We start from the raw sequence: 120,481 nt of genomic DNA on the forward strand, positions 1-120,481 counted from the left end.
TAAATGGAAAAATTTTGATATACAGAATACAAATATGGTACTCACTTTTTCAATTTAATGTAACTGATAAAGGGACATATTATGTATGTGTCTTCTCTTTTCAAACGCTCATCATAAAGACACGAAACTTGGTATGTGGATTCACTTTCACGTACAGAACCGAATTTCAATAAATTTGTAACTCAGTATACACACGACGTCGAGGACAGCGTGCCAAATACTGCTAGCGTTACTAGTAATTTACTAGAAGTACAACTAGTAATTTACTAATAATATCTTACTTACAGGCCAATGAAAGAACTGAAAAGTACATATATAATTCTGAACCTCTGAATTATAATACCTCTTTGTTCTTTGTAAATTTGGTACACATAGAATATCGTATTTTATGACAATCTTCATCAAAGTTTTTGTATAGGCAATCGCCAATTTCAGAATCTCATTACATTACGTAATAAAAAGTATTCGGACAAAACGTCGCGAATTGTTTCTCAATGTTGTACTGTGACGTTACCTACCGTATTAAAACATGAGTAGCGCTTCCAACCGTAACGAGGTAGTACAAGGCAGCAGAATAGACTATTCTCTGGAGTATATGGACTTCCAATTTATTTAGATAATTCGGTACTGTAAGATGCCTGTGTGTAGTGGTGCTATTCAGCCAGTTCGCACCGGTTCGCTAGAACCGGTTGTTAAAATATTTCGAGTTCGCAGAACCGTTTGTTATACCCAAACATAAGTACACACACGCATAACATGACCAAGAGTGAAAGAAAGAAGTCAAACAAAATAGTGAAAACACCTCTGTACTTTCTCTGCTTGTTTGTATTGTTGTGAGCACAACTAACTTTCAATTGTTTCAATTCAATGGGCAGACAGAAATTTGAATGGGGAGATAGAAATCTGGTTTCGGGGATTTTCTCCGAAATACTGTGATCTGTGAGTGTAACAAATATGATATTTATTTAAGGGGTTGCCCACATACTACGTAACGTGGCAAAGGGGGAGAGGGGATTCGGCCTTGCGTTACGAAGTACACGAGGGAGGAGGTGGTTATTTAACTTCTTCGTTACGTAACGTGTTTTTTTTTTTTTGTAATTTTTATTTTTATTCTCAGGTTTATAGGTATGCAATCTTTTAAACAATTTTATTCAGTTCTTTTCAGTTTTATAAATAAATATTTACATTCTTTTGGAAAATTGAGAACATACAGCTTGTATACATTGAACCATGCAGAAGGGATTTGAAGACGCTACTAGACACCAGCATGACTGGTGAGGAACCCTGAGTGTATTACAATAAAGATCTGTTTTGTGACTATCGCCGCAATGCATTTACGGTACACGCTTTTTTGGAGTTAGTTGTTAGCGATCGTAATTACAGCTTGGAAATACCCTTTCGGTCCAACTCGTGTCGCTTTTCCTGAGAATAGATTTAAAACTTTTGATTTGTATCATTACCCACTCTATTCTTCCAAGAGATGTCGCATGTGAAACAGAAGAAACTCTTTTTGGTGAAATAATATTTTCCGCGACAGAACGATCCAAGCAAAATAAAATATTAAAAACCGAATTCGTCAAATATTCATCTCATATTGAATTCTTTAGATTTAAATTTTCTAAGAGAAATCGAGTTTATTCGCATTCTGTCACTGGTTTAGGACAAGAAGAACTTGAAAACGGGTAAACTGAAATCTAAAGAAGATGGCCGAAATATTGTTTACAAACGAGATGTCCCTGCTCCTTCACGTGTGCAGCCACGTCAAATCTGTGATCTACGAGGAAGAGAACTTCTTTGTACCGTCGACACTGAGAAACTTCAAATACATGAAGCATCCTGGATTCCAGAAAAATAGAGGTCAATATCTATTTTCTAGATCCTGTTTCACCTGCATCTTTCTGCAGCATTTCCTACTTACCAATCATCGGTGATCTAAGAGGTTGGGTGCGATCTCCTTGGGAAAACAACAGCATGGGATTTCGAACAATTAAGACTGGTTAATTAAACAATCTTATGGGGTTAAAATATTATTACGGTACTACCATTTTCCAATACTTTGATCGTTCTTGAAAAACTTGCAAATATATTCAAAATACAAGCATTTTGTAACGAAAAGTTCTGCCACTAATAATACTTTTTATTGTGATAACCCCTAAAATAAGCAAAATTAGTGAAAAAAATTAAAAAGCGTTACGTAACAAAGGGGAGGGATTCAGCCTTGCATTCTAAGTTCGACAAAGGAGAGGGAGGGAGTAAAATTGATCAAAATCCTCCTCCTTCTCCAATAAAAAGTTTCGACATCTGATCTGAAAGAAACTTGTGAGAGTGGAAGCTGTTATATAGACAAAGGGTGGGCCAACTCTGTATTAAATGTCACTATAAGATGAGCAAATTTTGATGATAATTTCAGGTTGGTGTCCACTGTATATTCTTTAACACATAGGATATGATCCTAAATTATTTACAGTTATACGCCGCGTTAGGCGGACTTCGGTTACGACTTTTTGGTTGTAATATGGTTTGGTTATAGATCGCCCAAATGTTAGGTAGGACAGTTTAAACTACAAGTTTGATCAACCTTCGTCCCATGTTAAATGTTTTTTAATTTCTTTAAAGAATATATATTTCATTTACCTCTCAAAGCAAAACATAATCATATAATGTTTTCACATACAATATTGTTTATATTTTATAGTCTTAGTAACAGTAGCTTTTTGATATTAGTGATATCAAGTGTTGTTATTATGCTATTAATGTTAACGCTTAAATTTAAATATTGTTGTGGCTCATGTTCTGCTAATAAAGACAGAAGTACATTTTTGTTCAATATCAGCACTATCCAGTCTTGAATAATTAAATTACAAGAATACACTTGAAGTTACATTTAACACGTTGACCGCAATTATATATTTTGACCTTTCTCATCTGTGCGCCACGGGCAACAATCCGCCACTAATATTTTGTTTTCGCCTTTGTTTTAACCTCATAAATGTATAATTTTCTTTGTGTATTGTTTTGCATACACGCGGCGTGGATATTAAATTTTGACTTCTACGCCATATGTATATAATAGCACACACACCTATAGAGCGAACGTGAAAAAGTGCAATATATATTTGTGTGTATGGAAAACCATACACGAGGCGCTGCATGAAGGAGCCGTGTGTATGGAAATCCATTCACATGGCAGCCAACGTTTTAAATCGTTCCAATATTTGTTACTGTAGAAACACATAAATGTTAACGCTCACATTCAAAAATGGATACTGCCTTGGTCTTGTTTTGAAATAATATATTAAAAAAAAAATAAAATGCTAGGTTTATATGTCTCCAAAGAAAAAACAAAGCATCATATTCTATGCGTTATACATTCCAACACAACATTAATACAAGGGTTGTATATCTCTCGGACGTTTGTTTCAAGGCCAAATGATAAAGAAAACAAAGGATAACCTTTTCTCCATGCTAAGATGAATCTTTATCGTTTGGAGTATTTTGCCCAATGAATACCATATATCACTGACATTATAATTAATTGTGTATGCAATGTATTTGCTTATTACATACTGAATGCAAGAAGAAAGAAAACACTTATTATGCATGAATTAGAAACTCCAACCGGAAGTAGGCTTAATCTTGCAAACGGTAAGAGATATTGAAAAAATAATCGAAAAAATTTCCCCGTTTATGGTACCGCTTGGCGATTTTTATTAAGACGTGTTTCACTCCGGTTGTGTCTGTAAAGGAACATGTACAAATGTTGTGAGGAATAACAAGGAGATTCATGCTTATATGTGAATAATGCGCTATGTAGAGAGCGCAGGTTCAACTAGTTGAGTTGAACCAATTCAGTTTTTAAATTGCAAATCGCAAATGTTAAATAAAACTGTCACAGTAGTCTTAAATTGGCAAAAATTTCTCCACTCTAGCGATTATCTATTAGCGTGACTATTCTCTGGAATTAGTGCGACGCATTTAGGTGTTTAAATTTCTTAAATAGGATATCAAGAATTCGACAATAATAATTATCAAACCTATAAACTTTACAACCGGTCGTAGATGTTGGTAATCATAAATCGATTACGATGTATTTGTTAATGGGAGTTTTTTTTATAGTAGTACTAGCTGAAGTGCTCGTTCTTCGTATGGGGAGAATGCGTTTATGAGAAATATTTGAATCCTGCTTCCTCCTTGGAATGTTTATTTCAATGCAAGTGTAATGACAAAAATATAGAATATACTCTACTTTTGGCATAAATATTAAAACAATCCAGCCCCACAGAGTACACCTTCAATCAAATTTATATAATTTAAAAGCCCAGCTTGAAGTGGGCATTAACTATCCTCCGAAAGACATTTCAAACGAATCAGACCTTTCCCCGACAATTGAAACTATTAATTCTACACAAATCTGTCATTTTTGACATATTATTTTTTTAATATCCCCTACCCCATCCTCTCCAGATGAGGATGAACATGGACTTAAACGCAATCGGGTAGTCACTATTCATTTCAGCGACCCCAAAAACTATGGATTTGACACTAATATTGATTATTTTTAATTATTTTTTCATGTCAGGATTTCACCCCCTATCTTAGGGTACTAATAGAGTTGAAGTTGAAATTAAACTTCTTATGGAGTATCACTCTTTATCTAATTGACCTCGAAAACTATAGATTCGGCTCACGTTTTCAATATTTTATATATCATTTCCTCACACACACACCCTCGGTAATGAGAGCTTAAGTCGGACTTAAATGGCATCTGGAGTGTCACCATGTATGTAAGCGACCCCGAAAACTATGGATTCGACATTAATATTGGTTCCTTCCCCGTAGAACTGCTAGAGAGTCTTATCCAAGTGGGAGCTGACCTTGGATTTAAAGTACAAGAAAACTATCACCAATCAACTTAGAGAATTCAGAAACTATGGATTTGACACTAATATTAGCTATTTTCAATTATTTTTACATGTCTCCTTTCGCCAGTCAGGAGTACTAATAGAAGCTTAATTTGGATTTAAACGGTATCGGAAGTGTCACTGTTCATCTCAATGACTCCGAAAACTATAGATTCGACACTAATATCGGATATTTTCGAACATTTTTATATGTCTCTTCCTCCCTCTCCCCCTAGATGTACTAGGCGGATCTTACCCCAACAGTACGAATTTACTGATGAATCAGAAAAACAAACACTTCGTTTCTAAGAATGACAGTTGTTGCGGTTCTCCTGTTCTTCTCCATTGCCTAACATGCATTGCGTATAAACAGGCCCAACATAATTAAATATAATGCTTCTCTCATAAAGCATTGCTCTTATCTTACCTTTAATAAAGAAAATAATTGTCTTTCTCCTCTTCTTCTTCTACGACCGAAGGTTTAAGCTGAAATCTAATCTTAATCTATCAAACTAAAGTTGTACGATTTACTCTGAGATTTTTTTAAATTAAATATATATAACTGGTAGGATTAATATTATTTTATTCACAGAAAAAGGGATATATATAATATCAAAATTCTATAATCGAGGTTCTTTCAGCCTCAACTAAATAACATTAGTATCGTTTCATTAAAGTATCTTCATTTCGGTGCTTAAACATTTCAAAGTCTGGGTGCATAACTCAGCACTACAGATTCCTAATTTTCTTTAATCGGAAACCCGCTGCCCGTCACTTCGAGACCAGCTTCGACCGATGACCTACTTCTATCAGGAAAGCCTGACTCCAACTTTCCATCAGTATATATATATATATATATATATATATATATATATATATATATATATATATATATATATATATATATATATATATATATATATATATATATATATTAACCTTTTCTCTATGACACCTACTTGTGAACATAGAGGGTTAACTTCCCTATAGAGAATACCATCATTCACGTCTTCTCTGGCCTAATAAACAAAATTTTAGTAATTCTGTATATTGAAAAAAATAATAATAAAATTCAAAACTGAGTCAAATCAGCGCTCTGCGACACACCATCACTCAGGCCTTCCCTACAACTAAATTCGTTGTCTTTACTAAATAAATTCTACGGCCATCACTCAGGCCCAGAGAAAATTCCTTCTCTCTGCAATTATCATCATTTAGATAGTTCCTTATCAGAAGACAGAAAAAATCAAAAGGACATCACTTAGCCCTCCTGACCATCTTCTAAAAAATTGCGACTGAGGGTCGCCTTTTATATGGTCGGTAACGCTTTTATTTCCCTTTTTTACAAGGTTTTAAAAGAAAAAGTACGTTAGAGAAAAAAAGTTAGCATACAGAACTATGAACAAAATTCTACACACGTTATCCTCGAAATATATATATATATATATATATGTGTGTGTGTGTGTGTGTGTGTGTGTGTGTGTGTCTGGCCAGACGTTATAGATTATATTATATACAACCTTATTAATTAAATTATGAAAATAAATGTATAGTATATATTTATGTATAAACTATATTTAATCGTTTTATCTTATTATTTACATAAACCAGTTAGGGCGAAGATACGTCCTTACACAGTAAAGATGATGATCATCTGTCCTACTCTAATTTATTGTTACATTTTTGTTTCAAAATAATACAGAACACGTATTTAAAAAAAAAAAAATCTCTCATTACTGTTCGGTGCTTAGAAAATACTATTTAGTGAGTAATATACTGTATGTTGTCGATTGTTCCCAGTTGACAGACATAAATGATGATGAAATGAAAAATGCAAATAAAAAGCAATATCAAAAACATTGATTATAGTCCTGATCATCCCTAGTGCTTAGTAAAAAATTGCACAGAGAAATTACAAAATTATTCTTTGATACTGCGAAATATCTTGCAAGTAGTATAAAAGTAGGGGCAAATCTGATGGGAGCCTTCTAATCTGAAATCCAAGTATTGTGTTGTATAGCATCGATTGTATCCGTAAAAAATTTCATTGTTTTAAGTGAATTGCGTGACATAACAGTTGGATTTTCATGGGAAGTTGATATTATTAATGATAAAATCTAATATATTATTCTTACGAGTTAATATGTAAATTACTTTCTGATCATGTGTTTATTTCTGAGTTGTGTTTAATGCTTGACTCGTTTTGTGTTTCAGGAAATAAAAATTCCTACCAAGCTTGGGTGATCTACTATAAACTATGGCATAATTCTTAAATAGTATTAGAACAATTGTAAAAAAAAAAAAAAAACTTTAGTTACTTCAGAGTTAATTCCTGCACATTTTTTAAAAACAAATATGAACTGGAAATATATTTTTGATAAGAATTAAATAAATGGCATTTATGCAAAGTATTACCATAGAGAAATATACAAATCCGTATTTACGCATAGGTCATGGCCTGATCAAGCTTTACGAGGGCGGGTAATTCCTTCGACCAGTTGTTTCTCCATGTTTCAGTTCTGAAAATTTCAGAAAGTTTCTATGAAAATGAAAGTTTTCACTTTTCCGTCCTATGATTACTTCCTTTAGGTTAAAGGAGACGGATAATTAATGGCAGTTAATGGCCATTAAAGAATTGTGGAATGAGAATGTAGAGTAAATGAATGAGGATGTGAAATGAGTTACAACACAACAACAATTATATCATATTATGTTTTTAGAAATCATTGCAGAATTTTACCCTATCCTAGCAGAACATACCGGTATATCTACTCAAGAAAATCCAGGAAGAGGTCGAACTTCATGATAAACTTATAACTAGTAAGGTCTCAGAATGAACACTCTTGAAAAGTCCTATTGTGAGATCTACTTTTATAGCTATGATACTCTCAAAACAAACCACTGATACGAGATTGTAACAGGTACTTTTCTTTTTATTCATAGTTTCCTAGTACACATACTTAACGACAATTCTCCACTTTCATTTTATAATTCTAAAAGACTGCAGACAATCGGTTCTTCAACAAACTAACCTAAATTGTTTCATAATTGTCCTGCATCGGCGTCCATAACAAACATTTAATCCACTAAACATTTCAATTGTCTATTTAAAACAATAACTTCAATTGCTCCCTAACTTTAGCTCTTTTTCCACTAAACTGTGGCACCAATTTATATTCCATTTTAGTCATCAACAGCACTTTCCGCTTGTTTTTCTTACTTCTTTCTCTTCGTACTCTTCTTACTTTTCTTTTTGACCATTTATCCGCTTCGACTTTATCAGCTGCTTTCTGCTTACTGACTGCTAACTTAATTCCTTCAATTGCCCTATCTTCTCCGACTATCTCTACTTGCTCTTCATCAGCTTTCCCCTTCCTGTTTAAATACTTCTATTTACTCCATCTACACAACTTCCACCACTATATTGTTTCTAACTTATCCTTTCTAAACCCATTTTCTTTCATTGTTTCCCCTTTGTACATTTTTGTTTATCATCTTATCCTCGGTGTAGTGTAGTTTCGACATCCATTCATTTTCTAGTTTATCTATTCATCAACTCCTCGTGGTATTCTGTTTGCTCCTTACTAGCGTGTTTCCCTTTTCTCTTGCCCCGTATTTTTTCCTCTGCCAGAAACTTATTTTCAGACGTTTTCATTGTCATTGTCGTCTTTTATCTCGGAAATCCCTGTTACTAATAGAAACTATCTACCTTGCAGAGGCTAAATTTTCTTTCCGATTTGACTTCTTGATAACTATTAATCCAAACGTCCTTATCTTTTTTTAAATAGAGGTTTTGGTTTCACTCGTCATTAGGATTGTGTCTGTCAATTCATCGAAAGGTTGTTTGAACTCTTGTACTTCAAAAGTATCTTTAAAATCATTCCTTTGGATATCTTTACTCAGCATTTCATTCGCTCTTCTCTTTCGTCATCAAAGCTTCTCTTTTTGAACAATACTTAAAAACATTATGGTAGTCCAAACAATTTCTGAACTAAGCACAGTTGGCCGGACATTCATTTATATTTACCTGAACGCTGAACACCTGAACACCTGAACGCTAGTTTACATCGAAATGTCTAACAAATCTAAGAGATAATAATAATAATAATAATAATAATAATAATAATAATAATAATAATAATAATAATAATAACGTCTAAGAAATAACAAGAAAGATTGCCAACAACTGACTCCATTAAAATGACCTCGTAGTGCAGTTATATGCAACTTCAGAATTAAATAAATCTATGGGTGTATGTGACATTTCATTGTATAACTTAAGAAGCCTGTGGAACAGAGAGTGTTGAACTATTGACAGTCTAGGTTGTACCATAAAATAAAGATATATGTTACCTGTTTATCTGAATGCAATTCACAAAATCCAATTCTGAGAGTACCGTTTTAGACCTGAGTTGGTCAAATATGAGTTTGTACAGATATTTGAGATCATTGATTTTATAACGAGTGTCAGGAACTTGAATATTTAGTATTCGTAACAGTTCGGGTTTTGTCATCGCACATGTGCGAGGTACTTTGAACAATGTTGCCAATTTAGCGACTTTGTCGCTAGAACTAACGACTTTTGGAAGAGTCTAACGACATTTTTTTTATTTAGCGCCTAGCGACAAATCTAGCGACATTTAGGAATTCAAAGATTTTGTTCTATATTTATATTAAAGGTTCCAAAATTTTGCAGTTTTACTAATAATTAAATTACACACTCTGTTGCATTACTACTATGAGCGAATTACTTCGTTGGATTCATCGCTGCTATAAGGATTATGCCCTTCTCTGCGGGCGGCTTCGAAACCCGGGAATTTCCCGTATTGAACTAGTCGCGCAATAGCTGGTAACCTCTTGCATTGCACAGTGCGTGAAGTGACAGTGGCTCTGCAGAACATTGTGTTTTTCAGTGTAGTGCGTGTGATTTGTATATTAATATAACTGCGATTTATATAAATTATACAGAAATTTTCGTGGTGTAAGTCGGGTAAAGTGTTCCAATACGAGAGCAATATGAATTTCCCCCTCCAAAAAAAATCGTATAGTCAACATTATAGGAAGGAATGGGAATGTGATCCAAAATTTAAAGGCTGGCTAAAGCCAGTTGAGGGAGATTTAACCAAAGCATTATGCGCTTATTGCAAAACTACATTTTACGCAAAGGTAAGTGACATTGGTAAACACCTTAAAAGTAAAAAACATGAAAAAAACTCAAAATTGCACACTTCGAAGACGCAACCCCGAATATCGTTTACTCCTTCTAGTTATTTGAGTCCATCTAAAATTGCAGAGGGCTCTTTTGCCATGTTTATTGCCGAACATTGCTCGATGAATACAACAAAACATTTAACTGCGCTTTGTAAGAAGGTGTTTTCGGATTCCGCAGCAGGTCCAAAAATTAGGTTAGGTCGAACGAAATGCAGTGAGATTATTCGTGAGGAGTTAGCTCCACATTTCCAGCAAAAAATCGTGACTGATATTGGAGATAATAAATATAGTATTATTTTGGATGAATCAACGGATATTAGTGTAACCAAACAATTAGGTGTTGTAGTGCGGTATTTTAGTGTATCTCAGTGTCGGGTTATTTCGACGTTCCTGGAACTTGTTTCTCTCCCTTCAGCTAGTGCGCGAGACATCGCTTTGACGCTCGTAAACACACTGAAAAATTTGGGACTGAATGTAAAAAATCTTGTAGGTATTGGCACGGACAATGCTTCGGTAATGACAGGAGTGAACAACGGAGTATACAGAATTTTGAAAGAAGAATTCGGTTTGTCTCATTTAGTTCTTGTGCGATGTGTTTGCCATTCTCTACAGCTGGCAGTGTCTCACGCTTCTGAATCTACTCTTCCAAGGAATATTGAATTCCTTTTAAGGGAAACATATAACTGGTTTTCTTTATCACCCAACCGTCAAGAAGAATACAAACAAATATATGAAACCATAAATTGTGGAGAAAAGCCTTTGAAATTGTTGAAGATTTGTGCAACTAGATGGCTGTCAATTGAACCGGTGGTGGACAGAATTCTAAAGCAATGGACTGAATTAAAATTATTTTTCGAAATTGCGAAAAATAAGAATAACTGTTACACAGCGGAAATGCTATATTCTATGTACTCTGATACTAGAAATTTTTTGTATTTGACATACCTAAGGACAGTTTTAAATGAAGTTCAAAGTGCTGTTAAGGTTTTTGAAGGAGAAAACACGGACCCCACAAAGTTACTCGACAAACTCATTCAATTTTGCAATGCAGTTTCTTCGAAAGTAGTTGCACCTTCTGCAAAGATTAATGTTTTTACCAGCAACATTGAAAGCCACCTAGATCCATCGCCTTATCTTGGTTATGCTTTCGAAAAAGCTGTCCACGATGCCAAATTGGGAAATGATGATGAGAAGGTACTTCGGAAAAGATGCATTGATTTCACAATTAAGTTGTTTAAAGAATTACAACAACGTCTTCCAGAAAATGTGAACATATTAGAGAAAATGTCATTACTTTGTGTGGAGGAAGCAGTAAAGCCACAAAGATATAACGATATAGTGAAATTGGCTGAGTGTTTTGGGTTTGATGAGAAAAACATCGACAAAATCATTGTTCAGTGGCGTACGCTGAACTCTGTAAAATGGGAAAACACAAGCAATACTATTGCATTTTGGGCTGAAGTGCGTAATTACAGAGACGCAGCGGGACTAGTAGTATTTGAACAATTAACCAATTTAGCAATGACAGTATTGTCCTTGCCACATTCCAACGCTGAAGTCGAACGTGTATCTAGTGTCGTGAATACAGTGAAAAACAAACTTAGAAACCGTCTGAGCACGAAGACAGTAAGTGCCATCTTGAGCGTGCGAACATTTCTTAGACATTTTAATGCAGCGTGCTACTCATATAATCTTCCTTCTGAAGTTATTAAATTGATTGGCACAAAAGTGGCGTACTCTTTCGGAGCTTCGCAGCCATCAACATCTGGAGTTCAACCATCAACCTCAGGAACACCATCAACATCTGTAGATGAATCTTCTGAAGAAATTGAGGAAGAGGATTTGGATTCATTTTCCGATGACTCTGATGACGAGTAAATGGGTGAGTATTTGCAAACTTTTAATGCTATATTTATTAATTTTGTATGCTTCAAAGTGCGTAGTGCAGTGTTTTTTTTTTTCAAGATGATATTTTTTTCAAAGAAAAAATACTCGAGTCTTTAATTGTACGTGGAAAACATTTAAATTATTTTAATTGCTTTGTAAAATTATATGGCGACTTTTTTAGCGACTTGGCAGGAAGCGTTTAGCGACTTCTAGCGACTTTAGAGTACTAAACTAGCGACATTTCAAACTCGCGAGTTGGCAACAGTGACTTTGAAATGTAGTATTGAGTTTAGCCGGGATGTAGGAGTTAACATTGTCCAGATAGGTGAATAATATTCCATATCAGGAGAAATTATTGCCTTGTAGAATGTTACTGAGAAAAAGAGCTTACGTATTTCTGTTAATCTTCACGGAAGTCCTATAGAAGACGCAACGATTGCTTAGTGATAGTTTTATATACTCTGTAAAAGTCAGTTTTGTGTCAAAAATAACTCCGAAATCTTTATGACTATTGACTCTCATGATGGGCGAATCATTTATGCTGTATGAGGTGTGTACAACACTTTTCTTTAGGGAAACTGTTACGGGTGTACACTTATCGTTATTCACATTTAAGAGCCATGTTTTACAACAAGAGGAAAAATTATCTATGTCGTTTTGAAATAGGCCGGGGTCTTCCGTACTGTTCACTTCCCTGAAGATTTTACAATCATCTGCAAATAACAAGATTCTGCTAGAGGTTGAGTTGAAGCGACTAGCCAGATCATCCATGTACATTATGAATAAGAGTGATCCAAGTACATTTCCCTGTGCTACTCCGGATGTAACAGGCAGAGGGTTAGAAATTCGTCCCGTCAAGATGATTCTCTGGGTGAGACCTTATAGATAGCTAGTCCATAAGGATACGAGTGGCCCATAAATACCAAATCTATTGGAGATTTTATAAATTAGATAAGGATGGTTAATGGAATCAAAGACTTTAGATAAATCGAAATAGATGGTGTGAAGTTGTGCATTGTTGCAAACACTATTTTAAATATGTTGTTTCCCACATAACATGTTCTTGTTCTACTGTCCTTCTTTTGAAATTATTCATATTGTGGAAATTGATTTGGTGTAGCCTGCCGTTGTTTAAATCTCTTATTCATATGTGGGTTGGTTGCTGTTTTTGATTGTTCTACCTTAGCTTCCACTTTCTAATATACGATCACTTCTTTTACTTGTGGAAACATTATTAAATTAATATATTATATATTATTAAGAATAATAATATATGCAGCCAAACACTGAAAATATTTTTAATAGTTGTCAATTCTATGCTAGACATTTTTCACACAAATTAAGTTATATATATATATATATATATATATATATATATATATATATATATATATATATATATATATATATATGTGTGTGTGTGTGTGTGTGTGTGTGTGTCTGTGTGTGTGTGTGTGTGTGTGTGAAATGAAAGGAAATGAAATCTGAATTTTACGTCCCACGGTTATCCGGTTAGGCTAAAGGAGACGGTGATGATGAGTGATGAATGAAATGGTGGAATGAAGAAAGTGGGAGGAAACGGGAGAACCCCGAGAAAACCCACGCACACGGTGTTTGTATATATATATATATATATATATATATATATATATATATATATATATATATATATATATATATATATATATATATATATATATATATATTGGTCTAGGAATTAATTCGTGCGGTTGGTACGCACACATTGAAGCTGTAGTACAAACACGAAATACATAAATACCTTAAGAAAAATATTGTCCATCGCTAGCCACCACTTTCGCCCATCTGTCAGGCAATGTACGGATTCCGTGGCGAAAGAAGTCCTCATCCTTGGAAGCGATCCAGTCAGAGACCCATGTTTCGATATCTTCTGAAGAAGTAAACCGCTGTCCAATCAAATCGTTGTTCATGCAATCGAACAAGTAGTAGTCCGAGGGAGCAACGTCTGGTGAATACGGCGGGTGGGGTAAAACTTCCCATCCGACATTTTCTAAATAGGTTTTGACCGGTTTTGCGACATGTGGGCGAGCGTTATCATGTTGAACAATAAGTTTATCATGTCTGTTCTCCCATTCTGGTCGTGTTCTGGCCAGAGCTTGCTTCAAACGCATTAATTGTCGTCGATAACGTTCTCCATTCATAGTTTCACCCGGTTGCAGCAGCTCATAGTGCACCACACCTTTCATATCCCACCATATGCACAGCATAACCTTTGCACAGTGAATATCTCGTTTTGGTTGTGATGGACCTGGTTCACCTGGTTTCACCCAGGCCTTTTTTCGTTTAGGGTTCTCGTAATGGATCCACTTCTCATCACCCGTAATAATTCGATGCAGAAACCCCTTTCTGCTCTGTCGTTGAAGCAGCAATTCGCAAATGGTTTTTCGTCTTTCAACGTCTCTGTCTTTCAATTCATGTGGAACCCAATGTGACATCTTTTGAATCATTCCCATGGCTTTCAAGCGTTTGGAGACTGTTGTTTGATCAACGCCTAATGCTGCTGCAAGTTGTTCCTGCGTTTGACACGAATCCTGCTCGAGCAATGCTGTCAATTTTTCGTCTTGAATTTTTTTTGGCTGTCCAGCTCGCTCTTGGTCTGCCAAGCCGAAATCACCACTTCTAAACCATGCAAACCACTTCTGACACGTTCGCTCAGCTAGAGCATAGTCACCATACACTTCCACCAAAATACGATGACTTTCAGTCGCACTTTTCTGCATGTTAAAGTAATGCAGCAGGACACCCCGCAAAAACACTTTATCAGGCACAAATTGCGCCATGTTCACTTAACTACAAACTGGTGTTGTTGACGCTTTAATCCACTGCCCTATACTACGAACGATACGCGATGACAGGGGTTTGCAACACATGTGTGGATACACGGAACTGTGGGACGCTCCGTTCGTTGCGCCATCTCTTGTCCACCCGCACGAATTAATTCCTAGACCAAATATATATATATATATATATATATATATATATATATATATATATATATATATATATATATATATAAGTAACTATGTCTTGGAAAATAGCAAGTCTGTGGAACATTTTGTAGGATTTATTCTAAATTAAAGATATAACTCCGACGTTTATCAGATTCTCCTCAAAGGAATGTTCAAGAAATTAGTTATATGATTTAACAAATGGGTTTGTCTGTGCATCCCTGTACCCAACAGTTCAGTAGAGCGTTCATTTCCGACATTACGGCGAATCAAGACATGTCTTCGTTTTCCTTTATCTTAGGAAAGTATCGATCAACTTTCGACACAAAGAAAAACTTTAATCTTCTTTGTACCGAAAGAATATAAGTTATAATTATGTGATCCATATCTTTGCCCAAGAGAAAACAAAAAAGAAATCTCTTCGTAATGACCTCATATTATTTAGTAATCAAATTAGTCATAATTTTATAACTGAAACTTAAAGTAATATACTGTCTTATTTATTTTGTAACGGTAGACTATATTTTTCTTCTATTTCCACATAATATTGATTATTTACTTCACCATCGTAAATTTCTACTCGAATATTTATTGATATTGAGGTGGAAGCATTTTTAATCGGCGGTAGCAACAAGAATGTTAAATAAGGCCCTGAATATACATAATCGACATATTTCTGTTGAAGTTTTAATTTTATGTCTTTGTATTTTATTTTTTTTAATTTTACAGAGAGTTACACTTACGAAACAATGGACACTAGACTATACATATTTTCAAGAATTTGCTTTTCATGCTACTTTAATTAACAAAGCAGGGCTCTCTTTCCTTACACAATTAAAAGAATACAAAGAACAGTAACTTTACTAAAACAGGTTACACAATTAGTGGTTTAGGCAAAATTTTAATTAACACATCGATAACACATTTTCTTCGATAACTTTCCCATGAACAAAAAATATATATAAATATCAGCGGTGGCGGGTACTATATGTTGCATAGTTGTGCAACCGGATATTTTTTTAATACTAAAAATATTTTTAAGTATTAAAGTAGTGTATCGGTAAAAAATAAACCTTTGCTCTTGAGCGCAAAACAGTATTGATGCATTTCTGAAAAAAGAATTGAATTTAAAATGGAAAGAAAGAGAGGGATTTACATTTTCAGTTACAGAGAGCTTTGCCACTGGAAGCAGTAACATTCAGCATAAGGCAGCGAGCTCCTATCTCTTAACATGGGGAAATGAATTTATTCTTGCATCACTCCTATCTTCCGTATTGCCCGCTTCCAGTTGCACCTTCTCCCGCAATTGGTCAGCTTCTGTAATAGTTACGAATTCCTCCGTTTGGCAGCGCTTGACTCAATTGATAGGGTGAAAGAGATACATACGCTCGGAAGAAAGAAGTTTTCACAAAACACGAACTCGCAAAGAACAAATACAGGTCTGGTAGTAGCAGGAAGAGATCTAGGCTGAAAGTTTGGGGGGCGGTTGTTCGAAGTCAATAGATTTTATTTAACATTTATAATACAAAGGTGAAAATTCTTGGCATAAGTTTTATTTTTAAAATAAAAAAATCCTATTCTGGTAGGGAGAAGATCGAGTCTCGAAGATGAAAATGTCTTATCACTGGTCTAATTTCTAGCTCTGTGTCTTTCGTGCACATGATCCCGTGTTTGATTTCCGGCGAAGAGCATATAACATTAATCTCAAATCATAAACTTTCAATAATCATCTGTCTTCTTGAGCCCAATTTGCTTTAATGTTAAACTATTTTTTTTTTATTTTCCAAGGAAAACATCTTACAAGTAAACCTTACGTTTGAGTGAATCGAGTTGCTGACTGAGACACATATGAGAAAGTAGTACTAAATGTGGTCAGTATTTCAGTGAAGTTGTAGGTGCGAAGCTCCAGGGGTTTAGGAGATACAACTGCCAGAACATCACATGGAAGTACAGAATAGTCTTCATACAGTTGGAGGTAAAAGCTCTGTAAGACATCTTGTAACGACAAAAGGTGAATAACAAATATATGGGTACATATTAGGACTAGGGGGAAGTTATATAGTAAGGGTATACCTGACGGCGGCCATCTTGAAATCCGCCATTTTTAATTAAGGTTAAGTTTTTAAAATAGGAATAGGGTCATGTGATACATGATTTAAGGCGCAAATTTAATCAGAAGAACAATGGTGACGTTAATTTTGATTTACGCGCAATTGGTAAAAAGTTACAGGGAAATTACATATTGTTGCAGCATATGTATTAGTCCTTTATCCCACCTTGTAAATTTTGTGTTAATGATAATAATTAAGTAAAAAGCAGGTGGATAAATATTAGGTCTATGGTAAGAGTTGCCTTGATGGCGGCCATGTTCAAATCCGAAGTCATCTATTGCATTACTCTATTCCCATTTAATTTTGTGCTGGTTAATGATAAAGCAAAAATGGTTATACCGTTTGATTTATGGTAAAATTTGCTATTAATAAGGTGTCACTGTTATGCGTTTTGTTTAAAACTTTTGTGTGATTCAAAATGGCGGATTTGAACATGGCCGCCATCAAGGCAACTCCTATCATAGACCTAATATTTATCCACCTGATTTTTATTTAATTATTATCATTAACACAAAATTTACAAGTCGGGGTAAAGGACTAATACATATGCTGCAACAATATTTAATTTCCCTGTAACTTTTTACCAATTGCACGTAAATCAAAATTAACGTCAGCACTGTTCTTCTGATTAAATTTGCGCCTTAAATCATGTATCACATTACCCTATTTCTATTTTAAAAACTTAACCTTAATTCAAAATGGCGGATTTCAAGATGGCCGCCGTCAGGTATACCCTTACTATATGACTTCCCCCTAGTCCTAATATGTACCCATATATTTGTTATTCACCTTTTGTCGTTACAAGAGGTTTTACCTCCAACTGTATGAAGACTATTCTGTACTTCCATGTGATGTTCTGGTAGCTGTATCTCCTAAACCCCTGGAGCTTCGCACCTACAACTTCACTGAAATACTGACCACATTTAGTACTACTTTCTCATATGTGTCTCAGTCAGCAACTCGATTCACCCAAACGTAAGGTTTACTTGTTAGATTTCATGCTTCTTTAGACCAGAACAGCAGACAAAGATACGTGGTTTCTGAAAATGGACTTTTTGTTCCATATATGAATACAAAGAAATGAACAAAATGCTTATTGTCGGAGGAGAAAGGTGTTTCTGTACCCTAAAGAAAAAAGATAAAAATATTTGCAGTAGCGATGCTTTCTATTCAGAAAAACTTGGCGAACAGCATTTCAGATTTTAATGAAGTCATAGAAAAATTTGAAGGTCGAAAAGAACGAAGTAAGACCTTTTGTTTTAAAATAATGCACAGTTTACAAAATTAAATAATTTTGTTTAACTGCGTGCATGAATATATGCAATTTTATTGCTTTTTTTCTTCTTTTTGGGTTAACGTCATCATTCATGGCTTACAGCACATGCTACAATATTCGATTTGTCTCTTGTTCAATAACATGAGTGTAGAAGTTTTGTATATAAATAGTGCACAGACATACATTGATAGTGGTTGTTTGAAAAAAGGAAATAGCTTATATATTAAATCAATATTAGAGAAATACTTTAATCAATAATATACAAATATAGCTTAAAAGACTTTCCTCTTCATATTCCCTGAATATTTTTTGGATAAGATTTAAGAATGCTGGAGGAGGGGAACGCTTGCGCGCAGTGTTGAATTCAGACATTTTCACATGGGTGGAATGTGAACTCTTCAGGGGGAAGGGGAGTTTGAGTGAAGTAATTTCTACATTTTGTGATTGAAATTTTTAGTTTCTCCGGGGGGAATAAATTTTCTTTAGGGGACATTCAACCCGGGCTACCCCTGCTTGTGCGTACCTACATACTTTTGATATTGCAACATTGCAACCGATGCTTGTACAGACCACGAACGGATACTGATAAATATGCGTTCTTCTTCGATGAAACTCATGATTCTGAGTCAGTCTCACAGCTGCAGAGTTATCAACCTGATGAACATGCATATGCTTTAGTTTCATAATACCTTTAAACAACTTAGTTAGCAAGATTACTTCTTTTGCTGCCTTAGTTGGAACGATAGCCTCTGCTTCTGTGATCGAAGTAGCAACAATTGATTGCCCCTGGATAAGCTCGAAATTGCATCTCCTGCATAGATTACTACTACGCTGCCCAATGTTGAGAATTCAGTTTTACGGCATCCTACAAAGTCCACTTCTCTGTAGCATCCTAGAACATCTTTTATCCTATTTTGCTGGTAAATGATACCTTCATCAATAGTACATGCTAACTATCGAAATACTCATTTCACTTTGGCAATATCTTCTGTAGTTCAATTTTCCCTTTTTCAATGACTTTGAGAGAAAATCAACACTATATGCTATAATAGACCCTGTTCCTACCATAAACTACATCAGCGCACTTACTTTCTAGCGACTTCCAACATTTGTAACTACCTTTGTTACTTCTTACATATTAGGCATCGGTGTTGAAACTTGTTTACAATCTTCGAAGTTAACTCGTTCTAGTATGTTTCTCATTCTTCTTGACTTCCTTTGATGGGACCATAATTCTCTAGTCTCAGAAAGTACAATGCTGTTTCGACGCTAATATTGAACTTAGACTTAGTATTTATATTTTTTTCGGACTTCAACATGTATAGTGCCTCCACAAACCATCATCGACATATAGACCAATCATTTGTGTTTTCATCCTTATCTCTGACATACAAACATGGATCAGCTTCACTTGTCTTAAAGCCCAACTTCGTTCAGAAGTAACCAAAGTGTATATTCCAGTTACTTGACGACTATTTCAGTAAGTACACTTCTCCAAAATATAATTGCATGCCCGATTTTTTCTAGGTCCCTTAAAATTGTAGGTATAGCAACAGTGTAGTCGACGTAATGGTAGGGGAAATCAAAGGAAAAAATAACGAGATTTCCGAACACAGCTCACACTTTCCTGTTTGAAATACTCAGTTCTCTTTTTATAACTTAATGTAATGATTAGTGTTGTGAAGGTCTGGAAAACAACCGGAAATTTTGAGTAAAAAAACAGTTTTCTACCGTTTTCCCAAGCTTGGATAAAAACGGAAAATTTGGGAAAAATTGAAATTTTCGAATGTTTTACTACATTATGCTTTTAAAATAAAAAATACTTTATATTTACTAGTTTACAATTAAGCTCATTGAGTGCTTACGTTTCTTGTATTAGAATAGGGAAAATTTGTGTCAATGAATATATGTAGACCACTCCTTTAATGTTAGCACCGTGATAGAATAGAGTTATGGCTACAAAAGATGCTAAAATAAAATTAATTAAGATAGATGCATTTAAATTATCTTAAGAAATCTTATGAAGTTCCCGCTTTATGGCAGGGAAGTGTTAAAATAACGAGTCCAGAATCATTTTAGTTAATACCGTTATGTTAAAATCAAAGACTCAAATTTTATGGAGATACATATCTTACTTGTGCTGTGTAAAATTTCCGGAGATTTTCAACCCATTAAAAAATATTTCAGAAATATCGGCAAAAACTGGAAATTATAATTTAAAAACTATTTCTTCGCCAGATGTTAATCTGATTTGCTGTAACATGTCTGCAGCGTATATACAATATATTTCGCTAGCAGGAAAAGTACTTAAAGCAACAGGTTTTAATTTTAGTTTTTAGTTTTCTGACTTCTGGTAAAAATCCCCCTTTATCATTTGTATATTTTTCGAACTACTCAGATAGATGATCTTATTTATATATACTGTACATATAAGACGCAACTGTAAATTTGAGCAGCGAGAAATATATTAAAGATTTTAACATGTAAAACTTCCATTCGTTATTATTAAATACTAGCAAAATACCAGTTCTTTGCATGGGGAGAATGCGTTTCATTTTGGACATAAAGGGCACCAAGACTGTCATCAATGAACTGGAACTCCAAAAACTATGACTTCGACACTAGTATTAGTCATTTTTAATTACTTTTACATGTCACTCTTCCCCTATAGGAGTACTGATGGGGACTGAGTTTGGATTTAAACGGCATCAGAAGTGTAACTGTTCATCTCAGTGACTCCAAAAACTATGGATTCGACACTAATATCGGTCATTTTCAATATATATTTCCCCTTCCTTCCTCCAAGTTGCACCTTCAAAATGAAATGATAAAAACCATGCTGGGCCCGAACCCCATCTTCGCTAAAATTTTATCGAGATCGGTCTGGTGGTTCAAAAATTGTTAAGTTACAAATATAGGCATTTTCATTTTTATATAATTTGTCACACTAGAAAACAGGTACTTGTTTACATACAAAATTTTGTGCATAAACTTTATATAAAAGTTTATATTAGAATATTAAATAATAGTAATAATATATTTTAGTGCATGAGTATTAGTGAAATTTGTCTACGGCTGTCTCTTTTAAGAACTAATTTGGTTAAAATTAACAAAATTTCACCAGACCAAAGAGCACATTAAGAACTCAGTTTTATTCAAGAGGCCTATTTGTTGCAACAGAAACGCTTCATAATGGTGGATGTGTATGCAGCTGTTAAAGTCCTGTAATTAATGCACAGCTACAAATAAACGACTAAAAAGCATATAAAAGAAATGAGTGAAGATTATTAATTTTCAAGAATAGTTACAACAATTTTAGTTTCGATTGCTTCTTTTTTTTTAAATATTCGCAATATTGAAGTTTCTCAACTTACACTTTCACGCATTTGAGAAAAGAAAACGGTTCCATTACTAGTAAAATTAACCTAATTCAAAGATATTTGTTATTTTCCCAATTTTTTTTTAAATTTTTCCGGAAAGAAACCGGAAAAAATGGTTTTTACCAACGGGTTCAAAATTTCCGGAAATTTTACAACACCAGTAATGATACGTTTAGAACATCGTAGTATTTGGTAAAAGCAGAAAACTCGTTTGTAAGTAAAGCACACACGCTTTTTGACTACAATATTCGTTAAAATAGAAGGGGGAGTTGTTAAGAAATTCGTTTTCTATCCATAAAATGTGAATAAAACTTCATATTTACTTAACATAAGGGTAATTTATGTTATTACCCTTAGATACATATCTCCAAAATTTCTCAGGATTACTTTTTAATTGATTTTCCATTTTAATATAGTGAATACGTTTGTCATCTTTTAACTGAGTCTTAAAAGCCTTGCGGTAGTTAGCAAATAATAAATAGTCTTTATGTTTTAGTGTATTTTTATACTTTTTGTGTGCTAAATTCTTTGCTTTTAATAAAGAAAGATATTTTTTGGAGTATCAACAAGGATATTTTGATATTCTTGGCCTAGATTTCGGAATATTTGTTTCCATAGCTAATACAATTGCTTTTTCAAAATCGACAAAAGCTTCATTTCTATCTTGTTTTAACAAGATATTATACTAATCTATATTAGCCAGTTGTTGATATAATGCATAATAATCACCTCTAACAAATTGAAAACGTTCAGAAAACTTATTTATTTTACAACCTTTAGGTAAAAACACAATGATTTCAATCGGATAATGAAAAGTATCAGGATACACCGTGCACTGATTGTTTTTTCTTGACATAGAAGTAACATTTGTGATAACAAGATCAAGAGCAGAAACTGAAGGTTCAACACACAGGTTAGTATTTTCCAAAAAAACAGACAATTGCTGAAAATTCAATTTGGAGTAATAATGTATTCCTGGAAGCTGTTCATTATTTAACCAATCAACTTTGGATATATTGAAATCTCCAAGAATCAGTATATCATTTTCCAAAGGATTTAACCTACTAGAAATATGGTTCAAATAATTTTCAAAATTCACAGGGGAAAAAGTTGGTTGAAAATAAACACACGATATTAAAAGATTCTTTCCAGTATTGCATTTTAGTTCAATCCACACACATTCTCTTATAAGTTCAAGATCAGGCCTGCGATTCACCATAAAGTTTTTCCTTATTGCTATCAAAGATCCACCACCTCTTTGACATGACTCTTCACTGTGTAATCTGTCGGCTCTAAAGCATGTATAGGTATCTGGGAAATAATCGTAGTCTCTATGAATATCGGATAACCATGTTTCTGTTACTGTAATTATATCATATTCACAGTCAGAAATTGAAGAGAAAAAATCACTACTTTTAGTTCTAAGTCCACGAACATATTGATACCAAATTTTAAGGTTTAGGTTCATCATGCTTAGTAGAAGATTTATGATTAGTAACTTCGTCATAATTCCGCAATCTACCATAGAAAGGACCTATGAGAATACCTGTAGGCCACACTTTAGGATCGTTAATTCGGGAAAAATCTGATTCATTCACCTCTATATGAAAGGAAGAGTAAGAATTATGTTTAGTCTTCAATCTGGTACAAATCACTTCTTTCACATTGAGTTCCTTAACAATTCCTTCAACTTCTTCACTAGTGAATAACGGATTAAGTCTTGTTACAAACTGTGCTTTTCTTCTTGATTTGGATACCAGGTTTGAATTACCTGAACCACAGCCAACGGTGAGTTTCCCTGGTTCTCTCCGAGAATCTGAAATCGGCAAATTGTTAGCTCTCAGAGCTTGAAATGGTTTATTATTTTTGGATATTACTTGAGACCAGAGTAAAGGTGTGGATTTAGAGGATATTTGCTCATCCTTTCCAGTTTCACTATTATCCGTTAAATGTGGGAAATTATTTTGATCATTGATGTTAGGAGTCGGTGTAAAGTCTTGTTCAAAGTCCTGGTTAGAAGTTGAGATCTTACGGGTGTACACTTGTTCTCCAATTAACAAACCTCTCAACAAAGAGTTTTCTTTCCTCAAACTTACAATTTCATTTTTAAGTTCAAAAAGTTCATGTAAAAGTTCACTCTTCATCTTGTTTACACTAAATTCAAGTAATTTTGATATCATTTCAAAGTCTGTAGAAGAACCCTTACAACAAGATAACTGGTCATCTTGTCTCTTTGCATTTTCAGAGATACGTAGCTGCCTACCACTAGTTGAATTACCACAAACCAAAAAAAATATCTTTTTAAGCACAAGCACTACATTTAAATTCACTTAATTGGATATGTTGCTTTTTACTAATTTGTTTAAAGCAAGCTGAGTGGCATTTTCTCTGACAAGAATTACATTTAACAGTTTTCTGCTTTCCATATATACATTGATTACATTGTGGACAATCATCTGCTAGAGGTGTCATTTAATATAAACCTAATAACAGTAAAAAAAAAAAAAAAAAAAAAAAAAAAAAAAGGAAAAAAGAAAAAATGAAAACAATGAACGCACACACAGACGTACAAAGACTCCAAACGGCCAAAAAGGAATCTGTTCACAAATTTAAAAAAATGAAATAAGCTTCTCGACCTGCCAGAGGATCTAAAATCACTGAAGACCTCACGACCCAACCTATTATTGTGAAGCTTAGGAACAGAGAAGATGGAAAGGTCCCTGCTTAGCCACCATAGAGCCCTGCTGCGAGATACTAATGCACCTCGACTTACTGCTCACGGTGATTCCAGCCCCACCTCGTGGAGGAAGAGACAGTTGCTCATTGATGATAATTGGCTAGAAAAAAGGAAAAGACCTTAAAAGAAATGAGCAACCACGGGGCCAAAGGACGAGAACCGATAATAATAATAATAATAATAATAATAATAATAATAATAATAATAATAATAATAATAATAATAATAATAATAATAATAATAATAATAGATTTTGAGTTTAGCGCTCTTCTCAGCAGTGAGGCTATATGAGAAGACAAAATACAGCTTAACGTAGGCCCCAAACCAAATGAGCTCCCGCCGGGAATCGAACCCGGGTCTCCCACACCAAAGATGCGTATAATAATAATGATAATATATTTGATTTTGAGTTTAGCACCCCTTTTAGCAGCGATTCTATATCAGAAGTAAACCTACAGCTTTACGTAGGCCCCGAACCACATGATCTCCCGCCAGGAATCAAACCCGGGTTTCCCATGTCAAAGATGCGTATAATAATAATAATAGTATACTTGATTTTGAGTTTTACGCCCCTTTCAGCAGAAAGGCTAGTTAAATGAGAAATTAACCTACAGCTTAACATAGACCCCGAACCACATGAACTCAAGCCGATAATCGAACTTGGGTCTCCCACGCCTAAGACATGTATAATAATAATAATAATAATAATAATAATAATAATAATAATAATAATAATAATAATAATAATAATAATAATATGAATTGCATTCTGGTACGGATGGTAGTGATGAAGGAAGTATTAGATCTGATCCTGATTTCCTGAATACTAGATCTCCGCATTTATTTACAGGTTTACGAAAATTTTATGGATCGGTGCAAGAAGTAATTTGCACTAAGGGTGACTCATATTGGGATATATAGAAAAGATTCTATGCTTATACATCTTATTTTTGGATAAATTAGAAAGTTTTCCATCACCTCCGTGTACTGCATACACTATAAAAATGTACGAGAAGAATGACTGAAAAATTACAAAATTAAAAAAAAAAACTAAATGCATGGAGTGGAATTCGAACCATGTTAAAGTATTGCATAAACACAAAAAATAGATTACTTAACATGCATGGCTATCGCAACAACTAGAGAACTATCCTTCAGTTTCATTGATAAAGAACTTCTTATCTACCCTTGCTTTTATGACGATCTTTGTTTTTCGTCGAGAAGTGTGTGTGTGTGTGTGTTTTCTTTAGAAAAGGAGAAAATAAGTTTTTTGCTGCATTAATGCTAAGGTACTGTTTTGTACTAGAAATTTCGTTATTAGAAGTAACGGAGGAACTGAGAATTTCAAACAGCAAACTGTGAGCTCCCCTCCTCTCACTCAGAGTACGTTGTTGCCAAACTTACAATTTTAAGAGACTTAGAAAATTTTACTTGCGCATTTATAAATTGGAGAAGTGTACAAACTACGCTTAAACTTGCTAGCACAATTCCTTCCAGCACTACATCCTTCTGATTGTTGCATATGATAACGTTAAATACATATTTCCAAACGGTTATAATCTTGTGTAATTATTTCTTTATTACCGAGATAATATATGAACTTCATACGAAACCAGCTTAACAGCTAGTCTAGTAGGCACAAGACAATCTGTACTCTACACATTTAATATCTCACGAGGATATAATTCATTACTTACACAACACAATTTGATTCATGCAAGTCTGTGCGAAACTATATACTTTTAGTACTTCCACAACTAATTTCCACTAAATCAACATTTCGCTTTCCACAGCAGTGTCCATGAACTAACAAAATTATAACTACCAATTCTTCAAATGTTTTTTAAGAAACTAAGCTAAGCGGTGTTAACAACTTGGTTCTGTTTCCGAACACTACAACATGGGACCAACAACTTACGCCAATCTTACAGCATATAACTTGAATCTCTAACTTCACCATATGGAAATGCAAATGACTACCGTCCAAGTTTGTATGGTGAAAGATGCATGTTTTCACTATCAGCAGCACTGAATACAAATTGTTTCCGTTTAGTATAGGACTGAACATTTGCTAATAGTCTTCATGCTGACGTTGGTTTTCTTCCTTGACAACTAACTTTACATTGTATTTCTCAACACTTTTATCTGTTTTGGTCTTTACACTTACACAGCATAGCGTTTTTCTTCTATCTAGTGACATTGCCAACATACATGTTGGATTTTCTTTTAAAACTTTCTCTTCTTCCATGTCCTTTCTCCGCTCAACATTTTTTTCTGTTGATGATTTCTTTGTAAGTTTCATGATTACTTACAAGTTCTTCTGCTAATGTAACGCAATCTTCAAAATGTTGAGGCTTCTTCCATTGTGTACGATCTTTTAAATATCAAACAGATTAGGACTCTGTGTCTTCTTTTGCATCGCTCTCACCTTCTAATTCAGTATTTTGACCTTATTGGATTTCAGTGTTAGCATTTCCTTGTTCTGTTGCAATTTCATATTTCTTTCCCTGATCAAAATGCACATTTTACGTATTTGTCAGATTCAATGCTATAAATAGAAAGTTCAATATTCTTTCCACACACTTCACTTCTTTCTTGAAATGTTACATCTATTGACAAAATGATTTTCTGTTGTTTCTTGACCCATACTCTGTTACGTTCACCACCATCATATCCAACAAGGTAACCATTTGTTGCTTTCTTATCCATTTTTCTTCATTTCTGAGCTGGAAAAGTGTGCATACCACATAGAGTCTACGATTCGTTGATTGTTTCTTTTACCTGGGAGGAGTAGTACATAAGAGCTTACCCCATGTACTGATAATTTTCTGTTACAATTTACTGTGTAAGTGGCATCATGGACTAATTCTGTCAAATTGCTGAAGGAGAATTGGCACCTGGCTTCGATTATTTCAATGCACTGACCATTTTAACTCTGTACACATTTCATGTTTACTGCTTACATTTTGTCCTGGACTATAGAGAACTCTAAATCTCTGCACTCTAGACCAAGATTCTTCATTATCAATATCTCCACCATTATCACGTTAAAACTCATTCACATTGTAGCCTAAAACGTTCGCACGAACTAACATAATTTTAGCTCATTCTTAACTTCTAACTTTTCTCCAATTATATAGCTATTTCTAAAAATGGTATAGCTGTCTTTGAACAACACTAAGTATGGTTTCTTTCGAATCAACTCGACGAATAGACGTAAACATCTACTAACACACACTCATCTGTTCTATAGTTGCCTCTCCAATTTAGAAAAGTAAGTGATATGCCTTTCCATGAACACACGGTTTACACATTTTTTTATCTACTCTGACTTTCACACGAATTTTTGTGTTTGGATAGTTTTAACATCACGTTTGTCTTGATGTTTCATCTTTAACGATAAACGTGTAATACTGAGACGTCAGACGTAACATCATGTGTTTCAACCACATGCTCAAGTGCAATTGGCTTGATATCTGCCTTATACAATGTTGCTTGCACTTCATAAACGCTGCACTAACATGTTGCCGTTTGCTTTAAGCGAGCTTTGTAGTTGACAATTTAAACTCACTATTGGTATTACGATCTTGCGCAGCTATAACTGAAAATACTTTTAAGCAATATCAGGAACATACCACACATAAATCTCTGTTAACTCTTTGCATTTATTGTTAAGTATTGGGAAAACTTGTGTAGACCCTCTTCCAGTGGTCATCAAAGTTCCTTTGCCTGCAGCCTTGATGAAAAAGAAGTCTGGAATCTCTGAAAATCAATAAAGTAGTACGAACAGTTGTAGCTCCTTATCAATACATCAAGTTGAGAAAGCTGTATCAATTTAATTTACGTATTTGTCACAGTCGTGAGGGCCAAAGTTGAAGTTGCTATTTGTCTTTGTATTTTATCGGTACTGTTCTTAGATGATTTCCCGTCAGCAATCCATTGTTTGTATTGTTTCACTTAACGTTTCTTCTCTTAGCAATAATTACACGTATTACCCTAACGTTTTATGCTTAAACTTTGTCTTTTCCTGTTTCTGTGTTTTGCCAATTGTGTTTCTTGAATAACTTTACTGCTGCTTTCATTTTCTGAAACTTCCTCTCCAATATACACAGCTGAGTTGTGCGTTCACGTATCCTCTTGTCTTCCTTCCTCTATGACATCCAGCTAGACTGAAATACTTCAAAACTACTATGCAAGAAATGTAACGTTTAAAACTAAAGAGAGGTTTGGTAGTGGATTCTTTCCTTTCACTCTTACTTCATTATTTAACTCCTACTATAAACTTTCTAACTGATATGGGTAGAAACACTCCCCCTAATATCTGCTTGAATGCACTGCAAGTCGATGCCGCTCCTACTCCCTACAAGCTCTGCCACCCCATTTTGTTAATCAAGAATAAAAAATAATTATTTTTTTGCATTACTGCTTTTAATATTAATGACATGCAGAATCAATTAAATGGTAATTACATACAAAAATTGTAACAAAGCAATATAACAAATTATATAAATTACATTTTAACATTTACCTTGCTTTTCAGAGACCTTCTTATTGGTTTGCAGTAATCAAAGTTTTCTCTCACAGCACTAAATTCCATTTTTTGCATCGTCCTTCCTTCAATGTTGAAAAGTGCCACCGCTGAAATCCGTTTATCACCCATCGATGAACTCAGATAAGTTTTTACACGCCTCTGTAATACTCCATTCCTGTACTACTATACTATATTACTACACTTATTCTGTTATTATAAAATAAAATATTTTACAGTCAGTTCTTCACTTCCTGTGTATACTCAGAAACTTTAAAAATTCTTAGAATTGTTGGAATCTTGAAATTGAAACTGTCGAAAGGAAAGCAAATAGTGTAATCGTCTTGAATAATATTACCAAACTCATTAACAATTTAATTGGTGTTTTGGCCCTGCACAAACGGATCGCCTTCCCTGCGCGTTATGGCGTGGGAAAAATCAATCAAAACGAAAAAGATTCTTCATGAGATATGACGTAACATATGAAGAAGTATATAATTCACAGCGTAAGGTAAGGATCATAATACCTTCACGCAAATTAAGTTTCAATATATGCTTATCTATTATATGCAATAAATGAATTTTGAGAAAATTTTATAATAGCAAATAATATTGTTTTATGATCAACATAGAAAACAATTTAATACAATTGGCATAAACTGTTACAGCCTCAGATACGAATGTAAGATACAGTCAGCTTGACTTTCGTTATTTATCTTTCATATTGTATTGTATTGTATTTATTTTTGCCCTTTTTCATACATTTAGCATTGTATTACAATGCATATGAAAAGAACACGTCATTCATATAGGTCTGTAAACACGAAGGTAAAAGAAACAATAATAATGTAAATAATACACTAGGTTAATAATCGTGCGTTAAGTTTTGCATATTATCATTATTAACAATAAAGTTACAGTAAGTATTACTTGCAGTGCATCTAGAAATCCTTGCAACATTTAGATCATATAAATTTTGATGCAATTAGCAGTTCCTGTAAGCCTCTAACGAGTAAAAGCAGTGTGGCATAAATATTTCTGGAGCTCATCTTTATATTTAGCATCAGAGTCCTGAGTTTTTATATTGTAGGGATCCCCACATTATAACAGAAGCACATGTCAGTACAACACATGTTATTGTTCACAAACAATGAAGCAGACGAGAAGTCAACACGGAAGACCCGGAGGAAGACAAAAGGAGATGCACCTCACACAAGGACTCGAAGAGAACACAAAAAAGCGAAACCACGGAGGGACCTGGTATCAGTCGACCAACTGATCAACTAACCAACACCTGCTCCGAGGTCACATTGGACTAGGGATACACCTTTCCTTAATCCGAGGTCTCATTAGATTAGGGATCCTCACTACAACCAAGCCTCACGAAGCTGCCTTGGGCTAAGGGGGCTTTCCTTCAAGACTCACCAGAACCTTGCAGGTGCCTTGGAGACTGCTTTGAAAGAAGGGGCACCATGCAAAACAATCTTCCTTCATCTGGTCAAATAAGAAGACAGACACCATTTACTATTTGTAATCAAGGACATATGTAATTAAAATTTTGTAATAAAATTGGTGAAGGGAAAAATTCGCCCGGACCGCCATTTAGTCTCTACCTATAAAGTCATTGCGTGATATAGGCACCGGAGTTTTGTACGGGGCGCTCATTTTATTAACTGTTTAGCTGGCACTGATGAGGTAATTACCAAAATCCATCTAAGTTTCATTATCCCTCCCTTCTAATTTTCTTACCTTCCCCGAGTGGGGAACTAGGTCAGGTAAACAAACATATGTCAGAAAGAAGTAATACAAATATGACAGAGGGTGCATCTAATATATCGTTTAACATGCCTCATTTGACGAAATATTCATGACACGCGCATGAGGACCCGGACAGATTTTTCATGCTTTTACCGATATATCTACAGGACACAGCACTAGAACTCGTGTTGCAGTTTAAAAACCAAAATCAATTCGGAACGATGTCCAATGAAACTTTAAAATCTAAATTAGTTGCACTAAGTAGGCCGAAGGTCCCATCGTATAAGGCGGAACAGGAGTTATTGGAAGTCCAACAAGGAATAGATAAGTCCATAGATTCATATTTTTGCCTAAACTTCGAGTAATCAGGCAGTTACTTCCGGAGGCGAAAGAACAAAAGATACATGATTTATCCTTGGAATTACAGAGGGATTTCCTTAACAAGATAGCGTTAGAAAGCTTTGCAACAGTAGACACTAAATTCAATACCTTAGAAGCCGCTAATCAACTTTTAAAAAAAGAGAGCATGCAGAGCTATCACAAAAATTCCTCATGCTAACGGCCAAAATCGTATACCTAACCCGCGGAATATATCATATGCATTACCACCTGAGCCAAAGATGATATATCCTATACAACAGGCATACCACCATACCTACCCTATACAAACGCAACCTGTCACACAACCAACGTACAGTTATGTACCTACATCCCAACAGCAATTTAAAACATATCAATCGAATCCATGATTAACGACCTTTCAACCATCAATACCTAATCCTCAATTATACCACAACACTAGTCAAGCACCAAAGACCGTTCCCTACTACGTGCAAAATCCTCCACAAAATGACTTATCTACCTTGGCCAATAAAATGGCAGACTTGTCGCCGCTAGTGATAGCGCAGACAAGTTATAAAAACCAACCGAGGAATGGAAATAAGGGATACACAAAGGGAAATCAGTGATCAGGGAATAACAATAGTAAAGGAAGAAAAAAGGGGCAAGTACAGAAGAGTCAGGACGCCACACCCACGGAGGATCAAGCAGTTTATGAATTACTGAAGTATAGGAATGTTTCTACGTATGCCCCTGACGACTTCGGATATTTTAGAGGTATGTTCATAGAATACGAATTTGTAAGTCTGCTGTATTTCACGACCGTTCCTCGCCTATTCCATTACATATCAGGGACCAGGTAGGCAAACAGATACAAGAACTTATCAATGCAAAAATAATTAGACCCACAGATAATAATGAATTTTGTTCTCCACTTGTGGTGCTCCGGAAACATAACACACAAGAATTAAGGATAGTTCTTACTTTGCAGAAGTGTAACAGCTATACCAAGTATTTATCGGTACTATTTCAATCTACTGCAGATGTTCTAAACTCTCTGAAGGGAAAACCTTTATAACAACCATAGATCTTTCTAGTGAGTATTTCCAAATTTTGCTCCATTCTAAGAGCCCAAAATATATTACTTTCGAGCTAAATTATAACAGAAAGTCATACGAATTTTTGAGCTGCACGATGGGCCATCGTACTTCAAGTTAAAGTCTAAGTATAGCAACGAGAATGATTTTGGAAGGGCTACCCGATAGAATTGCAAGTTTTGCAAATGATACTATTTCCAGTGCTTACAGCTTTTCACAGCAGTTACAGGATTTAGAATTATTATTTAAGAAGCTTAGAAAACACGATTTTTGGGCATCTCCCAAGAAGACACAAATTGGTTACTAAGAGCTTAACGTGTTAGAGCACCTCATTAGTGGAAAATCTATTAAAATATCTCCAAAGATAGCCAAGAAAATACGAAATTTCAAAAAGCCAACTAGAAAGCTGATTCTCAACATTTTTATTGGGTTATGTTCATATCTTAGAGCGCATATCAAAGATTCCAGAATAAAAATCGAACCCTTCCAGCAATTAGTAACCTCTAAATCTAAATTTAAATAGACAGAGGAGCATGATGCTCTTTTCGAACAATTGAAAGAAGACATACTAAAAGCTCTGTCAGTCGCTCATTTTGACGACTCTAGAAATTCGCGTATATAGCCACAGTAGACAAATTTAAATAGCTGGAATACTCGCTTGCTGTGACCTAAAAACTGATACCGAGAAGGTAGTTGCTTTTTGTTCTTGAAGATTAATGAAAAGGGAACAGATAGCTAGCATTTGGGGAAAAAAATTATACGCGCTCATATATACCTTGCGGAAATTTTGCTAATTTCTACTAAATAGAAAATTCAATCTTTACGTACACACCAAATGCATAGCAACGATGAACAAACAACCCGATAAGGTCGGGAAATGTATCAGAGACAAACTATTCTTAGCCGATTATGATTTCAATATACAGTATTTACCGAGGTCCAGACATCCAGCAGATATAATTACTAGGCTTCAACAAACACAAGATCAAGAAGGAAGAAGAAGAAGAAGAAGAAAACAGCAAAGAAAAAGGTGAAGACAATCATGCATTGAGATCAATTAGTCTTCAAGTTAATACCATAGAAGTAGAAAATAACAATCTTCTACCAAACATCGCAACAGAGCAACGTTAAAACGACAATTACAAGGACATCATCTTTGTTTTAGAAGAGAAAAAACCGGACAAAAATCTCCACAGTAGATGAGCAAGATTTTTTATCTTAGGAACGGCATATTATATAGGAAACAAAACCATCCTGTTTAAGGTTTATTACATATTTTATGCATACCCAAATCGTGAGCCAACTTGTCGTTCACAACCTTCCAGCGCCAGACAACCAACCCTCATTATGTTTTCTCAAAATCCCATAAAACCGCCATAAAGAAATTTTATATGCCGCATCTCGAAAACTACCTTGCTCACAAAATACGTACGTGTCAAGACTGTCAACGCCGAAAAAACTACCACAAAAGAAACGGGCCAAACTACTACATCACCCTATAGGAGATATAGCAAGAACATGGGCATGTGATGAACTGGGGCCATTCCCAAGCAAAGAGGAACGAAATAAATACATATTAGTAGCCACAGAATTAGCTACACGTTATGTTATTGCAAAGACAGTTGACACAATAAATGCTGAAAATATAGACAAATTTTTAGAATACATCATCCTATAATTCGGAGCATTTACAATGCTGTATTAGAACCAATATCCAGTACATGGAGCAGCTCATTTTCAACACTTGGCGCAGAAGTACGATTTCACCTATAAATACTCATCAGCATATAATCATGCTTCGATAGAATTGGTAGACTAAACCAATAAAATAATACAAAATTGTCTCAAATTTTTTGTACAAGAACACCATACGGATTGGGAAAATTGGTTACCACACGTTATGTTTGTCATTAATACATACATACGTATATTCAGCAAGTTTCTTATTATTAGGATGCGAACCTAGGATCATGACAGAATGCCCATTAGAATCTAAACAACATATACAAGTTGACAGGGATGAATTAGTAGCCATCAGGAGGAAAGTACAAAATAACCTAGAACAGGCATATCTTAAATCCAAGACAACATTCACAGTGTGCAGTTTAGCTCCATCTTGCATGAACCACTGTGCGTTGATGGGCAAAGCAGTAGCAAGCAACTGCGGGGCACAGTTATTCCGGAGCATAGTCAAGTACCGCTCACTGTTTACTGTTTCTTCGAAGAAGAATGGTTCAATCAGTCCATGGCTGAATATTGCAAACCACACTGTAATCCTGGGAGAGTGGTGTTGTTTCTCATGAATCAACCGTGGATTTTCATTGGCCCAGAAACGCACATTTTGTTTGTTGATCACTCCGTCCAAATGGAAATGCGCCTCGTCAGAAAACCAAAAATTGCGAAGGATTCGCCGCTTACTCTCTGCCCATTGCCGAACACTAATCTCTGCTGCTTGTGATCATTTGTGAGTCGTTGCACAACGGTCATCTTGTGTGGATAGAAAACGAGGTCACCCTTTAGAATTCGTTGAACCGAACGTCTTGATATGCCAAGTTGCACTGCTGTCTTTCTTGTCGACTTCCCGGGACTCCTCTGCATTGCAACTCCAACAGCTTCAATATTCTGAGGCGAACACACAGGCTCGAGGATGCATTGGCTCCAATATTGTTCCTTCCCTCTGAAAGTTTTCATACAGTCTGTGGATGGTTTAGTTGGAGGGAACCCATCGGGTATTAAACCTCTCTGGAAACCATCTTTGAGCAACAATAACACTTTTTGATTCATGGAACAAAAACACGATTGTTGAGCACTGCTCTGTGGTCAGGCTGCTCTTGTCAGCCATCTTGAAAACTAGCCCTCTAGCGGCGGCAGGGTGAGTTAGGTGTCAATTTATTCTTCAACTGTTTATCCAAACTGTACTGCAACTGCTGTAAAAGTGTATATTGCGATTTCGTGTTCCCCTGAAACGATAAAAAATGGTGGATAGTTTCGTGCGCCACCCTGTATATTACAGTACAAGAAAGATCGGTTTACCTGAGCACTTTACCATTCATTACGAAGAACCAGCAAGAATCCTAGAGAAGCTTAATCCAAATTTATATCCTGTGGAATTGCCTCCTAAATTTCGGAACAGAATTCAAGAAATTGCGGTAGACCATTTGAAGCCATTCTACGAAGACCAAACTGAGAAGACAGAGACACAAATACAAGAAGAATATAACAAAATTCCAAATACTTACCGGGAACAGAAGATTGACTAACAACAGAAGGAACAAAAAATAAGAAAGAAAAGATGCACTGACATAACATCGCATTTCTTTATTTCAATTATAAACTGTGTCTCATTCTGTTATTTAACTTCGCTATATCAGTATTTCTGTTCATCTAGCAAAATACAAACTCATCATTTTCCATCTTTTTTTCTTTTAGTCTCAAAAGTCATTAACCTATGCAAGGTCGAAATACAATGCTTTCTTGTTTCCAACATCGCATTCTTCAATACGAAGTTCACGATTGCTTATTACATCATTTTTTTCTCCTTATACAAGATGTTCATAAAATCAGGCTCTTAATAACACTATACAGAATAACCAAAAGTAACATTATCTATTTTTCTTATTTTAAAGAAAAGCTTCCAAATTATAGTACCGATAATTCTCCTTTTCTTGGTTCTAATAACAATAATAATCTATTTGCGCCTAATCATTTATAAGTCATGTCACAAAAACAAAAACTTAACTAATCGACTACACATATCTTTACCATTAAGAAAGACTCAATTCACCGGCGCCTACTACTGAAATATAAATTCAAACAATAATGGATGTGACGTCAATATAAATACCAATTTTAATGGCTAACATACTCGACCAATAACAACAATTAGTGAACTGGTATGCATTTATTAACTATAGTGATGGCACTTCTACCCACTCTGAGGGCAATGATAGCGACTACCTTCATCCTGCTTAGATGAGACAGAAACATAGAGTTATTACCACTACACACACACACACACACATATATATATATATATCACAACAAGTTCTTTTATAGGATTTTCCAGTGTATCATAGTGTTTATAGTGTTTTATAGTGTCTATACAGTGGCTCCAAATGTAACAGTGTTGTGGTGCAAATAACTTTCATTAATAACAATTATGTATTTTTCTCAAAAATAATCTTCCAGATTATCTTTTTCCAATGTTGGGGTTGTAAGGATTCCCACATCATAACAGAAGCACATGTCAATACAACACGTGTTATTGATTACAAACAATGAAGCAGAGGAGAAGCCAACACGAAGACACCGAAGAAAGCCGATAGCCGACGGACCTTACACAAGGACCCGAAGAGGACACATAAAAGCGCAACCACGAAGGGACCGGGTATCAGTCGACCAACTGATCAACTAACCTACACCTGCTCCGAGATCGCATTGAACTAGGGGTACAGTGGGCCACAGAAATTCTTGATGTACAAAGTCCGCGAGATAGGCAACCCAACTAACGCCTGCTCCAAGATTAATTACGCCTTGTAGAGTAGCTAAAACAACAGCATGAAGTTCCCAGACCTGTTAAAAGAACAATTCGTAAAATGTGTTTTTGTGCAGGAGTGAGGAGAAACGCTGGCTGACGAAACGACAAAAGGGGAGTTTTTGGATACTTGTGCTCAAAGTAAACAGCACAATACCAGAAAAATATACGGACACCAGAGGCACCGATGAGTAAATAACAGTCAGGTGACTTAAATAATCGTATAATTAACTCAAATGAGGGAATACAACCAACTTAACGTAGTTAAAATGACTATACATATATGTGTATCAAATAATATACGGATAGATTACTTTATTTTTCAAAATAAACACAAGGCCTTGCGCTGAGTTTTAAAACTATTAACAGTACTCCTACCTGTAAATCAATAAAAGTATGGATTAATCATTCACGGGAAGAACCCAGCCCCTAATGAAAATTTTGGTGGTCTAACAGGGCCTGAGCTCCTTGATTCCGGCGCCACTGATTGATACGTAATGTTACTTCGAAACAAGAACTTCTCTGATTTCATTATCCGTTAAATAATTTTTGAAAATGATAAATATTGTTATGCAGTAATTTATGTGCAAATATTAAAAATGCTAAATTCGATAATACTTAAACGAGTTGGAGAACTTGTCCGTACTAAGCGTCTTTCTCCTTAGGTTGCAAATATAACAGCGGGTTCGTGATTTCTTTAATATTTGTGCAAATTTACACATTAAGGTACAAGGAGAAAAAGAAAAATATAGTGTCAATAAACAACAATTTAAGAATGCTCGAAATTGACGGTTAACATCAAATATAGAACCGTTAACAGAATTAACTCTGTAACTCGTTTTCTCCATTCATTTTTCTTCCTTTATTTTCAGGATTACATTACATCATCACTGATTTTCTCCACTGGAGATTATCCTTCATTTAGCAGCATCCAACTGGAGCTCAGCCTTGGAATAAGGTTAAACGGCGAAAGCAGGAATCGAACCCGGACCGTCAAATTAGAACACTACAACTCCAACCACTCACCTAAAGCGTTACTTCCTTCGGCTCACCTAAATAAAGAGCCTTTTCTGTTTGTTCAAAACAGTAGTTTGTTAATAGATTCATTGGCAAAACACAGGAAAATGTAATTGACTCGGAGGGCGTTATATCACTGTATTCACTAAATCATCAACATTACAGAGTTTTTAAAAACAAAATACAAAACTCCTAAATTTTCAATCAAATACGGCGCGTGTATTATACTCATCAACAAACTAAAGGCAAATCACTTGCTGCGTAGAAATCGTGGTTCGACCAGTAATCTGAAGCTAGTCGAATCAAATCGTATCCTCGAAAGACCAATACATTATTTTACTTTAGAATTTTTGATGGCGAATGGTCAGCGATAACACACGTTTTATTTTCTTTTGATATTAAAATACTCGGATGTTTAAATACTTGAACTATCAATTCTTCAGGAATAAAAATAGTAATAATAATTATTATTATTATCTGATAGAAGATTAAAAGTTTGGAGCTTATTGTCTCTCAGGGCATAACATTACAACCAGAAATATAACATTTGACAAGAATATTTTGGTTTTGTTTAGTGTTGCTCAGGAGAAGAGGAATTTCTCATCTCGTTTCTGATACAAAATAGACAAAATTGAGACGAGAGTTAATATTTTACATTCAAGACGAGACAAGGCTAAGTCAAATTATCGTGTCGCTTTGGAGATGGAAATCGATTCGAGACGAAAAGTATCGTAAACATTTCTCTTTTTATGTCGATTCTCGAAATAGTGTATGTCCATTCTTTAAGTAAAAATTGCTTTGTAGACTAAACCTTATACACTATTTTGTAACTTTGTATTTTCGAGCTCAATGAATTTATTATGGTTTGTGTAAGTATTTTTGTAGCAAAGCTTTTATAATTACTTCTGCATATCCTAAAAGTTACCTTTTTTATATGCCTACTGTTCAGTGATATTAAGTTATCTTCCTCAAAACGTACAGTAGAATACTTTCTACATGAAACTTCAGTGCAAGCTTTGGTTTAAAATTTTGGTAGTTGCAGATGTGTGTCCTGGAGGTCCAGACACCCTCCCGAAATCCCGATTTATCTGTAACTACCTTAATGTCATAATAATAATAATAATAATAATAATAATAATAATAATAATAATAATAATAATAATAATAATAATGACATTATTATTATTATTATTATTACTGAAAATTTAAGACCTGAATATTATGTCCTATTGCAATGTAAATAAGCGTACTAAAGTTGATAGGAAAAGAAAGGATAAGAGATAGTGATAGAGAAAGGATAAGAAAATGAAATGAAATCTTTGAGTTTTACGTCCCACGGTTATACCGGTTAGGCTAAAGGAGACGGCGATGATGAGTAATGAATGAAATGGTAGAATGAAGAAAGTGGGAGGAAACGGGAGAACCCCGAGAAAACCCACGCATACGGTGTTTGTCCACCACAAAGTTCACTTGGCGGAGGCCGAGAAAGGATAAGAGCGATTAGTGTCCGAAAGGAAGTTAGAGGGGAGAAAGAAGGTGTCAGCTCCTGAACAACATTAATATCGAAACAACGGATGCCTAAACAGAAATTAAGTAGGATTTGTCTTTACTACGATACATAGTAACCCGCTTTCTTTGGCTAAAAGACTTTGGATTATGTATGCGTTATGTTGACATTTTAACAATATATACATACCAATATAGGAAAGAATAGTTCTTATTTACAAATTTTGGTTGAACGGATATATGGAAAGTGTTGGAAATAGCAAACAAAAATATTATTATCTCTAGCAGTAGGAGTAATAGTGGAAGACGTTGGGAGTAATTGCTGTGATACAATATCGTTTCAGACACATTTATGAGTCATACTAGACCCTAATCATGACCCTTAAGGGTCGTATTCATAAATTGTTTGCTAAACACGTTATATTTTCCACCACAGTACGAATCAAGGTTGCAGACAGATATGTGACGTTTGCGAATTAAAAGGGGAATGAGGAGGAAATCTCCTTTGGTTATAGCAACATCCAACATTAGCAAAGGGGACTTCCTCCTCAACTCCTTTATAATTCGCAAACTATCAACACATGTAGACACAAAGCGTCAAGATTATTTATTACACAACGACTGTTCTAACCAGTGGCGTATTTAAAGGGGTCACTTCCGAGCTTAACCCCCTTCCCCGAAATGTTATTTACTATTAAAAAGTAAATGAAATATCTTGGAGAATTTTCACATTTCCAGGACTAAAATTGGCAAAGCTCCTCGTAATAAAATCATAGAGACGACACTGGTCGTAACCATAATATAACTCGATATATCAGTATATTTACGGAATAGATTAAATTTTGTTTGCCAGTTAACATGGAACATTGAAAGATTTTACAAGTGATCTGAATTTTTTTATTGTTTTATTCATTATAAACATACGGTGAATTAATATTTTATTTATAGTTACAAATGCCTACTTTATTGGTTAAAGCGAAAAAAAATGTATGACTCGAATCCGGGACACTTTACACATAAGTTAAAGATTTTATTCGGTCTGCCCCACCGTCACTTGGTAAATCCGTGTGTCGTATGATATATGCGGCGAGAAAAAAACTTTAAGACGGTTTTTCTCCGTTATTTTTGGCCATTGCGCTCTCCCAGTTTGTAATATTTACTCTTTAATTGTGCACTACCACCTCGCAAAAATGGCTCCGAAGTTCACTTACCAAACTCTGCCTTCTCCTTCTTAGAGATACTCATCTCAGGTAAGTAAACAGATAGAAATGAAAAAGGAAGGGTAATGGAGGCCTTGAAAGTAAAACGTAAAAAGATTAACCTGTGTTCAGAAGCATATTTTTAAGGACGCTCGACCCTAGCAATAGGAGCTAATACGCGGTTCTGATTAGTTGAATTTACCTGTTTCTCGCCACCTACCATAAATATAGCAGAAATGAACTTCCTACTGCTCTCGGTCTTCGTGACCGAGATTACTAGCACAACTGGTTAGTAATTATAATTAGTTTTGGCGTGGGTTCAATCCTGCCTCACGGAAACCTTTTTAATTCTTACATTTTATTTTTTATTAAGTTTCCATAATACGATTTCCATTAAAATATGATAAATAATATTCCAAAAAGTGCTAATAAAATTCCAACTGACTAAAGTAGTGTATATATTTTAAGACTAAATTTGTTTTGCAGTTTCGGCTATGTAACATAGCCTTCCTTAGACACATTATGAGAGAAATATCCAATATTGACAGCTTATATAAAACTAAAAGCAAGACATGCCCACTTTCTCTTTACAAAATGCAAATGTTTAATTGGCTCTAAAAAGTAAATTTTTAATTAGTGTAATCACTTTCTCTTTTAGCGCACCTGTTATGAAACTTTTAATTAGGTGTTTGTCACTTACACTGTCTATTCGCTATGCCCATCTGCAGTTTTCTATAGTATACCTGCTCCAACAGCTCGTGTTGATCCTTTTAATTCTTTCTTTCTATTTTGTCTATCATCTTTCCCATAATTCATGTATCACGGGTCCACTAGACCAATTCATCAACTTCTCCTTACCATATTTCTTAATCCACTGGGCTTGTTTCAACTTTCTTATTACACTCCTTTTCTCCCTTTCTAATCCTTTTATTCCTTCCCAATCTATCTCATGTCCCGTTTCTTAAATGTGTTTATATATTGCGTTGTTCTCTCTTTTTAGTCTGGCATCGTCCTTATGTTGTTTTATCCTTTGTTCTAATCTCTTTCCTGTTTCCCCTATGTACTTCATATCGCACTCTTTATAATTAACCAGGTGCACTACTCCTTTCTCTTCTGATTTTATCTCCTTTTCTTTTTTTCTTTCTTTTCTCTCTCACTAAGTCTATTAACCTCTTTCCTCCTTTCCTGTAAGTTTTAATCCCTTCCTTTCTTAACAGGTTCTTCAGGATCACCGTTTTCTCTCCTAAACTTTCAATACCAAACCATCTTTTTCCTTCTTTCTCTGCTTCTTCCTCTTTTCTTCCTCTTTTTCTTTCTTCTAAATCTTCTGTATCTGTTTCCCTTTAATAACTGGTACAGTATTTCTACGTCTTCTTTCCTTCTTTCTTCGTTGCTATCGATCATTTCTATTCTCTGTTTCATGTTCTGTATAAAATTCTTCTTATTTCCCCTGTCTACGTCGCTCCTCGTGTGGTAGTATATCCCGGCATCGCATTTTTTCCTGTAACATTTCGTTTCGAATTTTCCTCCTATTTTCTCTATAGTCATGTCCATGAAGTTGATTTTCCTCTCTTCTTATATCTCCATTTCTAGCCTAATCCCTTTTTCTTCGTCGTCAATTATTTTAACAAATTTCTCCAACTGTCTCTTAGTTCCTTCCCATATTCCAAGGTGATCAATGGAAATCAAAAAAGTGATTTACTTACGTTACGCGTGCAGTTTTGCTACACAAATCCATAGTACAGGTAGTAATAGTAGTAGTAGTAACAACGGGTCAGAAGCCCAGCAGGGCTCGTTTTTTTTTTTTTTTTTTTTCAACTTGACTGCCATGATATTCATTTAACCTCAGCTGCTTCTTCAATTTTCTTCTTTAATTCCAACAAAGTAACAATTTTCTTCTATTATTTTAATACACAATAGATACACTAGGAGGTTTGGACAATCGCAAACTGCAACCAATCAGAAACATGTATTTATTTCCTATGGCTAGGACCGAGTTTGAAATAAAAATATACTTTTCAGAAGATAATGTCTGCAATGCAGTAAGTAAAGTGGGTCGGTAGATCACAGTGAATCATGGTGGGTGGTGTGTTGCAGTGGGTCACATGCTGTTGACCCTCGACCCACTGGTCCACTCAGAAAACTCGACCCACTGACCCACCGACCCACTCCAACTCTGATCTGAGTTTGGGGTACTTGGTCCGTTCCCAAGGCAAGTAAGTTTGAAGTGGACAATATCGTGCTCGTGGATTTTCTCGAGACATTCCAATTTCCTCCAATTTTCTCCTTCCACTAATTTGCCCATCATAATTCACTTGCTTTAATCATGGTCTCCCTTAACCTAACAGATATAAGCCTGGGCCATTAAACGCAAAGATCACCAATATATTAAAAGTGCTATTAACAATATGTCAGAAGTGCCTAAAAGACATGATGAGTTGCAACGAAATTTTGTGTAGGGATAATACGCAAAAAATAAACGAATAAGTTTTTTTTATTTTCTGGGGAAAAAATTGTTTTAGTGGACAAAAGCCCCCATCCAAAAGTTTGAAATTTGACGCCCAAAAATCAAAACGTGGACCGAAGCGAACGAAATTGTGCACAGATATTTAGACCCGAAATGAGGGAATATGTGTTTCATATTTTCCTGGAGAAAAACGTTGGGTGGGCACGGGTTCCGGAAAGCCTTTGATCATAAAATATCAAAATTGCTAATAGCAGTTTGTCAGAAGTGCCTAAAGGTCACGAAGAGTTGCAACGACTCTTTGTGTAGGGACAATACGCAAAAAAGATACGAATATTTGTTGTGTTTTTCATTTTCTGCGGAAAAACTGTTTTAGTGTGCAAAAACCCCTACCCAAAATTGTGAAAGTTAATGCCCTAAAAGCAAGAAGTAGTGAACTGAAGTGAATGTAATTGTGCACAGATATTGTATACATAAAATGAGGCAAGATGTGTTTCGTATTTTCCTTTAAAAAAAACTGGCAAACCTTTGATTACGAATTAACTGAAGTGTTAATAAGTATACGTCAGAAGTGCCTAAAGAAATGGAGGATTGCAAGGAAACTTTTGTAGGGACAATATGCAAAAAATAAGCAAACATGTGTTTTTAGCTTGTGCGGAGAAACAGTGTTGGGGCCAAGGCATCTTCCGCAAAAAGTAAATATTATCGTAGAAGTACGAGAAGGAGTGGATCGAAGTGATTGAAGTTGTGTGTAGATATTGTATATGTAAAATATGGCAATTCGTGTTTCCCAATTGTCCCCATGTAATCTATTTCGTAAATATATTGATATCAAGAGTTATATTATAGTTACCACAGTCGTTGTGTAAAAAATATTCTTGACGCTTCGTGCCTATATCTGTTGACAGTGTGAAAATTACAAGGGGATGAGAAGGAAATCTTCTTTGGTAATACTGACTGAATGTTACTATAACCAAAGGAGATTACCCTTATTCCACTTCTATTAAGCGGCGAAAATCTGTCTCCAATGTTGGGGGGGAGGATGGGTAAGACAGTTCACATATTTTTTAAAGCGATGTTCAAAATATTTATGATGTTGAAAAAATACTGTGGAGGATCAGGGAAGCAGAGTTCTCTTCAACATTGTGACGCGGGCAGATTTGAGGCTTATTCTGGGGGAATATCAATTTAATCTCATTTTCCTTTGAGGCAATTGGACACAATTCATCACATTTCTCCCCAAAAACACATTTCAAATCGGATTATTGGGGCCACAATACCTCAGTTCCAAGATTGAAGGGGACATGTCCCCCTCAAACCCGCGTGCCATTTGTGCCACTGCTTGTAATACACACACTGTCAACAGATGTAGACATGAAACATAAGAACATTTTTTACACAACGACTGTGGTAACCATAATATAACTCGTGATATCAATATATTTACGAAATAGATTATATTTTGTTGCCAGTTACCATGAAATATTGAAAGATTTTACAACTGATTTGAATATTTTTATTGTTTTAATTCATTATAAACATATGGAGAATTAACATTTTACTTATAGCTACAAGTGGCTGCTTTATTGGTTGAAGCAAAAAACAAAAAACAAATAAGTTGAAACCAGCGGGAACCGAACCTGTAACCCTTGGAACTTGAGTCACAAATGATTCTGACTCTGCGACGCCGTCACTTAATAAATTTGAGCTACGTACGACATATGCGGCGAGTTGAAATCTTTAAGAAGCTTTTTCTATGCTATATTAGGCCATTGCGCTCTTCTAGTTTGTAATATGAACATTTTAAATGTTCACATTCACATTGCAAAAAATGGCCCCGATGTTAATTTACCAAAGTTTGCTTTCTCCTTGTAAGTGAAAAAAGAACTTCAGTCATTTTTGGATATTGACATTTGTAATTGCAATAATAGCAAGATACGGAGATACTTTCAGTGAATCAGAAGAGAAAGTGGTCTGAGTCAATATATGTATATTTTTGTTTTTTAATTTCAATTTGAAGTCTCTCGACTATAGTACTTTATCATGGCCGAAATCAGTGTCTTTCGTCGTTATCGTAAACGTGTGTAATTAGCTTCATAAACAAGTGATTTCTGATTCTTCCTAAACAGAGCACCCCCAAAATATTCATTGGGGTTGGGTTTTCCCCCAAATGATCCATCCATACTTTTAATTGATTTGCAGATAGGACTATTGTTAATAGTTTCAAAGCTCAGCGCAAAGCTTTCAGTTAGTAAAAAAATAATCTACCATATATACCGCATAATCTATCTGTATATTATTTGATACGCGAAGATTAACTAAGTCCCCCAACTGTTATCTTCTCATCAGCGCCTCTGATATCCGTATATGTTTTCAAATGGTTGTGTATAGTTTTACGTGTGTATCATACAAACAAGAAGTACTGTGAGTACAAGTATCCAAAGACTCCCTTTTGTAATTTCATCAGCCAGCGTTAAGCTCCATTTCTGAACGATAACACTCTTTACGATTTGTACTTTTAACAGTTGGGGCCAACTTCACGCTGCTGTGCTAGCTACTACCAGGCTTAATTAATCTTGGAACATGAGTTAGTTGGGTTGCCTATCTCACGGATTTTGTACATCAAGAATTTCTGTGACCCACTGTACACCTTTCCTTAACCCGCGGTTGGTATTAGACTAGGGTCTACAACCAAGATTCACGAAGCTGCCATGGGCTGAGGGGACTTTCCTTCAAGACTCACCAGAACCTTGCAGGTGCCTTGGAGACTGCTTTGAGAGAAGGAGCACCGTGCAAAACACCAGTCTCCCTTCATCTGGTCAAATAAGAAGGTAGACACTATTTACTCTTTGTAATCAAAGACATTTGTAATTAGAACTTAGTAATAAAATTGGTGAAGGGAAAAGACTCGCCCGGACCGTCATTTGGTCTTCACCTATAAAGTCATTGCGATATATTTGGGAAGCTTGTTGTAATGCATGATTGATACCTGCGTATTTACACTCTTTTAAATATAATACAGTTCTGTGTACTAGAATAGAAAAATTTTATTTGTTTCTTGTATCATGATTAGGTTGTTCTTCTACTCGCGTAAAGTTACCCTCTAGGTGTCTCTTTACAGATATAGGTAAATTTAAGATATACAAACAGGGTACTGAGAGTATGCGAAGTTTTTTTTTTAAAAAAAATATTGGTTTGCAGTGATCTTTTGGTTTAGCAGTTGCCATCATTCTTATTATTTGTTTCTGTATTGTAAAAATTACTTTGGCTTAGTGTGTGTTTCCCCAAAATATAATGTCAAAATCGACTTGCATAATCAAAAGTAAATTGTTTTTAAAATAGAATCTTGTAACACGTCTTTAAGTACTTTGAGAAATAAATCTGATTTAATTTTTTACTAAGCTATGCATATCCCAGGAGAAATTTTCATCCATCCAAATTTCTAAAAACTTGGTTGATTTCACAAAGTCTATTTCGTTATTTTCAATTACAATATCCACATGCTGTGCACGTTTATTGCGCATGTGATGAAAATTAATTGCATGTGTCTTTTCAATATTAAAGACTTTTCTTGAATCCAGTGAGATAGTTTACAAAGGATTTCATTTACATTACCTTCAAGATAATAATTTGTTTTCCCTTTTATTATAATATCAGCGTCATCTGCATAAAGGGATACTTCTGCTGGAGCAATATTACTTGGTAGGTCGTTAATGTATATCAAAAATATTAATGGCCTTAATACGGATGCTTGTGGCACTCCACAAGATATTTCTTGTTTCTCCGATATGTGATATGTATTTTCGTTTGTTTCTCTGTTATCGTATGTAATTTCTACTATTTACTGCCAATTTTCCAGATACGATTTAAACCATTTGGACGCTATACCTCTTATTCCATAATTTTGTGACTTTGAAAGAAGATTTTTATATGAAACATATCGGTCGCAATACAAATACATTCGTGGTTTTACAGTAAGCATACAATTCATCCTCCAATAATCGTTTTCTGAAATTGAAGGTGGTTGAATTATGATTATAATGTATTACAGTATTTTATTTAGGTTAGGTACATTATTTGAATATAGAAGGTACATAGTATTATCATGTAGTTAGTAGCATTTATCCTAGTTACTTTATTTTTCTAGTTTATTATTGTATTTAATATTTCTGCTTTTGTTTTCATAGATTCCACACGACGTGTCCTTTGGAGATCTGTTTAGATGAGTGGTAAGTAGGAGAGTTTTTTCTGCTTCATAATTATTGCACAATACTTTTCTATTATAACTATATGTTTATACTTTTTCCTTCATTCGTATTGACTTGACATTATTCTTTTATATCTTATATCATTATATTTATACTTCTTATTATAATAACTAATACTTTCTCTTCTCTTTTACTTGCACGTCAGTTGACTTCCACTACTTCATTAACAAGAAATTTCATGTGAAACAACGTATGTGGGTAATTTGAACTTCTAGATAACTTATTTTGTAAGACTATCATTTTCCTACTGCTGAAACATTAGCTAGGTTGCTTCTATCGCTCCCCGGTCCCAAGCCCGTGCTGAGAAAGGGGGAGGGGACCCCCACTGGCTGAGATCCTGTGGCATGCATTGTGGCCAGTGTGCCACTGGGGGAGATCGGGCGTCTCGTGAAAGGGCACGTAGCGTCTGAAGTTACACGCTTCCTAGCGAGACTACAACCTACCGGCGGAGCAGAGCCTTCGGGCATCCTCCGAAATGGGCGACTAACTCGTGCCATTGGATCTGAGAGAGTGCGTGTGACCCCATCACGTCCTCTGTGGGGTAGGTAGTCTTTAGCTGCCGTACCTACCGGCGGGGGTGAGCCTTTTGGTATCCCCCGAAATGGGCAACTAGGCCGTGCCCTTGGGTTCGGGAGATAAGGCTGTGTGGTACCCCAACACGCTAAAAAGAGGAGGTAGCTGATGTGTCCAAGAGTGTGGGAGGATCCAGCGTCCTACCGGGAGGATGATGTAGGTACTGCCCTCAAAGAGAGTGTAATGCGTTCTCTTGGATCCGGGATGGGATACCTAGTATCCTAACGCATACTCGTGCCTCAGAAGCGCTGAGGAAGTGGGTCATTCCTTCGTCCCAGTAGAGGTACTGGGTGCAGGAGCCACGACAATACCAGGAGAGCCGCCGCTCCCAAATGGCCATTGTCTTTAAAGGTAGACAGTCTACATCAGCCATTGGGTCTGGTAATGTACAGTTGACCTCTCACGTAAGAAGAGGTATTTCCTCATCGTTTGAAAGACCCTACCGAAGGAAGAATGTGGGTGTCCCCTTCTAATGGTGGCTTACACGTACCATTGGGATTCGGGCAAGTAGCTTAGCTACAAGGTGTATGTGGTACATAAACACGTTGAAGATAGGTAGCTCCGTATTGTTTGGGCGGGCCTACCATTGGAGACACGGCTCCCTAGGGAGACACGGCTCCCAAATGACAATTTCTGCCTTGAGCAAACGGTCTACATCAGTCATTAGTTCTGGTAATGTACGGTGTACCTCTACCGTAAATAGAGGAAGTCCCGTATTGCTTGGACGACCCTACCGGGGGAAGTGTCTGATTCCTGCCTGTGGAGGGACCAAACGGAGGTGGGAGAGGGGCCAATCCCAGGAATCTGGGTAACGGTTCTGATGCTGCCAAAGGGAGGAAACTCTGTAGGATATGGGCTGGCACCAAACTCAAATGGTGACTTAACACGTACTATTGGGTCCGGAATGAGATACGGGAGTATCCCGACGTGTGCGTGGTACCTCTACACGACAAGGCGGTTGCCAGTTGAACGATAGAGGTAAACAGGGCCGGGATTGAACAAGCCCCCCCCCGGGCATTGCCTGGGGCTACGGATTGGGTTGGACTCTGCCGGGCTGTGGTCATACCGTGGGATTCGGTGGCTTGTGGGAGCCAATCCCAGGAATCTGGGTAACGGTGAACCCGGGCGGGAGGTGAGCTTGCCTTATAACGCTCGGGCGCCATGCCTGCAGAGCATGGTAGGACTGGCTCGCTAGCAGTCTGCCTCAACCAGTAGGTCAACTGGTAGGCACTCAGGACTTCGGTCTGGCCGCGCAGTGGGCGTAACCGACTCCCTCAGAGAATAGGGGCTACATCGCTTAGGCGAGTCAGAATTAGGGGACAAATTCTGACGGTGCACCATGTAGACGAGCAATCAATAAAGTATTGAGGAACTACGGGCGGGGTGCGATAAATTTGAGCGGTACCCACCCATCAAATAGGCCGAACGGTCGCGGGCATGCTCTTCATGCATGCAACTAAGCGTGGACCAGTAGACCACTAGCATCAAAGTGTGCTGATACTTTGATTTACCGTATGTCACAAACAAAATCCCAACTATATTCTCCCAACTTGATATTCAGTTATAACAATCAGAAATTCATTCTTGTTTAAGGGAAATTCAGACATATCTGAGATTCATAATTACAGGATTTAATGAAAACATGAAATTTTAACGAGTTTATTTTTTTTTAAATATATTTCAGGTTATTTCGTTTCTATGGTGGAGGAAGAGAAAGTTTCTCCCGATCTCAAACTTGAAATTACTGCTTTATAATAATTTTTTGCTTCCTGCCACAACACAAACAAATAAATATGTCTATATATTACCTGTTGCTGTTTCTACTTCAAATCACTCTATAACCGGTTATATTCTGCTGGATTTGGAAAAAAATATTAAACTTACGTTTTTTTAGACATACTTTAGCTTACAGGTCACTTGAAAAAAATCAATGCGTTGTTTATTTATTTCGAATCGAGAAAGATTTTCTTTGTTGTTTAAAATCATAAGCTACAAACCACAATACATGTCATCCACACTTAAAAATATTGTGTAATGCGCTGTGGTGCAGATGCAGAATAGCGGTGCATTACATCTCAAAGTGGAGAAAAAGCGTTCTCCTGAGCTGTATTACACCTCAAAGTTTAGAAAAAGCGAAGTTGACATAATATGACAAATTTACTGCTTTGTCGCCGTCCGCGGTTAGAAGTTGCAGGTAAAATTTTGGATTAAAATATTCATTGTGCAGAGAGGTGTCAAAAACATCTTTATACTGTGACATAACGTTCTCTGAAGCTTCTAAAGCTAAAGTTACGTCTGAAGTAAAGAGACGTCCTAATCATAAATTTAGCGTTTCCACATTCGTACGTCATTGGTTGGTTTTATATGCCTTGTGAAACCAATTTTGATGTTATAATTCACACCAAGTTGCGTTGTTCTTATTTCGTCTTTTACCTGGGCCCTATTGTAGCCCTGTTGTAGTTACTCGATTTTTGTGTATTTTAATATTGTGTTGTTGTTATGGTTGGTTAGGAGTTTAGCTTCCCTTTTCAGCAATGAGGCTATATGAGACGTGGACTCATATCTTAGCGTGAGATCTGAGTCACATGAACTTCCTCTAGAAATCGAAAATGAATCTCCCTACTCAAAGCGCGAACGCTAGCCACATAGCCACGTTCCAGCTCCTTTTTTCATATTTAATTTCCGTGGAGTTACTTATCAAATAACAAACGTAAGCTGTACATAGGTTGTAATTTACATGTACCTTCAATTAACGAAAGCAATGTTCTGTTTCTTTCTATAACTAAAAGAATACAAAAGTTACCTGAATAATCAAAATGGGTTACACAACTGAGAGATTCAGACGAAATTTTCTGATATCGATCTGAACATTTATAAGGTGATTGTATGATTACTTGTATAGATCTGCCGTCTTTAAATTTTACTACATTTTTTTTTTTAAATTTATATCTCAAAGTAAGAAACGTGTACTCATAGATAATTATGCCATTACTTGAAGTACATTTTGAAATAGGATGTTCCCGTTTTAATCCTTTGTAAAAAAAAAAAAGGCGTTTTTTGTTATCAAAAAAAAATATTTCAGTGTCATCTTGAAAGTTGATCCTATTCTGCCCTCTCTTCGAACTATTACTAGTTATTAAATTATGCAAGAAAGAAAAACTTGACAAAAATTTTGTTACAATACTCATTAAGCCAACGGCGGCAACAAACATTACCCAGCATGCACCGTGTCCTGCACATGTGACAATCTATCGTCCTCGTGGTGTCGTCAAGCAAGGATCCAGTAAGAAATCGGTAAGTAATATTTATTTTCTATACTAAACTATTATTATTGCATCACAACCGGCATTGTAATTTAGAATTTCTCTCTAAGAACACTGTTTCTAAGCTCAAATTCCCTGCCTTTTCTTTAATGTCCTTGGCGGAAATATAGATCTGACATGATTTACACGAAATACTATGAAGGGAGAAGCACTTTAAAACTTTAAAAAAAGAAAGAAAGAAAGAAAAGAAAAGAATTATGATGTATAATAGCAGCTCTTCGACGAAATTACAGTTGAAATACAGCATATCTTGGTTCTACATCCGACGAACAACTATAGCTGGCCAATACCTTTTAGCTGGAAGATGTGTAGCAACGTCATATATCCAACACTTGTAATTTTTAGCATTGTACGTAGATTGATGCTTACTATTTCTTGATCTTTCACTTCGCATAAAGCTTAAAAATACTCGGCCAGAAATGTGTATACAGAATATGATGGATTCGGATTTTGAACTTTCATCCAAAGAAAATAGGATGTGTCCGTGTGGCATATATTGGATAAGGTTCTCGATATCACACTCAAAATCAAACTATCTCTAAAATGTATTAAATTTTAATTAAATTTTTACATTAATTGAATTTCTGAATAAATTGAATAAACTGAAAATAATATTAACAAAATAAATAATGTAAAATGTAGTTCTGATTTTAAATTACTTGTACTTAACTGTGACAGAACACCAATAAAAGTTTATAGCGACACATATATATTTTCTCGAATAATAATGTTATTATTCAATTACGTTAATGATATATATATTTATTTCAGTTCAAGTAAACCACATATGCTTTCTATACTTGTATTTGGTGTGGTGTAGATAATATTAGAGCACATTATGCATATTCTAACAAATTGAACTATAAATATAGTATTATTAATGAACAGATGACTGATGTAATATTGATTGATCAATGTTTATTTTCTTCAGTCACACCTGACCCTGTATTAACTTGGCTTGCAAGTGTTCCGGATGGGTATCCTTGGCTGTTTACTTCCGCCTGTGGTACATAGTCTTGAGCTTCTTGTGGATATATCATAGGAGGATACCCATACATGTACGCAGGATAGCCACCATACATAGGATATCCGGTATAATATCCATTACCATAATAAGGCCGTCCATAGGCACCACGTGCATACATAGGGTAGCCACCATACATTGGGTTGTAGTATCCAGGATAATAATTACTTGATGCTTCTCCCACGAATATCTATAGAATAGACAAAAAATAGGTTAATTTTATGATTAACGCACGCAAACAACTCTGTAGTTACTTTGTGTATCCTAAAGCAAGAAATGAGTTATAATAATAATAATAATAATAATAATAATAATAATAATAATAATAATAATAATAATAATAATAATAATAATAATAATAATAATATAGTAGTAGTAGTAGTAATATAAAAATATACTAGTATCTCTTTTGTATCAGCTGTTTTGGTTATTAGTTATTAGATTTAATTTTATTGTGTGTGCTTTAATTCTGTACATAACCTACAAATTTTGAATGAATTGCATATCATGACTTCTGTAAATAACTTACAAAAAAAAATGCCCAGCTTTCAACTGAGGAAAAACTTACAATTAAGGCTTAGACAAAACAAGCAAAGTGCAATTCAGGAGAGTGTTCGAAAAAATAAACGGTTTAAGTTTATAGGACACCTTATGGCAGTAATGTTGTATGCACTAGGTACTCCCATGCGCAAAAAATATTGCGCGTATACTGTAACTCACGATTTTTCGCAATTATTCCATTTTCCTTATGTTTATGGGTAAAATTCAGTTATTAGCATGTGGAGATAATAGAAAGCAATCCATCTAAGGAGATATTTCCAAAAAATATAATAAAATAATAAAAATATAAGCAAAAAACAAAATTATGTTCGGTTTTGTGTATACTGGCAATAATGTTTTCGAGGGATTTTTTGCAGTAGCACAGCACGATTGCAGAGGGAATAACTTTAGTTGAATCAAGGAACTGGAAAGTGGACTAATATATTGCATTTATTGGCTTAAATCTAGAGTGTAAATTGTCTACCAAATATAAATTAGCTTCTGTAACCAAGATGTTATACGGAAGTATAGAAACAAAGAGAAAAACTGTTGTCTTAAGTTTGGAAGTGACATGCTCTATAGCCATGAGCATTTATTTGTTAAGAAAAAGACAGACAACAAAAGGTAGTCTGTGTGGTCAAGTGGGTAGAGTGGCGGACTAGTAAATCTTATATTGTTTTGACACCAGATCGAATCCCATGCGATCCCATCCAATTTTTTCTTTAAAAAACATTGTAGAAAGTTTATAATTTTTATGTTAATAAGAACCGACACAATATAATAATGAAATAACTTTTTGTTTTTTCTGATGACGTATTTATTTAGAATTAGTGTATGCTGTTGTATAGCTTCTTTTATCATCCTCTTTTCTTGAAAAAAAAAATTGTCTCCAATAAAGTATGAAAAATATATATAGACAGAAACAGACATCTTAGTATCAAACGTGATTAATCGTGATGAATTAAACAAGTTTCCCGTTGTTAAAAAAGAAAACTATAGAAAATTATTGAATTTGGTCTTTAGGTTTTTAGCATGCTATATATATTCTTTATAAGACTACACTTTATAAGGGAAGATGTGCGATCATACCCACAAATTTAGCTAGTGAGTGAAAGATGTTTTCGGCACAAATATTTTACAGGTTTAGGTGCATGAAACACCAATACGCCATGGTCTCGACCTTCGTTTATTCCACATTATTATCCGACATACCATAGCAGGTAAAAAGCAGCATCAATTGGCAAGAAGAACTGCAAGTTGTGGTCTGTTTTCGATGCTCCGGACTCGATCGCCTAGCACGCCCGTCTATACCATGACTCATACGTCTATCATTCACTGCAGGCACGTATCCAGCTTTTCTTTTCGGAGGCACGAATTCTCGTAAACATGTAATTCTAATGTTTCAAAAATATCAATAATAATAATAATAATAATAATAATAATAATAATAATAATAATAATAATAATAATAATAATAATAATAATAATAATATAATAATAATAATAATAATAATAACAATGCAACAGTTCTGTATTTCTCTTAAACGTTTATTACTTTTCATTTATGAACCGGTCAAACTGCATTGTAACACAAACGAAATCAAAAAATATTTTCTAGAGACATGTAAGGAAAACTGTCTGCTACGTATATCACATAAAAAATAGCAAATGGCTATGAGTGAATCGTTCTAATACAGTAATGTTATAAACAAAACGGAAACGAAATTATAATCCCATTTAAAAGTGTGCTTTAATTCCACCTGGTTTCAATGGCATTACGGTATATTCTTACAAGTAACACTCCGATTTTGATAAAATTTGGCAGGTAGATACTACACATAAAATAAACGAATACATGTTTCTTTTTTTCTGCGGAAAAACGATTTTAGGGGGCAAAAGCCCCCACCCAAAATTTTGAAAATTGACGCCCGAAGGGCAAAAACAAGTGGACCAAAGTGAACGAAATTGTGCACAGATATGGCAGACGTAAAATGAAGGAATACGTGTTTTGTATTTTCCTGGAAAAAACGGTTAGGTGGGGCACAGACTCCTCCAAACCTTTGATCATGAAATATCAAAAGTGCTAGTAACAATATGTCAGATGTGTGTAAAGGACGAAGAATTCCAAAGACACTTTGTGTATATACGATACGCAAAAACTAAACGAATACCTGTTTTTTTTTTTTTTATTTTCTGGCGAAAAAATGGCTTTTGGGGGCAAAAGCCCCCATCCAAAATTTTGAATGTTGATGCCCGAAAGGCAAGAAGAAGTGAATCTAAATGAAAGAAATTGTGCCCAAATATTGTAGACGTAAAATGAGGGAATACGGGTTTTGTATTTTCCTGGAAAAAAGAAAAGAAAAACGTTTGGGTGAGACACAGACCCCTCCAAAACTTTGATCGTGAAATATCAAAAGTGCTAATAACAGTATGTCAGAAGTGCTTAAAGGACATGAAGAATTGGAACGACCCATTGTGTAGGGACAATACACAAAAAACAAACGAATACGGTTTTTTTTTCTGCGAAAAAATGGTTTTAGGGGGAAGAATTCCCCACCCAAAATTTTGAAATTTGAGGCCAAAAAGGCAACAAGAAGTGCACCGAATTGGATGAAATCGTGCACACATATTCCAGACGTAAATTGAGGTAATTGTGTTTCGTATTTTCCTGAAAAAAAAACGGTTGAGTGGGGCACGGATCTTCTTAGCTGGTTATTACGAAATATCAAAAGTGCAAATAAGTATACGTCAGAAGTTCCTAAAGAGTATGGAGAATTGCAACGAAACTTCGTATAGGGACAATTTGCAAAACAATAAATGAAATGTGTTTTAATTTGTACGGAAAAACAGTGTTGGAGCCTAGAGCCACTCCGAAAAAAAAAATATTACCGTAAAAGTGCAGGAAGGAGTGGACCGAAGCAAATGAAATTGTGTGTAGATATTGTATAGACTGTATATAAAATAAGGACTTTCGTGTTTTTAAGATGTCCCTATCAATTTTGGCACATCAACAGCAAACAGGAAATTAATCGGCACGTGTTTTTGTTTATGCGGAAAATCATTGTAAGGGTTAAAGTTGCCTCGTGAAATACTATAAAATACGCTATACTGTTTGTGATTGTTGTTGATCTGCCAAATTTGAATAAATCTGATGGAGACACTTGTGAAACAGGAGAGGCTTTATTTATCATATCCAATATCTATAGACAATTTCATTGGCTTCGGTCCACTCCTTCCGACACTCAACACCACGGTCCACTCAACAGTATTTTTCTTTTCAGGAAAATACGAAACACATATTCCCTCATCTTACCTAGGGATGCGCTCGAGTCGAGACATGTCTCGAATCTCGACTCGACTCGACTCGAATTCGAGTCGAGATTCGAGTCGAGACACACTTTGTAAAATTCGAGACGAGTCGAGACAAACGTATTTCTCGACTCGAAAATTCGAGTCGAGACACGAGTCGAGTCGAGACGGCTCTTAAAAATCTCGACTCGACTCGAATGTCTCGAAAATCTTTCTATAATTTTTAATATTATTTTGAAGAAAATATTCATTCAGAAACAGCCTTGAAACCAATTCCAGCTTTTATTCCTTCAGAAAGGTACAGAACGCATAAAATTAATAGTTAATCTTTAAAGATCAAGATTTAATTTTAAGCTCAATTCAGTTAATTAGAACTAATAGTTAATGTCGTTGTATTTGGTTGTACTGCAAATATAATGATAATAATAATAATAATTGATTATCTAGTTTGTATAAAACTATTATCCGTAGTCTAATTCTAGTTTGTATAAAACTATTGCGATAAAGTGAACTTCATAAATTCTCTGAATGAGCAGTTGGTAGTCTATAGTAATTTAGCATAGTTATAATTATTGTGTTTTCGTTCCCATGAACGCAATAGGGTTACGTAACTTCTGGATTATTCGCTTGCCCAACTATTCTGAGGCTTTAATATGTTGCAGCATATCACGAGCTACGGATAATATATAATGTAACATTTGTTGTAAATCACATATTATGATACGAGACTATTTTACATAGTACATCTTATCTAATATAAATAAAATAAAGAGTTTGTTTGTGTGTTTGTCTGTCTGTCTGTGTGCGACCTGGGGACCAGACGAGTGAACCGAGAGTTCCCAAAATTTGGTCACGGGTACCTTAGTACAGGCCCCAGATCAAGATGAAGCGTTTTTTTAAATTTCGAACCAGGGGGGTCTCGAGGGGGACGTTTACTGGGACGACCTGGGGACCAGACAAGTTGACCGAGAGTTACCAAATTTTGGTCACGGATACCTTGGTCCAGGTCCCAGTCTAAGGCGAAGCGTTTTTGTCAAAATTGGAACCAGGGTGTCTCAGGGGGGCGTTTAGCGAGACATGTAGTAAAAGTAATCCAAATTGATCGACATTAGGGTCAAATCCATAGTTTTCACGGTCGCTGAGATAAATGGTGACACTTCCATCAGCGATGACTTGCAAATTCAGCTACTACTGTATGCGGGCCGGGTGTCAGCGGGTGAGGAATACCAAGACATGTATAAATAGCCCATATTGATTGATACTAGTGTCAAATTCATAGTTTTCGCGGTCACTGAAATGAATGGTGATACTTCCACAGGTGTTGACTTCCAAATACAGCCCCCATGCGAAGAATGGGTATATTAAGCTAGTATTACAATAAATGGACTGCTTGGATGCCAAGAACTAGTACAGGTAAGTACCATTCACTTCTATGAATAGGTATTTTTTAAAAGGATTTTTGTAAACACTAAGTTATAAAACAATCAACTACATACAGTAGTTATGGTTTTGGTTCCCAACATAAAAGAAATATGGATTGTTCCTGAGATATTGAACTTCAACTTTCACTTCTGGAAAATTTCAATTTTGGAGTTGGGCCATTTGGCATCAAAGCAGTTCACTGTAAGATAAATACATTCCGCACATTAGTAACATAGTTGTTCAGGGGCCTTCGATTTCCATCCTCTCAAATAAAAGCTTAACGATTGCTTGATACATGCTGACTATATAGGAGAAATAGTGAATTAAGTTTTCGAGCTTTGGTGCGTATCCGTATTTACACTCTGATATAAATTTAAGTTCACACTCAAATCGAGCTAATTGTTTAATGCATTTCGAAAGCTTTTGTTTTTATGCAGCTCATTAAGGAAAATCTATTTCATAATCGTAACATTTATGTACTAAGAAACTATGAACGTAAAGTGGACTCGACCTAGCCCCGTGGCTGCTGTGACTCAGTGGCAAAGCTCTCACCCTTGGTGTGTGAGAACTCTGATTCTGTGTGTGTGTGTGAACTCCGCGGCTAGTGTACGCGTCTTTGCCGTGAAAGACTCGGGTTCAATTCCCGGCGCGAGCTCATGTAGTTCGGATTCCACGTTAATCAGTAGGTCTACAATTCATATATCCTCGCTGCTGAAAGAGACGGTGAAGTCAAAATCAACTAAACAATATATATGTGTGTGTGCTTATGTGAATTTCCTCGTGGCTGTATGGTTAACACATACGCCTTGATCGCGGGAGACTCTGGTTCGATTTACGGTGGAAGCTCATGAAGTTGTTACCGGTATCCCACTTTAAACTGTAGATCCATGCCTCATATAACCATAGATATAATATATATGCCTTTGATACACTTGTTTTCCGACTTGGAAGCCATCGAAAATTTCCGGACACAGAGTCCCGTAGACCGAAAATGAGAAACATGGGTACAGAGTAAAACAGCCATAGAAATTTAAGCTTTTTAGGCTAACTTAATCCTTACATATAATGCAACTAGCTTGGCCAAGTTATAATGGAGGAAATGCTATCATTACAACACTCTGAGAATAGAAAATGTTCGTCAGGTATTACTATCCCCCCTCTCCTGCAGAATGAAAACCCTGACTAAAACTCAATATATATATATATATATATATATATAAAACTATTTTGTGTAATGTAACAAACAGTGGCGGATAGTATTCATGTTTCCTTGCAGAGGTCCTTACGAGGGTTCGCTTCCATCTTCCTATCCCCAAGAACTAAAATAAATTAAAAAATTGCTATTACTTGTTAATCTTGTACAAAGGACGCAATTAAAGTCCCAGTGTAACACCCCTTCACATTTAGATTTTTCCCCTGGAAGAAAACAAGTTATTATTGTTTCTTGATTTCTCAGTCTCACCTACATAAACATACGAATAGAATTACAGGATAGGACATGTTTAGATTGCTTGCACGTGATATCTAACTATATTTCTCATCAAATGTGTCACAGATGAAAATTTCCGTTTGTACTGCCTCTATTTTGTGGTACATATGTTTCATTTATGTTATGTTGCTAAAATTCGTTAGGAAACAAGTACAGACTGCGCCTGTGTGCCTGACAAAACGTAAATGTACTGGATAATTATTTCTTCACTTTCTTCCAGAAAAGAAAGTAACCCATCTCATGTCGGCTAACAAAAGGAGGTAGCGGACCAAAGATAGCCGTTGTTTACCTAAGGTCGTTACACAGCAGGGGTTTCATTCAGTCAGAGGGAAAAGAAAAAATAATTTAAGGTTTCTACATTTGTTTTGAACTGCAATATACTTCTTCCTTTTATTTTAAGAACCATTTCCTTCTCATTTGTCTGCAGCAGAAAAAAAATGCAAAAAAAATCACTAGAATGTGCCTATTTACCCAAATTACGTACTAGATCACTAGTTCAATAGTAAAATCACTTAATCTAGTACGAAATCATAAATGTGGCATCCCTGGGTTGGAGCGAAAGTAATGGTTGGAGTAAAAACTAGTCCGTATTTCTACTGCGTTCTGTTGTTGAATTCACAGAAATGTTCAAAAATAAATTCAAGAAGTAAAACACGATCCTACAAAAGACTGTTTACTTGCTCACTGGTTTTCGTATTGTGAAACTCAAGTGCGCAGTCATGTTGAATACTTCTGTCCCTTTCTACTTTACAACTTGAGGTGGGATGAGGGTCAGGATAGATCTAGTGATATACCGCTAAAGGAAGTGCTTCAGTACAGAGTCGGAAGCGGTATGTATTGTTTATACTACTTACAACGTTACCCCCCACTTAAAATATAAATTCACCCTTTCTCCCTTCCCTTTTTCTAATACAATGAACCGACTCTTTTGCTGAAGAAAGATGCTAAAAGAAAATTGAAACATCTGTGTCTAAACTTTCTTTGAAGCGCAGTCTTTTGTATTTGTAAGGTTTTGCGAGTGTTTTCGAGATAGCCAAATCTTTTACCATGGACTCCTGCTGCGAACTGACCGTGAGTAAACACCCGATCTCGCTGTGCTCAATTTCTCTCGCACACGTGAAATGGGTTTGTTGTTTCCAAAACAAATAGGAAGTTATCTTGTGCTTTTGCATTTCTGCACGCACACAGGTACCATTGTTGTTTTAATGATCAGAAGAAATATCAAAACCATCCGATATATATGATACGAAACAGCTAACAGAGGGAGGCAAAGATAAAAGTAGGCCTATACCAAGTTTTCCGCGTGGTACCATTACGGAGAATAAATATTTGATAAAGTCACGTAGATGCGCTTAAACCTATTCCATCTGTCCTTATAACTTTTCTGGTCTCATCAATTTTTCAGGAGAATACGTACAACTTATGTCCAAATTCCATATATACTCTTTCTAAACTAATGAGTAAACTCATTAAGAACACCAACTGATATCAATAAACAGGAAAGAAAACAATACTTTATACTTCTATCATTTGGTACACATCTCTATGAAGCACAGCTTGTTTCTTTTCGAAATAGCTCCTTCGTGTCACAGCTGTGGTTAATTTTGTTTTGTGTTAGGATGAAAGAGAGAAATGCAACATTTGCTTCGCGGTGAAGTTATATATATTATTAAGATGAGCGGTGATAAGCGAGGTTTAACAAAGAATGCCTTTCGGATGCACAATTTAACGGGTAGTTGCAGTCCGTGTTGAGAATCGAACCAAAGCTATGTAAGACATGTTATGAAAAATCCAAAAGGTGTGTTGTATCGGTGCAGTACCAGTTTTTCACGTTTTTCAAAATGTTCCAAAACCCAAAGAATAATCTTTAATTTCTGATATTTTAGTCGTCAAAAATTACAATTTTATAATGTAGTCAATGTTTATAATTACTGGGCAGTTGGGCGTTTAAACTAATAACATCATAATAAAGTCAAAACCATAATTTTGAGTTGAATTGATTCTGAGTTTAACGTCCCGTTCAGCAGCGAGGTTATGTGAGACGTGGACCTACTGATTAACGTGGAATCCGAACCACATGAACTCCCACCGGGAATCAAGCCCAGGTTTCCCACGCCAAAGGCAAGTATGCTAACCGTTAGCCACGAAGGAGCTCCACCATAATTTTAGTGGGCGTTAAGAAATATCTCGCCAGTGCTTTTACAATAAACAAAATTTTATAAGTATTAAAGAATAGTGGTAAGTCTTTATATTAGCTCTTTTATAATAGCTCTTTTATTTATGAGATATGAGTATTTTGAAAAAAAAAACAACTAAAGAATAGGTTGGCGGAACCACAAAAGACTTTCTTATAAATACATACGCACCTTACTCACCTTTTATAATTGCCATGCTTACGTTCTCCATAAAAACAGAAATTCTCTTTTAGTGATACTTTACACAAGATCATGAAGTGGGTTCAAATTTAATTAAAGGCAAAATACAATACAATAATCCACAAATATTGCCTCAAGTGAGTTTAAAGATTTCTAAACACTAGTGCGAAACCGGGCTCTGCCGTTGCGATCGATTTACAGGTCTTGAGACGAAAGTAAGAAGGGACTTACGCACACAGTAAGTAAAAACAATTAATATGCCGGTAACTTTCCCCCAAATGGGTGTATCTTAAAACTAACCTCACCATTATTTTTCTAATTAAATTCTAGCCCGAAATTATGTATCATATTACCCTATTCCCATTTTGAAAACTTGACCTTAATTCAAAATGGTGGATTTCAAGATGGCTGCCATCAAGGCCATATCTACCATACGACTTCCCCCCCAGGACTTATATGTATCCACATGGTTTTTCTTCACTTTTCTTCATTAACGCTCCGTTTACAAAGGGTAGTAAGGGACTTCTGTAGTAATCTCTAATAACCACATCACAACTCTTAAAAGTTATTTAAAAAAATAGAAAACATGCACCATGGCAAAAATTTGTCATCACAAGTAATGATGCATACATGCCTTCTATCAGCAAAAAAAGTTTCATTGAAATTGGAGCCGGACATTTGAGTGATGTCCCTTGTGGGATGTGATTGAACGTGACGTCAGAGCACATCGCCCCCCTTCCCGGAATTTACGGAAATTAGGTAACCTGAGTGAGCACATGTGGTGCCAGCTCTCTCCAGCGACCTATCAAGGATCATTGCGTGTATGCCAAGACGTGTCGCCGTTTTTATCCATGCCAAAAGTCGACATACGGACAATTAGGTAGGTAGTCATGATGGTCTGGCTGATGTGTGCGTATATTTTAACTCGTACATTTTGTCTCGACTCGAATTTTGAGACGTCTCGACTCGAATTCGAGTCGAGTCGAGACAGGGACTGTCGAGTCGAGACACGAGTCGAGACAGAAACATATTTTCGAGTCGAGACACGAGTCGAGACAACATTTTCTCGAGACGAGTCGAGACAGGCTTAAATCTCGACTCGACTCGACTCGAATGCATCCCTAATCTTACCTCTACAACATTTGTGAACAATTTCATTCAGTTCGGTCGATTTCTTCTTCCCTTTCGGGCGTCAAATTTCAAAATTCTGGGTAGGACCTTTTGCCCCCTAAGACCGTTTTTTTCACAGGAAATAAAAAAAGCCGTATTTGTTTATTTTTTGCTTATTGTCCTAACACAAAGTTTTGTTCCGATTCTTCATGTAAATTTGGGCACTTCTGACATACTGTTATTAGCACTTTTGTTATTTCATGATCAAAGGTTTTGAGGAGTCTGTGCCCCACCTAACCGCTTTTTCCAGGAAAATACGAAACCCGTATTCCCTCATTTTTCGTCTAAAATATCTATGCACAATTTCATTCACTTCGGTTCACTTTTTCTTGCCTTTCAGGTGTCAACTTTCAAAATTTTGGGTGGGGGCTTTTTCCCCTAGAACCGTTTTTCCGCAGAAAATAATCAAAAACCGTATTCGTTTATTTTTTGCGTATTGTTTATACACAAAGTGTCGTTGCAATTCTTCATGTCCTTTACACACATCTTACATGTTACTAGCACTTTTGATATTTCATGATCAAAGGTTTGGAGGTGTCTGTGCCCCACCTAACCGTTTTTTCCAGGAAAATACAAAATACGTATTCCCTAATTTTACGTCTGCAATATCTGTGCACAATTTCGTTCACTTTGGTCCACTTGTTTTTGCCTTTCGGGCGTCAACTTTTAAAATTTTTGGTGAGGGCTTTTGCCCCCTAAAACCGTTTTTCCACAAAAAATAAAAAAGCACTTATTTGTTTACTTTATGTGTAGTATCTACCTGCCAAATTTTATCAAAATCGGAGTGTTACACTGGAGAAGTGTTACTTGTTAGAATTATAACAACAACGCATTGCCCACAGTTTGAACACTGACTCAAAGTAATCTGATATAAAAGAACCTCAAAAGGAAAAAAGTAGGTTTATTAAAAAGTGTTTGAGGTCTGGAAAGGGACAGCTTCCAGGACCTCACGCTGGATACGTCCCTGAGTCAATGCATTATATTTGTTTCTTACAAAACATGATTATTAGATGAGTAATATGTAAAATTATATCATAGTTTGACTTTTAATAGGTCTTTCCTTAACACACCCATATTATCCGGCATTCTGCCTGTCTGTTTTATGTCGGATAAACGAAACTCTACTGTATTTCCAAAGATAGCATATACACAGGGGCTAGCGGTCTGCACGGGCCGGAATTTTTAGAACGGACCCTGCCCGTCCCCTTTAATTTATAATCTATAGGCATTAGCGGATTAAGGGCGGAGCCAATGGAGCCCAGGCTTCGGGACCCCAAGCTCAGGGGGCACTTTAAAATCCCTCTGTTTAACAGTAAAATATAGTAATCAACTTATATTATAGGCTCCAGACCGATGCTAATTTTTTTCCGCTCGTTACGCTCGCGGTATCGCTAGATTTAAGTCTTTCCATCAGCAGCATTTAACTGTTAATAATGAATGCAATTATTTAATTGTTAATAATGGATTTAACTAAACTAATTATTGTAAACTTGGAGCACATTCAAATATTACAGCATAGTTCTCGGTAGTTCCATAAACCTATGAGGCTGTGGAAGGCAGCAAAGAAAATTTATGCACTGGAACTATTCTTAACATAGGGCCCCCTTAAAATAGTCGGCTCTAGGTCCCCAAAAGCCTTAATCCGCCCATGTCTATAAGCAATATTTCACGAAAAGCATGTATTTTTTAACAAATGTGTTTGTCATCAAGTTTTCATAAAGTAGTCCCTTTCTCCTTTAAGCAATTTCAGAGGCCACGGTGTTTCAGTGGTAGAGCGTTCTCCTCTTGTGCATGGAGTCCTTGGTTCGATCTATGCTCGCCCCAAGTGAACCTTGTGCTGGACACTGTGTGCGTGAGTTTTCTCGGGGTTCTCCCGTTTTATCCCACTTTCTTCATTCGACCATTTCATTCATTTCTTATCATCACTGTCTCCTTTAGCCTAGTGTGCGTGGGTTTTCTCGGGGTTCTCCCGTTTCCTCCCACTTTCTTCATTCCGCCATTTCATTCATTACTCATCTTCACCGTCTCCTTTAGCCTAACCGGCATAACCGTGGGACGTAAAACCCAAAGATTTTTTTCCTTTAGCCTAGCCGGCATTACGTGGGACGTAAAACTTAAAGGTTTCATTTCAAATCATTTCAATCAAAAAACAGTTGTAGGAAGTATGTAATTTCGAATAAAACAAACTACTAGATACAATTCTGAGTATATTATTCTTTTATGAAATTCTCGCGAACCTTATTTCTAAATCGAAGGGTAAGAAGACTAAATTCACTCTCTTATTGTTATAGATCCATTTCAATTGAAGCAGTTGGAATAGTTGGAAAAAATAAAAAGCCATACCCTATATTCCAGTGTGGCACAATTGGTATAACGCGGCACACTGATGTGTCTAGCAAAGTGAACAGTGTGACGCAAACTGTTTCCTATTATTTGCAAGAATATTTGTCGAGTTTCTGTTATTTATTATTATTATTATTATTATTATTATTATTATTATTATTATTATTATTATTATTATTATTATTATTATTATTATTATTATTATTATTATTATTATTATTATCAACGATTCTTCCATGGACAGCTCTCTGTATACAGTTAAGCAACCACAAGTATCACATTGAGGGATAATGCAAAAGTCTATTTGCTTGTATATTCTATCGGGAATAACTGCATCCGTCTAGAAAGCTAGGACTAACAACAAAGGGATCCGATGTTCTGACCGCACACCGCCCCAAATCGTGAGTTCTCTTCTACGCCTTAGCACAATAAGGGCTGTTGCGTTAAGGGAGAGAGAGAAACAACAATTCCATTGCAGTTATATGCTTATTAAATGTTAACTTATGTTTATAAATTATGTAAATGATCGTATCGTTTTCTGTTTATTATTATTATTATTATTATTATTATTATTATTATTATTATTATTATTATTATTATTATTATTATACATTTCTTAATAGGTTGATTGCCACGTGTATGGAATTCCATACACACGGCTCTCCTGTGCAGCAGAACGTGATGATTTTCCATACGCAAACAATGTAGATATTCCAAGTTTGTTGTGTTCGTTTTATAGGTGTGTATGTAATTAGATACATATGGCGTAGAAATCAAAATTTAATATCCATGCCACGTATATGCAAAACCATACACAAAGAAATTTATGAACAAAGACATTGAGTTTCAGTTTATCGTCTCGTTCAGCAACGAAGCTATATGAGACTTCGGCCTACTGATTAACGTGGACTCTAAACCACGTGAGCTCTCGCCGGGAATCGAAGCCGTGTCTTCCACGCCAAAGGCGCATACGCTAACCGCATATCCACTAAGGAGCTCATGAACAGAGACATTTATGGGCTAAAACAAAGGCGAAAACAAAGATGTGTGATGTGATTTTGAGTTTATCGTCCCTTTCAGCAGCGAGGCTATATGAGACGTGGACCTACTGATTAAAGTGGAATCTGAACCACCTGAGCTCCCGCCGGCCGAAAACAAAGAATGTTCATTTCAATGCAAACCTATGTAGGCCTACGGACTTCAATATTCGCCCTCAAACGAAAGTGAAGACTATCCATGATTCGCAGTATTAAACTCTCTCTCACCTCTGTATTCTCCTAACATGTCTCCCAGCGATTACAACATTTTTTGGCGTCTCAATCACTTCTTATGTTAGTAGGATAGCTTTACCTAGAGGCCACTGATTAACCTGGCATTGTATTTTTCACTTTTTTACCTTCGGAATTGACAATCATCGTTTGGACATTTCAGTCGCACCTACCTAATATTAACAATGTTTCTACGATAATTTCGTAACATTGTATTACAGTAAACCCTCGTTAACACGAATTCCAAGGGACTGAAAAATCAGGAGTTCGTGTTAAAAAAATTCGTGTTAACCGGGAATCCAAATTTTATTAATTGAATACATTTTCTCCATACATACGCACTACAGTATACAGACTATACATACCACTACAGTATATTATGTGTGTCATAGAAAACACTAGAGATAGTATCGACTGAGTAATCTCGGTACCGTCTCGATTTCGAAAAGCACGGCTCGGTCTCAAATTCGAGACGAGATCGAGATCGAGACTAGTTTCGGTCTCGGTACCATCCTCTGAAAAGAGAAAACACCACAGTAAGTTTATTATCCTATCTTCGAAGATTTTTTTTTTTTTTAAGTTTACATTGCTACTATGTCCATCAATCCTTTTTATAACATCAATTTGCAACAACACAGAACACAGAAGGTCAAGTGTGGAAACAGCGAGCATAAGCGCCCTCCTCAAATGGAATTTCCACGCAGAAAATCAAGGTCAAATTATAAAATCGACAACTCCGTTAACAGGGTGGGTACCGCTAGTATCGGAAAGGTATTTACGACTGCTGTCACCAGTTTGGAGTTACAGGGGAGAGAAGATTTTTGTCTCGAGCTGTCGCCAGCCCGTCTCCCAAGCACCTGCATGTTCAGCGCTTGACGAAGGACAGAATCAACACATCATAAGGGAGGAAAGATACCCGTTTCTGGTTTTTCTCTTATTTACAAGGCAATTTTCATCTGTATAAATACTGTATGACAAAAACTGATCTGGAGTGAAATCTAAAATAAGAAAAATGATCTGAAAAAAAAAACAACAACAAAGGATTGAAAGTTCGTGTTAAATGAAAACATTTACTGACTCAAGGGACTAAAAATTAGTTTGTAATTCGTGCTAACCGAAATTCGTGTTAACCGATAACACTTCCTATAAGATAACGTACAGCGATGCCGGGACCGAAATTTTGTTCGTCCTAACCGAGTGTTCGGCTTAAGCGAGTTCGTGTTAACGAGGTTATACTGTATTTCTTTGTTGATTAGCTTGGTTAGGCTTATTTAAACACTTTTTTTCTTTGCACCGACGTGTAACATCTCTTGGACGAAAATACACTAGCTCTCACTGGAAATCAAATCCAGAACCAATGCACTTGAACCATTTGACCACAACAAGGCACATTTAAAAAGAGGTTTCGATTTTGTTCGGAAAATTGTGATTAGGTGTAACATTAAAAATACATTTAAGAAAGGGTACGGAGCAAACGCACTGTACTTTCTCGCTTGAATTTCTTACACTGACTCGTGTTAGGCTGCAACTATTATTGAAACATTTATTTGGGAAACTGCGAATAAAATAATATTTTGGAAAACTTTGCTAGAAGAAACTTCAGGCCCAAAAGTAAAGTACCCATTGGTCATATTTTGGTTAGAAATAACTTGATCCATATATTAGAATTATTAAGGATATAATTGTATGCGAACTATAAGCAAAAGCGTCTGAGTAATTTCTGAGAAAATCATGATAAAAGTCACCCCAAGAATAAATTATCAGGGGGCTCTTTTCAGGACAAACAAGCTATGCTATATTGTTAGTGTTTTCATAAAACATTTATTTATGAAATACGAACACAATCGCCTGAGTCGTTCTTGAGAAAATCGCAGGGTAAAACTTACTGTCAAAAGTATTATACCACTTCTAGATTTTCCGGATGAGGGAATTATACCATATAGCTAGGTTATTTATGTAACATGTATTTATAAAATATGAACAACAAACATCTCCTGAGTTGTTTTTAGGAAGGTCATCGGGAAAAGCTTACCCCCAAAGGTAAACTCTTCTATCTGTAATTTTGACAGTATATCGAATAATTTTTAAGCAAATCGTCGGGAAAAATTTCACTGTCAAAGTAAACTCTCTCTTTTGGATTTTTCTTTTCGGAACAAGCGAGTTATGCATATTGTAAGAGTGTTACAGACAATATTTTTACTGAAATTAGAAATTTGTCTCAGTTATTACTGAGAAAATTGTCAAAAAAAAATTCAACCCTTGAGAAAACCACTTCTTCTGTATGTTAACGGAATAAACGATTTATGCTGTATCTTAGTTTATTAATGAAACATTTCTTTACGAAATATGAACAAAATTGCCTGAGGCATTAATGGGAAAACCATCGGGGGAAAGCTCACCCTAAGAGTAAACTACTCCTTCGAACGAGTTGTCATATTGTTAGGTTATTAATAATACGTTTATTTATGAAATGTGGTTGAGAAAATTGTGGAAAAAGAACGCATACCATACAGTAAATTACACCATATATATTTTCTCAGAAAAAATATTCATATACGGTGGATATTTGTTAATAAAATATATATTTATAAAAAGTAAATAAAATCGTCACAGCTTTTTTTTCTTGAGAAAATTGAATTATTTTAAATTTTAATCCTTCAGTAAATTACCCTTACTTTTAGGTGTCGAAGGATATAAAATTCGAAAGATAGTATGTTATTAAAACGTTATGTCTAGAATTCGGTCCAGATACGTTGAACAGTATGGCCTCTATTTGAGTGCATGTAAAAGCGTGACGAACCGAGAGACGAATAGATGGACAGACATCGAAAAATAATTTTTTCGATATGTAGGAGCATTGTAGCTTGAATTCATTGAAATCTGGTATTCGGTTTTTATAACTATCACCACACTTTCTTCTTTCGTCGCTCGACTGTGAAAACGAATAGGCCTATACCGACACGTAAGGTGATAATTTGTAATCCCAAAAATTTAATTTGTTATGTTTAATGTGTTGTCACGCTAGAAAAAAAAAAGCTTATGCATGTTACATCATTTTATTATCAGTTTTTCACGCTACTGTATAATTCGGTATGATTATAATTAATATCCATGGCATCTTTTGGAAGCATTCGTGTTCCTCACAAATAGAGCTGTTAATTTAGTTTTGTTTAAAGAAAGCATCCTTTCTTTCCTTACACAGACTTATGATTGCATTTGTTGCACTTGTGGATATGAAACAAAAGGAGAGAGAGAGAGAGAGTCAATACTCTAAAAAGAAACACACACACTGCAACACTAGAACAGTAATTAAACATCAGCTTTTTTTTTCTTCATGACAACGAGCTATCGCTGTGACTGCGTTCGCCACGCTGTGTGTAAGGCAGCAGGTCGCGCATGTTTTGTTTTTGTTTTTTTTTTTTTTTTTTTTTACTGTTCCTGACTCACAGACACTCGCAGTGAGTTGAAGTTACTTCTGCTGACGGAGAGGGAATGATTAAGCATATCATACCATAAACTGAAAACAATCGCTATTAGTAATAATACACTAATTCTAAATAAATACGTCATCAGAAAAAACAAAAAGTTATTTCATTATTATATTGTGTCGGTTCTTATTAACATAAAAATTATAAACTTTCTACAATGTTATTTAAAGAAAAAATTGGATGGGATCGCATGGGATTCGATCTGGTGTCAAAACAATATAAGAATTACTAGTCCGCCACTCTACCCACTTGACCACACAGACTACCTTTTGTTACCTGTCTTTTTCTTAACAAATAAATGCTCATGGCTATAGAGCATGTCACTTCCAAACTTAAGACAACAGTTTTTCTCTTTGTTTCTATACTTCCGTATAATATCTTGGTTACAGAAGCTAGTTTATATTTGGTAGACAATTTACACCCTAGATTTAAGCCAATAAATGCAATATATTAGTCCACTTTCCAGTTCCTTGATTCAACTAAAGTTATTCCCTCTGCAATCGTGCTGTGCTACTGCAAAAAATCCCTCGAAAACATTATTGCCAGTATACACAAAACCGAACATAATTTTGTTTTTTGCTTATATTTTTATTATTTTATTATATTTTTTGGAAATATCTCCTTAGATGGATTGCTTTCTATTATCTCCACATACTAATAACTGAATTTTACCCATAAACATAAGGAAAATGGAATAATTGCGAAAAATCGTGAGTTACAGTATACGCGCAACATTTTTTGCGCATGGGAGTACATTTCCACAATTTATTTGAAATCTTCCTAGATAAATTGTGAATAAAGCGTGTTCAATGTACATTTGTTTTTATAACATTAATCTCAGCTACGAACTATCTTCAGTCTACACTGAAGAGGAATTCGCATCACTGTCAGGGACTGAGTTTGCTAGAATGAATTGTTCACAAAAATCTAGAAAAAATATTTAGTGAATCTACAAAGCTTCTGCAATTAATATTAACTGTACCTATGGCGTCAGTAAAAGAAGAAAAGTTATTTTTCACATCAAAAAGAATTGACACTTTCAAGAAATTGAATATCAAAAGAAAGGTTATCACCATTGGTTATGCTTTCCATCAAAAAAGACGTGACAATAAGAATACTAGAGTTCAACCAGCATGTATTAGGCAGATTTGTTCCAATCAAAGAGAGAAGAATGAACTTACTAATTAAATAAGGTGATTAATCGGATTAAATGTTCTGCATTATTTATTTTTTAAAAACAGATTTTTATTTAATTTAACATGTCACATAGCATTTGCATCTAAATTTATGCTGATTAGTCAGTGAGTCTACTTTATATCTTCTGTCACCGATTGTTCGTACTGCAACACCCGAAACCACAAACCACCGGCCACCACTGATCAATAGTTAATACTACTAATACATTGTATTGTACCTGGAATGAACAATCCATAGTTAGTATCAACCAAAAATTGTGAACATCGTGTTTTTTGAACGATTATTCTGCGATATGGACTATATAGGCTATAACCCTTCCGGAGCTAAATGTCTATATTTGTATCAAAAATGGTTCAAATCGTTTAAGGATGATTTGATAAAGCTATGAGTATTGTGTTCCCTCTGTTACATGCCCCATTCGTTTCAATGCGCAAAAGTAGACAAAAACCTTCACAGGGCAAAAATGGTTTAAAATGTTCAAACTGCTGAACGTACGAACACCAATTTACGTTAGTATGTTTAAAGAATACTTTGTTATAGATAGATAAACATTAGAAGAGGCAACCAATGATCTTAATAGAGAAACTGCATCGCATTTAACAAGACTTGTTATAAAATAACAGCATTTGTAGCCAGATAGTTATCTGATTTCTGATAGGAACTAGTTATGTCACCCACAACTCTTCTCTAGAAAATATGCGTTATTCACATTATTTAATGCACGATTATTAGTACTGTACAGAGATGGAGTGGGTCAGTGGGTCGGTGGGTCAGTGGGTCAAGTTTTCTGAATGGGTCAGTGGGTCAACAGCATGTGACCCACTGTGACCCACCACCCACCATGACCCACTGCGACCCACCACCCACCGTGACCCACTGCGACCCACCGACTCAGTATGATCTACCGAACCTCTCTGCTAACTGCATTGTAGACAGTATCTTCTGAAGACTGGTAAATTTGTCTCCGTTTTACTTTCGAAACCTTCATTTCCCTTTCTTTTCCACTTGTTTCTGTCTACTTACTTGAGGTGAGTATATCTAACCAAGTGAAAAAAGAACTTCAGGCACTTTTGGATATTGATATTTTTAATAGTGATAATAGCAATAGGACTTACACTAGAACTTGGCTTTCAAGACCTATGAGTTTTTAGAGCTAACTACTGGGAAAAATACATTTTTGAATCACTGTAATATATAAATCATTATATAAAAAATTGAATGTAACTATATGTGCCTGGTCATCACGGTCAAATTACAAAGTCAAATGAAATTACTTTTGGTATATAGTTAGGCCTTAATCCAAACTGGGAAGTTATATTGCTTTTATTATAATGCATAATATCCTAAGGAGGTAGTGGGGATCCGAATTTTTGCGGGAAAAAAATATTAGTATCTCGTAAGCCGTTAAACTTACGGAGCTGAAATTCAGTGTATTAACTCTTTATTGAAAATAAACAGAATGTGTCCGAGCACTTTTTTTAAAAATTCTCCTTTATGTGTATGGCGGGTGCACTTTCTATATATGGAAAATTGGTAGTGAGTTGGTTTCTAAAAATGATCAAAAACGATCGATGTTTTTAAGGGGGATAAAAACAGAAAAAAATACAGTGCTTGGCTTCATATATCCATTGCTTTCTGCTATAATAATTGCTTCAAAGCTTATGTTTATTATATGGAGCGCTTCCAGCACATGACAATCAACCCATAAAGTTGTGAGAAAAATAGACAAAATTTGTACTGTAAGCTTAATTACATGGAAATTTGAAGTTTGGATTGTACGCATAATTGTATGGAAAATTTTACACTTTTTTTCCCTTTACGTTGGTCTACTTACTTTAATTTGGAACTTTGAAATTTCATCTTTTTTTCCACTGAAAAGTATTGATAATTCAACAAGGAAATAATTATACTATGATAATTTAATTGAAATACATCGTAATTTGGCCCATAACAAACAGCAGTGTGGTAATTGAAGGAGAAGAAGAAGGGAAATTCCCATTCACCTCTGAACACTTTCCAGGAACCTCGTTCCCTTTCGCTTTCTAGACGGGGGAGGGAACTTGCTAATGGTATCAAACCTTCATGTGTAAATACCAGGGCCCGGATTTTGTTGACAAGTCAACTTTTCTCTGTTACGCATAAGACAAGGCAAATTCTAATAAAAACGTTATCCATCAACTCTAGGTTCTAAAAATATATTTTTAGGGTCAACTTTTGGTCACTTTTTGCCGTTTTGAAGTTTCAGGTAATTTTTTTTAATATTTTAAGGTAAATTTTAGGTCACTTATGGTCTTTTTATTCTTTTTCTTCTACATAAGGAAATCTTAAAATGAAAACTGTTTACGGATGTGAAAAAGACGAAGTTAAATAATCTCTTTTCATGCTTCCTGACTATTCGGGTGGAAAAACTGCATTCTTAACAAACTAATGGAAACTAACCTGTAGCTGGTTGACGAAAGGAGGAGGTTGGTAGGTGGCCGAACGGATACTTTTGGGTTGTTGACCACAAAGGATGTGATCACATGAATAACTAAAAATGAATTAGAAGGCGTACAAAGATTTTAAACAGGGTTTTTATCTATTATTCTCATATAGTCTACACTTGCAAACTTTTATTGTTTAAGAGTGCTTCCTAGTTTCAACTCGGGAGTGAATTGACGCTTTCAGTACGTACAATGTCGTACAATGGACTGATCAACGAACGTAAATGATCAATGGATTGCAACTAACTGAAACAAAACTTTTTGAATATGAGTGACACACGTTAATTAAAATCCAATGGATATTTAAAAAGTGTCAATGTTTTACGAAATAAACATTTAAGAAAACACAAGTTTTAAGGTCAATTTTTGTGAATTTTAGAAGCATTTTACAGGAATTTTAGTGTCATTTTATAGGTCACTTTCTAGAAAATTTTAGGTCAACAAGATCCGGGCCCTGGTAATTACAAAAATTAAATTTATAAACAAATAAGAAATCATCAGTTTATCAGGCTTTAATTGATAATTTATTCACAAGATTCCCTATCAAAGGTGTGGTACCGGTAGATGAAGTTTCTGTTCTACATGGGTCGACATTGCTAACTGACATGGTCGATATGGAAAAGATGTGTGGTAATAGAGAGATGATACTTCTTGCTGAGTATTTCAAACCTGACCAAGAAAAATCGTTATCAGACTTAAGTCTAACAAGTAGATTGTCGATGAGAAGTTGCAGAAATCGGGTAGAAGTATTATCAATTTCCACGACAGAGTGCAAACGGGGATTTCCCGTTATGAATTTACAGATGACTGATATTAGAAATAGACTAAGTGCTCAAACATTGTCTAACTTGTTGCTAATCAATGTTAATGGTCCACCGCTAGACAAGCTCAAAGTAGGCGAGATAGTTATTTCTTGGCTGAAGGATGGACATCAACCCGCTGCGGATGATTTACCGCCAAAAAGTCACCAACAGGAAATAAATCCGATTTCAGATTTGTTTTAAGGTGGAAAATTACGAGTTACGGAAAATGTATACTTGTATTACTAGTGGCTTATTTGTGTTATTCAACTTTGTACCTAATTTTTAGTAAGCCTCTTCTTTGCTTTAGGTAAACTACTTTTAATAAATATTCATAATAATTGCAATTATGCATACTTGTAACTTAAATTTAACGTGGTGTTTTAGTGATTACACAAATTACAATTATGACCATACTTTATGGAAATGCTCTCACATAGGGTACCCGAGCACCTTTATACGCTATGAACAACTGATTTTTCAAGTCTTTTGTGAGAAAAATACTGTGAACTGAGAAACTATAACCTTTTCCATATTGTACAGGGATATTTTCCTGCGAATAGAAGTTTCTTGTGGAATGCGTTCAGAAATTAACACTTGCAAGAATACTCTCTTAATACAAGTATATTTTAGGCACATACTAATTTCCCGCCACCTCGAACTGTTTCAATTTCCTCACTGACAAACACTTTACCATTTTATATCGTAAAGGTCAGATCCATCGTTATTCTAACAGATTGGTGCTTGAGCGATTGACTAGAAATTCAAACTCCGATTAGTGACAATTTCACAGTCTTGTTTTATTACAAGTGTAAACTCTTTAGTCAGTACAGAAGAGGCCGTGGATCGTGTTCAGAATTGATGACGATGGATTTTGGTTAGTCAGAGTAGGTCAAAGTGGATGAGAGTGGTTCATGGTGGATGGTGGGTCTCGGTGGGTCAGAGTGGGTCACGGTGGGTGGTTGGTCAGAGTGGGTCATCGTGGGTGGTGGGTCAGAGTGGGTCATCGTGGGTGGTGGGTTAGAGTGGGTCACGGTGGGTGGTGGGTCATGGTGAGTCATGGTGGGTCGTGGGTCAGTGGGTCGTGGGTCAAGTTTTCATTGAACCACGCCAACTCTGGTACTGTAACTTGATTCTCTCTTTACCGCCAATCTTATGATTGTAAGTTAAGAATACTAGGTTCTATGCTAAAAGAACTTATACCTGAACCCTCCATATCCAACAAGGGAAAAGTTGCACGGCCAACATCTGCATCTGTGTGTATATCTTCTGTACAACGCTGATATGTTTCTTTATCAAAAAGTATTAATAAATTATAAAAGATAGTTTAAAAATAATAAAGCAAACATGTAATATTGCAATAAGTTAATATCTGAAGAAAGTTTGAACTAGTTTTCATCCTATTTCGGGGAGAAATTCGCCATGTTATTATAAGCGGAAAAATTATTTTAAGTGAAAATGTTAGACATAACACTCTATCGTGTTGGCTAAACTACTGATGAGTTAAGAATAATAATCCTACTAAAGATCATAATGAATTGGTCGAAAGGACCCGACGGTAATTAACTCCATACCTAGTTTCATTTATATAAGTGTGCTTGAAAAGTGAGAGAATTTCACAAACGGAGTTCCCTGGTGGCTAAGAGGTTAGCGTACGTGCATTTCGCGTGGGAGATCCGGGTTCGATTTTCCGAGGGAGTTCACGTGGTTCAGATTACATGTTAAGCTGTAAATCCACGTCTCATATAGCCTCCCTAAACTAAAACTCATATCAAATCAATTTTACAAATTACCATATTTAATTATAACAAACTCATTCTTACCACAAATATGCAAATGACCGCCGTTACATATAAAGTATTCCTCATCTTTTCTTGAATAATACTTATTTGGAAGCCTCAATTGATATTGGTTCCTAGGTAATACCTAAAATGATGAAAATACGTAATATTATACACTAATAAGGATTCAAATGTTAAACACATGAAAAGTTTAATTTTCTACCTATTTCAATTACTGATATCCACTCTGTTTCAATAAAATCGTGTTAGAGTATTACTTTAGTTCAATCTTCATCAAAAGCTTTATCCCATTCACATGAAGAAAAGATTCAAGTTTATTAGCACAGCCTTTGGGCACTGTTTATAACATTTATGTTGTTATTTCCTGAAGTATAACGTACCTTTTCAGCACCGAGGATAAATCAGGCAGTTTGCCTGATTGCCCCCACCTGCAGTTTGCCACCACCTAGAGAAAGATAAACTAATTTCATCAGCATTGTTATAATAGGTTAACTTTTAATTTGATGTTGTAATACTTCAAATCGTATCGTACTTCTGATTGAAACACGGTGTGGGAGATGAAGTTGGTTAGAGTCGTGCAAGCACAGCACAGTATACTCGAGTTTCTACCAAACAAAAAAATCCCACGTATTTTAATACCATATTTGAGTAATAAAAATTCAGCACGAATGTCAGAACTTTGCGAACTGGTTTGTTTATATATGCATTGGTGAAACTCATTTAAGAACACCTAGCAAAAATTTTCGGTTCTAGCCAAAAGTTCGTACACAGGAAAAAGATAGTGCTAGGTGCTACTGATCTCAACATATTAACCTTTGGACAAACTTAATCTTCTATATGCTGTAAACGTAAAATTGGATATATCTAACTTGTAATTGTGAATGTATGTACGTTTCAGCATACCTCTGGAGCAATCGTATGATTTATAATTTTAAAAAGAAAAGGCTGTGGAAGTAGAAGGATGTAACATGTAAATAATATTTAAAACGATCGATATTAGTTTGCAATCCATAGTTTTCGGGGTAGATGAGATGAATAGTGACACACCTGATGCCGTTACCCACATATTACTTGTAAACTATTTTCCTTGTGTAATATAGGCTGTCTCGGGAAGAGTATTGCTGTATTCAACTTTGTTTTTTTTAAAAAAGAAAATATTGTGTCATTTCGGTATCTTACCCTTATTAAAATCCAGACAGTGTTCACCAGAAGATTTTATATTACATTAATGATAAATATAAGGTGTCCCATTTACAATGCAACCCGGAATAGGAAGTTGCTTAAATTTTGAACTGAAAGTGGTGCATGTGAAATGTTTATAGCAAGCTTAAACGTTGTTCAGGTTGATATTTTTCTTCCGAGGAGAGAAGAAAGTATAGTGATCGAGAAAAAAAATCGAGTTCGAGATTTCAACAGATTTGTATGTTTCGTAGCCCCTACATACCGAAAAAAAAGTTTTTCGATCTATGTCCATCTGTTGGTCCGTTCGTTCTGATGTACACTGACTTGCGTAGAGGCTATTACATTCAGCGTATCAATTCCAACTTTTAAACTTAACCTTTTTTTTTTTTTTTTTTTTAGATTTACCAGGGGTATTTTCGAGTTTTTGTCCTATCCATAACAATAGGGATAGTTTACTAAAGGTTGAAAATTTAAAAAAATGTGATTTTCTCAAAAATGGCTCAAACGATTTTTTTTTTAAATTTTACTTAAATCAACATCTCATTAACAGCCCTATTTTATTGTACAAGCATTTTTCTCTTTAAAAAATCCAGAAGGAGCAGTTTATTTTTGCGGTGAGATTTTTCTGATCGTTTGTCTCAAAAATAACTCAGACAATTTTGTTCACATTTCATAAATATATGTTCCATTGAGAAACCCACAACTTTGAATAAATAAGTGTCCAAAAAATTCACAAGGGGTTAGTTCACTCTAATCAGTTATGGGTGAATTTTTCCGGGATGATTTTCTCAGAAATGACTCAGCTAATTGTGTCCATATTTCAGAACTAAGTGTTCCATTAAGAATACCACAATATGTCATTAATCGTTTTCCTTTTAAAATTCGTAACGGGTAGTATACTCTTTAGGGAGAGCTTTCCTGGGATGATGTTTTCAGAAACGATTCAGGCAATTTTGTTCGTATTTCGTAAATAAACCTTCCAGTAAGAAACCTACAATATATTTCATATGACCTTGAATTTAAAAATTTACAAGTAGTAGTTTACTCTTGAGGGTGGATCTTTCGCTATTGATTTTCTCAAACACGACTCAGGCAATTTTGTTCATGAGCCTATAATTTGGTATGAATCATTTTTCGTGAAGAAAATTCACAAAGGATAACTTTCGCATGATGGTGAATCTTTTACGGACGATTTGCTCAGAAATTGTTCAATTAATTCGGTATTCTCTCAATAAATGCTTAATTTTCAATTTTATAATAGGCATAAATCATTTTGTATGCAAAAGTCCACAAGTGGTAGTGTACTCTTAGGAGAGTACTTTTTGGCCAATTTTCCCAAGAACAACTTAGACAATTTAGATTATATTCCATACACTTAACAAACATTTCTGTAACAGCCCTAAATACGACATGAATAATTTCTCGTCTAAAAAAATCACATGGGATAGTTTGCTCTGGAAGTTTTTTTTTTAATACAGTTTTCCAAAAGAATTAATTATAATTTAATTCATATTTCGTAAATAAACGGTTCGCTAATAACTACTGCTTGATATGACTCAATTTAAGAAGTGAGAGCGAAAAAGTTTAGTAACAGTTTACTGACAGTGGCGGATCTAGAAGGTAAAAATTAGGGGGAGCAGCCAGAACCCAGGCTATTATACGTATATCATGAGTTTATTATAAACTTTCAAAAATATGTAAATAATAGCTTAAATTGCTTTTGTTACTTAAAAAAATTGGGGGCCTAGTCCACCAGGCCCCGGCTAGATCCGCCACAGAAAGAAAATAACTTTTAATAAAGAATGGTACTTAACACACATGTATGGGCATATGAATGGTAGGCCTATTTCTATCTATCTTCGGTAGATGAAGTAGTTCGCCATTTATAGTTTAGGAGAAGGAATTGTTAATTTAACTTAGAGCCAATCAGTAAATACTTCTTTAAGGAAGAGCCAATGAAATCGTTGTTTTCTTAAATTTACGCTGGGCATTGACAACACTGCTGGTGTTTTAGTGCAACAACATGTCTATTTTCTTACATTATCTAATCTAGCTTAAGAGAAAATTAAGACCGAATGGTGCCCGAGTGCATAAAATCGGCGCTCACCTCGAAATGGTGTTGTGAGTGTGTGGTCGAGGAAGTGTGACGTCAAACTGGTGATGTAAGCGTGAGGTTAAGTAAGCGTAATGTTCAAATGATGTGAGTGTGAAGTGGGCACCTTCGCTCACATCATTACGAAATCATGCCCATTCAGTATTATGTTTACATCACCGTCTGGCGCCACGCTCACTCGACTTCACACTCAGGTTCGTGAGGTTGAGCGTAAGTTTTAAACTCATGAGTCCTCCTTAGGTTTTGAGTGTGAGGTCAACTGAGTGTGATGTAAGACTAATAATGTGAGTGTCAGATCAATTAGTTGGTAAAGAGTTCAGCGTCTCTTTTCAGAGACGTGCACCTACAGTTTTATCGTGGAATCCGAACCATTCAAATATCAAGGTCCTCTCACCGGGAATTAAATCTGGGACATCGTGCATATAAAGCCTCACGCTAAGCACTAGACCAGCGAGGAGAGGAAAACGTGAGTTCGAGTGAGCGTGATGTCGAAATGATGTGAGTGAATTCGAGTGAGCGTGATATCGGATTCGTGGCGTGAGCGTACGGTTGAGTTAGGTTAGGTCAAAATAGGCAAGTTTGATTAGGAATGTAATGGATCGTATACCCACGTAATATTTTTATACTATAAAGTATACTCAGCTTAAATTTACCAAAGAGTGAGTGTATACGGGTCGCATATACGCTATATTTTGGGAACAATCGAGAGTATACCCACCAAAAATCCTAGCTTTACATCACTGAATAAGACTAATGTTATTTGCTAGTATCAAAACAATCTTATGCTAATTATTTCTCTTTCATTTGAACGTATTCTCATTAGACACATACCTGATTGCAATTTCTAACTCACATGTACGTATGAAGTTAAAACAAAAGTCCTCCGTTGAAAGTTCTCCCTACAATTCTTATTATTTACAAGTAACAAATGATTAATCATGGGTGCTGTGAAGGAATGAAAATAAGCCTTGACTCCATAACTTCTTATTGAAGATAACCATACAGGATAATAAAATCTTTAGCCTTCGTAGCATATTAATACAACAATTGAAAAATAAGAAATGGAGAATTTTGTATAGCACACTGTTGCATGCAAAATTGCTTACTGACAAAGAAAGGTCACGAACTGGCTCCTCTGAGATCCGAACGAGACCATTGTGTTTGCATTTTATATGTTATAACTACACGAATCCCAAAGTTATACATGCCACCGGGCGGGATATTGTGAATTAGAACTTTTTTTTTTTTTTTTTTTTTAATGTAAAAGCTGTTACCTGGCAGAATGGTTTGAACCGGGTTATTTGTTCGAAAACGATTGGGTAGATGGAAATCTAGACGAACACGTATCCCATTATTTTCAAGGACACACTTTTTGGGTTAAAAAAGTTTGTTCCAAGTCCCCCGCAGGGTCCCAGACGGAGTCCAATTCAAAAGTTGTAAATGGCAAGTAGGGGTCACGTAGCACACATTTGAAAACTATTGCGAAATGAAAGAAGATGGAGTAAATCTGGATTCTCTACAACCCTATGCAAAATGGCAGTAGGTCAAAATGTAAACATAAATTTAATTTAAAAAATCATGGTCACTGGAAATGGAGAGACAAATGTGAAAACAGGAAAACACATGTGGAATTATTTTCAAGGTACAACGATTTAAAGTAAAAACGACTTGTCGCAGGTCCCCAGATGGGGTCCAACTCAAAAGTTTTGAAGACAAAGCAGGGGCGGATCCAGGACCGACTTCGGGGGGGAGGGCGGTGGGTTGTCATACTGTTACTTTTAAAAGCTCCAAACTTTGGGATGGGTTTTATTTATATATATAAAGTAAGAAAGTTTTCTCTTCTGGGGAGCGACCGCCCCGATCGTCCCCCCTGGATCCGCCCCTGAGACAAGGGGATTAAGTAGCGTATCATTTGAAAGCCGTTGTGAAAGAAAGAAGATGAGTTCACAATGACGGACTAATTTATGTACGATACAAACAGGATAGAAAATGAAAGTAAGAATACCAAAGAAATAAGAAATAATCAAAGTATTAAATAAAAAAAAAAAACAATAATAGTCTTCTTTGATGTTTTCAATCGTCTGCTGTGGCGGTTAGGGCTGCCACCTGGTGGCAACAACTTCTGTACTTCGGTCGGGTCACTCGTAGATCTCTCTATTTCAACGGGTCGAACGAATGAAGATGCAACATAATTGTAAGTGTGATTGTCAGGTGCAACATTGTAAGCATTTACATACAAAGTCATTTTTCACGATGGCGGCCATACCCTAACAGCACAATTACATAGCAGACATATGCCTATCATGTTCCTTCAGGTACATGGGCATGTGTCCAGTATGTGCCTTATGTACGGATCAGAGACAAATCACATGGATGGCAAGTGATAGTCGCAGTCTATGTCGAATCCTAGGCACATGCCTGACATGTGCCTGGTGAAATTACCTGCTATGTTCTAGGTATGTTCTTCCCCATACCGTAGGCGAAAATTACTCCCCCAAAATAGGTTAAATCCCCTTTATGCGTAATTTGTTTACATTAAGGTGAGTATAAAAAACTCCTTAAATAGTAGAAAGGAAATTACTCGAGGGCGGACGCGAACCACCAACACTTTGACTATGAGGAGTGTGCTCTTCCGACTTGGCCACGAAGGCGATGAAAAAAACGTCGCTTGTAGAGGGATAAATCCTTGGGGTCTTTTTAATTTGGCTAACCAGAGTTCTCTTGTAACCCTGTATATTCGACGATAACCGTTTGGGACCAGATAAAATCCGCTCACCATGTAATTTTATAACAAAATGACGCGCGTCTCTTTACTTTATTTCATGGTTCTTCCATATTCATTTTCAAATGATCAGCGGCAGTTGGTATCTAAAAAATACAATTCTTTATTCCTATCTACGTAAATAATTAACTGTTCACATATGTATGAAAGAGTCATCTTAATTTTTATTCATCAGTTATGTCATTTCTTTCTTCCCTGACAGCACAATTACATAGCAGGCATATGCCTATCATGTTCCCTCAGGTACGTGATAATGTCTCCCGTATATGCCTTATGTACCTCTGAGAGAGAAATCACATGGTTTGTAAGTGATAGTCACAGTCTATGTCCACCCCTAGACACATGGTTGACATGTACTTGGGGAACGTGCCTAGTTTGTTCTAGGTATGTTCCCCATGCCGCAAGCGTCAATGAACCACAAAATTACTCCCCCAAAATATGTTAAATCGCCTATATGCGTAATGTGTTTACATTAAGGTGAGCCTAAAAAACACTTAAAACAAGTAAAAAAAATGTACCCCAGAATGGGCGCGAACCATCAATTAGCCGCGTGCTCCTCCGACTTGGCCACTTGGATAACTTCGCTGGTAAAAAAATAAATTATTGAGGTCTTTTGAATTTGGCTAATCAGAGTGCTCCTTTAACCACGTATATTCGACGATAACCGTTTGGGATCAGGTAAAATCTACTCGCCTTGTAATTTTATAACAAAATGATGAGTGTGTATTTACTTTATTTCATGGTTCTTCCATATTCATTTTCAAATGATCGGCGACAGTTGTCATCTAATAAAGTTGATGCATTTGTTGCTTCTAGTACGCAATCGCTTAGAAAAAGAAGCAACAAAATGCATCAAATGTGGGTGATGAATTTAGACCTAAATGGTGCATGCCTAGCATATCTTATGTTTTAGGGTATCTGAAACAGTAGGTACCTAAAGAACGTACCTAGAACATGATAGATTTATGTCCCAAGAGACGACATAAAAACAAATGACTATTAGAATGGGAAACTGAGCCAGGTATATAAATGCTGTATTTGTGGTACATAGTTGCAAATGTGAATTAGGTGTAACAAGTACTTAAAACTGTAGGTACGTGAAGTACATACTTAGCACATGAATATCATATGTGCCAAGTGTCGGGTACCTAAAAAGTATCTGGACACCTAAGTGGCACATGCCTAGTACATCTTGTGCTGTTAGGGTTCTAAATACATCTCCCAAATTTGATGCATTTGTTGCTTCTGTCATTCGTGAGTTGGGATACCTAAATGACACATGCCTAGCACATCTTGTGCTGTTAGGGTAGACCCTATTAGATTAGAGATGATACGTCTTTGACTATTTGTGGATATCTACTATTGATAATAAACGTGTAAATACCACACTTCGCTTCTCCAGCTCCAGTGGTTTGAGCTGGGCATACGTGTGATACATAGTACGGCATTTTGAACTCAAGATGTCGCATTTTTGAACATTTTGCATCTTTTCGTCACCTACCCTTACTGATCAACATTCATGCCAAATTTGGTTTACCTAGCTTCAGCAGTTTGGAGTGCTTACACTTTCGACACAGGTTTTAAGCGGACATCTTGGATTCAAGATTGTCATAGACTTTTCAATTAAGTTTGTGCTAACATTTTGATCCTATGTCATTTTGCACAGGATTATCGTAGAGAGTTGAGAATTGTTCCATCTGCTTTCATTTAACAACAGCTTTCAAACGATGTGCTACTTAATCTCCCTTGCTGTTTGAAAACTTTGAGTTGGACCCCACATGGGACCCTGCGGAGGCGCTGGGACAATATTTTTTTTACTTTAAATTGTTGTACTTTGAAAATAATGCCACACATGATTTCCTGTTTTCATATTTGTCTCACCATTTCCGATTTATTGCGGTGGACATGTGGTGCCAAATCTCTCCAGCAACCTACCAAGGATCATTGCGTCCATGCCAAGACGCGTCGCCGTTGTTATCCGTGCCAAGGGTTGGCATACTGACAATTAGGTAGGTAGTCATATTGTTCTGGTTGATGTATGCATATATTTTAACTCGTATATTTTGTCTCGACTCGAATTTCGAGACGTCTCGTCTCGAATTCGCGTCGAGTCAAGACAGAAACTGTCGAGTCGAGACAGAAAAATATTTTCGAGTCGAGACAACATTATCTCAAGACGAGTCGCGACAGGCTTAAATCTCGACTCGACTCGACTCGTGCGAATCCCTAAAGTTTTTATTTGGATTTTGACCCGCCACCATTTTGCATAGATTTGTCGTAGAGAGTCGAGACCTACTCCATCTTTTTTCATTTCGCAATAGCTTTCAAATGATATGCTACTTTACGCCCCTTGTCATGTGGAACTTTTAAGTTGGGCCCCGACCCTGCAGGGACCCTGGGGCCAACTTTTTAACCCCAAAAAGTGTGCCCTTGAAAATGATGTTATACGTGTTCGATGAGTTTTCAATCTACCCAACCGTTTCCGAACACATGACCCGGTTCAAACTATTCTGCCAGCTAATAGCTTCTACATTACAAAATATGTTCTAACTCACGATATCCAGCCCGGTGGCACGTATAGCTTTGGGATTCGTCTAGTTATAACATATCATATGCAAACACAATTACCTCGTTCAAATCTCAGATTTTTCCCCATACATTTTACCCCTCCCGAAAATCAATAAAGTAGTTATGTAAGCAATTAGACCTGGTAAACCTCTCTCTGTGTACAAAATTTGGTGGTTGTAAATGACCTTTCTTTGCGTATTTTAATGAAATCGTTTAGTTTTACTTGCCACGGTTATGCCAGTTAGGCTAAAGGAGATGGTGATTATGGGAAATGAATGAAATAGTGGAATGAAGAATGTACGAAACCGGAGAACCCTGAGAAAACTCACGCACATGGTGTTTGTCCACCACAACGTTCACTTGGCGGGAGCAAGGTTTGGACCCGGGACAACATGCACCAGAGGTGAACGCTCTACCACTAAGCCACCGCGGCTCCACAATTATTTTAATATTATTGAAAAAATTATAAAGTTTGTAACAAATCCACGATTACATGAATTTTTATCTAAGTGTACAATGCATTTTACCAGCATTTATTTGTTCGTAATATGTCTCATTTTGTGTAGGAAACGCAGAAGCTAATATATATATTGTAACAAAAGATACGCTTTCTATGCCAGAGACCATTCAGGTGTTCACACCAGACATTTTATCCCAAGCGAACTGTTAATAAGACACTCAAAATAGCGTGGAAACAATAATATTTTGTGATTTCCAAAGCGTAACTGGGCAGAACGCCAAATGAATACGTAACACATTGAGAATTGCCAATGTTTATTATTTTTAACTGTTTTTCTTTGTATGATTAACTTAAAACATTTATCAATTCAGTACATTTTCCACTGAAGTTAGCTGGAAATATGGAGATTGTGAATTGTGAGAAGTACTTATTGATTTTTTTTTTTTTTCTTAAGGAGGCTATTACTAATACATACCAGATTTCCTAGCTTACTGATAACGGCCAAAACTAAAGCTGAGAAACTATGTATTTCTCAGTGACAGTGTGCATTCGGGTCTTCGTTGGAATAGAAGCCTGTTTAGGCTGTTCTTCGTCAGATACCCTAATAGCACAAGAATGTTTGGCGTTTGTCTTTGGTATATATAATATAGTGAAGACGCGCTAAAACTTTTTTTTTTTTTTTTTTACGGCAGAATTTAAAACTTTTCCTACGCTGTTTGTCGACTACAGCTACATGGACTGAAACCGTTATCGAGCTGTGAAGAAAATTCAAATAGTCCAACCACTTATCTTAAAGACGCTTGGAGGGCAAGAAGTCGCAAGGAGTGGAATTCACTGTCAGTGACTCTTTGAATTCCCCTTTTGAAATACTGGAAATATCTGTGTATTTCAGTGATTCGAAGTATGAGAATATCGGCGAAACGGAATAATAGTAATAATAAATTGTTTCAATCACCCATAAGTTTAATATCACTCTTATTGCGTCCAAATGTTCATATTATATTTTAATATATAGTGTTCTGAATATCCACAATAAATATTCAGTATCCAGGTAACGTATTCGCATTTCTTTTATACGGTTGCTGACATTTAATGCGCCACTTACATCGTTGCATGTACAACATTTACCGGTTTGGAGAGAAAAGAATTTTAGCCTATCCATATTTAAGATTCACATCGACAGTTTCTTTCTCTGTATTACGACTATTAAAATTCTCTGTATTACGAGTACATTTGCCTGACTCACCTCACACGATATGTCCACACAGGAAACGTATTCTTTCATCGCATTATAATGAGTTATGAAACACCTATACTCCTTTGGACACCTGAATCAAAACGCCAGAGCATGACGTGGAAACATCCGTTGTCACCGAAGGCGAAGAAATTCAAGATCACAACATCTGCCAATAAAAGAATGGCTACCGTGTTTAGGACCGTGAAGGTGTTCTTAATGTTGAATTTTTGGCAAAGGGTACGAGCATTACTGCGAGCTCGTATTGCTAAACCATGGATAGGCTGAAAGCAGCCTTATGTCTGGAACGAAAAGGGAAACTACGAGAGGGAGTGTTGTTACTGTACGATAACACATGACTACATGCCAAGGATGTTATAAAATAGAGGATCTTCCCATACAACAAAATCGTGAAGCCATACGTCACAGTTTCGCCACACCTACTCTGCCCACTCCGCGCCACTAAGATCGCAATGTTTCGAGCCAACAATCATGGCGGAAACGAGAGTAGCCAATCAGACGTGCCGGATCAGACGATGCTCGATTGTTTTTCGGCTTCATTGAGTTCATATGTTGAAGATACGTATGGGCAGATCCTCTATTTTATAACATCCCTGCTACATGCAGCTCAACAGTTCCGTACACACATCATGAGTTTCAACTGGAAGATTCTTGATCATCCTCGGTATAGCCTTAATTTAACCCCTTCCGACTATCATTTGTTTGAATTATCCGTGAGCAGCGTTTCGATACATTAGAAGAGGCACCGTAGGCAACGGTTATCTGGTTAGATAACCTGGAGCAACATTTCTATGCAAAAGGCATGGACGATTTGGTGTCATGTTGGAATGCATATTCGGTTCGCAATGGAATGAGTCTGATACTATGTGTCAAACATGATACAGTTTCAGATATTTGTCTCTGCACGTTTTCATTAAATCTGAAAGGTACCTTACTTTTTGATATTCCTTGTATTAATGGTCATTTGAAATTACTTTTGAAATCTACAATTTATATATTTAAGTCTATATTTCATCATTACGCGTAGATATCAAACAGCAGCAATTACTTTAGAGAGTTGATTATCCGGTCTAATTGGGACCAGATAAGATTCGGATAATTAGAAAAAAGGAGCAAAAAATTGGCTTCGAAAAAACATGACCTTTGTACGCTACACTATAGTAAAGTACTGTACTATAATATATGTGTAATTTTACAAACCATACAAAATATACAGTGCTATAAAACGAAAAGAAAAACTGTACGATATGTAGACGTACCTGGACATGTCCAAATAAGTCAACTGATTCGATTTTTCGCAGTAAAATCGGCGATATAACGCTTTTTCGCAACAAAACTTGTTTTTCTTAATGGATCCGGATAATTGGCATTCCTGATAATCGGTGACCGGATAATCGGCACTCTACTATAGACCCTATTAGTAAAACTGTCAAATTGTCCATATAACGTGTGAAAATGGAAATGTTTCAACACATGTAAAAGATATCAATAACACTATCTAAAGCAGGGATGTAAATAAGCAACAAAATTTTACTCGCCTAAGGAAAAGAGCTACTAGGCCACATCCCAAAACAGAAATCATTTACTTACCTTTGGTATGATATTAAATACTCGCCCACACCCGGGCCAGTGGGCGAGAGTTATTTGCATCCCTGATCTAAAGTATATCAGAAATCTAAAAAGAAAGCAAGTTGTCTCTATCGGAAACAACCCAGATTCGTACCAGAACACAAAGACAGTTTTTTTTTTTTTTAAGGGAAACGTTTTGTTCATCTTACACTCACAGTTTCCTGAATTATGAATGTTCTTCTTCTTCTTCTTCTTCTCCTTCTTCTTCTTCTTAATAAGCTACACAGAAACATTTGAAATGAATTGAACACTTAGTAATTTCTATAATTCAATGTAATTTCAATAGCTCCTGAAAATTATTTTACACATCTATTTATCTAAACAAAAAGTTGAAAATATTAGGAGGGTGAATGTGGTCGCAGGTATGCTCCCAGCCCTTGATCGCCTGCTAAATATGAGTATAATACAATTTGTTTGTATATTTTTTAAAAAAAAGTTTTGCATGCACGTAGATATAATGGAGAACAGGTACGCACTTAGAAATTTTTGTTCGGGGGGAGGAGTCCACTACTACAAGCAACTACGTCTATGTAATATTGAACGGGTATTATTCTGTACCGATAAGTAATTGCAACATACTTATATCTATATTTTCAGAAAAAAAACATAGAACTAGGTTGTTTTTATAAGAGAAAGAGTACAGATGAAGTGCAAAATAGAATTTTCATGCTACATCACTCATTCTCCTCTTACACAAATATAGTTTTATTAAGAAAGTGTACAAATGTATCTTGAGTTAGGAAGTTTTGGGGAGCTGGGGCACGGCCTTCTCAATCACAAGGCCATCGGGCTACATTCAGGTTCAGCCGTGACGTCACAAAGAGTAGGTACAAAGACGACAGATTCCTGCGAGGGTGAACGACACTTGTGTGGCTAGTTAACGGTGAGCGCGTCTTTTGAAAATATATGTGGTGTTGTTATGTGAATTCTTACTTTAAGTGTTTATAATTTGAAGGCAAAAGTGCATTTTACTTATTGTGTCGGAATTGTAAATGAATAACGTAAACGGTCTGAAAGCTTCTGTTTCCAGTTGAAAACAATTTAAGACAAAAATGGCTTCATAAAATATACAAACTTCATAGTCACCCAATCCAGTAAGATAAGCCTGTATTTTTTTTTTTTTTTTTCAAGATAGTTTATAACAATGATTCTTAAGACATAATCTAAAGGAATTGTTCGTTTTTATTTATTTGTTTAGCTAGTTTTAAGTATGATATTAACTTACTTCTTTGCAGCATTATTCACATAAAAATAAGAACTTTCAGATTCTTTGTGTGCAATAGGTAGGATTTGAACAAATTGTCGTTTCAAATTCAATAATTCAGGAACTAGCCTATGTATAGTAATATCGTATAGTCTTCAATGGAAGTAGGCAACAGTACGATGTATTGTCATATTCCTCAAATTCAATGATGATAACTATATTTAAGTACCAGATCAATAATTCAGTACTCTGAATCTGTACCATACGTATTTATAGTTTAATTATCGAATTTGCCTACTGCGTCAATAGTGCCTACGGTTGTGAAAAAAAAAAGTATTTTGAAAAAGGATGGTAATTCATTTTATATTTATGTTTGGGCGTTCACAATTGACAAAGAGCAGCAATATTTGTTTATCATACATTAATTGTAAAAAGAAGCAACAGTATCAAATATGAATACGGAGCCTGTATTTTCTTACGAACAAGCTTCAATAATTTATATGGTTAAGAGGGTCAGTCAGTTGAAATGTGATTATTTAGATGCTTCATTTGTAGAACGAATTCAAGATGAGAAATTCTGAGAGGACGGAAGAAATTTACTTCCACTTAATAGTTTTGGTTTAAATTCCACAGTTATTAGCAAGTTATTGGGGGGAGGATATTGAAATTTTCTACCTGAATATTAAGGTAGTTAATATTTCGTCGTCGGCAATTCAAAACCTGCTATGTGCATTTTTATAAATTTTTCAGGAAAAACTAGTTGATTATTCAGAATTTCAGGAAAAACGAAAAACAGTATCCTGGTTAGATTTTTCGCTTTATAAAAGTGATGTTATAAGTAATATTTGATGCTGCAAGTAACTAGATACCTTCTCAAGTAATAATAAATTAGATAGTCTAAAAGAGTCTAAAAGCTGCACCAGATAATGCTATTATCTCGAAACGGCCGAAAATGTCACATAGCAGGTTTTGAATTGCCGACGACGATTTGTTTTAGTTAATATATGTTAAAAGAAATATATAGATTTGTTAACAATGTATTATGTCTGTTAAGAATTTAAAATTGTCACAACAATGGACATATATATTGAATTTGAATGAAAAGTGATTCCTGATTGGTAGAGATAACAATTGATGTAATATTATTTATGATTTCAGTTGGAGCAGTAGTCTGAAGAAGGAAGTGATATACTTCCGAAACTGTAACATTTCTAGTTAATTTATAATAAAGATTATAGACAGCCTTGTAAGAAAGTTGTATTTAGTTTGTGAGTAAATATTTATTTCCCCGTATCTTACTCAAGGAGGAGTTAAACTTCAAAAACCCCCTTGCATACTACAGTGTGGAAAGACAAACACCTAGTGTTATTACCATGATCTGACAACTTTCTATACATAATTCTACATTTTTTTAGTAATTACAAATGTTCATATATGTGAGCTCTGTCAAAGCATTCCAATGGGATGGGGTGTTTTATTATTATTATTATTATTATTATTATTATTATTATTATTATTATTATTATTATTATTATTATTATTATTATTATTATTACTATTATTATTATTATTATTATTATTATTATTATTATTATTATTATTATTATTATTATTATCAATCCTACATACAAAATTTGATTGTGGTGATTTGACACTGTCCGTGCTAATTGTTAAGTGTTGGTTACAGAATGTAGTTTTATTGACTTCTGCGATTTCAGTTATCTTCGCCCTACCTGTTGGTTCAGTGCATGTGGTGTGGGGTTCAAACTCCACCTTCAACTGTAGATCTACTGTCTTCGTCTCATAGACTCGGTGCTGAAAAGGTACGGTTTTGTTTGATTTGGTTTCGTGTCTCTCCCAGTTACATAACAAATTACAGAGGGCTGATCTCAAAACAGATTTGAAGATCTCTCAACAATTACCATTAAGCAACAAAATTTAGACGAGACGAGAAATAGTTGTTCGTAAATCGAAACAAGACGAGAGTCCTACAAAAATTGAGGAAGGTTTTCTACTTTCGTGGTCCACGACGATGTAATATAACAACATTTAAATCATACTGATTATTGAAGTATATTATGTAATCATTTCCATATCTTCAAATGTTGATAAATGTTCTTCCTTGTGTTCGTACAATCACTTTAATAATTTATGAATTTTTACTATGAATCGCGTAATACTAAAACACAGATCTAATACTTCGGTGAACCAGTGTTGCCCACGAGACTTGACCAAATATCTTCTATCGAAGATGAGACGAGAATTGTCATGTTTGCAGGCTCGTCTCAATTTGAACATACACTCCTCGTCTCGTTTCCCAGAAACTTCTGTATTGTGGATAACATTACTTTTGAGCTTCTCCAAGTATTGAATTTCTCAGCCACCTTTCATGTCACTCGTTAAATTGAGCTTATTTTTTAAATATAGTTTCTTCCTAATCAGATTTTTTTTTCGTCTCGCAAACGCGAGGACTATATCTTGCAATATGCCAAAAACATTTTCTTAAATGCAAATAGCTAATAACAAGCAGAAGTAGTAAACGCGTTTGATCACCGTACCACCTGGCTGACGCGGAAAGCGGGTAATATATAATCATCACCGCCTCCATTAGCCTAGGATCACACTATTGTTAGTTTTTTTTTTTTTAAATGAAACTAATCCCTAGCAAGCGCAAACTACATCTAAAAAGTCAAAGAAAGCAACATCTGCGTGAACGCTAGTAATACATTTAAATGTATTTCTAATTGCCAAATATGCTCTCGAAAAATTTTCATGCTTCGAGTTTGTTTCTCCTGTAGTTTTAAATGTTTCTAACCTATTTTTCTGTTGGAATTTCTATGTCAGAAATATAATATTTAAGAATAATATGTTTCTTATTACCATTATCCTCCTGATAATAGCAATCTAAATTTGATTGATCAAATTTGTACGCCTCTTTCCTTATATATAAATAAAAAAAAATCATTCTTGTAAAACAATTTGCTTTTGGCTCACGTGTAGAGCTGCCCAACTCTGCCCAACACACTGTGCTTGCTTGTCCCTACTTTGTGTGACGTCACTCGCTACGACGAAGGCCTTCTGTTATTTCGAAGGTCGTGGCTGGGGGGTCCAGACTCGGTGGATCCCCCTAGGTGCGCCCGTGATGGAAAACCGGATTTGATTCTCGGTACAGATACGTATAATTAAGACTCCACTTTAAACTGTTGTCCCACGTTATGTTAATCTCGGTGCAGAAAGAACGAACGTTAAAGAGTCATACAAAACAAACACATGTCCTTACCGATATTTATCTAAACTGAGTAATGATAGATAGATAGATAGATAGATAGATATACTTGCTTACCCCTTTTCACACACTTCAATACAAGAACCTTTGAACTACTGTCACAAATACTTACACGCTACATGCCTGAAACACTTTATTATTATGAATTCCATGTAGAGACTTTCTCCCAATGTTTTTCTGCGTTCTTCACTTCCTTGACAAGATATCATAATGGGAACAGAAATACCATAACAAACTTCATAGACGGTCATATTTTGCAGAACAGGAAAAGTAGTTTTGGCTATATATTTAAGATAAATGGCGCAAAGTGGAAAGATTTACGGTTATACTATCATTCAGGTTTTATCATTGCTTTGTGCGAGAAAATAACATAAAGGTAGTTGCCAGTTACTATACTCGTATAATCATAAAGTACACTAACAACTTCCTTTTACAGATATAATAACTTACGTTAGTTTATTTAAATACCTCATGCTGATTGGGAGTTACGTTTAATGGGTTATGGGTTATCTCTTGTTATAAACAAGATGAGTAAACACTTTCACCTATAGTATGGATGAGTGTGCAAGCACAATGCGACAGCTGTCTTTGTATGTTGAAGGTTATATTGATAAAGAATAACAATTGAATTTCAGATTCTTTACTGTTTGGGTTTTTAATTTGTGTCTTTTAAAACAAAACTATATACGCTTCGTGATAAAAGAACCGCTTTTCTATATTGTCTCTTTAAAAGTATGGAATTGTATTTGGGCTTGTAGAGCACGGTTTCTCAAGCTGGAGTCGTGTCCGCCAAGGGGGTCACGGAAGGGTTTCATGCAGGTCGCGAAGATAACGGAAGAGATAAATATAATTAGAATCTAATACGAAAAATATTTTTAAATATTATTTTGAGTTTTATTCTGATAGCTTGAGTTTTATTCTGATAGGCATATTTTTATTTTTATACATGCTATTAAGAACAACAAAAAATAGATCTATTAAACATTTTCAACACGTGCAGAGTTATTTAAATATAAATTTAAATGAAAGAGGTACGATATGAATGAAACTGATGAGAACTGCATATTGAAATATCAGAAAAATTCAAACGCAATAAAATCTGTATATTGAAATATAATTAAAATTCAAAGGTAATGAGATACCTGAGCATGGTGTGGTTTCATTAGTGCATCAATGTCCGGTTCAATCTTCGTGAACACATTATCAAGTTATTTTCAACTGGTAAACTATTTCTTGTCTGTGTTTTAATGCTTACCATGGAAGAAAAAACACTTTTGCACAGGTATGATGTAGCAAATGGAATTTTTACTTTTAAAGCAGCAGGTAAAAGACCAGGATATTCTTCTCTCCTCTTCAGCCAGAACTTGCCCAAGTCTTCGTTACAGAAAACCAGTTGCAAGGACTTGTCGGTTTTAATCCATTCGCTTTTAGGGAAGTTATTGTATCCACTATATACAAGAAATGGATTTTACTATTATGTAAATAGATGTATATCGTGAGATCTCCGCAATAGGTATATTAAAAATCCAACACAAGCTTATTACAAACCAGAAATTATAAGGGAGTCGCTGGCAAGAGAATATGATAAAATGGAGGTTGTGATAGGAATTTGGTTGAGAACCATTGTTCTAGAGTATATCACACACAGTGGCGGCTCTAGAGTTCTAAAAAAGTTAAATCACATATGCAATCTTGGTGATACTAGCCTTCTTTCCTGCCCGCAAAAATCAATGCCTGGCTTTGAAGCCCCTAGTGATTTTTTACATTGAAGGCATTCTCTAAATTCTGATGTAAGGCGCAATATTACAGGAAAAAAAAACAAGGAAATCGCCATTGCATGTCCATACATGCACAGAATTATTTAACTTAATTTTACGTATTTTAGGCAGCACAAATAATTCAAGATATTCAAAAAGTGTAAAACAAATTGTGTTGCCAACACTGCTCAAATTATTTCTTCAGTTTGAATTTCTCAATCGAGTTTGCAAAAATTATTCAATTAGATAGCCCGCTTATCAACAGTGTAATATCAAACAGATACAAAAAATTAATGACGCCTGAAAGTTATATAACTTCGTTTCTGTCCATTTATAATAAACCTATTTATTCTGTACATTTTTATTAACATGTAAAATAGGAACATAATAGTTTCATGGCGCACTAATTTTAAAGTATATACATTGGACTTCGATTGTTTCTAAAACCAATGAATAATTCATTCAACCATTCATTTTCAGCACCATAACGTCCACCTACTGTTTAACATAGAATCTGAATCACACGTGCTCCTACTGGAAATTGAAAGAGCTACGATGTAGGGGAGCCGATCCAACCATATTATAGTTCACCACCATGTTATAGCTGATTTACAAGGCTAGCGTGCAAATTTTAGAAGGGGTCAGTAAAAATTTAGTGGGGGGCGGCTCCCTGGACGCCCCTGGATACAGGCCTGAATTGAGCCTTGGTTAACTCAGGCAAAAAATGAGTTTGCTAACCGTTTGTTCATGAGGAAGTTCCAAAATAAATGAAATCCGCAAGTCTAACAGGAACTGAATTTACTGAGCCCGTGAGTGCCGTCTTAAACCTATCCTACGTGACTTGACAATTAATGATTCTTTACTTACTGGTATTTGTACTTGATTACTCATTTGAATTATAAGTATGAACTTGTATAATTGTCTATATGACTTCGCATACTTGCTTTCACAGTAACTTTTCAAACGTAAAACAATTAAAAATGTAGTTCAAGACTAGTAATTCGTTCCTTGAAGGCTCGAATAAAAAAGTTATGTAAACATATATCAGGAGTTAGATTCCGAAATTGTATTGTATTAAAAAGGTATTTATTATTTCCTTCACCATAATTAATATAAGAACGTTGCAGACAAAGCTTCGAAAATCTTCTGCAGACATCTCTCGCCCTTGAAACAATATGAATTACTCCTTTTACGGGGTAAGCAAGTCTTTCCCCCCACTTTCATGGTAGGGAGCACGCAAAAGTAACACAGAGCTTAATAGTTTTCTCATACAGCGTTTGCGTGGTGAAACAAGGCGCTAAAATAATCCGTTACTCAACTAAAAAGCAATAAATTACATACATGATAATCACTTATTAAATTCGTAAGGGAAACATAATTCTAAAAGGCATGGTGCATATGAAACCTACTTAAACTCTTCCAGACAGTTCTTTCTTCATCCATATCATTATCACTGTCGACTCTAACTAAAATCTTCATTTTCTGAACAGCCAGATATAGCTGGCTGGCCTTTTCAACTAAATTTTATTTGCGAAGACACGGCCTATTTTTAATTGAAATGGCTCCTTTCTTGCACGAGATAGCTAAGAAACACATATATCTGCTAACGTTGCCTTCTGGCGCGGAGTTAAATCATGTGACACCTAACTTGTAGTGCTTCCCAAGTTGATGGAGGTGCTGCCGAATGGTTTCTTCACTCACACTGAATTGTAGTCCCAGTTCCTCAGATTTCTGGTTACTGTTCACCTCAATTTCTGCCAGAAGATCTTCATTTAGTAGAAGTGCTGAGTGCGTCTTCGAGTGTTTTGTCACGGTCCTTAAACTTGTTAAACCACCGATACACTGGCCGCGTAGTTACGACATCCTCACCAAAGGGCTGTCCCGTTGCAGTGGCGTTTGACCCCAGTTTGAAGTCGTACAGCATACACACCCTTATGACGTTCTGTGGAGGTTCCATGTTCACTTTGTTCACGATGAAACTGAACTGCCACAACCAGGTAGCATGTTGAATATACTCACACAAACAACTGATCATTGCCTTATCTAAATTCGCATTCAACTCACGGTGTGAGGGTCAATTGAACAAAGACCTCCACCGAAAGCGACAGAACTTTCTTGGTTACCTTTATAATTACTCCCCAATCCAAACTGGAATGTTGTTATATCGCTTTCATTATAATACATATCCTAAGGGGGAAATTAGGTGCCGAATTTGTTTGCGAGAAATTGAGTATCACAAGCCGTTCAACTTAGGGAGCTGAAATGCAGTATATTAACTATTTATTAAAAATAAACAGAACGCATCTAACATTTTTTTAAATTATATTTTATGGGAGGGGGACTTTCTTTATTTGGGAAATTGGTAGTGGGTTGATTTGTGAAAATAATCGAAAACGATCGATATTAGTTGAGAAACAATTATTAATTGAAAAACAAAAAAATACAGCGCTTCACATTATATATTTACTGCTTTCTATTATAATAATTGCTGAAGCTTGTGTTTATTATATGGAGCGTTCAGAGCACAAGGCAAACAAGCTATAAAGTTGTGAGAAAAATAGACATAAAATTTGTACTACAAGCTTAATTACATGGAAGCTTTAAGTTTGTACAGTATACTTAATTATATGGAAAATTTTACTTTTTTTTTTTACATTGATCTACTTTACCTTGATTTCAAATTCAAATTTCATCCTATTTTCCACTGAAAAATATTTGAAATTCAACAAGGAAATAATTGTATATGATAATTAAATTGAAATTTATCGTAATTTGGCCCATGACAAATAGTTTACCATTTTATATCGTAAAGGTCAGATCCACCGGTATTATAACAGAGTGGTGCTTGAGTGATAGACCGTAGAAATTCAAACTCCGATTAGTGATAATTTCATAGTTCTGTTTTATTACAAGTGTAAATTCTTTAGTCAGTGGAGAGGAGGGCGTAGAGCAGCGTTTCCCAACCTTTTTCAACTTGCGGCACACTACGGGTGTAACTTGAATTCTCGCGGCACACTCATAGATATTATTATTATTTGTAAATATAAAATACCAGGGTATTTTTTTTTCTGTGATTACTGATCTCCTCACAGAGATGAAAGCTCGATTACTGGTTTTCCCCCATGCTAATTCATTATACTTAATTTGTATTCTAATTTTAAAATAGAAAACAATTGGAATGAAATATAGGATTCAGGTTTTTAAAATACGCTTTCTTATTCCAAAACTGTATCCAACCTTTCACTAAGAACGAAGATCACTAAATAAAGAACGAACAAACAAATGTCTTGTACTTTTAACTTTGCTGTTTTAACCAAAACCGGTGAATATTATTGCAATCACACAGCGTGCGATGCGTCAAAGTCAAAACACACCTGTTAAACACACCTGAAAGTATTGTTTTGTCATTCACGTGCGAATGAGTGTTCTACGAACGTTCACTTGACGCGTACCGTACAAGTGCTTCCATTTCTCGGTGTTAGTATGACTCTCAATTGAAGCGTAACATAGCAGCTAACCGTGGAAATGTATGCGAGCCGAAATACTGTCTGCTACACAATAATAGATGTAGAATAATATGTTACGATTACAGTATTTTTTTCCATGGTAGAAATTCATAGTAATGTGAAACACAAAAATATACATTTTTTCCCTATGTCTTGCAATTTGGTTGCTATAGAATTAATAATTTTGTTCCAATTTCCTCACGGCAAACCAACGGTCCAGTGCCGCGGCACACCGGTTGGAAAACGCTGGCGTAGAGCATGGGTCAGATTTGACGACGATGGATTTTGGTGGGTTGGAGTGGGTCACAGTGGATCAGTTGGTCGTTGATCATGAGGAGTGGTGGGTCAGAGAGTCGTGGGTCAAGTTTTCATTGACCCACTCCATCTTTGCTTTTTTTATGGAAATTCTTGACCTGATCTCTTTGTACGCATCTTTGGTCAAAATACTTCCCAGATATTTGAAATGATCGATCCACTTCTTCAAGTTCTGTTTGTTCTACTCTGACCCCTAAGGGCGCATTTCCACGGGATATTCTCATGACTCTCGATTTATCGATGTTGATTTCCATTCCATATAGGTTCCCCGTGTCAACTATTTTGTCAATCGTCTCCTATAGTCAGGGCCGGATTAACCCATCTGGAGGCCCGGGGCTATAAAAATATGTGGCCCCTGCTGACTTCACTTAATACATTTCTGTGAATGTACAGTAGGAAAGTTAAAGGAATATGTTTCATATTTTTGGTCATATTTTATTTCATGATGATGATTGTACCTGTATGAATCTTTTTAGATAGCCAGTTGATATTTTGATCAAAGTGGAGCCCCTTTTACACCTGGAGGCTCGAGGCTACAGCCCCCCTAAGCCCCCCTTAATCCGGCCCTGTCTGTAATCTTTTTTCGGTTCTAGCTATATTAACGTATCATCTGCATATCTGATCTTGTTAATGATCTGCCTTCCAATTGTGAAATCTCCAGTTCCCATTAATGCTAATTACACTATTTTCTTGAAAAGTGCAAATCTTGAAGGTGAACATTCGTCTGTATTTACTGAAATGAAGTTTTAAAATATAACGTACATATTTTCATTAATAGAAATTTAGGTGCAAGTGTTATTTTCATTTCTTTAATTAATAGCAGTAGTATAGTATATTGTATAATAAAATAATAAAAGTAGTGCTACCATGTGATCTAGCCAATGTGATGTAGTCGAGTCATTAGGCTAACGATCGTGTGATGAAACCCATCAGATCAGGAGTTCGAGCCCCTCTGAAGAACATGAGTGTTTTTGAATGTCCTTGATGTTCCTTTGAATGTGTTACTGGTTTAGCCGAGTCTTTGTCATGGAAGAGAGAAAAATAATAAGAAGAAAGATATTTTATTATAAACAAAAAAGTACAGCGTACTCACCTTTGGTGCACATGATCCAGAGTTAAATTCCCCTGTCCTCCTCGGACCCCGTGTCGCGAATAGGCGATATGTGAATTATACATGATGTATACACTGAGTCCCCATGTTGCCTATAGGCAACATGCACTCAGCGAACAAATGACAAAGATATAAGAAAGAATAACTGAAAATTGGCTAACAGGATATACAACCAAAGGTAACTATAATATTAGAATACAAAATTTCTACCCCAAAAAAATTGTTGGGCCCGAGGAGGTTAAACGCATTACAGTGGTTCAAAATACACCTCAAACTATAGGTACATTTCTTATATAGCTTGGGTACTGAAAAGGAACCCAAAACTCAATAACCAAATCGATAATAACAGTAACAGAATTTTACCTATCTTCTTTCCATATCTTCGTGATTTCTACATATCTTCTTTCCATGTTGTTGTTTCTGGAAGTAAATGTTGGGATGGTACTCAATACCATTACTACGGTATCATCTTGTCAGAACGAATAAGATGATATCTCGACTGCAAAGACTTAAGTGGTAAATATAATTAAATATTGTACAAACATATTGATTTAATTTAATTTCAAGAATAGTCTTTTTTTTTTTTTTTTTTACCAAATACCGGTATCTAATTATAAATATTATTGAGTTGATGCATTAGTTCGTGTCGTTTGGGACCACTGGATAAACTTCTTGTTTGAGAGTTGAACTAATCAGACAAATAGATCGCTGATGTAGTCTCCGCATTGTTCACAATTTGTTCCCTAGATTCTGGTAGTTGTTGGATGCTATTACGAAAAATTAAAAGAAAAAAATCTGTGGGTTATATGCATAGAAGTCATCAATAAAACTTTGTTAACTGTTCATCGTTTCAGAAGGATCTACTATAGAGTCCATCCCACACTGACCGGAAAAGATGGTAATCTGTAGGAGCCAGGGCTTGGAAATACGCCGAATGAGGAAGAAACTTCCATTGAGGCTGCTAGCAAGGTTGTTATGCCATGTCGTTTATTCGAAACTTTTTCTTAAAGTGTTACATGAAACGTTGGAGTTGATGACAGTGTGGTAGAGTTCACTGTGGATAATTCCTTCCATGTCCCATCAGACACTCATTATTGTCGTCTTGGGATGTAAATCCTGTTTGGGACGTGATGTTGCCTTTCTGTTTGGCCTGACCCATTTCTTCCTCTGCTTAAAGTTCATGTACAGACACTAGTTCTCATCTCCATGTAACAATACTGAGAGAAAGACGTGATGTTGGCAGGAGGATTCACGATGGCAATAAGGAAAAAGCTACATATAGCAACTATGATTTTGTTGGAAGGGGGTCTGCACTGTGTATAAGGCACTCAGGAACCCGGTTTTCTAACTTGTCTGTACGTTGAAGGAGCTGCACAACAATTGCCTGTTCACTGCCCATCGCCGTGGTCTATTTACGGGTACTTTGACGTGGATCACGATGGATCAAGTCATTCAAATGGGATGGTTGATCAGAATATGAGGCATCGCTCAGCTTAAAATTTCCACTTAGGTCCTGTCAAACCATTTCCGGATGATCCTTTAAACAATAGCGTTTCTTCATACATCGTACAGATTTGTCTGGAAGAAATCTGCGGCACTAGAACCTTTGTTGAATTCGTACAGAACATGTCGGAGATGGCATTTTCTTTTCAATTTGACATTTTATACTTCAGACTGAAAACATAAATTGACTAGCTCCTACAAAACCGCAAATTACTGATATCATCACTACAATTTGGTATATTCCACAGCACTGTCGTCGCCATTGACTCTGGTGAAAAAAAAAATCAGAAAATGAACGGCACGAGTTAATGAATCAACCCAATACTCAAAGCACATTTAATACTTCTCAAGTCGCTCTACATCAAATTGATTGTACGGATATTTTAAGGAAAGTTCCAGAAATTACTATTTCTGACAATTGCTGTGCTCCGATGCTTCTTCCAGGAATATTTTTGAGGAAGCTGCCTGTAATTAGCCAACCTTTCCCCTCCCCTTCCAAGAATTTAAGCTAAATTATATTGTAGTTACTTGTCACCCTTAGGACACATCCTTTTGCAAATAGTGCACCAGTGCAGCCCCCTTATATTTTCATTTTTCCCTTTGAAGACAAAGTTTTCGGGCTAACTAGACTGTAAATTAGAAAATTAAAGATTTTATAAATGTATTTAGTATTAAATTCAAATTGTTATTATTATTGTATAATAATAATAATAATAACATAATTATTCTAATAATAATGTGTTTCATAATTATTTACTACAAGATTTAAATGCAGTACACACGTGGTGTAGAAACAATTTTCTAAAAAATTAATGATAAAAAAAAATTTATGACATACACCAATTATGTTAGTAAATATGAGATCAATGGTGTACAAATAGAGAAAGTAAGCATTATTAAAGATCTGGGTATTACATTTGACTATCAGTTAAAGTTTTCTTACCATATAAATTGTATTGTATATACAAGGTGCCAGAAGGATAATAGGTTTTATTTTTTAAAAGTGGCCTGTACTTCAAAGATATAAAAGCATTGCTTATATGAGCCATTTTCTATCTCTTCTCTATTCTTTGCATAAGAAATTCATAAATTTTCGCAATATAGAAATAAGTGCATTGAATTAATATGTCCGACACCGGAAGATAGACATGAGTTCTGGAGGACCGAAGTCCTGTCACCTCTGAATGCCGGGTACGTTAAGCACTATTAATAAAGGGAATCTAGGAAGTCCGATTTCCTTTAGAGAAGTACATAAAATGCAAGTAGAAAATTAGATTTGTCAATTTCTGTAGCCGTTAACTTATTTTTTTATTCCATTAATATTTTGTATATTGTTATTTTATAATTTAGTATGTTTTAATTTTGTATGTATATGTTTTAATATATTGGATACACCCGATATATTAAATGTTCTTCTTTCTTTAAATAAATAAAATATTATGTGTATTTATATAAATTACTTGTACGGTCAAAATTAGAATTTGGTTCGGTAACTTGGAACAATGTTTCTAAAACATCGACAAACAAGATAGGATCTTAGCAAAAATGTTTTATTCAACTGCTACGATTAATATGAAAATGAGCCACTATTCACATAGCTATCAATACTGGAATGATTACTGGGATTTGGAGAGTCTTACGAACAGAAGAAAAAGATTTTGACAAAGTATGCAAGCAAAAGATGCTAAATAATGTTTATATCAGTGAATATTGTTTACGAAACATAGTTTTTAAAGTACCAAATCATAGCATAAGAAATAACACAATTTTAGTTCCTTTGATTTGGGAATGTGAAATTGTACATAAATTTACACTTACTGTTTTAAGCAAGTGAAAATTTTATATATCTGACTGATAGTTTTTAAGCAACGACACATTAGAAACATTAAGCTAAAATGTAAATTTAAAAATTGCTGTTCTTAACTTTCCGTTGTTTTAGATAGAGAGCTTGACAATTCTTAGTGCTCACAAAGAATTATTTCTGCTTATTGGCTTTTTATCTACAGTGTGTTTTATACTAGTGCTCTTCTATTTGTCTTTTTCTTACTTAGCCTATTATAATTACTGTTATTATCATTAGTATTATTGTTCCATGGAATGAATTGCTCTGATACCATACAATGTGCTGTACTTTTGCCAACAAGCTGTTCTCAGCACTGAAATAAATAAATAAATAAATATAATAATAATAATAATAATAATAATAATAATAATAATAATAATAATAATAATAATATAATGAGTAATAAAATAACAACTAATTGTCTATAAAAGTAACTTTGAAGAAATGAGTACTGAAACTACTACTTAGTTTGAAGAATCATTTTAGAAACAGAAATAATTATCCTTATAAACATTATGCTAACCTTAACAAAAATTAAAATTTCGTATTGAAATCTTTCAATTTACTGCAGCGAACACAATTGCTTCTGTAACAAGAAAATCTACAAACAATGTTAGCTACCTATATATGAATTACCGGTAACACCATTATAATATCCGTTATTATATTTTACTCGTAAATACAATTCTAAAAACTTTTGAGATAACATGGACTCACTATTGCAACAAACTTCTTTCTATTAATAACAATCAATGAATTGAAAGAAATCTGAGCGTATGCCATAATATACAGATTTAAAAGATTTTTCAATGGATATACATGTTAAGCCTTGAATGTAAGAAAAAAATGACCATAACAGGATATAAATGTATCAAAAAGAAAACAGATATTCATGTTAATTGTTAAATCTTAGTTGTAAAGAAAAAAAGTGAAAACTCCACAAAGAACTTATCAGGACAAGTTTTATTCTTTCATACTGGATTTATTGTTTTATCCGTTATCTACACTTAAACCAAATGCTTCAAAGTCATTAGAAACAAAGAACTTTCAAATATTCACAACAGCAAGTTGCGTCTCGTGATAGAAGCATATTAAGTATCTACCGGGAACATATAAATAGAACATGTGTTCGTCTCAAGTCTAAATTTAATATTCATTAAAAGTCGTACAGAGTGAAAAATTGTTTATTGACAACTTACTCGATGACCTTGTTTCCTAAGATGATTGTATAATTTTAACCAATTTATTGAGTATGGTTTAAGTTTCCATCCGGTACAAATTAAAATTTATGAACCTGTGTAATTCTATAAAAATAAATACACCAAGGGTATAGAATTATATTGTTTGTATGGTCCATATATTAGGTTACAAAATATATAGAAAATGGTGACACACTCAAGATACAAAGAACAGGATTTAAGTGGAGAAGAATTCCATACACAGGACGAACATTACGCAATAATATTTCCAAACAAAAAAAAAATGTTACAGAGCTGATAGATTACCAGTATTATGTAAGCAAACAGCTAAAATGGTGTCTGAAAATGGATGGATAAGATCGGTGAATTATAGTTGTGTTAAGAAAAGAAGGGCAGACACTTCAATGAGCAGTAAAGATAGTGTGATAAACAAAATATAAAAAACGTAAAGATCAACAGCTTAGTATCTACCATACGAAACTAATTCATCATAAATATGTATTAGAAGGATGGTTAACCCATTACGTACCAGTGACATCCATGTGGATGTCTTGAAAATGTATCCCTTATTAAGGGTCGTATTGATCCTGGAGATGCTGAAATTTCTAAGTGGATGCAAGGCAAGACTTAGTTATACTATTTCTCCTTAGGTGGCAGCATCTTACTGACAGAAAAGATTAAAAAAAATGTATTGTCTCAGTAGATAGCAAGCCTAAGGGAGCATTCAATTACAACACGCATGTGTTTGTTTCGACGATAAACAATTACCATCTTCAAGATCTATTTTAAAATCAGAAAAGGAAAACCCTTCTCTTTGATCTTCGGTCAGTGTTGCCAACCTGAAGCAGCATAAAATCCCTTCAGAACATGAGAATTTCCTTTTTTCAGTCCAAATGTTTCACAATGCAAATAATTGTTTTTATCAGTAATGTGAATGCTCTACTCATATGCGCACAATAACTATGCCCTATATACAGTACCGGACTGGCACGTTGGCTACGTGGCGATCGCAAAGGGCCCGTGGTTCGAGGGGCCCAAAGGGATTATGAGGCGCAGGACCTGTAGGCCTTGGTAGAATTTTCGCGATCGCAAATGCTTTCTTGAGTCTTCGTACCAAAAAAGTTCTGGAAGCCTAAGTTTGCATGTGAGAGGGCACTCAAGCCCTCATATGTGAGAAGTCATTTTCTAAATTGAAAATTGTTGAAACAAGACCAAGATCTACGATAAGTCAAAACCATTGTCTCCTTTAGTTTTTATGTTTACAGAATAAGATTTATTCCAGAATGTAGATAAAGAAAAAAGTAACTCATTTAATTGCCTCATCAAGTGAATAACTGCCTTAAAAAATGTCAAAGTGTCAATGTAACTGAAGTAACTTGACACGTTAAATTGTCTGGATATTATTGTATTTTTTTCAATCTGTTTTGTACTACATATTTATTTAACGCAGAAAATATTATATCACTTATGTTTTTGCAACTAGCGTCATAAATTTATATATATATATATATATATATATATATATATATATATATATATATATATATATATATAGGGGAGGGGACCTTTAAGGACCAGCGCCAAGGGCCCCCAACTTAGCCAGTCCGACACTGCCTATATAGACAGTCTTTTAACTGTAAATGAAACCAGTATTACATCACTCACATAGGAAAATGACACTCGGAATGCAAAGGGTTAGTTATCATTCGAGAACTAGAGAGCTCCAGAACTAGTTAGCACAATCCAAACTAATTATTTAAGTAATCTTTGCCTGAAATAGTTCGAACTGTTATCCGATACGCATAATGCAATGGCAGCGTTGCAAGAGACAAAAGCTGTTCGTCACTAAATCAAATATATCAAGAGCAATATATCAAATTTGTTTGCTTAAACATCTTCGGAATCTCCATGATAATGTACTGAAGTAAAAGACCATCCTTCTATTTTTTATAAGATAAAGGAACGGCCTAAGCAGGCCGGTAGCCAGCCCAAAAGTGTAGGGGGGCCGGCTGGAGTTAGGAAGGGCCCGATCCAACCATACTATAGTTTATCATCGTATTATAGTTCATTTGCAAGCCTGCCGTAAAAGATTTAGGGGGCCAACGAAAATTTAGGGGGCCCAGCCCCCTCTAGACCCCCCTGGATACGGGCCTGGGCCTAAGATACATTATATTTTTTTAAAAAATAAGAAGTGTTTGCATTTAATACGCCGATACAGCTTTATACACAACAGGTCTTCTGAATTAAACTCTATAAAAGTTTTAGGAGATGAATTTGACATAAACGTTAGAAAATACATGGTGTTTCAAAATGAGTTGAACGATTCAATTGTTCTATATATGTAAATGCTAGATTTATATGTTTGTCTCCAAAGAAAAGTGTATATGTTTGTTTCCAAAGAAAAGTTTATATGTTTGTCTCCAATCCTTTCGACAATGAGATCTCGAAAACCACAAGTGCTAGAAACTTGCCGTTTTCGCTGGTCAATTCCAAATTTTGTGTAGATTGTCCAGTTCTAATTGAATATTTTAAAAAACAACGTGGCCGTTATTTCTTTATTACACGTTTAGGGGTCCTCCAGAGTGAATTTACCCTTTGGAATTCTCTGTACCACCTGAATGAGTCATGCGATGTGGACAGATGTCGCCCAATGCTGTTGGGCTTCCTAGGGAGAGTGTATAAGGGATTGCACCTAATTTCAAGCTGTTTTCAATATCACTTTTGAATATACAACTTTCTATCTGCAATACTTTTTGTTTTATTTGTCTTTGAATTGTGAAAAGTTTTATTAGGTCACCCTGTACTATTCAGATATTGATATTCACTATCTTCTTCCAATTACATTGAGGAAAAGAAAGTTGGCACGAATTTTACCAGAGTTGGCGTGGGTCAATGAAAACTTGACCCACGACCCACTGACCCACCACCCACCGTGACCCACCACCCACAATAGCCCACGACCCACCACCCACCGTGACCCACTCTGACCCACCACCCACGGTGACCCAATCTGACCCACCGCCCACGGCGACCCACTCTGACCCACCACCCACCATGAACCACTCTCATCCACTTTGACCTACTCTGACTCACCAAAATCCATCGTCATCAACTCTGAACGCGATCCACGGCCTCTTCTAAACTGACTAAAGAGTTTACACTTGTAATAAAACAAGACTGTGAAATTGTTACTAATCGGAGTTTGAATTTCTAGGCAATCGCTCAAGCACCACTCTGTTACAATAACGGTGGATCTGACCTTGACGATATAAAATGGTAAAGTGTTTGTCAGTGAGGAAATTGAAACAGTTCGAGGTGGGGGGGAAATTAGTGTGTGCCTAAAATATACTTGTACTAAGAGAGTATTATTTCAAGTGTTAATTTCTGAACGCATTCCACAAGAAACTTCTATTCGCAGGAAAATACCCCTGTACAATATGGAAAAGGTTATGGTTTTTCAGTTCACAGTATTTTTCTCACAAAAGACTTGAAAAATCAGTTGTTCATAGGGTATAAAGGTGCTCGGTTACCCTCTGTAAGAGCATCTCCATAAAGTATGCTTATAATTGTAATTTGTGTAATCACTAAAACACCATGTTAAATTTAAGTTACAAATATGCATAATTGCAATTATTAAGAATATTTATTCAAAGTAGTTTACCTAAAGCAAAGAAGAGACTTACTAAAAATTAGGTACAAAGTTGAATAACACAAATAAGCCATTAGTAATACAAGTATACATTTTCCGTAACACGTAATTTTCCACCTTAAAACAAATCTGAAATCGGATTTATTTCCTGTTGGTAACTTTTTGGCGGTAAATCATCCGCAGCGGAATGATGTCCATCCTTCAGCCAAGAAATAACTAGCTCGTCTACTTTGAGCTTGTCTAGCGGTGGGCCATTAATATTGATGAGCAACAAGCTAGACAATGTTTGAGCACTTAGTGTATTTTTTAATATTAGTCATCTGTAAATTCATAAGGGGAAATTCCCGTTCGCACTCTGTCGTGGAAATTGATAATATTTCTACCCGATTTCTGCAACCTCTTATCGACAATGTACTTGTTAGACGATTTTTCTTAGTTAGGTTTGAAATACTCAGCAAAAAGTATCATCTCTCTATCACCATACATCTCTTCCATATCGACCATGTCAGTTGGTAATGTCGACCCATGTATAACAGAAACTTCATCTACCACGCCTTTGATAGGGAATCTTGTGAATAAATTATCAATTAAAGCCTGATAAACTGATGATTTCTTATTTGTTTATAAATTTAATTTTTGTAATTACACATGAAGGTTTGATACCATTACCAAGTTCCCTCCCCCGTCTAGAAAGCGAAAGGGAACGAGGTTCCTGGAAAGTGTTCAGAGTTGAATGGGAATTTCCCTCCTTCTTCAACTTCAATTACCACACTGCTGTTTGCCATGTGCCAAATTACGATGAATTTCAATTAAATTATCATAGTATAATTATTTCCTTGTTGAATTATCAATACTTTTCAGTGAAAAAAAAAGATGAAATTTCAAAGTTCCAAATCAAAGTAAGTAGGCCAACTTAAAGGGAGAAAAAGTGTAAAATTTTCCATACAATTATGCGTACAATCCAAACTTCAAATTTCCGTATAATTAAGCTTACAGTACAAATTTTATGCCTATTTTTCTCATAACTTTATGGGTTGATTGCTCTGTGCTGTAAGCGCTCCAAATAATAAACATAAGCTTCAGCAATTATTATAGCAGAAAGCAATGGATATATGAAGCCAAGCACTGTATTTTTTGTTTCTATTTTTTTTTCTTAAAAATAACATCGATCGTTTTCGATCATTTTTACAAACCAACTCACTACCAATTTTCCATATATAGAAAGTGCCCCCCCCCCACATAAAGGAGAATTTTAAAAAATGCTAGGACATACTCTATTTATTTTCAATAATGTTACATGATGAGAGATATGGTCCCGGAAGTCCGTCGTTCGATTCTGGTGGATGTCACTTACATTTATTTATTTTTTTTTCTTTCTTCAAGAATATTTGAAATGTAGCCTCAAGCTTCTTTGAAGCAATTTGTAATACTTTTCTGGTTCATTAAACTAGATGCAATGGCAGAAGTCCTTTACCCTGCACATGTCTACACCTTATTCCTTGTCCTGCCTTTTTCCCCTTACTTGCTACTTTTCACATTTCACTTCGAGTCATATGTCAGCTATATTTTGTTTTGTCACTTTGTTGAGTCAATATTCTGATATTGACTAACATGCCAGATAATGCTCTTTTTACTGAGTGAAGTGATTTATATCCGCAAACATAAACATTATTTTATTGTGGAAACACTTATTTTCTACGTTATCAGCTGTATTGGTGAGTTCATGTTGGACGATGTCACCTCCTGTGAGGTTGATTGAGGGTAATGTTTGTGGTACTGAACTTTGGAGGTTTTTGTCCTAAACCTTCTGGAACTTTCGATTTTACGTCAAGACAACGTGATTGTGGGTGTTCCCGAACATTTGAAGTTTTGCTACCTTTTACGGACAGAAGAAGAAAAGGGGTTGGGTTTTGTAAAACCAGCCTTTGAATAAAACCACGAACACCGAGTTTGTCGAGGAAGTGGGAGTAAGATTTTGACGGAGAAAACATCGTTAAACGACACGTCATGGAGCTACTTCGATACTTGAAGGTATTGTAATCAGCTGACATATTGAAGGAACTTTACATTTAAAACCACTGCAATTCTTCAAGACCTAACATTCTAGTCTGCCTACCCAAATTCTGCTGCATCTTTTGAAATATGTATTTTGTGTATTTCATTTATTATTACAACATTAACCCTGTTAAAGCTACATCCAAAATTTAGTATCTTTTGCATTACATGAAAGAATTATACAATTTAATTATTCATGTTTCCAGCTTTTCATAAAAGCTGGTGGTGGAGACAACATCCCTAATCTGTTGGGCAACGATTTTCTTACTGTATTAGGTTGCCTTCAGTGCATACCGACTCTATGTACGGTGATGCAACAATAAAGAGTTAACACACTGAATTTCATCTCCGTAAGTTTAACGGCTTGCGAGATACTCATTTTTTTTTCGCAAAAATTCGGATCCTCACTACCTCCTTAGGATATTATGCATTATAATAAAAGCAATATAACATCCCAATTTGGATTAAGGCCTAACTATATACCAAAAATAATTTCATTTGACTTTGCAATTTGACCGTAATGATCAGGCACACATAGTTACATTCAATTTTTTTATATAATAATTTATAATTACAGTGATTCAAAATTATATTTTTTCCAGTAGTTAGCTCTAAAAACCCACAGGTCTCGAAAGCCAAGTAGTAGTGTAAGTCCTATTGCTATTATTACTATTAAAAATATCAATATCCAAAAGTGCCCGAAGTTCTTTTTTCACTTGGTTAGATATACTCACCTCAGGTAAGTAGACAGAAACAAGTGGAAAAGAAAGGGAAATGAAGGTCTTGAAAGTAAGACGGAGACAAATTTATCAGTCTTCAGAAGATACTGTCTACAATGCAGTGAGCAGAGAGGGTCGGTAGATCATACTGAGTCGGTGGGTCGCAGTGGGTCACGGTGGGTGGTGGGTCGCAGTGGGTCATGGTGGGTGGTGGATCACAGTGGGTCATGGTGGGTGGTGGGTCGCAGTGGGTCACGGTGGGTGGTGGGTCACAGTGGGTCATATGCTGTTGACCCACGACCCACTGACCCACCCAGAAAACTTGACCCACTGACCCACCGACCCACTGACCCACTCCATCTCTGCATTTTATACCTCATGATTACTTTAGTGCTAATAATTAATGTTGCACTCCTATAGTAAATAAGTTTTTAAAATTACTTGTACAAATCCCTATAAAATGAAATAAAATATTTCAGTCTAACGTCCCACGGTTATGAATTTTAGTTAGCCCACCCACAAGTATATGCTAGGCACGTGTAAAGAATGTTCCTCGGGGTACATTGCAATATACATGATAGGTAGGGAGTCTACTTGAATAGAGAAATTATCTGAAATTCACGGCCCCAAAGTACGTGTCTAAGGAATGTAAGTGCTATATGAATATCACGTACCGGGTATGTACTTGATACATTTACTGGCATGTGCTAGGACTGTATTAGGCATGTGTCATGATATTAGCGACCAGTGTTTCTTTCAGAAAGAATGTTCCAGGTGGGTGGAGGGGAACTGCTGGTACTATTCTATTTATTATTATTTTATAGACGTATTATTTTGGTCTCCTCCGGAAGGATAACGCAGATCCGGGGGGCAGTCCCCAAAAAACATGTCTGGAAGAAACACTGTTAGCGATTGTACCAGCTGTTACAAAGGTTAGAGTGAAGCCAAACCACAGGCTAATTATATTATAATCCATAACAATCTATATATATAAAAGAGAACGTACAAATCCTTTGTGAACTCATCACGCTAATACGGCTGAACCGATTTCTTTCATTTTTGGGGGGTTGTTAGGATTTGGACCCTAGATGGTTTTTATCATATCACTTTAATTTTTAATTACCAGTGTCTTGAGATAATGGACCATTCAAGTCTCCATAGTTCATCATAGGTAAAAATAAACGTATGTATATGCAACCCGCATGACCACGTGACTCGGCGGGTTAACATAAATGACAGGCGCTTGCAATTTGAAAGCGAAAAAGTAAAAATTATCTAAGTAACAAAGTTTATTGCGTTCCGGGGTGACCGCAGCGAAGCGGGGTGAACGCTGCTAGTTATACATAATTTAATATTTTCTTCTAGTGAACATCGTATACTGTAATATGCAAAAATTTGAACTTAAAAGTGGTATGCAGAACATATGAAATAAAACACGTCACGTACTACATTACGAAATATCAGTAGGAGTTCGTGGTCTGTACAAACACCTGTTGCAATGTTGCAATATCAAAGGTATGTAGGTACGCGCAAGTGTTCCCCTCCCCCAGCATTCTTGAATCTTATAAAAAAAATATTCAGGAAATATGAAAAGGAAAGTCTTTTAAGCTCTATTTGTATATTATTGATTAAATTATTTCTCTAATATTGATATAATATATAAGCTATTTTTTTTTCAAACAACCACTATCAATGTACATTTATACAGTATTTATATACAAAACCTCTACACTCATGTTATTGAACAAGAGATAAATCGAATATATAACATTTGCTGTAAGCCATAAATGATGGCATTAATCCGAAAAGAAGAAAAGAAGCAAGAAAATTGCATGTACGCAATTAAACGAAATTATTTAATTATATAAACTATGCATTATTTTATAATGGAAAGTCTTTCTTTGTTCTTTTGGGCTTCAAATTTTTCAATGAGTTCATTGAAATCTGAAATGCTGCTCGCCAAGTTTTTCTGAATAGAAAGCATCGCTACCGAAAAAAATTTCCGCTTTATTTTCTTTAGGGTCCAGAAACACCTCTCTCCTCCGACAATGTGCATTTTGTCAGCATTTCTTTGTATAAAAAGGGGGCCGCGGTGGCTCAGTGGTAGAGCGTTCACCTCTGGTGCTTGGGGTCCCGGGTTCGATCCCAGCCCCCGCCAAGTGAACTTTGTGGTGGACAAACACCGTGTGCGTGGGTTTTCTCGGGGTTCTCCCGTTTCCTCCCACTATCTTCATTCCACCATTTCACTCATTTCTCATTATCACCGTCTCCTTTAGCCTAACCGGCATAACCGTGGGACGTTAAACTTAAAGATTTCATTTCTTTGTATAAATATACGGTACAAAAAGTCCATTTTCAGAAACCACATATTTTTGTCTGCTGTTCTAGTATAAAGAAGCATGAAATTTAAGATGTTTTCCTTCGAAAATGAAAAGAAATGGTAGTTTAACATTCCAGCAAATTAGGCTCAAGAAGACAGATGATTATTGAAAGTGAATGATTTGAGATTAATTTTTTATGCTCTTCGCCGGAAATCAAACACGGGATCATGTGCACGAAAGACACAGAGCTAGAAATTAGACCAGTGATAAGACATTTTCATCTTCGAGACTCGATCTTCTCCCCCACCAGAATAGGATTTTTTATTTTAAAAATAAAACTTATGCCAAGAATTTTCAACTTTGTATTATAAATGTTAAATGAAATCTATTGACTTCGAACAACCGCCCCCCAAACTTTCAGCCTAGATCTCTCCCTGCTACTACCAGACCTGTATTTGTTCTTTGCGAGTTCGTGTTTTGTGAAAACTTCTTCCGAGCGTATGTATCTCTCTCAGCCTATCAATTGAGTCAAGTGCTGCCAAGCGGAGAAATTCGTAACTATTACAGAAGCTGACCAGTTGCGGAAGAAGGTGCAACTTCAAGCGGGCAATACGGGAAGATAGGACCGATGCAAGAATAAATCCATTTCCCCATCTTAAGAGATAGGAGCTCGCTGCCATATGCACAATGTTAGTGCTTCCAGTGGCAAAGCTCTCTGCAACTCCAAATGTAAATCACTCTCTTTCTTTCAGTTTTTAAATTCAATTCGTTTTTAGAAATGCATCAATACTGTTTTGCGCTCAAGAGCAAAGGTTTATTTTTTACCAATACACTACTTTAATACTTAAAAATATTTTTAGTATTAAAAAAAATATCCGGTTGCACAACCATGCAACATATAGTACCAGACGCCGCTGTGAAATATTTAAAGCAACAGACGTTGAACTTTCATACGTAACTTACCTGGATGAAACAGAAATATCCATTAATTTTGTAGACGATTTTCCTAATTAATTTTATATTAATTAAACACGATCAATACACTCTTGACAATGAACTATCACTTTCTCTCAAAAACGCCTTTCTCCTTGACTAACTGCGCCTGAGCGGTCGTAGATAAATATGTGTCGTAATGCGAAGCAACGTACGCGTGACCGGGTCGTGGTACATGAGGTAGGTGCTATTCACGTTATTCACATTCCAGGAAAGCATGTAAAATACCTTTCAAGTGTCAGAAATTCCTAGAAGAGTACTTACATAGCCACACATGCTGAGAACATGAAATGTACATTCCTCAAGTATCAAGTACGTAAACGATTGGTATGGAAGCTAATTGATACGTGCCTAGCATGTACTACCATGAGCAAAATAAATGACGCGTCTCTTTATTTTGAAGTTTTTTGAAAATATCCCCGTTTTCTTTATATGTTCGAAATTTCGGAAGGTTTCCCCAGCAGGACAGGTTAATAACAAACCCGTTTTTAATATTTGTGTTAGATATTAGCTTAAAATAAAGAAATTAGAAGCAAAAAACATTAAATCGACAGAAATCTCGAGAATTACCAACTCTGCTAAAGTGGGAAATTTTCAAGAACACGAGGGAATTCTGCATTTCAACACGAAGCAGCGACATCTATGTCATTGAGAGAAATGTGGATTAAATCTACAAACTAAACTTTTAACGAATATTTCTAGTATGCCTTATTATATGCATTATCTGCAAACTCCAAATATATGAATATATGCTAAGTATTAACATAAAGATAGAGCAAATAGTGGAAATTATCTATGGAAAAGAACGAATTGGTAGGACGATCGTAATGAAATATCGTCTTTACCGGAACAGGCTCATTTCACGTAAAAAAACAAATAGCTCAGTTAGTTGAAGCAACGAGTCTGTATGCTGAAGGTAGCGGGTTCGATCCCGTGGAAGTGCTGTTATCATTTTTATCACTACACTATGGTTATTTTTTATTTTTTTATTTGGGAAAGAATCAAATTGTAACGTATGTCTAAAACTCATGACGATACCAAAAAAAGAAAAAATGCTGTTGTCGCACTTGCATTAGCGTCCCTAATTTTGTTTGCAAACAGTTTCGTAATTATTTCCCCTTTGCTCACTGCTCACCATATGCTTGCTGGCGCATAACAAATGTTTCCCAGTAAATGTTAATTCTAATTTGGAGAATTTTATAAAGTTTCACAATATTTCTCACTAGATAGTCTTCTATCTACGTGTTTGGATATTTTGATAAAAGATTTCCCTATTAAAGGTTTAATTTTCCCTAGATGTTTAATTACGGAAAAGTTTTACAATGTATTTGTATTGAATTGAAATTGTTTTGAATTTACTACATAAAGTATGTACACCGAAGGAGGAGAACTCAAGTAATTGATATTCTACGTAAAAGCAACCTATTGTAGAATGATGATGCTTCTTACCTTCAGCACATAATCTTTACGTTAGAGAGTCAGACAGAGAAAAATCCTGGTTTTTCCTCCTCTATGACCACCCATCTTAAACCTCTACATATCATTGTTCGTCTCACAAAATTTCGGTGCTCCAAAAACATTCAAATAATAATAATAATAATAATAATAATAATAATAATAATAATAATAATAATAATCATCATCATCATCATCATCATCCTGAATATGCCATCCTTACATAATGTAGAATATCTTAGTTTCCTAGTTTAAATCTTAAATATCTTAGTTTAAAATGCTTTCTTTAGTACTTATTTGAGCAACCATGTAGGAGGGGGTACGACTTTTTATTTTGCCCCTCTCATTTCAGTAGCCTTCCAACAGAAAGTAATTTTTGATAAGCAGGACAGACAAAATGAATAAGAAATATATTTACAGCATCCTCTCCCCTTTCATGATTGGAATATCACGTAATATTTTTTATTCTACGAAAGATGGCCCTGTGCGGTTAGGGGTAGGTAACTAAAAAAATACCTAATATATAGCGCCCCTTGATTGTAATATTACCGCTTCTTTATTTGTACGAGGGAGCCCCTACACAATCAAGGGTGACAAAAAGAATAGGAAGAGTGTCTATTGATTCCAGTGGTGGATCCAGCACGAACTCCTGGGGGAGGGAAGGGGAAGTGAAACATTCTTTTGATGATGTGAAGCTGTCACAAATTACCACTTAACTAAACTAAACAATAGTGGGGGGAACCGGAACCCAGTCAGTTTAAATTGATGTAAAAGTTTAATTTTTGGATTCATATTAAAGTTTTGGTTTCAAATGAGAATTTCAGTCCAAGTGGTCAATGATCAAATCTCGTGGGGCTCTTCAGTGTAGGCTAATACGGCCCCCTTATGAGAAAAGGCAAAATTATTAACATGTTTATAACTTTCGAATTTTTCGTCTATTTTAAAGAAATATTTTGCTTCGTATTAAAGTATTGGTTCCAAATGACAAACTCAGTCCGAGTGGACAATGATCAAATCTCCGGGGGGGGTCTTCAGTATAGGGGGCTACGGCTCCCTTATGGGAAAAGGCAAAAATATGAAAATGCTTATAACTTCCGAATTTTCCGTCTATTTTAAAGAAATTATTGGCTTCATATTAAAGTCTTGGCTTCAAATGATAATTTCAGTCCGTGTGGACAATGATCAAATTTCGCAGGCCTCTTCGGTGTAGGGGTTTCGGCTTCTTTATGCGACAAGATTCACGTAGTTGATATTGCAAAATTGTTTTGTATATATAAGTGGAAACTTGCACCATTTGATTAATTTTACCTCTTATGTTTTGCAGATTCATATTCCAAGCAATAGTTACTTCGCAGAGCTAAAAGAAGGCACTTACTAGTTTCATTAAAATGAAATGTCTTTTATGAGAGGAGCAGACGAACGAACAGGCACCCAAACGTTGGTTGAGTCGTACGGTTGAAACTCGTTAAGCTCGCTTCAATTATTATTATTATTATTATTATTATTATTATTATTATTATTATTATTATTATTATTAATAATAATAATAATAATAATAATAATAATAAAGCATTGCAGGGACCTTTGGTGCAGGGGGTCCGTGGCTCGATTCCACTTCGTGCCAAGTGAAATTTGAGGTGGACAAATACCGTGTGCATGGGTATGTGTTTTCTTGAGATTTTCCATTTTCCTCCCACTTTCTTCATTTCACCATTTCATTCATCATCATTCTCCCTTAGCGTAGGTGCATAATCGTCCAACGTTAAACTAGATATTGCAATTTCAATAATAATAATAATAAAAATTAATTCAACTGAAAGGACTGTAATTTATGTGGACAGCAATTATCATAAATATGCAACCATTATAAAAACAATGCTTTGAGTAGAAAGATAATCCTTCCCAAGTGTTAACGAATGCGCACGAGATAAGACATGTCTCGAGAATAGACAAGACGCGCTTTGTGACATCCAAGATAATACGAGGCAAATGTTTTGGACACGAGATAGCTTGTAAAATGTCTCGTCTTGTCTGGAATGTCTCGAAAACAAAAGTCTAAGTTTTAAAATTATTTTTCAAGATCTATTCTCTCAGAAGTAGTTCTCTGCCTTAAAATTAATAACGACATTTGTGATTTAAAAAAAGATAAACAATGCCTAAAGTTAATAGTTAACTTTTCGAAAAGAAGCTTCATTAAGGGTGAACCTGAAAGATGTCCACAAACTTCGGGAGGTGATTCGTGACATCAAAAGGAGACAAATGGTCCTCTTGCAGTTTTCGAATTCAGCTTCGTTGTCGAGATACAGGGTTGCCAACTGGTCGTGTTTGAGAAACTCACTGGAAATAAATTCAAGTCCAAGAATAAACTACTACTCATATATTTTTCAGGTCAATTGACTTATACCATGTTGTAAGGTCAAATATTTATTTATGAAGTGTGTACAAAATTCGCCAGGGTCTTTTCTGAGAAAATCGTCGAGAAAAAGTCACCTCCAAGAATAAACTACCCCTCGTAAATTTTTCTAAGAGAAATATCTGATACTGCAATATAGGGTTGTTAATTAAATATTGATTAATGAAAAATAAACAAAATTGTTAAAACCATTTTTGAGAAAATAGCGTTTTTCGATTTTCGGCTGTTTGTAAACCACACTTATTTTAGGTGGTAGGAAAAAATGGAAAAGCTCCTGTAAGAATACTAAGTAAACCCTAAGTTTAAAATTTGGTGTAGATAAGTTGAACGGTATGGCCTCTAGGCGAGTGCATATAAAAGTGTGCCGAACGGACGGACCGGAAGGACGGGTGTCGAAAAGTCACATTTTCGGTATGTAGACGCCATGAAACATGTAAATCCGTTGAAATCTGAATTTGATATTATTTTCACAATCACTATATTTTCTTCTCTCTTTTGTCGCTCGAAAAAGAAAACCCTGAGTTTACCACAAAAAGCTAGGGAGTTTCTCAAAAAATATTCAATTACAGGGCCACCGCACTAAACTTTTTCAATTCAATTTCTTAACTGTGTTAGGCCGCAGTTGTTACTGAAGTGTGTATTTGGATAATACGAATAAAATTATCATATTATTCAAATACATCGAATGTCAGATTATCGAATAAAAAACTTTGATTGAAGAAAATCCATACTACAAAACTAACTCACACTTTGAGCACATTTTCATTAGACATATAATAGGCCAATTAATGCAATCATTGTTTATGAAATATGAAAAAAAATCAAATGAGTCACTTTGGGAAAGTCGTTCAAAAAGAACACGTCAGGAGTAATCTACCTCTTGTGAATTGTTTCGAACAATGAGTTAAGATATACTTTTGGTTATTAATGAAATATTTATTTGCGAAATTTGAACAAAATCGCCTGTCGTTCGAGAAAATTGGCGGGGAAAAAACCTTAACCCCAAAAATAAACTATCCGTTGTAATTGTTTTTCATAGAAATGACTTATACTAAAATATAGGGTTATTAATGAAATACTTATTTATGAATTATCAATAAAATTGTCCGAGTAATTTTTGAGAAAATCGTGAGGGAAAAATAACTCCCCGAATAAACTCTCTCTTGAGGATTCTTTGAGGGTAAGCGAGTTATTCCATATTACTAGGTTTTTAATGAAATATTTATTTCTGAGTACGAACAAAATTGCTTGACTCATTTTTGAGAAAACCGTGGAGGAAAAACACCCCCAAGAGTAAACTACCCCTCGCATATTTTTTCAGGACAAACGAGTTTTGCCATATTGTTCGGTTATTAACGAAATATTTATTTTTGAAATATGAATAAACTCTTTTGAGTCGTTTTTGAGAAAATCGCCCAGACAACACTCCACCAAGAATAAACTAACCCTCGCATTTTTTTTAGGAAAAACGAGTTATGCCATATTGATAAGTTATTAATGAAATCTTTATTTATGAAATATGAACGAAAACATTTGAGTCCATTTTGAGAAAATCACTGAGAAAAAACTCGCCCCCTTAGTATAAACTACCCCTTGTAGATTTTTCTCCGATAAATGCCTTATACCACAAAATAGGGTTGCTAATTAAATATTGATTTATAAAAAAAGAAAGAAAACAAGATCGTTAGAGCCAGTTATGAGAAAATATCTTTTTTTTATTTTCATCGTACAGGAAACTACCCTTGTTTTGGGAGTAGGAGGGAAATAAAAAAACTATAGGAAATACTATGAAAATCTTAAACTAAAATTTGGTTCAGATAAGTTGAACATACCGTAAATTTTTCAACTAATTCACGGTATGTTCAAGTATGGCTTCTAGGCGAGGTATGGCTTCAGGTATGGCTTCTAGGCGAGTGCACAGAAAAGTGTAGCGAACGGACGGACGAACTGATGGACATGTATCGAAAAATAACTTTTTCGGTGTTAGGGGCTATTATACGTGTAAATTCGTTGAAATCTCAAATTTGATTTTTTTTCGAACACCATACTTTCTTCTCTCACTTGTCACTTCAAAGTAAAAGGAACTCAGAACTACAGATAAAAGACACCTACTTTTACACATAGACATTTGTTGATTTAAAACTGTTTTAGTTTGTGTCATTTCACTTCCAATTGAAAGGTTTTACAATGATTAACGGCATACCAATGACGAGACGGAAGTTTTCAGGAAGTAAATGCATTCAGAAGTCTAGACTGCATTACAGCCTGTTTTTATTTCTGCAATTGTTAACAGCTGTAATTTCGTCCAAACGCTACATGACATAATTTTTGTTACGAACATTGAGTTTATATTCTTCCAACACTTTACCAATGGACCAAGCTTTGTCTTCACGTTAACGCCCGGTTACAGGTTTACTACGATTTAAATAAAATGGCTGGCTGTTAGAATTCCCTGCTCACATATTTCGATAAATAATTTTCATTGCTTCGTAGATACGTAGAGCAATGTTTAGATACACATTTTAGGAGAGTGAATTTTGGTGTATATAATAATTTCATGGCAGGTAAAAGCTAGATAAGTTTTGATAAAATGTTTCATATGTAGTTCTTAATAATAAGCTTGCTGTTCGGAGTGAAGTTCCAAGGTTCAGCATTGCCTAGCAGTTTTTGCTATTAATATCCCTTCTAACAATATTGGCAGTGGACAAAAGTTAGCCCGTGTTGAAGCTTTTTGCTCCTAATTTAGTTATTTTACTTATTTAAGGAATATATTGAAAATTGTCAGCAGGCACGTATGCAGTAATTTGTTTCGGGAGAAGCCCGACTTCAATATTAGGATAAATTATAATAAAATTTAAAAGATAATCCTTAAATTTAGGCTAAATTTACAGAGAAGTTGGGATTTCAGAGGGGAGTCCGGACCACCTGGACCCACCCCTAAATGCGTCCTTGTTTGTCAGTAACGTTTCCTCATTTTGAAACCCTCAAAAACTTCGGATATATAAAGGAAAACGAGTTATTTTCGATAAAATATCACTTCAGAAGACGCGACAGTTTTATAGCACATGGTGGTATCCCAAGTTCACAAGGGCAAGAATTCATTAATTTTGATTCTCTGTCATTGTGCTCTATCGAAAGGTTAGGTTTGTAACATATTACTCCTACGAACAAGCATGACTGGCAGATAGGAATACTGAACATAACTCCAGAGAAATGCATGCTGAACTTACGTTTATAGCTACGCTTTGGTGATTTGCCCTCAAGGTCAATCGAGTGGTAATTCAGTTCCGTCTCTGTTCTTAAGCCATGTTCGTATTACTTCGAACAGTTTTGATAATGAAAAGCATGCCTCTTAAT

At 35.5% G+C, this 120,481-nt stretch overlaps 2 protein-coding genes across 5 annotated transcripts; one reads left to right on the forward strand and one right to left on the reverse strand.

Moving 5' to 3' along the window:
- Nucleotides 1-10,232: 10,232 nt before the first annotated feature.
- Nucleotides 10,233-11,990, forward strand: LOC145692284 (uncharacterized). Its single transcript, XM_081767581.1, has one exon. It carries the CDS (start codon nt 10,233-10,235, stop codon nt 11,988-11,990), a length of 1,758 nt encoding a protein of 585 aa, XP_081623707.1.
- A 39,675-nt stretch (nt 11,991-51,665) lies between these two features.
- On the reverse strand, nt 51,666-102,276 carry LOC145693187 (uncharacterized). 4 transcript variants are annotated; one of them, XM_081768958.1, is made up of 4 exons: nt 99,338-102,276; nt 98,730-98,882; nt 75,828-75,930; nt 51,666-52,310 (listed from the first exon to the last, which is right to left on the reverse strand). In XM_081768958.1, exons 3-4 carry the CDS (start codon nt 75,870-75,872, stop codon nt 52,008-52,010), a joined length of 348 nt encoding a protein of 115 aa, XP_081625084.1. In that variant the 5' UTR covers nt 75,873-75,930; nt 98,730-98,882; nt 99,338-102,276; the 3' UTR covers nt 51,666-52,007. The 4 variants fall into 4 exon arrangements, with proteins under 4 accessions (XP_081625084.1, XP_081625086.1, XP_081625083.1 ...); XM_081768960.1 differs by lacking the exons at nt 98,730-98,882; nt 99,338-102,276 and adding an exon at nt 92,398-92,530; XM_081768957.1 differs by lacking the exons at nt 98,730-98,882; nt 99,338-102,276 and adding an exon at nt 87,757-87,945.
- Between the last annotated feature and the right edge of the window lie 18,205 nt (nt 102,277-120,481).

Source organism: Thermobia domestica, chromosome 8 (genome assembly GCF_964235325.1).
Source record: "Thermobia domestica chromosome 8, izTheDome1.hap1.1, whole genome shotgun sequence".
Taxonomy (NCBI): Eukaryota; Metazoa; Arthropoda; class Insecta; order Zygentoma; family Lepismatidae; genus Thermobia; species Thermobia domestica.

Excerpts from the sequence above, each read along its gene's own strand:
- LOC145692284 (XM_081767581.1), top strand. The coding sequence starts at position 10,233 with ATGAATACAACAAAACATTTAACTGCGCTTTGTAAGAAGGTGTTTTCG.
- LOC145693187 (XM_081768958.1), bottom strand. The coding sequence starts at position 75,872 with ATGAGGAATACTTTATATGTAACGGCGGTCATTTGCATATTTGTG. Across the intron at positions 52,311-75,827 it reads CGGTCATTTGCATATTTGTG|ATATTCGTGGGAGAAGCATC; the intron begins GTAAGAATGAGT and ends TCTATTCTATAG.